Source organism: Helianthus annuus, chromosome 4 (assembly GCF_002127325.2).
Source record: "Helianthus annuus cultivar XRQ/B chromosome 4, HanXRQr2.0-SUNRISE, whole genome shotgun sequence".
NCBI classification, from domain to species: Eukaryota; Viridiplantae; Streptophyta; class Magnoliopsida; order Asterales; family Asteraceae; genus Helianthus; species Helianthus annuus.
This window is the reverse complement of record NC_035436.2, coordinates 12,207,835-12,337,314: the sequence shown is the minus strand read 5'-3', so window position 1 is coordinate 12,337,314 and position 129,480 is coordinate 12,207,835. Positions and strand designations below refer to the sequence as shown.

Genomic DNA, 129,480 nt, shown 5'->3' with positions numbered 1-129,480 from the left:
ACACAGATTGACATCAAAACAATATCCATTTGGTTCTATTTGTAATGAGAGTTAGTGTCCGCAGAGATGGGAGTACTTCTACGGGCCTTGGTTGGCCACATGTTGCTTTCTAAGGTGTATCTGTTGTCTTGTCTGTTGTCAGCCGTTAGTGGAGGCTTAAGGATTGGTGGACTGACTTCTCGTGATTGGCCATGTGTATCTCTCGCCTATACCTTCTGTGATCTGCATGACAGCGCTTAGTTGAGATCACCTGGCACAGTGTCTGGTGGGCGGTGATTGGCTGCAAGTCACTTTCACCTTGTACTATTTGTCTCCCACGTGTTGGCATCGTACCACATGATGGGAATCTTTTGCAGGTGACTTGTTACCAGTTGACTATTTTTTGGTTTAGGTATGAGTTTGGTCCTACGCCCGCGAGTATATTGTCCGGGCCCGCAGGAGGTCTAGGGTCATATCTCTTCAACTTTGGTTTGTTGTTTCGAATTAACTTGATAAACCAATCTGCCAAGATTGATTACTTTTTTTCCATAAAAAGTTATATTACCTTTTAGGTAAATTGTCAACATGCAAACTTAAGTCATGGGTTCCTAAGCTCTTATAGTGTTGTTTTCTCTGTTTTTTAAAGTATATTTTCTTTTAAATCAAAATTGGAAGTCAAATTTTGTGCGACTGAGTTATAAATAAAACTAAAATAAGGAACAACTCTATAGAGCGAAAAAAGACCTAAACAGTTAATCCAAACAATTTTGGCCAGTATGGCCAACTCAGCCAATCATCTGGTTTGGTTTAGTTTATTCAAAAATCATAGTTACTGGTTTGGCTCATTAACCCCATCAAAACTGGCTGAACAAGATCGTGAACGCCCCTAAAAGTTATGCATACAAGAAGAATGGCGTACTGACCTTCAAACAACTTGGAAATGTAGTTGGCTCAGTGAGAATCTAGTTTGATCCAACTGGCTAAAACCAACCACGAAATGACTACATAATCGTTCTGATTGGGTCTATTTGCTCTTAAAAGATATTTGTTGACGTTTGAGGATGTTTTATATTAGACACATGTAGGAACGCCTATGTTAAGAGTTCATCATCCGCAACGGTCTACTTCGGTCCAAATTGGGATTTCAAACTCTAAATTGTATCCCAAAGACTCAACTACACGAGTAACGTCTTAATCTATTGTAGCGGCATGTTTCGATAAACCACATTTAAACCTTAAACCCAACCCTAGTTAAAAAATCAAATAATTGAACTTTCGAAGTTGCAAGAGAAGACACGAGGACCAAGCAGTCCCATCATTACTAGTTAAACCCCAAGCAGTCCAATTGATGCACAACAAACCGATGAGGAGATTGGTTTCCGGTTTAACTAGTCCGACCATCCAGTCCATTCACAACTTTAAAGATTATAAAAACTTAGTATGAGATTTCGGGCAGAAAAACGTCTCCAGTTCATTAAAAATAAAAAGCTTTCTACAAACTATATCACAGATGACTCATGATTCGACCAACACTTTTCAAAGTTGTTCTAATCCACTATTCAAGTTTAGTGGCCTAAACCTAAATCATCCTCTTGCACTCAAAATTTTTTTTGTCAGGTATGTCGTAAGTCATCGGATTTTGGTTTGATGGTCAAGGAGTTTTGCTTTAAGGCTTTCCTCCGGTGGAGATCTCAGGTTCGATCCTTGGCAAGGTGCACTTCATAAATTTCTGGAACACCCTCTTGGCGAGATTCGAACTTTGGGTTAGAAGGGGTTAGCTACATCCTAACCGTTGTGTTGTACTAAAAAAAGATACGCTTTAATATCTATTCAAGTACTTTGTAACTTAGTTATATGTGCCAATATGGGCTAACTCACTTGGTAGAGACTCTTTTCTCTTAAAGGGAGGTCTTGGGCAGTGTTTTGAAAACCAAACCAAACCGGACATGTCGGTCGAACCAGTTGGACCAGGAACCGGGAGTTTGACCAGTCCTGGTCAGGGTATGGGACCAGATGTGCAGCAAACCGGCGGTGGGACCGGCGACCAGACCGTAAAACTATCCTGTTCAACCAGATTTTTTTAAGGGGTTGAATCGATTGGACCAGTGAACCAGTAAGTCAACTGGTTCGACGTCCGGTCTTGTTTTAAAAACATTGGCCTTGGGTGTCATAAGACTGAACGTTAACACCTTCCTTATTGCTTTACAATTCTCATCAACAAATTTTAAAACAAACTAAAAAAAAAAATCATCAATAAATTAAATGTAAATACACTGTCAAAAGTGGTTTCAAACCTCTTATTAACTTCTTACTTTTATTAACAAAATCATTATTTAACCTTTTATAGACTCTTAATAAAGTTACATAGCACACACCAACAAAACGAGTTGTCGAGAAGCAATAATTGTCTCAAAAGGCCCCAAAATCTGGTATACGTATGACATGCTTTTAAGTGTTCTATTTCACTTATAAAAATTAAAACCTACACATAATATGTGACCAATAACATAGAAACTACCGCAAGATCTAGAAAAGTTACTGTGTTACATTAAATCTCGATTCATTCATTTGCTCTCGGAAACTGGTAGATAGACACCCTCCACGGCCAACCAAACATTGTCCGCACGTTTCTCTCTCACGCCACAAACCTATATAACAAATAAAGAAAGTATGTAAAAGTTTGAAATCGCCACTCATGTTTCGTTTGCGTACATTGTTTTATGTATTTTACAAGTGAGACCCCTTGAAGATAAAATCGAAACCCAAATCGACATATTTATAAGTAAATAGCTTTGAAATTGCCACCTTTAGAAAAACTATGATTAGTCATACGGATATGACACTAACCTCTTGTTGACCGCCAGCGATACGGCTGTATTTCTTATCATGGCTGTGTAGATATCCGCTTGTGTCGACATGGAGAAGCCTTATTCTCTGATCTTGTCTCCAAGTTTTTCCTTTTCCCTCAATTTCAAGTCTAAAGATATCATAGTAAAATCAACCAATAATCTCAATAAGTTTCACACATGTCTTAAACATACTTTCTCTTGATTTTGAACAGTTAGGAATCTCACAAACTTAAACGAAAATATAAGTGAATGATCGTAATAGCTCTTACCTCCAGTAATCTCCTGTATCTGAATTCCCATCATCTCCAAAGCAACTCACCTGCACAAAACCTCTCGCGCTTATAATTTATACCAATCATACAAAGCTAAACGTATCATATTATCTAATCACATAATCATTGTTAATAAAGTCTTTAAGAAAGAATACATGTAGCTAGGGCTGCAAACGAACAGAACGAACACGAATCTGTTCGTGTTCGTTCGTTAAGGAAATATATATGTTCAAGAACTGTTCATGAACACTTACCGAACGAGATTTTATGTTCGTGTTTGTTTGTTAATTTTAGGCGACGAAGGTTCATGAACACAAATGGAAACAAATGAACACAAATGAACACAAACAAGCGTTCATGAACCGAATATATAATATATTGATACGTCTTAAATATTTTATTTTGTTGAAATTTTGGGTTATTTAAATAAAATATAAAAACTAAAAACATTAATGAACTATTGGAACACAAACGAACATGTTACCGAACATTCACGAACATAAATCAACGAACGCGGCCTCGGTTCCTGTTCGTTCATTTAACTAAACAAACGAAATTTCTTGTTCGTGTCCGTTCATTTATTAAACGAACGAACTTCCCATAGAACGGTTCACGAACTGTTCGCTGAACGTTCAGTTCATTTGCAGCCCTACATGTAGCACATATATTGTCCAAAGGGTCCCTTAGCCACACTTTGAGTGTTACTTGGTTTACTAAACTTTACATGGAGAAAAAAGGATTTTTAGAGCCGGGGGTCTCAGTGAGATCAGCCTTACTACCCTTTGTTGTTGTGTTAATTACAAGCACATATTATTTGAAAAAGAACAAGCAAAAGGCCAATCAACAAACCTCTAGATTGCCTGATATTGGTGAAGCATGCAAGTGGCTATGAAGCCATCTCCTGGTTTTCATGTGTTGCAATCGAATAATGCTTCCGCCTTTTATATTATCTCCTTGTTTTGCTGATGTTTCCGGCATAGGTCTCACAATCTAGTTATGTAAGAGATCATATTAATAAAATAATTAGAAACCCCACATCAAATCACAGTTATACTATAAAACTTAATCATGTCATTCAAAGTTTCAAACATATCAAACTGGGTTGGGTATATAAAGTATAAACAACATTAACATACCCAATAGCTATTGGCATCATCTACATTAGGAAAGCCTGTAACAGATTGCTGACCACTGCCTGATCCATATGGCACATCGTGTGAATGCAGTCGAAATCTTGTCTTTTCATGCATCAGCTTGAGTACCGACCCATAAGTAATCTGAAGTATATATGATTTGCAATAAATGAGCATAAATGAAAGGTATACAACGTCCCAAAAAAAGTACTTACAAGAACGAAAAAGAAAGTTGGTTCCTTTTAAAGTTTACTCACCATTTTACTAGCTCCTATTTTCCGATCATTACATCCTAAAGAATTCATTCTTTATAAAAGGGACTATGAAACAACTTACAGTTGAATTAAAAACAAACAAAAGTGTATATCGTAAGCAATCCTTAATATCATGTTAGGTAAAATACGTACCAATAAAGCTATACCCTAAAAGAGTAAGTGAGTAACACTACACTAGTCTCACTTTGCTAGTTTAAGAACACGATATCAACATTCACATGTGTAAATCAATAATATTCACAAATCATATATATCAAATTTACACACACCGCATCTAAAATGGCAAGAAAATCTAACCCAATATGGTTTATTGCGTTTCAAATCTAGAAAAAAAATCCATGGACTTCGACACTTCGTTACCAAGTTTACGTCATTTTTCTTTTCTAGTTCCAACTTCACCACAAACTTTCATATAGTTATCAATTTTTTTCTCAAGAACTTTAAGGTCTAAACAAATGTGGTCCATTTGACCTTGAGAGATCACAATTTTTTTCACCTCACAGACAGGAAAGAGTCTATCCATCCACAAACCGACCACATATCCAAAGAATCAAGTCTTCTTACTTATTACTGTCCAAATCAAGAAAAAAAATCCGATAAACTGAATAAATAGAACTAGTCATGACTTTTGAGTTTTAATGTTAATCATACAACTTTTCTGATTGAATGTTCTGTTGATCAAGTTACAAAACTTAACACCAGCATTCTAATAATCTAACATGCTTATCACTTGTCAAAAAAAGTTAGCAAAAAACTGATCAACATCCGCTAAAAACACTATACAATTGACAATTCTCAGCAAAACTGAAGCAAAAAAGCAGTTAACCTAGGTCAAATTCCAACCTATCAATGTTAATACTCCAAACAAACCTATAAACTTCAATAATAGCATTCTGATAATCTAACATGTTTATTACTTGTCAAACAAGTTGGAAATCTACAAACACTACACTATTCATACCAAAACTGAAGCAAAAATTCAGTAACCTAGGTCAAACTTCAACCTATCAATATCAAGCCTCCAAACATATCAACAAACTCAAACAATATCAGATCTTACAACAAGCAAACTACCTCAACACCTTCAGAAGTAGCCGCATACACAGGAGTCGACGTATACTCCGAATCTAGGGTTAGAAACAGGAAAACAGCGAGTCCGAAGAACGAAACCGCCATCACAAGTAATAATCCAATGAACCAGGTCCGTTGCCAAAAAGGTAAATCTAGATCCGATTCCGATGACGGACCGATCGTCTCTCTGTAAATGATCCGAGTCGGTGCCGCACGTGAGTCACGTGACGCCGGAGAATTGGACGAACCGGTGCGTCTTCGAGTGACGTTGCTGTTGTTGTTGCTGCTGCTGCTGTGTTGCGGTTGGCCTGACGGAGGAGCCACGGCTGAATGTTTTCTCCGGTCGGATCCTCCGGCGGGAGTTCCGGCCTCCGGCGAGTGTGTATGTGTGTGAGTGTGTGTGCGTGCTGCAGGGATTCGATTTGGAATTTGAGATTTGTTGTTTGTGAAGTTTCTTCTTCAATGAGGTGACACGTTGGTGGCGTGTTTTGAACGAATGGTGTTTCGCCACGTGGATGGTACGGTACAGGTGGAGTGCTGATTAGGATTGATCTTTTTTATTTAGGTTTTCAAATAGTCCATTTTAGTATTTTACTTGTTAACTTTGAATTTAACACACAAATTATTCTAGCTATTAAATCATGTGTAATGAATAAAAATGAAATACAAATGTGTAACATATAAAATGCTTTAACCTAAGAAGTGAAGGGATTTTTTTTCTTTACCGTTTAAAAATGATATTCAATTGTAAAATATAAAAAAAAGGAAAATTGGTATTTAATAAACCAACCTTTAACCAGTTGGTAAATAATAATCCAATCTACAGAATTGGTATATAATAATCCTACCTATCAATATGTTGGTACTCAATGAACTCCTGTTAATTTTTTTTAACTGAAGTTAGTTTTTAAGTTTTATTTATTACACAAACAGTCACTGTAGTTATAAGTTACTAGTTTTAAGTTTTCTTTATTACACAAACAGTCCCTGTAGTTATAAAAAATCATAAAAATCCTAAAAAATAAAAAAAAATTCTAAAAAATCAAAAAAATTCTAAAAAAATCAAAAAAATCTTAAAAAATAAAAAAAAATCTAAAAAATTCTAAAAATCCTAAAAAATCAAAAAAATTCTAAAAAATCATAAAAATTCTAAAAAAATCAAAAAAAAAATCTTAAAAATTCTAAAAAAACAAAAAAAAATCTTAAAAAATCAAAAAAATTATAGAAAAACCTAAAATACATACAAGCACAGGCTTCTCTTCTCAAACTGATACACACAAGCATGCCCCTCTTCCCTCTCATCTCACTCTTGATTACATAATAAACAAACACAGAGGCTTCATTCCTCTACTTGTGACAAAAACCCAAACCAAACACTAACTCGGTCCACCCCCTCCCTCGCCGGCCGGTGAAACCGGTGGTTCTTTCCGTCGGTGGAACCCCCCCCCCCCCTCTCTCACACGTGCAGATCTGAAGCAAAAGGAGAGCCACCGCACACAGCGGCGGCACGGTATCTCGGCGGTGACGGGTGGCGAAAGATGATGCGGTTGATGTTCGGTTCGTTTTATTTCAGGTCAGTTTGGTCACGTAGTGGCGAAAGATGACGGCGGCACGGTATCTCGGCGGAGCCACCGCACACGGCGGGGATGATGATCATTTTGTTGATGGTGATGATTCTTTGGTACATGATGAAAGATGATGCGGTTGATGTTCGGTTCGTTCAGCTTCAATTCAGGTGCACATCAGCAGGTTCGGGTCACGGCTCAGTCACCGGACGATTCGGGTTTTATTTCGGGTCAGTTTGGTCACGTAGTCGTCTCGGTTCAGTTTGGTCACGTAGTCGTCTCGGTTCCGGTAAGAGTTGGAACATTATTCGTTTAAAACTTCAGTTTATTTCAAAAATCAGAATCTGATTTGGGTTTGTTTGTTTAAGTTTCATTTTAGTTTTGTATAAATCGTATATAAATCGTATAAATATTTAATGCTTCATTGATTGTTGCGTTTTGAATATTATATCGATAACTAGTGTTGTCGTATATAAATCGTATAAATATTTAATGCTTCATTTATGATTTTTTAGATTTTTTTTTTATTTTTTAGATTTTTTTTGATTTTGTAGAATTTTTTTTTATTTTTTAAGATTTTTTTTTGATTTTTTTAGAATTTTTATGATTTTTTAGAATTTTTTTGATTTTTTAGGATTTTTATGATTTTTTTATAACTACAGGGACTGTTTGTGTAATAAATAAAACTTAAAACTAGTAACTTATAACTACAGGGACTGTTTGTGTAATAAATAAAACTTAAAAACTAACTTCAGTTAAAAAAATTAACAGAAGTTCATTGAGTACCAACATATTGATAGGTATGATTATTATTTACCAATTCTGTAGGTTGGATTATTATTTACCAACTGGTTAAATGTTAGTTTATTAAATACCAATTTTCCTAAAAATCATGATTTTACAGTAGTAGAGTAATTATAATTACTAATTACTAGAGTGAGTAATTATAATTACTATACAAAATTACATAATTATTGTATTAGTGTAAAATCATGATTTTTTTTTGAATGTAGAACTAAAATACGTGCTTAATAAGTAAGGAAAAACATTAAAAAAAACAAAATCACTCATTCACTTTTTACATTAAAGATATATGTTGATCTATTTGTAAAATAACTTAACCCATTAAATTATTACCTAAATATTTATGCAAAATATACGTAAAGTAAATGGGTTAGATTGTGGTACAAATGAGTCTTAACGTATAAATTGGGCTTAACATGAGAAGTGAAGGGTACATTTTTTTTTTAATTTTTCCCATCTTTTTAGTCCCCATAATCTAAAAAAAATCTTGTTTGTACGCTATTACCATAGAGTAATGTGTATAAAAACGTTTTTTTGTTTTCATTTTGCAATTAAACAAAGATTATTTCATTTCTCATGTTAATATCTATTTGTATTTGATCCTTACACAAAGTAAATTGTTTACATTTTTCTAATGTTCGCAAAGAGAAATTATTTAATCTTCTATGTGAATTATGTTATATCTATTCACATACATTTTTTTTTATAATTTGTTCTAGTTGTTAAATTTTAAAATATATAAAAGTTTGACGTAGTAATATTTTTTGGGGGTATTGGATTATAATAATTCCAAGTTTCACTGGTTGGCCGGTAATAATTCCAACTTCAAAACTTGCCTACAACAGTCCCAACTTGTAAGATTTTGGCCACCAATGATCCTTGTCTAACTGGGTTAGTTAAATATCACGTGGTAGGTGACATGTTTAAAAACTAAAATGTTGGATGCCTATGTGGATGTTGATGTGTTTAAAGACTACAACACATATTCACTCACCGCTATTTATTAACATTTTAACCCTAATTTAACACAATCTCTGAAACGTCGACATCATCGTCTTCAATAGGCTGCCCAAACAAAAACCCTAAATTCTTCAAAGTCGACCTGGATGGAAACGTCTACTATAATCATGATATGCTTGCAATTCTACAAGTAGTAAGCCGTAAACAAGATCGAATTGGGAAGGAGTTTTATGGTTGCCCTCTCCAGCCTGTAAGTTTTTCCTTAAAGATTCTCCTTCTAACTTATTAATTTCATTGACGATGTGTTTATTTTGTAATCTGATTAGAGAGTGCACTACAAAAATATTTTTTGTGGAAAGGAGATTTGGAGAATGTCTTTAAGAACACATCTATGGTAAACAATCCAAGTTATGAAGGTTTGAAGATGAAAAATTTGAAGTTACAAAACAAGATATTAGAAGAGGAGAATAGAAAGCTGAGACAGAGGCTTTCGATGGAAAACTACAAGTGGAATTTACATTGTGTGTTAGGTTTTGTAATAGTTATGGTAATATGGTGGGTTTTAAGTCGCAAGATTTAATATTTAGGTTTTGTAATAGTTATGGGAGTATGTTGTTATGTAATGCTTATTGCATAATGTCACACCCCCAAAATCCACACGCGGAGTACCACCGCTTGGAGGCGTGACATGACCAGGATCAAGCCACCAATTATATCAAACATAGCATTTAATAGTAACCATAGACATAATTGATGTTCAAAACCAAACGTTGTATATGTAGCGGAAGCATTAAACGTAAAACCCATAACATAAGTATCAATGTGTGAATGTAAAAGTGTTTAATAAGCATTCACATGTTCTTGTCCACAACGACCCGCTTCTCCTCTGGTGCAAGCTCCAAGTATACCTAAGGTCCTGCAAGGCATGCAGCAAATAATCAACAAACTAGTTGAGCGAGTTCACAGAAAGTAAGTTCATAACATAGTGCATAAGTTTAACTAGTGGGGGCTTCCCATACTAGTGTGTACTAAAGGTGGGGGCTTCCCAAACCTTGTGTTCATATTACTGGTGGGGGCTTCCCATGTTTATCCTGGCTAATGAGGGCTTCTCATTAACGGTACTTACTAGACTAACTTCCGACCATGTGTTCTTCTTTACCGAGAACAGGAAAACGTACAGGGTCACGTAGGCTTTACGTGACGTGCCCTTCCCCGAGGACATGGTACGCGTGGGGGCTACGTAGGCTTTACGCAGCGTGGCCTTCCGACCCGGAAGCCAGTAGATGGTATTAGGTTACGTAGGCTTTACGTAACGTGTCCTCCCGACCCGGGAGACAAATGGCAAACATACTGGGTTACGTAGGCTTTACGTAACGTGTCCTGACTAACCTGAGGACGATGGTCTATAGCCTAGAGAATGCGTAAGTACGAGTAATCATTCCATATTCAACATATCCAACCCAATTCCCAACCCGGGAATCCCATGCCTTGGCTGTGTGAACTCACCTTGGTTTGCTCGGCAGATACACAAAGAGTATAGTTAAGCTAGAAATGGTCAACCACGTCCTATCATGGTTATTAATCAAGTCAGGTTTTGACTAAGGTAGTACACGTATGCATCACATCAACTAACACGTTACTATCACGTATGCATGTGAGCAGGTAGGAGCATAGCATTAACATTCATGTGCGATCCAATGTCTAAGCCCGAAAGGTAATCCGCCCAAATAACATATCAGCCCAAATAACATATCGGCCCAAATACCATATCGGCCCAAACAGATAAGCAGCCCAATAACATAACAGTCATAAGATTGGGCCCGTGACAGTGTAGGCCCAAAACAGTGGATATGCAAAGATGGTCTCGAGTCGCAACGGGGATCTCGAGTCGCAACAGCTGAATACGAGTCGCAACGGGTGGTCTCGGCTCATCATGGTTTGGTTACGAGTCGCAACCTGACTCGCAACCATGATTGCGGCTCGTGCTGCTGTGTCGGTGTGATGTTTCGAGTCGTAATTGGAGGTACCGACTCACAACCGTGCGTGTGTACTGGTTTCCTGATTTCATGCAATTCAGTTATACACATTTATGCCATCAATTATCAGTTTCCAAAATTCAATCACTAACAGTTTCTATCCGGGAACTTTTTAGATCAAACAGGGAAAATCAACGCTAATCCTTATGAACCCTAGCACCAAATATATGAACAATTAAACTAACAGAACATGATATCCGGGTTAACATCTATTCGGTTTCACATTTACCATACCATTCGATACCTATGAAACTATAACCGGTTAACAAGCATTCGGTTAACATCAATCCAGAAACAAATCCGATTTACATGCACATAAGAATCACATATATGCATCATAACATCAAACCAAATCATCATCAACATGCCGAGCATATACAACACACATCAATGGATAACATACTAACCGGTTACGAGTAAAGAGGTGTGATCCGAACAAGAGGATGATCGGATGGTCTTGTGCCGTCGGGTCCTAAGCAAGCCGAGAGAGAGAGAGCAAGTAGGGTTTGTTGTGTGTTTTTGTGATTTGTAACAACAATGAGAATCAACCTTTACCAAAAGGTTTTGTGTTTGCGAGTGGGGAGTGGGCCGAGCCCACTCGGCTGCCAGATGGATCCGTGAACAAGGTGTGGCCCAAAAGGCTTGTGTGGCCGGTTAGCCTTGTGCAATCGGGTTTTAGTGTGTGGTTTGGGCTCGTGCAAGACATAACATACACACATAATGCACATAAACATCATAACATTCATTAGCATCAAAGTTTGTAAAATCATAACACGTTCACGTATGTTACACAACGATAGGTCTAAAGTTCGAGTTGTCACATTATCCCCAACTAATTGGAAATTTCGTCCCGAAATTTGGTATGCACTCACTGAGGAAGCTAGGTAAGCTGTATTGTTCACTGGTTTTCCTGGGGTGTCACACATAATGTACTGAAATCTTGTGTTAATGAAAAGTAGTGCTTGTAGCACAATCTTTGTTATAACATAATTTGTGTTATTCAATAAAACTGAACAACACCCTTATGTGAACCTGCACCAAAACTAGACCAAATCGACCAAAACGACCAATATAAAACTGCTGTGAATCTATACCAAAACTCGACCAAAGCGACCAATATGAAACTGCTATCAATCTGAACCAAAACTCGACAAAAAGGACCAAAACGACCAATATGAAACTGCTAGAATCTGAACCAAAACTCGACCAAAACAACCACTATGAAACTGCTGTCAATCTAAACCAAAAAACGTCCAAAACGACCAATATGAAACTGCTGTGAATGTGAACCAAAACTCGAACAAAACGACCAATATGAAACTGTTGTCAATCTGAACCAAAACTCGACAAAAACGACCAAAACGACCAATATGAAACGACTGTCAATCTGAACCAAAACTCGACCAATATTAACATATAGAAACTGGCATTACATAATAAGATGCATTACATTCCAAAATCCACAAACTAAACAACCAAGTTTTCTGCGATAAACTTACTACTACATACCATACACACACTAATACCAAAATCGACAAACTGAACAACAAAAATACATGAACTATAAAGTCATCATGCATCATTAACTACCAAAAGCATACAAAACACATAAATACTAGTACCAACAAACTGCAATATAGGTCTTCATGCTTCACTCCCTTTTCCCTCTTCCCCTTGCATGACCCTTTGTCCTTCCCCGTTGACTAGGACCCTGGGATGGTTGGCTGGAAACTTGTGAGCCTTGACTCATTTGAACTCTTGCTTTCTTTGGCCTTCCCTTGGGTTATTAGAAACACCCTCAGCAGATCTTTTCTTCTCATTTGTGCAGCCCCTCTTATTGTGCCATCTCTCCTCACCATCTGAGTCCTCATAAACTTCTGTATGACCACCACCACCTGACACTGGAACACCACCTTCTTTGTCAACTATATTTCGTATACAATTCCATACCAATTTTTTTGTACTTTCTGCATCTTCCTTGTTAACCTTCTTTATGGCAGCAACTAAATCTCTCCACTCAACATCCTCCTCATCAGAGCCACAACTAAATACCTCTTCAACACTGTTTTCATAACCATCTAAACTAGTATCATCCTCCTCAGATCCAACACTGTATAACTCATATTCAGAATCAGATTCATCTAAACTAAAACCATCCTTATTAGACTCATCTGTTCCTGCAACCTCCTTATCAGACTCATCTTCACCTTCAATTGTAGTCTCCTTAATAGATTTAAGTGCAATTGCAGCCTCTCTATCACATTTTTCTAGTTTTGTGTTTGGGGATTAGGGTTCAAACAAGTTTCTGTGTCAACTGCTGGTGTTGCAACGCTATTGACTTAGAGAACTTGGCTGGGCTTTTAATTGGGCTTGTTACTTGGCTGTTATGGGCTTCTGGTTTATTGGGTTGGGCTTGGGGGTTAGTGGGCTTGTTCATTGGTCCCTGTTGGATGTATAAATCAAGTACTTCACTGGAATTCACAACACTCATCTTCCCCACCTCAATAATATCCCTATCGCTTACAAAACGTCTCAACCCACCATTACCATGTAAAATGCAATAAATACGGAAATCTTTTGATGCATAAGAACCAGTTTCCATCACATAATCAACTAACTCAAAATAAGAAAGCTTATCAATGTCTAACTTTATTAGTTCATGATCACCACTTACATACCACACTAGCAGATTAGCCACTTCAATCGTACCACCATACAATAACTGGACGTTGATGATTTCTGCCATCTAACTCAGAAGGAACAAACGATCGGAGTCAAGAAACCCTAGGTTCAATGATCGAGCCTTTTTTATGGAAGAACGAATCGTCGATTTGTGTTGAGAGGGATTGATTTGAGTGTTAGGTCTTAGTGTAATGATATTGTGAAGACTGAAGTGTTAATTGTGTGTTATAAGTGGTAAAAAGATATGATACACGTCAGCATCCACATAGGCATCCAACATCTTAGTTTTTAAACACATCACCTGCCATGTCACATTTAATTAACCTAGTTAGACAAGGATCATTGGTGGCCAAAATCTTACAAGTTGGGACTGTTGTAGGCAATTTGAAGTTGGGATTATTACCGGCCAACTAGTGAAACTTGGGATTATTAAAATCCAATACCCTTTTTTATGAAAAAAAAAGCATCCGAAAGTGGCTTAAGTCGAACCTAACACCATGTTTGAAGAATTAAGTACCGTCAAAAAAGTAAATTGTAAAGGGAGTGTTCTATAAAAATCAACATTTTATGGTTTATGTTTTAACTTATAATTGATACATGCGCGTCTGCTAGCCCTTCGTCCAACAGACACCAGGCAATGATAAGACTTGGAACCGGTCTTTGGTCGCGTGTCAATTGTTGGAGCCAACAGGTTTTATCCGAACCAGATCATACCCTACCCGACAGTGGTGGATCCAGAAATCTTTTCCAGTGGGTTCACTCTTTTAAGATGCTCCAATTTCATAGAACCAGACACACAAATTTTCAGGTCGGTCGACAATTCGAATTGACTAAGATTCATCACATAATAAAAATACAATATATTGTTAATAAAAACATCGTCAAATTGATAAGACATAAGTGCACAAACTCATTTCGCAAATTCAAATTTTATCGTCATTCGGCAATTCACAAATTCAAAATAAATGCACGACAATTATCAAAAGTTTCAAATCGTAATACAGTTTATCAGAAATCAAATCTCAAAACAAATGTTAAAACCCTAGAATCTTACAAGCACCTACAATAGGGTGAAACCCGAGAGGATTGCTCATGACGAACGGAACACGATTGTAGGTCCCTGTAATCCCGTATGGATCGTAACAAGACTGTTAATCTACCAAGGGTGCGAAATCCCCTTGATAAACCTTCGAACCAGAAACAAGATTATTAGACGAAGAACACGAACACAATTCAATCAATCTGGTCTTCTATTGATAATCCAACACAAATGTTTACAATTAATTCAAGACCACTCGAAATCTCCTAGCCACTCTCTATAGATTTCGAACTCCTATCTCTGTTTTCTCTAAGTGTCTATTAACTGGCTTTTAAAGTGTCTAACCTAAACCCTAATGCATTATGCTGTTTGATGTGTGTAAAATGCAACATATAAATTACATCAAATAAGGCATAAAAGTAACCCTTTTTTAGTACTAATGTTGGAAAAAGTGTGTTTTTGTCTTCCCTTTTTAGTACTAATCTTTTGCACTTTTTAATTGGTTTTGTATTAATGACTTTAATTCCTAGTTTCTTATGTTGAAGGTGATTCTTCCTTATCGTTTGTCCGTGGTGTCTTGGTTTTATTTTACTGTCTATATAAAATAAAATATTTTCACCATTCATATCTCCACGGTCTATATGGAGGTATGTTGGCTACCTGGTCGTGGGTTAAGGGAACGGTTTGGTAAGAGTCTTGCCATTGTTCAGTGTATAGATCCTGCAAAGGACCTGGGTCAAATTTAGTAGGACATCCTTCAATACCCACCGGTATTGGATGGCGGGGGTCCAAACTCTTTGATCCCCTCATAAGTTAAACTACTATTAAAACTTTAAGCTAGCTACTTAGGACTGTATCCCTGTTGACTCAGACTACTTAGCTGAGGGTAATGTCGCCTTCAAAAGAGGGGCCTACCACATTATGCATTAATAACTTAATTAATTATCTTTCAATAATCCGACCCTTTAGGATTGTATCCTTGCTGACTCAAACTACTGGGTTGAGGGTAACGTCGCCTTCAAAAGAGGGGCCTACTACAATAACTAAGATAATCTCTTAAACAAGTGCAAAATTGCGAAAATAAACAAAGGTTACACTACACACGAGTCGGATCCAAGTGATTCATCTTGTCTATCTGTTTTATTTTTATTTTTATTTTCAGCATTTTAGTTAGTTTTATTTTTCTAGTTTAAAAACCTTTTTCTAAAATTTTGATTTGATTAGACGTTGAGGATAAACCGGTACTAAAAGCTCTTGTGTCCTTGGACGACCTCGGTATCTTACCAACACTATACTACGTCCACGATGGGTGCACTTGCCCATATGTGTGTTTAGTGTTAGTAAATATCGTGTTTTATAAATTTAAAACTTGGCTAAAAAAAGTGTAAAAGGGCTTAAAATATATACCTAAAACATATTACACTTAACGCACATCACTGTTTATATAGGACAATCATGTTTGCATACTGGGCTTTGGTTTGGGCTAGGCCATTCTCCAAGCCCATTACAATAATTAACTTACTAACCAATAATGCTAAGCCCGATACAAAATATCCAAAGACTAATTAATCAAACTATTAAGCTGTTGTCACAGAACATGCACTAACAAACTCCCCCTTGACAATAGCTTCATAGTGTAACTTTGTCTTCAAACATCTTGCGGTCTTTTGGTCTTTGGATAGCCTCAACTACACAGTTTCTGACATCAACAGACTCCCCCTTAGCTGATGCTTCCAATCTCCAAAACTTTCATTCATTGTAGATCAGTGAACTAGCAATCTTTGGTTTAGCAAGTAAACTTTAACTCTTTCATATCTCTTTCTTTCTGCAATGTAGTAGAAGGATCCTACCATGCATCTTCACACATTCTTTACTTCACTCTTAATCTGAACTTTACTTGGATTCTGCACTTCATTTTGATAACTGCATCAATCTGTTTAGAAAACAAGCAAGTATCTCGAAAAACCATTAGTCTTTTTCACATTTAAAGATAAACCAATATTTTATCTTCGTTTACAAAAACAACTACCTGTCAATTCAAAATGGAAGTCTTTTAAAAAGAAAATATTTTTTGGAATTTTTGATATTTTTCAAAACAAACTAAACAAAACAAACTAAACTAATACTCAAAAATATCTACAGTATCATCTTTTTGTGAGAATCATGTGCAAGAAGATCATATCAACAAAATCAAACTGTTTTCACACTATTAGATAATTTTTTATATAATTTTTCATGAAAAGCAGTCCAAAACGATTACCAGTATGTTTGTCCACTTAAACAAAATGCATGAACATTTCAAGTACCATTACCGTATGATACGTTAAGGTAATATTATTTCTGATATATTAGTGTATCCCACTTCAGGATATACCCCGCGATCCAGGTATGCACAAAGATTCATCGTAGTAGGTGAGTATACTAAATTCGTTCGTTTTGTTTTTCAATGTTTAGATAATTGGTGATCAGGTCAGTACTTCCGTACAGCAAAGAGACCAAAATATCCAACGAGGGCTAAGACAAATACCATTTTTTGGTACGATTTATGCATTTTGCACATTTGAATGACTCTCTAGGAGAGCTTCTTCATTTTCAGGGTTTTGACGTTTTTAGCTCCTTTAAGATATCCTGGTTGTGCCTAGGTCAGCATGTATCTGGATGCAGCAGAAGGACAACCCTGATATCCCCAGATGAAATAACAGTATAGAGACCCAAAACCTCAGAATTTGGCAATCTATCAACGCAAGATTTAAGGTAATTAAACCATACACCACTGATGTGTTCCTCGCTCATACTCAGTGTATTTAAGTTTATATCACATTGGTAAGTTGGTACATCATATGATGAAGCTGCTATCACACTTAAACAATTTAATTCATTTTTCAGTGTGACAGTCTAACTTGCTGATGTACTATCATTTCTTCTTTTTCACACCATGAAAACTCATTTTTGATTTTCAATTTTTTTACGTTTTTCATTTTTCAATGTTTTTGGATTTTTAAAATTTTATAACTTACTCCCTCTAAACACACGCACTACCTATACTCTTTTTGGTTTAGAGGAATTTCTCCCCCTAAATTTTTGTTTTCATGGAGTAAGTTTCAAAACCACAAATTTAAATACAAACAGTCTCCCACCTTAAATCTAACAAAAGTTTTTCACGTTTAAAGTATAGAATAATCAAAACAATCACAAAAGTAAATAGTTCGTTACCCATGTTAACCTACTATTCACCTCAGATGCTTTAAAGGAATAACCACTGTTGAACACATCAACAGTCCTTCTTGGTCATCCTGCACAATCTCAACAACTCAGTTAGGCTTGAGAACCCAAGCCCTGATAGTCTTGGGTTGTCCAGATTCATCCATTACAGGAACATCCATCCAATATCCATCACTCCTAACTGGAGTCTTGGATTGCGTACTCGTTGTTGAACAAGATTGATAATTTCCACTAGGTCTTTGATTGTGAGAGTTCCAATAAACTCTCGGATTTTCTGACCTTTGAAAATTATTATCTTGATACCTTCTTCTCCCATTATTATACCATGAATTTTGAAAAAAAAATTGGATGTTGATGAACATTTGAGTTACTAAAACTCATATATTCGTGCCTTCTTTGAAAATTTTGATTACCAGTAGTTTGGTATCGATTTTGATATCCAAAATTTCTATTTTGACTCTGAAACCGATTTGATTTACCACTGTAATAACTAAATTGTGGAGAAATACTTCTTGGTCTATCAAATCTTTTCGAAGTTGAAGGTTTAGATTGAAATTCAGGTTTCTTTGTCTGACAACTTGTTTTTACACTATTGTTTGACCCAACCGGATTCCCATCCTTAATCTCATCAACTTTTTGTTTACCTTTCTTCAAAGGACAACAACTCGAAACATGTCCTTTGTTGTGACATCTAAAACAGGATATTTTCTTATAAGTTTTATTTTTATTTGATCCCTTTTTAAATGTTTTAGACTTGTTGTCTTTAATATCCTCATCCAATTTATGAGGTGTACTGTTAGACTCTACAGATTCTTTCAAAGAAACTGGACTATTTAGCAAGTCCATAGCTATCGGATCCACTACTACTTGTGCAGTGGTTACAAAATCAGTTAGCTCATCTCCATTTGGTAGAAAAGAGTAGTCTTGATTTTCAGAAGATGAAGGTTTAGTAAACCCCACCCCTGTTTTATCATTACTCCTTTTTAAACCTTTTTGAATATGAGTCCTGACTAACGAAGAATTTCCAAATTTGTCTAATTTACCCTGAAGTTCTACAATTTTGGCTTGTGCATCAGCCAATTCTGTGCACTTTTCCTTAAGCTCGTTAGTCACTTCTTTCATAGTTTCACGAGCCAAATCAATGATCTGTAACTGTTCATTGATTTTGCTTGTTAAAGTGCTAATTTCCTGTTCATTTGATTTGATTTTGTTTAAACAATTTGACTCTCGTGTAATCAAAAGAACATTTGACTCTTTTAACTTTTCTAATTCAGCTAACAGGATTTTGTTTTGCTCCGATAGTCTGTTAACCTTACTTTGTAGTTCAGTGCAATTATGACATGTATGACTTACAGATTCTGAAGATATCTTCACTTCTGCTGCAAGTCCATTCACATCATTCAAGCCCTTTGAAACTTCAGCATCCTTCTTCTCAGCATTTTCCTTATCAGCTTTCTGCTTTTCTTCTACCTCAGCACCTACTTTTCCTATCTTCACAGCTGCAAGCTCAGCTACACAAGCTTGATCACATGTATTCAATCTTGAAGGAATCTGATAGCGTTTTTCCAAAGCTTCCCATAGATCTCTAGAAGTACCATATTTCGTGAAGACATATTTAATGCCCTCAGGCAAGGACATATTTATCACTGCTAAAGCTTTCTTCTCAGCATCAACCATAAGTTTCTTAGAATCATCCATCTTGTCATAAGAAATAACTTTAACCCTTCCTTCAACACGACGTGTAGGAGCTACATATCCATCTATCATACAACACCACATTCTGGTGTCTTCACTTTTCACAAATCCCTCAAACTCCTCTTTCCGGGCTGAATATTCTTTAACGTTTCTCAGCTTTGGCCAATTCTTAACAGTCGCACTGACCTTCTCCATTTTAGTCATCATGCAGCGTAAAGTTTAAATGGACTTTGGTAACCTGTGTCAAAATCCAAATCTAACTCGATTGCTGGTCCTTGTCTAGCTTTGACCGAAACCGTAATGATAATATCGTACAAAAAATTTTCGATGACTCAAACCCTTTGCAGCACACACGAACCAGCTTCTGAACTGCACGTCAAAAACCTGTCAAATCTTTACCACAAACTAAACAAACCCCCCTTTTTATTTTTATTTTTATAAGTAGAATATATATTATATATGTTTTTTTTATTTAGTAAAACTTATTATTATTATTATTATTATTATTATTATTATTATTATTATGTATTATAAAAACCAAATGATTATTCAATGATTAACAATAATTATAGTTTTATTAAAAACCTAATGATTATTATTATTATTATAAATATTATATTAATAAAACTCTAATATCACGTGTCTTGTTGTCTTCTTCTTCGTCTAGCCGTCACCGAAACCAAACCCAATTTCAAAATAAACAACCGTCCGTCTTCTTCTCCGTTACTCAATGGCAGAATGATGATGACGATCTTGATGTATAGACGCCGAAGATGATAGATGTCGGAGATGATAGACGCGTTGTGTTGACGGAGAGGTGATGTCAGACCCCAACCGATGGCGGAAACATCGGGATGAGACGAAGTGTGTAGATTGCTCAAAACGTCATAACACTATGTGACAATAATTAATTTAAATTCAAATTTCATTTCAAAACTAAAAGTCATACATGATTCAAAAGGAAATAACAACATTGTTTCAACAAGTAACATAACAAACAAAAGATAGAATATTCTAGGCGTGTATCTAGTCCACCCTAAACTTGTTTCATGAATCGTCCATACTTCAATAATCAACCTGCAACATGTATTAAAATAGAGTTTCAATGCCAAAAGCAAAGAGCGAGTATACAAGTTTGTTTACATAGCATAATAGAATAAAAACTCATATCCAACATGAACATAACAAAATAGTTTCAACGTGCTAGTTTACGTAGTCCAAGTGATAGCCCAAGTTTCCCAATGCGTTAAAGTACCTAACCCAAAGTTTAACGGGAGGTTGATATGTCTCCTCCTAACAATACCCCAAAGACTAACGGGGAGGTGCATTACTCCTATAGCGCTACTATTGTTAAGGCGGAACTACACACAAGAATTAAACGTTCACATAGCACAAAATAGTCTCAAGATTCACAAGTTTCATGTTTCATGTTTGAGGGGATAGAGTAAGTTTCAAATAAGTTTCAAGTGTCATGTGCGTTTAATATAGAATACATGTTGCACCCTAAGTGTTTAAAAGTAAAATGGGTTCGAGTATACTCACGGTTTACAAGTGGTGACTTGAAGTTCCGAGAGCAAGTTTGTAGATGAATTAGTTCGGAGCACCTTGTCCTTCTACACAAGGAAACGTAGGTGTGTGAGTTTGGCGTATAACGGAAGATTATAGATTCGGAGTTTTTAAAATATATAGAAAGTAACATAGGTGAAAATAATCATCTTGTACACATAACTCTTGTTCTTGACACTATTGAAACTCAAAAGAGTTGGTATGATTTCATGGATTCTAAGATCCATTAGAGTCGTAACAAGGGCATGGTCATAGATGATGTAACGTCCACTTAACAAATAACTATTAAGTCATCATCAAGTCTTGGTTACTTAGATGTATACATATAGAATAACTTAGATATTATATAGTTTACAAGTCTTATGATTCAAGCATGAGGTAGGAGATTAATGTCTCCATTTAGGTACCTCTTTGTGTCATAGAATACATACATGAGGTAGGAAGAACAAGCTTCCATTTAGGCACCTCTATTGTTCACCACTACACTTGTTGTTATAAACAACAAGGAGGGTCATGAACGTACAAGTATCAAGGTATTAACAACAACTAATCTATATCAAAACATCAAGTAATGAGTGGATTCTTATGAAGGATAGCCCAAGCTAATCCAACCATCTCACATTCAACAAGTTTCACACTTGTACACTACTTGTGGGTAAAACCCTAATTAAAAACAGAAAGTTTATGAGGTTTTAACCTCTGATTTAGATGTCTCAACCATGTTTTTAAGCCTAACCAGCCATAAGAAAGGTTGTAAGCATTAGGACATTGGTTTGAGATGTGTTTCACACAAGTTGGATGAAGTTTGCATAAGTTTGAAACAAAACAGAAAGTTTTTGGTCAATTTCGGAGCAATTCCAGGTCTGATTTCTCCAAGGAGAAGTCAAGGAATCAAACTACATGATTAACCAAGCAATTAGGAAAAAGAATCAAGCAATTTCGTTAAGAAATGAGCAAGTTATACCACTTTTAGTGTAGGTGTATCAAGCTGCCCGAAAATGCAGCTTTGAGCTTGAATTTGAGAGTGTTTTGGAGAGATTAGAGAGTGTTTGTAAAGTGTTTAGGACTTGGATTAGTGTGGTATTTATAGGAGAAGGTTTAGGTTAGGTTGTGGTTGAGTAATTAATGTTAAAACATGATTTAAAACTCAAAAACTCACCAAAAACCCGCCCAAAACGAGTCTGTCCGCGCTGGGCTGTGAATCAGGTCATTTTAACGAGTTGATATATATTTTACTGGGCTGATATTGTTCAATGAGGAGTCCCAGCTCAGCTGGTTAATGCGCGTGTTTGAGGGTACAGACCCGGGTTCGAGTCCTGGGGTCTGCATCTATTTTTTTTGAATTAATTTCTTTTAGTTTCCCACATGAAACTTTCAGGAAATACATAAACAACCCCTGTAGTTTAAAGTTTCGGTTAATTACTCAAAAAAATCCCTAGACTTTAATTAAAACTAATGTTGGGTTATTTTGTTTAGTAAGAAAACTAACTTTATGAAACAAACTAACTAGGTTAGTTTACTAACTTTAAAATCTAACGAGTCTAACTAGATTATTATAAAAATAAACCTTTTTTTTTAAATTGTAAAATTAATTAATTTAATTAACTAAACAATTTATAAATAACCATATTTATAAGGATAAAAGATTTTTAACGATTAACTTCATGAAACTTTCGAGTTTCATTATTTTACGAGTTTCAACTTGTTTAACGAGCATTGAGCGTAATAACGAATCGGGAGTCTATGATAATATATCGTTCAAACGTGAACATTGCACATAAGTCTAACACAAACATGAATAAAATAGCTTCGTTTTCATAATAGTCTCGAATTACTAATGAAACGAAAGTAGATTACAAAGAGAGTACAAGTGTCTAAATATGGAAAGTACAACATGACTTGCTAAAACAAGAAGGGTTCGAAAATGCGGAGCGTTACAGTCTCCCCTCCTTTAGGAAATTTCGTCCCGAAATTTAGGAATACGTAGGGAAAAGATGAGGTCTCGTCAGGGATAATCGGATATAATGCGTTTGTGAGTTGTCTAAGGTTATAACAGGTCTAAATGATTTGTAAAACACTGAATTTCTCATAGCACGTTTTATGAAATTTTGGTAACATGGTGAAAACACTTATATATAGGAAGTACCAGCGGCGTATCCACCATGTTTTGATCACGTTGCATATGTTTCATATTTCGTGCAATGTTACGTTCTGTGCCTTACCAAACACAGTAGTACGCTCCATGGTTCTCATACGACCATTACTATAACCCCGTGTGCACCCGCGATTATACCAATCGTCGCATGATCCGCATATCTTGTACTAGTTGCGTATGAATCAAGGTATGCATAATTTTGAAAATAAGATTGCGAGTGTATAGAAATGTAGCATATAAGTACGTTTGTGTTCCAAATAGTATAACAAAGTAAGCGAATCCCTAGGGTTTCGCTCGCGTATAGGTGCGAAAGTATAAATTTTGTGTAAAAGCATGAGCATAGTATAAGTTTAAATACGAACACGCACGAGAGCATAAACACAAAACGCATGCCAGGAGTATGAGTACAAGTATAAGCATAGCGTGTATGAAAAATGAGTATAAATGTGAGTACAAATTTGAGCATAAACGAATGAATGTGAACATAAACGTAAATCGTATAAATGAGAGTATATATATAAGTACGCGTCTAACATAAATCGTATAAATGCGAGTATAACTATGAATTTAAGTATAAACATAATTGTATTGGTATGAGGAAAATATATGGATGTGAATATAAGTTTAAGCATAGTTGTATAGGTACAAGTACAAGTAGGATATATGAGTATAAACACGAATACGAATATTAGCGTAAACGTAATTGTGAGTGTAAGTATAATTGTATTATTATGAATATAAACTTGGACATAAGTATGGCGTAAATGTATAATTTGTGAACATGAGTATAATATAAAGTGTATGAATATGTATATGATTATGAAAATAAACATAAATGTGTAAGCGTAAGATGTATAAATACGAATATGGATATGAGTGTAATAAGTAAAAATTTTGTATGTGGTATTAATCGTAATATACGAAATTAAGCATCTAAAAGGCCGAGAAGTTTTGTGGGGTATATGCGGATTTGTCGTGAGATATAAACTAAAACACGTAAGATAGTATGCATGTATAGTTGTTTGAGCAAAGCGTGAAGTTTAATTAAAATCAAAATAGATTAAGTTGACATGAAATATAGAATCTAGTTCACAAATGTAAAGAGAGTATAAAATATATATTGGTTATGTGTGTTATACTTTGTGAAAGAAAGGAAATGCTACTCTTGTTTTAAAAAGGATTTACATTCATTGAAGATGGTTGGTTCTTATGAAGTTTCCTTGCCTATACATTTTAAATTAAATTGACGTTTTGAATAATGGTTGAAAAGGTTCTAGAAGTAAATAAGTTTGCATCGTTTTAAATAATCTTGCATTAAAGAAAAAAAATTCGAAGTTTAGAGATTTTTGCGACAACGTTGATTCTTAAGAAAAAGGATTTTGGTATACGATCTTAGTGATTATTGAAAAAGCGTCTTTAATAAAACATTTTACTGATTTTGAAAGAAATTTTAGTAAATGATTGAATAACATTGGTAGTGTTTTGTAGGTGTGCGTGAAAAGTTGGTTTGATTCCCAATTGAAAATAGAAAATCTCTAGTTTAAGGACATAAGATGAGTCTTTTTCAATAGTTACGTTGAATACAAAATTTCGTTGGCAAAGGATTTATTAAACCAACTAGGTTGATAAGTAGCATTTCGTAAATTTTGAAAATCAAGGAATAAGCGTTTATGGTAAAGGTTAAGAATTTTGCGTGTGTGAGCTATATAAAAATAGATTGTAGAGTAAGGAATTCGTTCATATAAACAATGCATGTTGAAATAAATAGAGATTTGGCTAATGATAAATGATTTAGATATAAACGTGATCATGTTTACGTAATATTGTCTATTAAGGAAAATAGTGGTAACGATCACCTAGGTAAGGGAATCACCCCTAGTTCGTTGGCGAGGTCGTTGTAAGATGAGAAAAGAAACGGAGTTAGTCGTCAAGGTAAGGAAATCACTCTCATCTTGATGATATGTCTCCATTTATTGTTACAAGGGGTATAAATAAAATTATGTGAAATCATGTATATGAATAATGTATAAATGTATGATAAAGTATTTGTACGATATATGCGTAAAAGTGAAATTTTAAAAAAATAATTTGAATTCGAAAAGATGGAATAGGTGAGACTTGGTCATAATGTTTGTTTAAGAAAATGAAATTGATCATATAGCATAAGGTGTCACATAGCATAAAGGGTTCACTTGATTCACATGGCATAAAATGTCATATAGCATAAAAGGTTCAACTCGAGATGTATAACATAAAAAATTAAGACGTCTCACATAGTATAATCATGGGTTTCACATAGCATAACATGAATAAGGAAAGCATTGTAAATTTAGTTTGTTCGAGAAGAATTATTATTGTTCGTGATTGCGATAGCGTGCGAAATGTTTAAAACGACATTTTGAAATGAACGAACGTTCAAGTATAAAAATCACATATAAATTGAGATACATAAAAGAGAGGCTCAATAAAACATTGGAGTGTTTCGGGTAGAGAAACGTCGACTATTCCAAAGTGGGTCGAAAGTTCTTTCGAATTAGAGATATTGTGCTTTGGCCTATAAGTAAGATACTCTCGTCGAGAAGCGATTAACGGTATCTTACCCTTCCGGTTACTACACATCTCTAAATGATTGAAACATTCGGGACTTTGGCGAGAATAAAAATCAAGGAATGGGACTTAATCGACAAGATGCGGGTTTCACCCCTAACTTGACGATTTCGTACCCTAAATGTGGTTGGTACTCGTCGGCCAAAATAAATTTTGACACTTTGACGAGGGTCCACTAGAGTTGAAATGGAAATTACCATTAAGTTGTGGATGTCACTCCTAGCTTAATGGTGAAATTTCGTGCAAAAATAGATTAAAGGTAGAATGAGAGTCGTTTACCAAATTGTGGGTTTCACGCCTATTTTGATAAATTCTTCTCGTTGGTGTTACAAGAGTATAAAAATAGCATAAGTGTATTCGTGTTAGCCTTAGGAAAGGCACATAAATTTAATCAAAAGTATAGCTAGGGAGCATGCATGGTAGAGTACAAAGTTTTAAACAACAAATAAGAGACAAAATTCCTAGAACTATAGATTAGGGCAAAAGCATGGCAATTTTCCTAATTCCCTATAGTTATGGCTCTGATACCAATCTGTCAGACCCCAACCGATGGCGGAAACATCGGGATGAGACGAAGTGTGTAGATTGCTCAAAACGTCATAACACTATGTGACAATAATTAATTTAAATTCAAATTTCATTTCAAAACTAAAAGTCATACATGATTCAAAAGGAAATAACAACATTGTTTCAACAAGTAACATAACAAACAAAAGATAGAATATTCTAGGCGTGTATCTAGTCCACCCTAAACTTGTTTCATGAATCGTCCATACTTCAATAATCAACCTGCAACATGTATTAAAATAGAGTTTCAATGCCAAAAGCAAAGAGCGAGTATACAAGTTTGTTTACATAGCATAATAGAATAAAAACTCATATCCAACATGAACATAACAAAATAGTTTCAACGTGCTAGTTTACGTAGTCCAAGTGATAGCCCAAGTTTCCCAATGCGTTAAAGTACCTAACCCAAAGTTTAACGGGAGGTTGATATGTCTCCTCCTAACAATACCCCAAAGACTAACGGGGAGGTGCATTACTCCTATAGCGCTACTATTGTTAAGGCGGAACTACACACAAGAATTAAACGTTCACATAGCACAAAATAGTCTCAAGATTCACAAGTTTCATGTTTCATGTTTGAGGGGATAGAGTAAGTTTCAAATAAGTTTCAAGTGTCATGTGCGTTTAATATAGAATACATGTTGCACCCTAAGTGTTTAAAAGTAAAATGGGTTCGAGTATACTCACGGTTTACAAGTGGTGACTTGAAGTTCCGAGAGCAAGTTTGTAGATGAATTAGTTCGGAGCACCTTGTCCTTCTACACAAGGAAACGTAGGTGTGTGAGTTTGGCGTATAACGGAAGATTATAGATTCGGAGTTTTTAAAATATATAGAAAGTAACATAGGTGAAAATAATCATCTTGTACACATAACTCTTGTTCTTGACACTATTGAAACTCAAAAGAGTTGGTATGATTTCATGGATTCTAAGATCCATTAGAGTCATAACAAGGGCATGGTCATAGATGATGTAACGTCCACTTAACAAATAACTATTAAGTCATCATCAAGTCTTGGTTACTTAGATGTATACATATAGAATAACTTAGATATTATATAGTTTACAAGTCTTATGATTCAAGCATGAGGTAGGAGATTAATGTCTCCATTTAGGTACCTCTTTGTGTCATAGAATACATACATGAGGTAGGAAGAACAAGCTTCCATTTAGGCACCTCTATTGTTCACCACTACACTTGTTGTTATAAACAACAAGGAGGGTCATGAACGTACAAGTATCAAGGTATTAACAACAACTAATCTATATCAAAATATCAAGTAATGAGTGGATTCTTATGAAGGATAGCCCAAGCTAATCCAACCATCTCACATTCAACAAGTTTCACACTTGTACACTACTTGTGGGTAAAACCCTAATTAAAAACAGAAAGTTTATGAGGTTTTAACCTCTGATTTAGATGTCTCAACCATGTTTTTAAGCCTAACCAGCCATAAGAAAGGTTGTAAGCATTAGGACATTGGTTTGAGATGTGTTTCACACAAGTTGGATGAAGTTTGCATAAGTTTGAAACAAAACAGAAAGTTTTTGGTCAATTTCGGAGCAATTCCAGGTCTGATTTCTCCAAGGAGAAGTCAAGGAATCAAACTACATGATTAACCAAGCAATTAGGAAAAAGAATCAAGCAATTTCGTTAAGAAATGAGCAAGTTATACCACTTTTAGTGTAGGTGTATCAAGCTGCCCGAAAATGCAGCTTTGAGCTTGAATTTGAGAGTGTTTTGGAGAGATTAGAGAGTGTTTGTAAAGTGTTTAGGACTTGGATTAGTGTGGTATTTATAGGAGAAGGTTTAGGTTAGGTTGTGGTTGAGTAATTAATGTTAAAACATGATTTAAAACTCAAAAACTCACCAAAAACCCGCCCAAAACGAGTCTGTCCGCGCTGGGCTGTGAATCAGGTCATTTTAACGAGTTGATATATATTTTACTGGGCTGATATTGTTCAATGAGGAGTCCCAGCTCAGCTGGTTAATGCGCGTGTTTGAGGGTACAGACCCGGGTTCGAGTCCTGGGGTCTGCATCTATTTTTTTTTGAATTAATTTCTTTTAGTTTCCCACATGAAACTTTCAGGAAATACATAAACAACCCCTGTAGTTTAAAGTTTCGGTTAATTACTCAAAAAAATCCCTAGACTTTAATTAAAACTAATTTTGGTTTATTTTGTTTAGCAAGAAAACTAACTTTATGAAACAAACTAACTAGGTTAGTTTACTAACTTTAAAATCTAACGAGTCTAACTAGATTATTATAAAAATAAACCTTTTTTTTTAAATTGTAAAATTAATTAATTTAATTAACTAAACAATTTATAAATAACCATATTTATAAGGATAAAAGATTTTTAACGATTAACTTCATGAAACTTTCGAGTTTCATTATTTTACGAGTTTCAACTTGTTTAACGAGCATTGAGCGTAATAACGAATCGGGAGTCTATGATAATATATCGTTCAAACGTGAACATTGCACATAAGTCTAACACAAACATGAATAAAATAGCTTCGTTTTCATAATAGTCTCGAATTACTAATGAAACGAAAGTAGATTACAAAGAGAGTACAAGTGTCTAAATATGGAAAGTACAACATGACTTGCTAAAACAAGAAGGGTTCGAAAATGCGGAGCGTTACAGGTGATGAAGGTTTAAGAGGTGATAACGAACGACGACGGTGATGATCGGAGAACTCAAACTGTGAGTTGCAGGTTTAATGGTGGTGGTCGCTGGAAGTGATAAACGATGATGATGAAGATCGCTGCTGTTATGAAGACTAAAATGAAAGTGACGGTGATTGGAGCGTGACGATGATCAACTGATGATTGAATGACGATGAGGACAGACGTTGATCGGAAAACAAGCAACTCGAGACCGATAACTTTACTCGGAACCTTTATGATTCGAGATAGTGGAGATGGTTGCGACTCGGACTCGGAACCGTGATGACTCAAGACCTCCGGTCGCACAAGTTCACCTCGATCGCACAAGATCACTTCGATCGCACAAGTGTTATGATCGCACAAGATTACGATCGCACAAGATTGATTCTGGATCGCACAAGATGCCTTCAGGTCGCACAAGATCACCTGATCGCACAAGATTGCTTCTTGGTCGCACAAGGATAACCTGCTTCTTTTTCTTTTGAGTCCAGCTGTCTACAATCAATGACAGCCAATCACGAAAATCAAGCAATTTCCAACTCTTTTGACCAAGGAAACAATTTCGAAACTTTTATTCCTAAATCAATCCCTTTAATACTTTCCAACAATATATTCTAAAATTTCGAAAACAGCAAACCACAACCACCAAATCAGATCAAACCAATGAAATTCGAACTGTTCTTCCTTGTTCTTCGTAAAATTTCAGAATTTTAACCCGAAAATATTTAAACAAACCAACTGCCTTGATTCCTTCGATTAGTCTTGAACCACGCACAAGAGCAAACGCTCTGATGCCAATTGTAGGTTCCGAAAATATTTAAACAAACCAACTGCCTTGATTCCTTCAATACCAGGGCCATCTCAGCGGTTGTGGGAGACGGCCAGAATACACAATTTTGGTTAGATTATTGGGTTGAACCAGGTCCACTATATTTACAGTTTCCAGATCTATTCAAAGAAGAGTTGCATAAGGAATGCTTGGTGGCAGATCGGTGGTGTGTAACGGGTTCTGGGCCTGCCCCGAATTGGGCCTGGACAAATACAGCCCTTAGTCAAGTGGCTGCAGCCCAGTTATCACAATTGTTGGTCACTCTGAATAACATAACATTATCAACGGTACCCGATGGCTGGAGATGGAAGCTTGAATCGAACGGGTCCTTCAGCGTCGCTAGTATTAAGAGAGAATTAAGTTCAGCTGGCCGCATCAGACCTGATCATGTCTTTGAATGGAATAGTTGGGTTCCGAAGAAGGCTGGTATAGTGGCCTGGAGAGCAAATATGGAGAGACTTCAGACAAGGTGCGCGCTGGCAAGACGTAATGTGCCGATTCAAAACAGAATGTGTGTCCTCTGTGGTGATTATGAAGAAACCTGTGATCATCTATTCGTGTCGTGTCATTTCTCGCAAATGGTCTGGCTGAACATAGCCAATTGGTGCAGGATCCAGCCGGTGATAGCATTTGGCATTAATGATCTATTATCACTTCACACTTCTATCTCGGGACCAAAGAGAAGAAAGGTTATCCACGCAGTAGTTCTGGTGGTGTTTTGGTGTTTATGGAAGACAAGAAATGATGTGGTTTTCAGAAATGTGGTTCCTAATTTTACAAGAACGTTGGACGAGATAAAGTCAATGGCGTTTTTATGGATAAAGAATCGATCAAAAGTAAGCTCGTTATCTTGGGAGGATTGGAGTCGGTTTAATCTAGTGAGTATGTAATATTATTGTTGTTTTGTCATTTTGGTGTAATCGTTGTACATTTGGTGTGTAGCATCTTGCTACTTTGAATAAAAATTTCTGTCGGCCGTTCAAAAAAAAAGGTCCCTATAATCCCGTATGGATCGTAACAAGACTGTTAATCTACCAAGGGTGCGGAATCCCCTTGATAAACCTTCGAACCAGAAACAAGGTTATTAGACGAAGAACACGAACACAATTCAATCAATCTGGTCTTCTATTGATTATCCAACACAAATGTTTACAATCAATTCAAGACCACTCGAAATCTCCTAGCCACTCTATAGATTTCGAACTCCTCTCTCTGTTTTCTCTAAGTGTCTATTAACTGGCTTTCAAAGTGTCTAACCTAAACCCTAATGTATTATGCTGTTTATATAGGACAACCATGTTTGCATACTGGGCTTTGGTCTGGGCTAGGCCATTCTCCAAGCCCATTATAATAATTAACTTACTAACCAATAATGCTAAGCCCAATACAAAATATCCAAAGACTAATTAATCAAACTATTAAGCTGTTGTCACAGAACATGCACTAGCAACAATCACCGGATAATGAGAGCTTGAACATGGACATCTTGAAACCTTGATGATAAGTATGATGAGGGTTAGGGTTTGTGGTGGATTGTGATGGTGAATGGATTGGTGGGATGATGATGGTGATTGAGGATTAGGGTTATGATAATGATGGTAGAAGTTGATTGTGGATGATGGTGTGGTTTGAGATGGATTGGGAATGATGAAGAGGATGATATTGGCTCCAAGAATGGTGTTCAAAGTTACAAAACTCGTAACTCCTCTCAATGATCCCCCAAAGTGTGTTATATCTCGTTCAAGATGACAAGGGAAATCAAATCAGTGTCGCTGATGCGTGGTCGAATACCGATATTCTAATATGTTTAACTTTATGTTTTTACATAGCTTTTAGTTTTGAATAGCCTACTTTTGATTGGAGTGTTTTGCAGGTCTAACATAGTTTAAGGAGGTATTTGGAAGCTATTCGGAGCACCGAGAGCGAACGGGATCAACCGGAAACGCGAGATGTGAGAAAACAGGAAAATACACCTAGTTCGCATAAACTAGGCATAACGAGTCAAAACTTTATTAAACCTTTCCAAATCAGAATGCTTGGTTAAATAACCTGTATCCAATGAGTCATTGCACTCGGATAGGTATAAACTACATATTATCCAATGAGTTATTCTAAATCTAGCGAATCTATTCTTAAGTAACGAGTCATATCTAAAGGGACTAACCTTTGACCCATATACACTCTAACAGATAATAAATCTGTTCATTTCAGACTATAGAACCCCCCAGATAATCGGACTTGGGTCAATAATACATAGACTTGCGGCTTTTTGCTAAAATATAATTATATTGATTGTAAGCTAGCAAAAAGGTAAATACTCTTAACTTATTTTAGTTTTTAAACTTGGGATGGCGAATAAGCCACTTGGAGCAGGTATTACATAAATGGACCGTCGATGTTACGAATAAATGTAAGAATCCGGTTTAATCCGTTTACTTGATAACTGAAACAGTTGGGGGTTATTGGTACAGTGTCCGGACGTCCCGACTCATGAATTATTATGGCCATACGGAATAGCGTGCAGGGGTAGGCATACCGACTGTAAGGCACATTTTATTCAACTTTGGTGTGTACCCTTAATCATATTAAGGGCATGTTTGGCTAAGCATTTTAAAACAACTTATTGAGTTATTGGCTTTTTGGAAACGTCAGTATGGAATGACTCTTTGGAAAAGTTATTTTTCCCATCACATACACTCTCATTGACAAACATCATTTAGAGTTATGACTTTTCAAAAAGCTAATAAGTCAATAAGTTGTTTCAAAAAGCTTAGCCAAACATGCCCTAAATGACTGGCTCTGATCTCTGGTTCCCGATTGTAAGGCAAGTATGTAAATCTGGTGACAAGAATAAATCCCAAGAAATATTTAAAGATTGCCTAGGGGTTTTCTCTATGTATAAAACTCTTTTTGAAAGACTGTTTTCAAAATGAGTCAGTTAATTGTATTTACCAGCTTAAGCTGATGTATTTTCAAAAGACTGAACCGCAGGTACTGAACCTTATTATAAGCTAGAATGAAGGCTAAGGAATTTGCAACTCCTGAAGCTTAAGGCTTATGATGTCTAAAGCTCTGTTTATTAGATCCCGCCTGTGGGCTTATATTGAAACACTTGTAATACTTTTATATATTCAAGCTTTATTGAATTTAATAATTTTATTCCAATACTTCCACTGCATATTATTATATTGTGATAACTGTTATCCAACCGTCACGACTATACCCATCCGGGCCCACCGGGAATCGGGGTGTGACAAAGGTAAATAAGGAGGCATCACATTTACTCTGTTGGAATCCCAATGTGAGAACATAGTCGGTGAATCTTTGGTACCAGGACCGAGGCACTTGCTTTAGACCGTAGAGGGTTTCTTTGAGTCGGCATACATGATCAGGGAAACTGTGGTTTCGAAAACCCATAGATTGGTACATATAGATGGTTTCATGAAGGTGACCATGTTAAAAGGCATGGGTGACGTCTAACTGATGAACTGACCATGACTGTGAGAGAGCAGTGGATAACACCGTGTGTATAGTTTCTGGCTTTACAACCGGGCTAAATGTTTTCCCACAATCAATGCGTACGTGTTAGACCGACTATCACATACCAGTCGAGCCTTGTAGCATTCAAGACTTCCATCATATTTGAATTTGTGTTTAAACAACCACATGCTTCTGATGATGTTCATGTGTGACTGGTGAGGTACTAGTTCCCAAGTCTCACTTTAATAAGATCGTTATATTCGTTGGTCATGGCGTCAAGCCATTCCGGTATGGACAAGCGACACTCAGGTTTTTAGGTATGGGGACAATCGTAGATGTGTGAAGGTTAAGATTTTGTTTGGGTTTAACGATGCCATTCATGTCTCGTGGTCGCATAGTGTGACTTGACTGGGCAGTAGGAGTGGAAGTTTATTGAGTATTGGTAGTGGTGGGAGGGAGTGGGGTAGGTGAATGACTGGAATGAGATTGGGGCGAGTGAGTGAGTGGGGGTGGTGGGATCCAAGGGACTAAAGGTGGTGTGTGGGTCGTTGAAGTGGTTTGGGTCAATAGGTTGGTGTGGGTCGGTGATGTATGATGAGGCGGCGTGTGCCGATGATATTGTTTGGGCGGGAGAGGTGGGTGCGTCTGAAGTGGGTGACCCTTAAGTAGTAAGGTTAGGTTAGGCCGAGGATGTGGATGGTTGTGTGGGATTAAGTGTATGTTGGACAAAAGGACAAAAAGTAGTAGGAAACTGATCCGTTAGAAAATCATAAGAGGGTGATGGATGGATTGGATTTACAAAAGGGAATGTGGTTTCATCAAATGCCACATGTCCGGGAGATGGTGATTTGCTTAGTTTGCAAATCAAAGCATTTGTAGACTCGGTGAGTTTGTGGGTAGCCAAGAAATACACATGGATGAAAATGTCGAGGTTATGGATGGAGGTGGAGGGGAGTAGAGGGTAGCAAAGGCAACCGAAAACACGTAGGTGATCGTAAGAGGGGATTCGGTTTGGACATTTGATCAGCAAGCACTTTAAGAGCCTGGCAATACGCAGAGCCATTCGGGAAATCGTCAAGGCGGGTGTTGTAATATACGCTATTAGTTTTAATGATCAGACCGGACCGGTTATGCACTCCTTGGCTGCTTCAAGCCGGTAAAGATGGCTAGAGTGATAACATGAACCAAACATACCTTTCACTATTAAGTGTTTACCCTACTTTCCTAACTCAAACTAATTTACGTTTTAGTATTATGCATTATATATCATATATCAAAATAATGATTTTTATGTCCACCTCTGTTTAGATATTGTAAGACAAGAAACCAATGCTCCCATACGCTAGGAATGTAGAGAAGCAAATTGACGAATTGAACACAATAACACACTGGAGATTTATTGATTTTGACTTTGTAATACATACATAACTGATACAAAGGAACTAACTTTACAAACTGTTTTGACTCCTATTTATACAATACAAATCATCGTAATTGAAACGAGGTGACTATTGAAACGACATTAAAGAAACCACTACACGTCGTTTAACGTAGTTGACGAACCATTAATAATTACATAACAACCATTTTATGATTACCTCAATATAAATGTAGATCAATCTCGAGATGTCAGTGAAACATCATATTGATAAGTTAAATACAAAGAGGATGTACATTCAAAGGCACACTATGTAAAGCCAAAAGTCAGTAAAGCATATGAGATAATAATAAAAGTATTTGATTTCTGAATGAATTCTATTGAATAACAATACCCATTATATAGGGATGATACAATCGGTTAAAAAGGAAACACAATAATGTACAATTAACAAGGAGCACAATCTATTCCTAAAATTAATTATTCTTCTGGAATATTCTACAGCTAAGACTCCCCCGCAATTTGAACGGGGGAAGGTCCAATGCTCAAACTGGATCGGAAAGACTGGAATAGCTGGCGAGAGAGGCCCTTAGTGAATATGTCCGCATATTGAAGAGCTGAAGGAACATGTAATACTCGAATGTGGCCGATTAATATGTCCGCATATTGAAGAGCTGAAGGAACATGTAATACTCGAATGTGGCCGATTCGGACTTTCTCCCGAATGAAGTGGATGTCAATCTCTACATGCTTCGTGCGTTGATGTTGCACTGGATTATCTGAGAGGTAGACAGCTGAGACGTTATCACAATATACAATGGAGGCTCTACGCAGAGGAGTATGTAGTTCTAATAATAGGTTGCGCAACCAAGTTGCTTCAGCAACGACATTAGCAACGCCTCGGTACTCAGCTTCAGCACTTGAACGTGACACAGTGGGTTGCCGCTTCGAAGACCAGGACAATAAATTGTCACCCAAAAATATACAGTACCCACTCGTGGACCGTCTAGGATATGGTGAGTTATTATTATTGGGCCTCCAATTGTTTTGGGTGGGTTAGGGGCAAGGGGGGTAGTCCACCAAGCCCAATTAGGATATGGTGAGTTAGCTGATGCTTGGTTTCCTGCTGTCCAAAAGGAGCGACCATATCCAGAGGCGCCTCCTCGGGTATCACGTTTTCCTCATCCTCTGTAATTATTCCTGCCCCTTCCACGACCGCGTCCCCTTGTATTGTTGCTGCTGTGAGAGTCAGACGAGTGGTTATAAGATGCTGTTAGGGCCGGCTGAGGGGCCGTCGGTGTGTTGTCAGAGCTGTTAGGGTCCGGTGCCACCAAAACTGAGGTGGCCGACCCTTTTTGTACCTCAATACGGATTGCTTCATCTTGAAGAAGGGAAATAACAAGATCCCAATCTGCATCTTTATTATTTATGAAAGAGGCGGTAGTATTGTATTCAGCAGGCAGACCAAGTACCAACTGTAAGACCAGACGGGAGTCCGAGACCTGGTGATCAACATCGGCAAGCTGTGTGGCAAGACTTTGTAATTGTTGACAATAATCATCCAAGGAGGCACAAGCAGAAAGAGTCATGTTGCAGAATCGAGTTTCAAGAGCGGCGGCGCGGGCTTTCTTATTGCTGAGGTAGATCTTTTCGAGTTTGACCCAGGCTTGTCTGGCTTTTGTCGTATTGGGTAAGATTCGGGGCAAAATATTATCTGAAACGGTGTTGAGAATCCATTGCAGGACAAGAACATCGAGCTCTTTCCATTGTGGATAGTTCGGGTCCTTATCGGATGGAGCAGGCATACTGTCAATGTGATCGGAAACCTTGTAGGCGACGACATGGAGTTGGAACAGTTGTACCCAAGACGAGTAGGTGACCGTGGTGCCGTCCAGGGTACGAATCTTTGATTGTATGTTTGTGACCGAGTAGGCCGGGTGTAGGGAATTGGGTTTTTCGTCAGTCTTAGTCATGGCTGCTGATCGGAGAAAAAAAAATTGTAGGGCAGGGAAGAAAGAGAGGGTAGAGAGCTTAGGTATAGAACCGAAGCTCTGATACCATAAAAGTATTTGATTTCTGAATGAATTCTATTGAATAACAATACCCATTATATAGGGATAATACAATCGGTTAAAAAGGAAACACAATAATGTACAATTAACAAGGTGCACAATCTATTCCTAAAATTAATTATTCTTCTGGAATATTCTACGGCTAAGAAATAAATGATGCTCTAGATGATAGCTTGAGAATTAATTTCACAGAGAACCTTCTGTAACAATCATACATGATTTGGATAACTCATCCTCTAGGAAAATGTAATTTTTGAAATAGATGAATAGTCATGGATTTAAAAACATGACTAAGGTAGGGTTTGGTATGCATGAATGAGAGGTGGAATGAAATGGACCATTGAGAGGGAATGAAGAAAAGAGTGTTTGGTTGGTCGATGGAATGGAATCGCTCATTCCAAAATGCATTCCATTCCCTCAATATCATTCCATCCATCTCCCCTGTTTTTTTTCCATTCCATTCCCTCTTCACCCTTCATTAACAACACCACAACTCACTACCGTTGCCACCACCCACCACCACTGTCATCCGCCGCCGCCACCCGCCACGCCGCCACCCGCCACGCCGCCACCCGCCACCGCCGCCACCCGCCACCGCCGCCACCTGCCACCGCCGCCACCCACCTCCATCCCCGCCACCGCCACCATCCACCATCGCCGTTGCCACCTCCGATCACCGCCACCACTCACATTCGATCATCGCCGCTGCCACCTCCGATCACCACCGTCGTCGTCACCCACCTCCGTCATCACTATCAACCACCACCACCATTACCACCTGCCACCACCGTCGCCACCTCTACCACCTCTGACCACCGCCGCCACCCACCTTCACCTTCACCGTCACCCACCACCACCACCGTTGTCACCACCCGTCGCCGTCTCCACTCGCCGCCTTCTCCACCCACCCACCATCGCCGCCCATCATTGACCACCGCCATCCGATTTTATTCCTTCGTCTTTTATCGCATACCAAACAACAAAACGTAATGGTTCATTTCATTCTCACATGGTAACCAAACAAGACATGGAATGGTAATAATCAATTCCATTACCTCATCCATTCCATTACCTCGTCCATTCCATTCCTCCGTCCATTCCATTACACCATACCAAACACACCCTAAAGGTCTATGCAGGGGCGTATACCCAAGTGTATGCCTTGGTGGGAAGACACCCCCTAAAAAATGTGTATTTTATAGGCAAAAATCTCGATCACACCCTTTGAAAGTTTGGTTGAACCCTTCGTTCGCACCTCCATAAAATAATTCCTAGATCCGCCACTGGGTCTATTTGTAATCAATGTCCTTTATCTGATGAAAGCATTTGGCGATAAGACTGACTTTATATTGACTAATAGAACTATGAGAATGGCTCTTAATTCTAAATACACACTTACACCCAACAACTAATAAGGTTAACAATGGAGAAGCACACACTAAAAAAGTGTAGGTTTGACCTCAAAGGGTCAAAAGTCTAACCTAGAAGTCAAATTCTAAGTTTGACTTCAGAAGTCAAATTCGTTTGTTGCATAGTCAAATCACCAACAATTCGAGCAATGAGTAAATGAGATTAATGCAGCATTTCTAAGAACAAACATAGGTGAGATTAGTGCAACAAGCTACAATATTTCTAATTCTAAGAACAAACATAAGTGAGATTAGTGCAAGTGGCCATGATAGATTAACTACTGACAACTGTCTACTACAAGGTCCAAAAACAAGTTCAAAAGGTAAAGGAGGATGAAGTGTAAGAATGGATCATATGATTGTATTAGTGTGATTAATAAAATAAAACAGAGCACTTAAGTGAACATAAAACTTGGTTAGGCGGAGGGTGTGGGGGCGCCACCCTCGCCACCTCACGCTCTATAGCGCCCCCCGGCGCTATACACCCACACCCACCATTTTAAGAAGGGGCGCCACTGATGGGGCTCCATCATGGTAACGAGCTTGAAGGGCTTTATCAGGTGGGCCCATGTCATTTCACCCAATGAAATCTTTTTTTTTTTAATTTTTTTTAATAAGGGGCTCCATCCACACCATGCAAGTTAAAGAGGGGCGTGATAAAGCCTCATGGCTGAGGTGGATCCTATGTGGCGCTTACGTGGCCTGATAAAGCCCCTAGGGGGCTCCAACCACACTCTCCAGCCTTGGAGCCTACTGATAAATGGACTCTGGGTAAAAATTTTGGTTAAAAGAAATGATAAATAAATAATTTTCACTAAAATCAAATATTCAAATGTTATGCCAAACAAACATATGTATAGGAACTAATGGCATATGGGGAAGTTTTTTTGCATAACAACCCAATTTGTGATTTGTTTCAGCTATTTTAAATATATAAATAAAAATTCAAGATTAGTTGTTTACTGAAAGTTTATATATTATCATATATCTTAAAAGCAAAAGTCGGTGATATTTACTTATATGGTCCCTCTCTTTTTCCGTCTGAGTCTGAGCATCGTGTATACTGCAGGTTGTTTTTCTACTTTGTGTATTGCTCTGATCTTAAGAGAATAAGAGCTTTCTTCAAGCTATTTGTCAAATTACAACAAACGGATTCTAAAAACATAGGATTCACAAAATCAAACTGCACAAGAAATCATCAAATTTCACTGAATTCGACTAATGGGTTCCGCTATATTACCTCAAGAATTTCAAATCGTGTAGAAGGATTTAAAGTTGCAGCGATTTTGAGAGCCAGGAGCTTGGTATATCAAATTTGCCGTTCAGGTCAGTCTTGCTGTGCGCCTTCCTTTTTATTCATAACCTAGGGTTTCTTCTTTGTTTATTGTCTTTGGGATTATTATATTGATGCATCTTATTTGCAAATTGATTTGTCTGTTCTAAGTATTAAATTCTTTGGATTTCATGTGGTATTGAATGAACATCATGCATGAATGGTTGATTTTATTGGAATGCATGATGATTTGACACATTGAAATTGAAGAATTAGTTGATTCACCTGGATTGGAACATTTTTTAACAAATGAATATTGATGTTTTATGAATGTTTGCTATGTTTATTTGAATGCAAGATGAATATTATTTAAAGGCATCAGTATATTCAGAAGACTTCCTTAGCTTTAACTGTGAGAAACCATTCATAGCTTTGAATTAACATTAATGACGGATAATCATGACCGATTTTAAATGGGAGTATTCCATGTGATAGCACATTTGATTTGAGAAATGGATCTCAATCAAAGAATCTTGAGTTAAAAGAGATGACACCTACTTTAAGGAGTTTATTTGTTTTTTGATTAGAAATTGATGGTGAAAATATCTACATAAGCATAGGAGGATCCGCACCTATTTTGCATTTGCAGATATAGTTTTTGGTGGAATGTCTAAACCTGGTATAACTGCTACTGATGTCAATGAGGCTAAGGTAATAAGTTTTAGCAAATTTGAGATAGTTAAGTGAGTAGCTTGTCAAAACGGGTGGGTCAGATTACGGGCCAAAAGGGGTTTCGTCCAAAATGGGTTCGGGTAAAAAAGTGCATCCAAACACCCGCTATAGTAGATTCCTATGCGGATTCGCTACCTTATATTTCATTCTGTTAGGTTAAAGAAGGAGATAAACTACGTTTAACTAGGCATGTAATTTTCTTGAAGTGTATAACAAATGCCTAAACCAAACTTGACAAAACAGTTCCTGAAATGCAGTTCCAAAACAGTAAAATCGGCCAAATATTACTTGAGTACTATTTTATTTGGATGAACGATCAACGTCTAAATATAACCTTATTTATAGTTAAATTTATTTACAAACACTTTTGAGTAAGAGGCAAGCCGGGTAGGTAATCTAACGTTGTTCACTTCGGCTTGCACGTTTTTTTCTATACTATAGGTGCTGAATTATCCAATGCAGGTGCACCATCAGGACCAAAAGTTGTCATGTGCGCCTACCTTTGGATCAGACTTCTTTACCGAATCAACCACGCCTTCCTTAGACTTAGGACCATTAGAATGAACTACAAGACGCAACTTGATAAAGCTGCAATTGTAACTCCCATTTAATTGATTCAATTTAAACCTATTAAACCGAAACTAAGCATATGCTAAGCAGCATCTTCTTAATTGACAATTTGATGCCAATAATAGTTTGGTGCATTTAGCACACTAAAAACTTTATTAAAATTTATTGAGCTGGGATATTTATTGGAGTTACACATGTTCTTTTTTTATTTAACGGTAGAAGAAAATAAGTAAACATACATTATATGGATTTCAAGCTGATGAATGCTCATGAACATGAGATAAACGTTGTTTATGACTCTTTTGAATATATAGATGGATTGGAGTGTTGTTAATTCAATTGAATCTGTGGCTTATATGGGTTTTGTTGCTATTCAAGTACTTTCATGGAAAACTCTTTGGAATCTATCCATCAACTCGATGATTGCAGGTACTTACTTCTTCTTCAATGCTTTAGATCTCAGAATTTGAACATATTGTATGATTCAAATATTTCCTTTCCTAACTTTGACCCAATAGTTGGCGCAGATTGGAAGAAACTTTTTCCGGCTACTATTATTCAAGCTCGACTAAAGGAATCGTCACCAAGAGGAACCAGAGCAAATAGTTGAATGATAGGCTCTTTGCACTTTGAGCAATGGTCCCCAATATTAGTAAGGTGCTACTGTTTTGTAGTTATTAATTTTTTTAATCAAAATCATATATAGTATAAGGTTAAGAGTGTTTAACAATTGACTGATCCAATCAGTAAACATGTAGAATGCTCGGTTTGTTAACCGGTCAGGTTTTCAAAACATTATCCTTTACTGATTTTATTCAATTGAATTACAACTTCTTTTTTTTAGAAGATGGACAAGGCATCAATAGTCAAAGATATGAATGATTATATTCAACTATTGCGTGGTCAAGAGAGAACAATACAAGCTGAGTCGACGAAAAATCGAGTTGATATGAGGGGATCAAGTATTTAAATTCTGGAAGTAAGTCATGAGTTTTGTTATGAAAATAATATTGATTTGTAGATATTTAAATTCTGGAAGTAAGTCATGAGTTTTGTTATGAAAATAATATTGATTTGTATCTACAAAGTTTACTAAAAAACATTGGTAGTTGCAGGTGCATTTGTGGGAGACAAAAGAGTGTTGGTGAACCTAAAATGTAGCAAGAGAAGAGACACAATTGTTAGGCTTTGTGAGGTGTTAGTATCTGAAGCCCTATACAATTGTTTATTCCTGGATTTTAAAACCTGTTTCGTTTACAAATCAATCTTACCGAAAAGTGAAACAAGTTATATTACACCTTTTTGTTTGAACCTTATGTATGCTTATATGTCAGTCGTGCTTCTTTTTATATATGTTTTCATATGGATAACTCTTGGATTAATCCATTTGATATTTGCAATGTATTCACGCGCATTCGATTTTGCAATGTCCCGCGCCGCAACGCGCGCGGGCTTGATTACTAGTTCTTAACAATATTTTAATAGAATACAAATAGCCTATTGGCATTTATAAAAGATGTACGGAATAACCCTCAAAACCATTTGATGGGTCAAGTGACAGAATTAAACACACATAAGAATAATGTCTCTATAAAACAATGTAGGAGCTTTCATTCAATAATAATACACTTTAAAAGATTCAACCCATTTGCTTTTTTGCTAATATTTTAGATTTTAGCAGTTTGACATGTTAAAGATAAAACATTACCTGGTCGGGATGAACCAAAATACAGTTTCTAACAAATTATAACTTGTATATATTCTTTCTTGAAAAACTTACCTCAAACGCATTTGATGGATCAAGTGGCACAATTAAATCCAACATATAGTAAAATTGTATCTATCTGCCACATGATCAAATATATAGTTGGGTTTCACTTGAAAAACTTGAACGGATCCAAAACGAAAAACCAAAACTAATTAGTGTTACTATACTAGAAAACAATTTATATCCAACTAGTCTTGACCCAAGTCCTCGTTCACCAGGTACCTAACGCCACTAAGGAGTTTTACCAGCGATCAAAATCCTGGATCAATCCACCACCGAATTTATGAGGTTTCATGCACTAATGATGCGGAATAAGTAAGTATACATTGGTAAAGCTGGACTTGAGAATGCATATGCATTCTCATCAACCTTCATATCAATCAACATTTCAAACTCGATAAAACATTACACATGATATTAAAACACAGATCCTCATGTTTTATCATGAATAGACTTCAAACCCTCATGAATCTAATTTGGTATTTACATCAAATTAGCAAACTTAAAAAAAAAAAAACAACCAGAAACTATGGAAACAGGTGTTGTTTTAGGTTCATGAATATACTAGACCTTAGCTCACAGACTCAGTTCTGTTCACATTTCACAAACCACAGCTAGCCCGGGCTCGGATTTGAAACTAAGCTGGGAAATTGAGCTCAAGCTTGGCTCAGTTTTAAAACCGAGATGGCTCGGTTTGTCTTGATGTGGCTCAGCAATTCATCAGGCAATTTGTTAAGCCTAGAATTTCTAAAGACTCCAACTGGCCAATGCCCTCAGGAAATTCCTCTATGCCACAACCTGAAAGGTCAAGAACTCTTAAATGTTGTAAGCTACAAATGCTTTCCGGAAGACTTTTGAGTTTTCTGCACCCATTGAATGATAGATCAACAAGCTTATGAAGATTTCCAATTGATGAAGGTAGGTTTTCTATATCATTGTCACCAAAATCAAGCACCTGCAAATTACTATTGGGGTGGCACAGGATTATGTCCTGGAATACCTTTAGATGCAAGCCACCTACACTAAGATTCTCAAGTGATTCCAAATCCTTGATAAACGAAACAGATTTCAACCTCTCACACCGATAGAGGCTTAGGTACGTAAGCCTTTTTAAACATCCAACTGGCACATGAAGTTCTACCAAATCAAAACAACATGTAAGATCTAGCGTCACAAGATTTGGAGTCAACTCAAGGTCAAGGGTCCTCAACTTTGAGGAGCGCAATGTAATGGATTTGAGCTTCTTAAGAACCTGATGCACACCATAAAGAAGGTAGTATACTAATTAATAACTGGTCAATAAATAAAGCAAAATTATTAATCAATCATCCTACCTTTCCCCCCACCCAAAGTTGTTTGATTCTGCTGTCACACATGTGAAGCTCAACAAGATTATTTGCTTGAAAGGTTTTGGGTAAACACCAATGAGGGTAATAGTGCCATTTCAAGTACTGTAATGAATTTGGGAAGTACTGACCAACTTCATCAATCTTCACAAGGTCATCACGATCCTTATCCTCATGTCTATGAACGACAATAAGGCATCTAAGTTTCTTCATGTTTCCAAGACCTTCCAAAACAATATCAGGGGTGAGCTTTAGACGTATACACCTTGTCGCTTCAGAACCCTGTAATTCAAGAATAGTTCATGTCATATGTAAAGAAAATTGTGTTTGTCTCATCTCGATGTTACCAGTAAACCTGATTATTACCAAGTCATTATGCAATACATCTTCAATTTCTTCCTGAATCCATAATCTGCTATGTTTTTTGGGCTCATCTTGGTGCAAACAACGTACAATATTTTTTCCCATTTCTTCAATATGGTCATGCATGCTCACGTAAAGATCATCATCAAAAGTTAGTAGTAGAGATCTCTGAAAAGTTATTAGAGATCTCTGTTCAAGAACTCTTAATCCAATTCTAGCACGAAATCCACAACTTTCAAGGATACTTATTACTTCCTTTTCCTCATACCCCTTCAATATGCATGCAACATCTAGGAATATTTCCTTGTAATCATCCACAAGACTTTCATAGCTTAATTTCAATTTTTCAAGAGTCTCTTTCAATGGAATTCTTTTGAGTCTTGCTAAGGCGTCTATCCATTCATGCTTGTCTTTACCACACAAAAATGAACCCAAAACTTTGTTTGTTAAGGGAAGGCCAGCAGCATATTTTACAACTTGTAGTGATTCCTTTTCATACTCTTGAATTGGAAGATCTTTCCCAAATGCGTGCTTACAAAAGAGGGCAATCGCCTCATTATCTGATAATAGATTGACATCATGAATCCATTTTACTCTATGTGCTATCAACATTTGCTCATCTCTTGTTGTAATGATAACTCTACTTCCAGACTTGAACCAATTAAGGTCACCAGCTAATGACTCAAGTTGCTCTTGATGATCCACATCATCTAAAACCAAAAGAACCTTTCTACCACGCATCTTTGTTTTCAACATGTTTGTCCCATCATGGACACTACGTACGTTGTTGCCTTGATCATTTATCAAGTCTGAAAGGATCTGTTGTTGCAACGACAACAAACCGGACAACGACGCTTTTGAAACTTCCCTTACATTCTCAACAAAGCATTTAGCTTCAAAGTGAGCTGATAATCTATCAAACACAGCTCTGGCTAGCGTAGTCTTACCAGCACCTCCCATCCCCTTGATACCTATCATGCGAACCTCGTTCGACAATATATCTAAAGACTTCTCAAGGTCCTTTAGCCGGGGTTCCATGCCAACTAATTTATCATCAAGGTTCACATTAATGGATCGTAACTTATGTGAGATCCGCTCAATTATTAACTTAATGACTTTGGCTTCATGCCTGTGAATTATAGTAGATTCAGTTAGCTTACTCAAAAACCCACACAAAAAGTTACTTTATAGGAATATAATATAAAAAATGTAAGACATAATACCATATCAACATAAACAAGACTCGAGCTTTCCTCAAAAAAAAAAAAAAAAAAAAAAAAAAAAAAGAAAAGAAAGAAACTAAGAAAGAATGAATATTTCCAGAGAACTGATGAAGGAAATTACCCGTTAGCAGTGTTCCTCATATCCCACCCAGACAAATTGGCTGCTTCTGTGAGAGCTTTTCTCCATTTCCCGGTCTCTTTGTTGGTATGCTTGGCAAGCGATTCTCCAACTTGACCATGTTGTTTGCGAACTTCAGAGGGATCCACATCGTAGAAAACAGGGTAAGCAATCTGGTTGTTTGAATTTTGGCACTCCATAATCTTTACAAGTTCGTTTAAGCACCAAGACGAAGATGCATATTTCTTTGAGAAAACTATGATGAACAGCTTTGACTCTTCAATTGAATTCAAAAGTTGATCATTGATTCTTTTTCCTTGTTTGAGTCTCTCGTCGTCCTTGAAAGTGTGAATACTGTGTCGCTGAAGAGCATCATAAAGGTGATCCACGAAGTTCTTACGAGTGTCTTCTCCACTAAAACTCAAAAACACATCATACCGGTAGCTTTCCTTAATGAATGAAGTTGAAGAAGAATCCATTAGAGGTACACGGATCCTACAATTTTTTCTTGGCAAGCGATTTTCGAAGATGACTGCAAAGAAACAATGGATCCCTTTTAACCCTCTAGAGCATATTTTATGATAAGTATTAAACTGCTAACCACACCTTACAAATAATTACGAGGCCTAACATAAAAGTGTTATATGACATCCAACCAATTATAGAGAAATGGTAAAATGATAACCTAAATAATATCAATTATCTTAAATTCCTTATAATTATGCTAACAAGCAATTGGTTCTTTATTTGGGTCTTTCTTTTGTTTTCAGTGTGCTGATAAAGAAAAGGGCTATATCATTTCACATATGTGCTAAAATCAATTATCTTGATTAATTTTCATGTGCTAATATAATTCAAAAGTGCTACTTTATGTATGCATTGTTTTAGTATGTGCTAATTTAACTTTTTTAAGTGGTAGGATCTGTTCATACGGTTTGTAGGATAAATATGGTTTGTATCGGAACCAACCCCTCTTTATGAAACCAAAAAGATCATTGCACTAAGATAATTAGTATTCTTTATGAAACCAAAAAAGAGCATTATACCAAGATAATTTATTGATAACAAAACGATGATATATGAGTAGTTAGATGATGTGTTACTAGCTTTGTGGCATCTTGGCGGTGGGATAAAGCTTTGGGACCAATAGGTCCTGGTTCGATTCCCACAAGGAGGTTTTTCTCCTTAATTGGTGTATAGACATTATGCCTAATGGAGATGTATATGATCGGGTGTTATCCAAATTTATCGTTCAAAAAAAGCACAATAGAAATGCAAAAGTTTGACTTTCTTAAAGTCAAACCATTGAATTTAGTTATAGAAAGGTGATTCTTGCAACCTAATGATGCGTGTACCTGATTTCAAATGATATCTTTGATTGTTTGATCAGATTTAAAACAAAGATTTGACTTTCTTAGAAAAATGAAAATATGGTTATAAACTTTAAACCATGGGGGCTTTGATTTCAAATCTTTGATATATCCTAGAAACGGGGTTCAACAATATCTCTAAAACAGGAGCTTACTCATATGGTCTTCAAATTTATCTCAGTTAGTAATTTGTGAGGGACTAAAATTACCATTTCGGAAATTTATATAAGTTATGCCGATTTCAAACAATTTACCGACAGATTCAATACTACAATCAAGATCCAACTAAATAAATAACATACAACTTTAAAAAAAGAAAACCACCATAGTAAAGTTGAATATAAACTTAGAATAATTTACACCTACAAAACTATTATCCAAAATCTCTCAATCAATCAACTTAAAGTTGAATATAAACTATCACTGTTTCAATAATTTAAAGATTCGAGTGAAAAATATTACCTCAAAATAGTTGATCGAAACAGCACCCAAATACTCCAATGCTATTGAATTATATCAGTTGACTTGTTCTTGTTTTGATCTGATCTGATCTGTTGTTCTATTTCTTACAAGAAAATTATATCCACAACACCCAACAACTTCCGATTTGACTTTTTCATTCATTGACTTTATAAATTGATGACGAGGACATTTAAAAATGGACGAAGTTAACTAGTCGACTAAAATGGCAATTCTGAAACCTTTTTGGGCTCATATGTGAAAAATGAAATATTTAGACTAAACCGGTAAAATGCCCAAAACCACAGGGACTAAAATGACATTTAACTCCAAAAAAATAAGGCCTTAGTGGTGGGAGCCAAACCCTTGAACTTGAGACCTCTACATCATTTTGACACGATTTTTTCCACTCCACCACTTACTTATTATGTATAACTAGTGGGGTTTCCAGAGCTACGTGACGGGAATTTGGTCGGTATCGATTTGGGTCGTTACGGTATTGGTACTTGCTATAGCAACCGAAAAGAGAAAACAATAAAGTCATGGTGTCACACCCCAACCAATGGCGGAAACATCGGGATGAGACGAAGTGTGAAGATTGCTAGAGACATCATAACGCTATTTGTGACAATATTTAGAAAATCCAAATTCCATTTCATTTCATAACTTCAAATAGTCAACATTACAAGAAATTCAAATACGACAAGTTTAACAAAACAACATGATAACATAACAAAATTTTGATACAACATTTTAAACCCTAACGTCTATATGTGTATCTAGGCATCAACGCTACTTCATTTCATAGCATCATCGTCCTCAACCTGTAACATGTTTAAAATAAAGTTCAATGCAAAAGCAAAGGCGAGTATACAAGTTTGATACGTACATAGCAAAAGATAAGTTTGAACAATTCCTCATAGCAAGCATGTGATTCAAGATAAACATTTAAACATGGCATGTGTCTAACATATCAAACCAAGAAAACGCAACTTGCTCATGACATAACCAAAGTTTCAGTAGAGGCGGGTCGTTAATCCTATAGCGCTACATATGTCAAGGTTTGGCTCGTACGAAGTTAATGATAAGTTCAACACATAAGAATCACCCAAATTTAAAGTATCAAGCCATCACATATACAAGCATGTTATAGGAATGTTCATGTGTTTAGACAAAAGTTCATGTGTAAGTTTCAATAGGTAAACATGTTACACCCCAAAAGTGGTAAAAGTAAAAGGGGAAAAGTACGAGTATACTCACAAAGTTTGCATATGTTTTTCGATTATCCAATTGTTGACGAGTAGAGATTTAGAGTCCGAATGTATAAGGGTTAAGGTTCAAGTATGTTTAGAGTCGAGATTCGGTGTTTAAAACAACATAAAAATAAGATATGAGAATAACATGGAAAATAATCATTTAGTACATATGATGCTTGTTCTTGACACTAGGAAACTCGAAGGAGTTTAGATGTTTTCATGTAACAAGGTTCCATTAGAATCGTGACAAGTTATCATAGTCTAGTATGATGTAATCTAGTACCCCGACATATGAACACTAGTTCATCATCAAAGATTCGATTATTCGAATAATATATTTAGGTTATATAATATATGTCCAATAGTTCAAGCATGAGGTAGAAGATTAAAATCTTCATTTTGGTACCTCTAAATGTCATAGAAGTCATGTAGGAGGTAGGAAGATCAAGTCTTCCATTTAGGCACCTCTATGTGTTCACCACTACACTTGATGTAAAAAAAACAACCAAGGAGGGTCATGAACATACAATAAAGAATAAGAAATATACACACTAACTAAGAGAAATCATCAAATCATGTGAGGATTGTATGTTTGGACAACCCAAGTTGTTCCATAATCACTCATGTATCAAAGACAAAGTTTGACATGACTTGTGGGTTAAAAACCCTAAACAAAACACCAAGTTTATGAGGTTTAATCCTCTGATTTTAAATGTCTCAACCTTGTTTTTAAGCTTAACCAACCATGGGATAAGTTGTAAGCATTAGGACATAGGTATGAGATGTGTTAGACACAAGTTGCATAGGTTTAAACAAGTTTTTGATGAACATAAAAACAAACAGAAAGTTTATGGACTATTTCGGGGCATTTCCAGGTCTGATTTCTCCAAGGAGAAGTCTAGGAATCGAACCCCATGATTATACAAGCAAGTAGGAAAAAGAATCGAGTGAATCGGATAAGAATTGAGTGATTTATGCTCATTTTCGTGAAGGGGTGTCAATCTACTCGAACCCTTGCTTTCAGCTACGGTTTGGTGGATGTTTTGTGAGTTTTTAGGGTTGCAAAAGTGGTAGGGAGGCTGGTTATAAGTGGTATTTATAGGGGGAAGGATTAGGGTTTCAATGGGTTGGGCTTTGGAAGTGTTTAGAAGGGGTTACACCTTGAAACTAGCCCACAAAACCCAACTATATGGGGCTGAATTTTGCTGAATTGGGCTGCCATATTTCTTTATTTTTTTTATTTTTTTTAAAACATTATAATGAGTAATTTTGTTAATTAAGTTGTGTAATAATATGCAACAATGTTTCCCCTAACTTGTAACAAGGTGAAATATGAAATAAAACATGATTTAACTAGGTAAAAAGTGTAATGTACAAGTTTTATTTACGAAGCAAGTTCCGTATTTTACAACGATTACGATGAAAGAATGGTTATAAGAACACAAGATTTCCAAAGATAGAATTTCACGTAAGGTTTCTAAATGTAGGATGTTTGAAAACGCAGGGCGTTACACATGGATATGTCTAAAACGATATTGACACGTGTTCAATCAAAAACCATAAATAACAAATATCAATGTTCTGTCAGAATCGGTTCAGTTCATTATGATACGGGTGCGTTGAAAAAAATATTTGACCACAACCATGTATTTAGCTTTTTTTTTTTTAAATTAACGAATTGCAAGTTATCCATATTAAATAGGTTAGAAATATACTATTTTAAATTATAAATGTTGAAATTGAAAATTTGAAAATGTTTTGTTGTACATGAAATGACCATAATGCCCCTATTATTAAAGTTAAAACACAAATAAATAAGGGGATAAATTATCAAACAACGAAAGTGAGGGGCTAATTTGTAAAAATGTTGTTGAACTCCAATACTTAATCTTTTTCTTGAACGGTAAGGAACGACGTGCCAACCACTGTAACACCGGGCGATGTGGGCAAGGTCGATTACTCAACCGCCGCTAGCCCCTTGGCTCTCCCAGATGCGTGGAAACCCGGCCTCCACCCGCCCGAAGGCGTGGCAGTAGAATAATAGGTAAACACTCGCCTCCTATCTAAGACGAACTGGCGCCACTCGTTTTCGCCCTTCACCTCGATGCCCCATAAAATAACGGGGAGAGTGGGAGTTGAACCTAGGTCACAAGGAACACCAAATCTTTCCCCAACCACTCCACCACTATCTTATTGGCTAATCTCTCATTCTTTTTTTCTCTGAATTACAACACAACAAACCACTGGCACCACCTACCTCTACCCGTTACCACCCACCACAACCACTCACCTCCACCACGCCGCCCACCTCTGCCACACATCACCACCACGCCACCCGCCTCCGCCGCACACCACCACCACGTCACCCGCCCCCGCCGCACACCACCACCACGCCACCCACATCTACCACACACCACCACCATCCCTACCACACCACTGCCATCATCTACCTATGAGGATGATGACGAAGGTTGTTGATATTGGTGTTGGTGTTGAATGGTGGGTTGGGAGTGAAGACCTAGGGTTCCGACGAACCTTATGGAACTCTGATGAAGTTAAGATTAAATCTGACAAGAAGGTGATGTTGTCCCTATAAGCCAAAAACTGTCAGCCACTAGATGTACAGATCCAGAATCGGTTTGTTATTTATGCTTATTATCTTGAGGGTTGTTCTTTATCGAAGTTTCATACATTGTTGTATCTTCAAGGATCTTGTTATCTCTTCAAGTCGTGGATCCGATAAGAGTTTAGGTTGTTAGAGAGATAAAAAAGTTTTGGGATATTGAAAATCGGAGAAGATAAACAAATAAAGCAGCGGTTAGGTGTTGTCGGGTGGCGTTGTGATGGTGCTGGTTAGGTTGTTGTGTTGTAATTGTGGCGGCGGTGGGGCCGGTTGTGGTGTTGTGGTGTTCGGTGCGGTGGTTTGATTGGTGCAGATGGACGGTGGTTCATGGTGGTAAGAGGTGTGAAGGTGGTCGAAGATGGTGTTTACGGTGGTGGTGAACTTGGAAGTGTGAAGGCGGTCGAACATGGTTTTTCAGGGAGGTGTTTACCGGTGGTGGTGAATTTGGGAGAGATTAAAAAAAAATTTTTTGTTATAAAAATTGTTTGTTTTTTCTAGTTTTTTAATAGAGGGGTATTTTAGGCATTTCACTAAAAAGTTAACAGTAAAATGGACATGGTGTTAAGCGAGTGGACTAAAATAGTTACGAAAGTAAAACCATAGGGATTGAAATAACAATTTTTAAACTAATGGACTGAAATAGTAATTTTTGACAACACATAGGGACGAAAAACGTAATTAACTCTGTGTGAAAATTTTATTGTAAATAATGTTGATGGAAATTTTATTACACAACTAATAATTTAGATTTATTTTAAAGGAGCAATACTTGACATATTTTTATAGAAAGGAATGAAATAATACAAAATTGAGGGTTGGCTCCTCATACTCCAATAGAGGTGCATAAGATAACCGGCTATTAATTGAAACCGTAACTGGTTAATAATCGCTCGAGGAATAACCGGTTAGTGGTTATTTTTAACCGTCGATTAGTAACATGTTATAAAAATTTAGTATAGTAACTAGTTATTAACCGCTCTTTTTAACCGGTAGACCGGTTAATCGAAAAAAACAATGAAAAATCAAGAAAAAAGCTAAAAAACGGTTATTAACCGAAAATAACCGGTTAATTAACCGAACCGGTTGAAGTAATTAAGCGCACCAGTTAAACATAATCGGTTAAAGTAATAACTGGTATTAACCAGTTGAAGTCAAAAAGTCAAATTAACCGGTGTAACCGATTAATCATACTGGTTATTGAAATTAATGGGTTTGTGCACATCTATACTCCATGGTCAATCAGCCCCAAATGAGACCTAAACTTTGGTCCTTCAAAAATGAGCACAAATATTCCTGACCCTAAGGGGGCGTTTGGTTCACAGAAATTTAATGGAATTTAAGGGAATTGAAATTTGAATTCCATCATCTCTTAAGATGTTTGGTTCACAGAATTTGATTGAATCGGAATCTTAACTCCAATCTTTATGTGTTTGGTTGACAATGGAATTGGAATTGGAATTAGGCATGAATTACTTCAAATTCCTATAACTAAAGGAATTCAAAATCCTTCCTGTATGTGAATGAATTAAAGTAAATTCATTGGAATCTTCGACCGTTTCGACCCACACCGTGTCAACCCGTACCGTTTTGATCCGAACCGTTTCGATCCATACTTGTTTCGATCCTAACCGTTTCGACGCAAACCGTTTCGACCCGAACTGTTTCGACGCGAACCGTTTCGATGTGAACCGTTTCGACTAGTACCGTTTCGAACTGAACCGTTTCGACCTGTACCTTTTCGACGCGAATCGTTTCGACCCGTACCTTTTCGACGTGAACCGTTACGCAAACCGTTTCGACCCGATATCGTTTCGACCCAAACCAAACACAACAAAAATGGAATAGAAATTCCAATTCCAACAATTTCCAATTCCAAATTGGAATGTTTAAATTCCAAATCCAATTCCTTCAAATTCTAATTCCTATACGAATTCCAATTCCAAATCATTCCGCCAACCAAACGCCCCCTAAATTTCTGAAGCCAAATATAAGTTTTACACTTTATATCTCATAAAAGAGCCAACACCTTCCCATGTGAGACAACAAGTTACAATACAACTATCTATTTTGTGCTTATTTGAACAAAATCACATTCGCTAAAACCGCATTTAACGCATTTATTTATGGAAAATACCTAGCAAATTTTATTAAAAATAATGAAAAATACAAAATTGAGGCACTCACTCTTCCGGGATATACCCTATAAAATAAACTAAATGATACATAAGCTTTGGGCCTTATAGAAATGGCATAAAAAGCATGACTTAAAGTTTCTAAAACCCAATATATCTACAACCGGCCCATTGTAGACTACAATTCTACAAACCACAATACACTTATGTATGTATGCTTATTCCATTTACGCTTATGTATATATGCTTACTAGGTTATCACCCGGGACTGCTTTCCTGGAAGTTTAATTTTATTAGTTAAAATGTTGAACAGTGTATAATTTTGAATCGCTTTGGAATAATATCATCAAAACATTAACAACACAATTCTTAAGGCTCAACTACTAAAAACAAATACATTCCAAGAAAACAATTTAAATTGTTTCAAATAGTTAAGATGATCATAAATAAATGATCAAATACTATTTTACTCATTAAAGGCATACACGGCCCAGTTGTTTTATAATAATAAAGGCACATTTTTCATTTTCAATAACAAAATGGAAGCACAAGAATATAAGACATAGTTGACCAAATGTAAAATAAACCAACAACTCATAAACATACTATAACATCAACAGAATGAAACAAAGTTTGAAGTCAATGGAAACAAATAAAAAATTTTACATCATAAATTTTCAAAAAACTCTTTGTAAACGACGTTAGCAGTTTCATTGGTTGGTTTTCCTTCGTCATCAAATATTAAAATTTTGACACCTTCTCTCGTCTTAACTCTTGATAACGCAACATACAATTGACCGTGAGTGAAAACAGGGTCTGAATCTTTTGCCCCTGCAAAAAAAAAAAACAATAATTAACTTATTGAATAAAAGAAAAAAGTTAAAGAGATCAAGACCCATACTTAATACATAATATAATGACAGTATAATAAAAATTGAAAAATGTTCCCTCTTTATCCATACATTTCATGTCTACACGAAAAGTTTCGGTCGGACGGCCATGCATCATTTTCCACCAAAGGCAAATGATTTTCAAACTTGAGTGTATAGTTGTTTGTCAAAGAAATGAGATTGTTCAACATGGTTATGTTTTCAAGTTTTATGTTCAAAACTTTGTAGCAAATTAACAGTTAGTTCAGAAATCAAATAAAAAAAGAAGGATTATGTAGGTCCCTCTCGGAGGATGAGGTTCAACCTTAACCTTGTTATACTAACCCACTAGCAAGTGCGGAATCCAAGCTAGTGAGCAAACCGAGTTGAAACAAGCACAAACACAAACACACAAAGATTCACCGATTAACACCACTTGTATTAATGCGAATGAAAGGTTCCGGTTACAAGCACAATGTTTACAAATCTGTTTTGTAAACTCTCTAACAGTGTGTGTGTGTGTGTTCTTGACAGAATGCTCTCACTATCTCTCGAGTGTGTCTATCTGTCTCTCGTCTCTCCAAGTCTAAACTGAAAAGAACACACTGCATGGGTATTTATACCCAAACACAGGTAGTCTGTCCGAAGGATCATCAAGGCTGATCGAAGGATCCGATAGATGATCGAAGGATCATCTATCGAAGTTAAACCTGTCGAAGGACCTATGTATATCTCGAAGGATGATCTGTCGAGATTCATCTTTCGAGCTCATCGAAGGATCTAAACTATCCTTCGATGAGACATCATTCGGCACAGACATTTTACATTCATGCACAAACTGTTTGGCCAAGTCAAACTAGGAGGATAGTTGACTTGGTCAAACTTACAAGACTAACATAGACATCGTTTTACATCGAGACCGAATACAGACAAAGTACAGACACAAGTGCACCAACAAACTCCCCCTTGGCTGTAGCTTTGTCTCGATCTTGATCATCTTTGATCTTCGTGTCTTCAAGTCTCGGATGTCCTTTCGAGTCATCAAAGTCGGAGGATCTTCAAAGTCTCCACGTCTTGAAAGCAGAAAGTGTATCAACAAACTACCCGTATCATGTAGGAAGTGTGTTGACAAACTCCCCCTTAACATAAGCTCCCCCTTGAGTTATGCTCGTGAATGACTTGATCTTCAAAGCTTAAGATCCTTGTGGTGTTGATGATGGTCAGCGGCAACTCGATCATCTTCATCTTTTGAGTGCCTTCACGTCGTGTCTTCATTCCAAAGCTTGTCATCGACCATGTTCTCCTAGCCTTTAGAATCTGCACATGCAAGAAATCTAAACGCGTAATGAGAACAACTGCTTGGAATAGTTAGTGTAAACAAATGACACACGAATGACCATGTCACAATCAAACACCGTCCGACAGTTTGAAAGTTTAATAAATTTGACAATTTTAGTCTTTAACTTTCAAAACATGCAAATTTCGACCGTTTATGAAGATTTAGTCAATTCGGTTTTCAGTCAGGTTTCAGGTAACGAAGACTCGAGCTCCAACATCGTACGATCGAAAATAAAGTAGAAATAAAATCTTTTTGGCTTTTACAAAGTTTATATTAAAACTCACCTAAAATCTTTTTGGTATTTTTGAAATTAAAAGACAACAATTTTAATATCCTTTGAGTGTTATCAAACGACATCACCGCTAATGTCGTGCTGATATGCACCAAACGACGAAACTGTTTAAAATAAGACAATAAAAGTTAAGCAGTAAATAAATATATACAGACATTCTTTTTGCGAGTTTCGAGGGTAAGAGAATCATATCAGTGTACGGTCATGCCAAACACTCTTGTTGTTCAGTTAGTTAACATTAAGAAAAGCATCCTATAACAATTATCGGTATTGTTGTCCACTTAAGCTCAACTTATCAGATGTAATCATGGCGAGGGGATACGTTAAGGTATGATTTATACTTACCGACCGGTGTTCATCCACATCACGACACATTCCCGTATCAAGGTATGCACGAGGGTTCATCTTACCGGTGAGTATACCGATTATCATCTGTTTGACCGTATAAAATGTGAGATACTCACTTATTTTGATTTGAAAACAAGCCCTATGTGATATAATCACTTATTGATGAGGAACTTGATTTTCATATGCATGAGGGCACAGGAGCAAGTCCGTGAACAGGTCAGTACTTTCGTACAGCAGAGAGACAAACTTGACTCCCGGATAAATGTGATATTTTATCACTTATTTGATATGGACATGTGATTGTTTATCACTTATTGAGGTCGAATGCAGTATGTAATATGTACACGTATGTATAGTATCATGGAAGATCTAGACTTGCGTCCCCGTTATTTTTCGGTAAAAGATACAACCATGATACCCAGATGATAAGCAGCATAAAGACCGAATATCTCAGAACCTCGGCAATCTATCAAACGAAATTTCGGTACTAAGACCATATGCCATTGAGTGGTTCCCACCTGGTCTTCAGTCGATTTAAATTTATATCACCCTGCACACTTTAAAATGATTGTGAGCCTACCGAGACATCTTATATAGAGCTGCTTATCGTTTTTCATTTAAGGTTTAAAGAGGTTTGGATAGACTACTGATGTACTATCATTTTCTCTTTTGCTCGCCAGGAAACTCATTTTTGTTTTTCTATTGTTTTTGTGTTTTTGAAATTTTTCGATGTTTTTTGATTTTCCGATTTTTGGATTTTGGATTTACTCCCCCTAAAATCAATAAACTAAGACAAATTTAAAACACAAAGGTATTTACAAAAATGATTTTCCGATGTTGGTTTACTCTTGCTTGACCTTAATGCCGTTTACCAGTAATAAAAAGTCAAATCTTGATTTGTCAAATGCTTTGGTAAAAAGGTCGGCACGTTGGTCATCGGTGTGGACCTTAACAACATCGATTAGCCTTTTCTCAAAGCAATCACGTATGAAGTGATATTTGATTTCGATGTGTTTGGTCTTTGAGTGCTGCACAAGATTTCTAGTGATCTGTAATGCAGCAGAATTATCCACGTAAATAGGAGTAGTTAGGAATTCAAAACCGTAGTCCCGCAATTGTTGTTGGATCCAAAGAACTTGGGAGCAACAACTTGAGGCAGCAATGTATTCAGCTTCGCATGTTGAAGTAGCCACACAAGTCTGCTTCTTGCACTGCCATGTGACTAGGCGATTTCCTAAAAACTGACATCCAGCCGTTGTGGATTTGCCGTCGATTTTGCATCCGCCATGATCAGAATCACTGAATGCGATCAAGTCAAAGTTATTATCCCTAGGGTACCATAGACCGGTGTCAGGGTAACCCTTCAAATAACGAAAAATCCTTTTTACAGCTGCAAGATGTGAGGCCTTCGGGTTGACTTGATATCTGGCAAGCAGGCACGTTGGATACATTATGTCTGGCCTTGATGCTGTGAGGTACATAAGAGATCCGATCATTGCGCGGTAGTACGAGGGGCTAACAGCTTCACCCTTCAAGTCTGGAGTAATTCCGTGATTTTGTGGCAGTGGGGTACCAATGGGCGTTGCATCAGACATCTGGAACCGGCTCAAGATGTCACCAACATATTTAGTCTGATGGATGAATATCCCAGACTCAGTTTGTTGCACTTGTAGGCCCAAGAAAAAGGTCATTTCCCCCATAGCACTCATCTCGAATTTATCCTGCATAATGCGCTCGAAATTCCTACACAAGACATCATTAGTAGAACCAAAAATAATATCATCAACATATACCTGTACCAGAAGAAGATCTCCATCTTGTTCTTTGATGAAGAGAGTACAGTCGATAAGACCTCTTCGAAAACCGTTCTCCAGCAGATAGGTAGATAAGGTTGCATACCAAGCTCGTGGCGCTTGATGAAGACCATAGAGAGCTTTGTTGAGCAACCAAACCCGATCGGGATGGATAGGATCTTCAAAACCTGGAGGCTGTTCGACGTACACCTCTTCTTCAACCACACCATGTAAGAATGCACTTTTGACATCCATCTGGTAGACCTTGAATCCTTTGAATGAGGCATAAGCCAGAAAGATCCGAATTGCTTCCAGACGTGCAACAGGTGCATAGACTTCGTTGTAATCGATCCCTTCTATCTGACGAAAACCTTGAACGACTAAACGAGCTTTGTTCCGAATAACCACTCCACGGTCGTCTTTCTTGCATTTGAAAACCCATCGAGTGCCAATTTTCTTGTAATTCTCAGGTCTTTCAATAAGCTACCAAACACCAAGCTTTTGAAATTGCTGCAATTCTTCCTGCATGGCCTCAACCCAAGCACTGTCTTTCAATGCTTCTTTCCACGATTTTGGTTCTTCTTGTGACACGTAACACGCGAAGGACCAGTCATTTTGAAGACCAGATTCTCTTATAGCTGAATACAAACCAGCATTCCGGTTGTTTCTCAGCTGATTACGCGTCTGCACACCGCGATGGACATCTCCTATAATATTCTGCTGGGGGTGGGTATCATGAATCCTCATTTCAGGATTTTCTGGCACACGTGCATTGATACCCAAATTATTAAGATTAAGATCAACAACCAACTCCACACCAGGAATGTGTGTAGAAGTGGATGCATTCCCTTCAGCAGTGTCTACATTCTGCATATGAGGTGTATCAACAGAGGCACCTTGAACAGGAGCAACTGGAGCCGAAGATCCTTCAGCTGCATCATGATATTCATCATCTTCAGAAGATTCATTATAATCAGCAGCATCTTCATAAACCTCATTTTGAACCATATTGTTGACAGACGAAGAAGCTTGAGGGTCAACAACAATAGGTCTAACCAAAGGCGAGACAGCAGCGTTGTCACTTTCCAACAACATCCTAGCCGCTGCTGACTCTTCGTCAAAGGTTGGCAGATTGAAGGAGTCAAATAGCCCATCATAATCGAACATCCACGGATCACCCGGAGCCCTAACAGGACTCGTGTACCTTTGAACCCTCACTTCACTCCAAAGCTCAATCTTTTTGGTAGCCAGATTCCAAACACGAAAATTCGGAGTAGCATATCCAAGGAAGAAACCCTCGATTGCTTTAGCTCCAAACTTTCCATCCGGCTCAATCATAGTACATGGAGCACCAAACGGTTCTAGGTAAGAAAGATCCGGTTTCCTTTTCTGAAGGAGTTCGAAGCAAGTTTTGCCATGTCTCTTTACTGTAAGAACTCTGTTTAACGTGTAGCATGCAGCCGATACAGCCTCCCCCCAGAATTGAATAGGGAGTTCCGACTCTACTAACATTGTTCTTGCAGTTTCTATAATCGTTCGATTCTTCCTCTCCGCGACACCATTTTGTTGTGGAGTATAACGAGAACTGTACTCATGAAGAATGCCTTTAGAAGTACAAAACTCATCCATAACTTGATTCTTGAATTCGGTTCCATTGTCGCTTCGGATCCTCTTCACTTTCAACGAATAGAGATTCTCCAACATTGTAAGAAGATCCTTGAGGATGCCAGGAGTTTGACTCTTGTGTGCCATGAAGGATACCCAAGAAAATCTAGAATAATCATCAGTAACAACTAGACAATAAGCATCTCCAAATGTTGTCTTGTGTTTCATGGGTCCAAAAAGATCCATATGAAGACGTTCGAGAGGCATGCTGATAGTGTTGATTTTCTTCAAAGGGTGAGACTTCTTTGTTTGCTTCCCTTTTTGGCACGAGACACAGATATCTTGTAAATGAAAACTTCTCACAGGCACACCATTCACAAGATTATTTTTCACCAAATGGTTCATCTTTCTCAAGTGAATGTATCCCATTCTTCTGTGCCAAGATATAGACTCCTTTTCCGTGGCTTTCGAGACAAAGCAAGTGACTTGTGCAGATGTTGTAATCGCTTGGCTCATGTCGAGAATATAAAGATCATTAACTCTCGGAGCCGATAAGAGAATCCATTCTTGTGGAATTTTGAATCCAGGTTTCAGCACATAGCAGCCGGCATCATCAAAATGCACTGAGAATTTTTTATCGCAGATTTGCGACACACTGAGAAGATTATGATCAATTTGCTTAACATAATTGATCTTATCGAAGCACACAAAACCATTTGAGATACTTCCCTCTCCAGTGATAAATCCGCCTTTGTCTCCCGCAAATGCAACATACCCTCCTCTAATGTTTCTCACGTCGTATAGGAGTCGTAAGTCGCCAGTCATGTGCCTGGATGCTCCACTATCAACAATCCAGTGACTATTAATAGTTCCTCCTAGAACACCCTGCACATGTCATTTAAAAACATCAGTTGAGAATGGGGACCCAAGCCTTAGTGGTCTTGGGTCGTCCCTGAGCATCACGAAACGTGATATCAATCTCTTGATGGTTTTCAAGAACAACTGCTCCCCCTGAATTGTCACCCGCCTTAGGTAACCAAGTTCGTTTTTGCCTACCAATTTTTGAAGATTCTGGTTTTACAGGTTGTGACACACTTGGTTCCCTTTGAACTGTTTTAACTTCAGATTTTAAAGCTTTTTCAATAGTTTTCATGTTCTTACGTCGTTGTTTAGTTTCTTGTTCTTTTACAGTTCGTTTATCATGTTTAGGTGAAACTGACCGACGTTGAGGATGAACTGTTTCAGGTGGAGCTTTCTCAACAAATTTATTCTTTGGAGCATTTGGGCAGTTTTTGATGATGTGCCCAATTTCTCCACATTTAAAACATGTTCTCCTTTCAAGAAATTTGGAAGAACTTGATTGACCACAAGATGTCGAACTCGTGGAACCTGAGGTACTAGCCTTTTCATCACACCCATTTGTATGTTGAGTGTAATTGTTATCACTGTTACGTTTTAAGATTGTGACTTGTTTTACAAAATCAGTGTTAGATTTGTTCTCAAAAGTTTCAATCTTATCAATACCCTTGGATGACACGAACTTGACATCTTTTGCTTTCTTTTGAAATCGAGCTCCTTTTGTTTCAGACTTCATCTGAGAGACTTTATGCTTTTGAGCTCGTTTGACTGGTTGTTTACCATTAGAAGCACTAGGTTGTTGAGTGGTTGAAGATTTTTGATTACCAAAATGTTTTCTAATCTCAGCCTTAGGAATTGGATCACATTGTGTTACAACAATTCCCGGAAGTGTTTTTCCCAAAAATTTGGTTGTGTTGTCTTCAAAGACTTTATCAATCAAAGATTGATTTACATTTTTAATTGGGAAAACGTGATCTGAGTAGATTTTATTATCTCCAACCAATGTATACAACACATTACTGCTTTTAACAGTAGACACACATGTCTTATCAACTTTGACATAATCAATCACTTGTTTCTTAACAGATGAGACATCAGGAGTATCAGGATCACAAAGGATGTGATTCTCTCGTGGAATAACTACTCCTTTCATCTTGTTAAGTGATTTATCCTAATCACTTACAGCCACTTCTGATTCATCATCCGATGTCTCATAGTCCTCGATAATTGGAGGACTTTGCTTCATGGATGATGAAGTTTCTTGTTCTTTAGAGGATGTGTTTGAAGAATTGTCCGGTTTGAACCCTAGGCCAGCAGCAAATTCCTCAACATCAAGAGGCACACTGGGTTCATACCGAGGCATTTCCTCCTCATCAGGCATCTTGGTATAATTGTTCATCAAAGGGGGCGGACATTTCTTATACCCTATGCCTTTCTGATTTCCCTTCGGTTGTTGAACATCGATGATGTGATCAAGCACAAATTGGGAGTTAGAATAACTTTCCAATTTTTGTTTGATCGCATCATGCTCGCATTGGGCAATGGCTAATTGCTTCTTAGCTTCTTCCACAATGTTAATGTATTCATTTATACTTACTTGCTTGTGGTAAACTACTTTGTTCACTTCGGACACATTTTTCTTTAATGTTTCAATTACTGATTTAAAATCTTTTTCGTTCCGAGTTAAAGCCATATTTGCCTCTTTGCATTTGGAAAGTTCAATAACCAAATTTTGATTATGACTATGAAGCTTTTCTAGTTCAAGCTTCATTTCAGCACATGATTCACAAACACTAGGAGCAGGAGGTTCAGAATTTACCTGACTCGAAGAGGCTGACACATTTGTCATAAAAGCAGTTTGAAAAGAAAAAGATCCGTCTTCAGAAAAGAACTTTTCCATTTCCCTGGATGTAGTAGCAGCCTTCTTGATCAGAATTGATTTCTGACATATGAGATCATCAGCTTCATTCAATAAATCCTCAACACCAGAACCTGCTTCCTCCTTCACATCAGATTCTGATTGATTATCCCCAGAAACAGAGCCTTCTTCATCAGAACTTCCAGAATAACCAGAACTGTCATCACTTTCAGAGACCTCTTCTTTATGAACATGTTCGATGATCTTTGCATAACAAGCTGTTCCACTTCCCTGATCACCTTCACCAAACTGCACAGACCAGTCACATCCCTCATCAGCTTGAACAGCCAAAGCCCGATTGGGATTTGAAGTTCCAGACTGGCCCTGATTGTTATTAACTGCCACAATCCTCCTCTCACGGTTTTCTTGCTGGGCATTCACATTTGTAGTACTCGTCTGGTTTCTGAAAGGGTTGTGGTTGCCTTGTTTTGTTGGTCGAGTGCACTCACGTTTGAAGTGCCCTTTATTACCACAATTGAAGCATGTAACGGCGTTGATATCAAACCCATACTTCGTATCTTTCTTTCCTTCCAACGAAGTTCTTCCAGTTTGAGCCATGAAATCTTTTGCCCTTCTCACTGCACTAGCAAAAGCCCATTTGATATCCATCAACTCCATTTCTTCCTTGTCGATCTGTTGATAATCTTCATTGGTCATGTTGATGTTTCCAAGCTGACCTGCTACCAAACCACAGTAAGCACTGACCATTGTATTGATAATTTCCATATGCTCCTTAGCAACTTCAATGCTGAGGTGTGAAAGGTTTGAATTATCGACTCGGATTGTGTTAGGGTTTTGAGGTTGAGGATTGTTTGTATAATGAGCCTGCTGTTGTTGTTGTGGTGGTTGGACTTGTGGCTGTGTTGGGACGGGAATGTAAGACCTTGGATCAAAAGCCGGAGCGGCAGTTGATTGAGGAAACGGAAGAGAACTTGTGTTGGACACAAATGCAGTTTAGGTTGCTGAGCTGCAGCGGATCTTGCCAAAGCATCGAAGCCTGGAAGGTACATTTCTGTATTCTGAGGAGCGGGAGCTCGCTTTGCTTTCCTGATCTCTTCATCATTTTTATGTTCCAGCTTCTGAATGAACTCATAGATGTTAACCGTGTCTAGAGTTCCAGTGTGCTTCAACAACTCAATAAAAGAACTCCATTTTGGAGGCAAAGCGTCAGCAAACCTATTCACCATGTCTTGTTGAGTAGATACAACCCCATAAGCACACCTTTCACTAATCAGATGATAGAACCGTGTTGTCATATCATTTAGAGTTTCGTTTTCCAAAAATTGAAACGATTCAAACTCTTTCTTCAACAAATCATGACGAGACTTTCGAGTAGCTGCATTGCCTTCTCCTCTAGCAACTAAGGCATCCCACAATGTTTTCGTGGTCTTGCAGTAGGAGAATTGATGATAGATATCTTTGTTGAGTGCTTGTGTAAGTGTAGCAAAAGCCTTTTTCTCCAATTCATAAGCCTTCTTGTCATTTTCGAGCATGTTAGCATAACCTTCTGAAGTGGACGCTGCAACCTCAAGATTAGCATTGAATGCATTGATGAAACATGTCCAAAGATCGGTGCTTTGCCCTTGAACATACGTGTGAAAGCGGTTTTTCCATGAGGGAAAGTCGTTCATATGGTTCAACTTTGGTGGACGATTGTTGCTGCCCGTTTCGCTTTCACTAATCAAAAGATTTTGAATGCTTTGACTTTGATTGGATACCAAAGCCCATTGACTTGGACTGATTGATGGCGGTGGAAACATACTTTTCGCCCAAGCTGCAGCAGAGGTTAGCTCTTGACTAGATTGTGAGTCAATACTCCAGTCCCAAGGACTTGTACAACTCATTTTGATGAAATACTAATAGACGACCTACACAAACACAAACTGTTAAGTTCAAACAGACACGAATTGAAAGATACAGACTTGTTCGAAAGATCAAGACTTGTTCGAAGGATCAACAGTGTTCGAAAGATCACTGTTGAGTTTCGAACAAAGACTTCGAAAGATTCACAATTTGACAGATCCTTATCTTTCGAGCTATTATTTCGAAAGATTCACTATTGAAAGATCCTTATCTTTCGAACAATGATTTCGAAGGATTCACTATCTAAAGATCCTTATCTTTCGAATATATATATCTTTCAACTAGATTCCCTGTATCGAAGGATAAGTTACCAACTTCGAAGGATGGGTCGAAAGATGATTATCTATCGAGCCTTCCTTGATCGAAAGATGATCGTTCGATATCGAAAGATATCCTTCGATTGCTTCTGACACAACTGACAAAAAGGTGACAGGTTGGTGAGAAAGGTGATTGGTTGGGGAACCAACTTTCGGCAGAAAGGATGTTCTGACCTCAACTTTTCACCAACTTGGATTTTCAAATAGAATATGCCCAAAATGGCAAATCTTATCCAGAAGGTCCGGTCACCGGAACACACCGGAATTTGGCCGGAAATCACCAAATTTCGTAAAAACAAGTTGTAAGTTACCCAACCCGCTCTTGAACACACCCGGTTAGTTTAGAACACGTTTTTATATTTAAACATGCAAGAAAACCACCAAAAACGGGTACTAAACCAAGTGTCCAAACACACCAAGACTTGAACAAACCCGGTTTTAACAAGGTAAAGAGCCACGGCTCTGATACCACTTGTAGGTCCCTCTCGGAGGATGAGGTTCAACCTTAACCTTGTTATACTAACCCACTAGCAAGTGCGGAATCCAAGCTAGTGAGCAAACCGAGTTGAAACAAGCACAAACACAAACACACAAAGATTCACCGATTAACACCACTTGTATTAATGCGAATGAAAGGTTCCGGTTACAAGCACAATGTTTACAAATCTGTTTTGTAAACTCTCTAACAGTGTGTGTGTGTGTGTTCTTGACAGAATGCTCTCACTATCTCTCGAGTGTGTCTATCTGTCTCTCGTCTCTCCAAGTGTCACACCCCAACCGATGGCGGAAACATCGGGATGAGACGAACAAATTGCTCAAAACAACATAACACTAAATGTGACAATAATTTATTTAATTCATTTCGTAAACTCTAAAGTGAAATACATAGTTCCAAACAATACAACATATTGTTCAACAATAATTCAAATGTTATGTGGGTTTCTAGAGTTCATCCTAGCTTGATTCTTGAACCTTGTACTTTCAACCTGCAATATGTATTAAAATAATGTCAACAAAAGCATGTTGGCGAGTATACAAGTTTTCATACATAGCATAATACGTGTTTAAAATGTTTGCTCATATCCAAATGTGAAATACAATATCATATTAACAGTATATACTCGAAACGATGTTACTCTATGTGTCCAAACCAAAGTTTAACGCAATTAAAGTGTCCAACCCAAAGTCTACAGGGTGGTTTTAACATAGTTTGACCTAACAATACCTGCTCATAGAACAGGAGGGGCGTTTCTCAACCTATAGCGCTACCATTGTTAGGGGAGGCTTGCAAAGTTAATGAACACATAGTCATGAGTGTTTACAATAGCATAACATGTCCAACATGATTAAAATGTATCACATAGAGTAAGGATAGAGTGTGCATAAAATGTTTAACGTGATTGTGATGTTTGATATAGAATACATATTGCACCCAAAAGTGGAAAATAGAAAATGGGTCATGTATACTCACCTTAGTGTGCGTTGCGTATTTCTTGGAATAAGATTAAGAGTCAAAGATTTCCCCAAAGAGAGCGTGCACAAGAGAATTACCCTATTAATTTTGAGGTTTGTTATTTATTGGGAATTGAGGGATTATTTAAATTATAAGGCGAAATAATATTAGGATCTCTAAAATAAATATCTCATGCCCCATATTTTATATTTAAAGGAATATATGACAAATAATATGAGTAAAATAAATATTGATTTTTACCAAAGTGTTATAAATATTATTACTAAGATGTTGGGTTAAATAAATAAAAGTTCTGATATGTATGTAAATATAAAATAACAATTGTTCAGATAAGTAATCAAATTGTATATATAAAATAACAATTCTATTCTAAATAATAAGTCTATAAAATTCTGAAAAATAAGATAATAAATCTGAAAATAATTCTGATTTAAAAATAAAATATAAATTCTGAATATTATTTTGAAATAATAAATTCTGGAATAAATAATGCAAATTCTGTTTAAATATAATTAATATAAATTTTGTTTTAATAAATTATTTCAGATTTAGAATATAAATAATAATAATCTGTTTTAAATATATAAATAAATCTGTTAATAATATTAATATTAATAAATCTGATTTTATAAAAATAATTCTGAACAATAATTCAGATAATAATAAGTCTGATTATGTAAATCTGTTTATTAAACCTGTTTAAATAATATTAATAATAATAATTATATCTGAATTATAATAATAATAATAATAATAATAATAATAATTATAATAATAATAATAATAATTTTAATAATAATAATAACATTAACAGTAAACAACGAAAAAAAAGAAAGAAAGATCCGTCGGAAAAAGAAACGGTACCGGCGGTTGTCGTCTTCTCCGGCGACGTTCCGACGTGAGCTTGGATTCCGGCGGCGAGTTGCAGGTTAGTTTTCCGGCGAGTGTGTTCCGGCTTGGAAGGGGTGAACGACAGAGGGAGGTGGTGCGGTTTTCGGTGGAGGTGGTGACTGGTATTTATAGATGGTTCGGGTGGTCGAATTTAGGTAAGGATTGGTTAAAAAGGTAACGAGCAAGATTTAAGGAAATGATGGCAATCAATCGTTGATTGATTGCCGGATCTTTGATTGGAACAAAAGAAGGAAACAAGAACAAGGAAATGTCAACTGGATGTTTCGTTTTGGCGGCAGGGATTTAAAAAAGGGCAAGAAGAGAAAAACGCGTATATAATTAAATAAGAACCAAGTTTATCAGCTCCGGAAAGGAGGATAAACTGGTTAATGCTTTCGTGTTTGGCAGTACAGGCGCGAGTTCGAATCTTGTGAAGGGCGGTTCATACAAGAGAACCCCCTTTTTGTTATTTTTTTGACTTTTAACTGAACTAACTGAGTTTTCAAACTCAGTTAGCTGGTCCCTTTGTTAAGCTTAACCAAGTTAGGCTTAACTTGGTTAATTTCAAGGTTACATGGGTTTAACTAACTTAGTTAGTTTAAACTAACTTAAAACTAGTATAATTTGTTATTTTTATTATCTTTTATAATATATGATAAATAAAATAATTTATTTATTATTTGTTTAATATTAATAAATATCGTAATTATCCGATTTAACCCAAATTTATGGTAAACTACCGAATTAACGTACGAATTCCCGATTTTTGTCCGGTTTAGGGTAATCTCTTGGCAACGATGAATTTAAGAGCTGGGAATTAGATGGAATTTCACTGTTTTTACGTGCTTAACATTGTTTCAACGTGTTTCAACGTGTAATAACATAACATAGTATTTAAACAAGTATATGATCAAAATGATGCATTTTTCATTACGATTCAAGTCTCGAAATACAAACTGGGATAGAACGAGAGTACAACTCTCTAAAACAGGAAAGTACAAGTCAACAAGCTATAAATAGAAAGTTCAAAAACGCGAGGCGTTACAGTCTCCCCTACTTTAGGAGATTTCGTCCTCGAAATCAAGATGAAACTTTTGAAAAGATTATATCTAAAGGTTTATAAAATGAGACTTTGATCATAAGGTTTTTATTTAGGAAAATTGGTTTCATGAATGCATCACATAGCACATTGTCTTTCACATTGTTGTTCACATAAAATGAATGAAATGTCATAGATTTTCACATAGTATAACATGTATAATGAAAGCATAATAAATTTGATTTGTTCACGAGAGAGTATTATTATTTATTTGAGATTACGACAATAGTGTAAATTGTGACTTTCTAGCTAGAAATGAATGAAACGCTCAAACGTAAAACACATAATAATTGAGATAACATAAAAGAGATTTAACGTAAAATATGGATTGTCACGGAACGTAACATACGACACTTCCAAAGTGAGTCGAAGACCTTCTCGAATTAAGGAAACGTGCTTTGGCCTATTAGGTATTAGTACTCTCATCGATGGTCCCCAGGTAGGCAACGGGTCCTTAATGGATTTATACGAATGCCAAACCTAGACAGGACGTCCCGACTACCGGTACCTAACCCTTCCAGTTACTACACGTTCTTAATCGATCGGGAAATCGAGACTTTGGCGAGAGCGAAAATCGAGGAGTGGGACTAGTTAAACAAGATGCGAGTTTCACCTCTAACTTGATAACGTCGTACCCTAACGTGGTTGGTACTTATCAAAAGATAAGGGTCCACTAGAGTATGAAATGGAAAACTCCCAACAAGATTTGGATATCACTCCTAACTTGAGGGTAGATTTCGTGCAAAAATCAAAGTATAGCTGAGTGAAAATCATCACCAAGTGTGGGAATCACCCCTATCTTGATGAATCATTTCGTTTGTGTTGTAAGAGTGTCTTCCAATCCTCCAAGTGTGTATTGTGTTAGCCTTAAGAAAGGCATGTATATTAAGAGTCCAAAAGAAAGTAGAGGGAAGCAAAGGAGATAGAAGGGAAGTTGTTTTAAGCAACACATAGTGAAAAAAGCTCCTAAACTATAGACTAGGCAAGGCATTCCTAATTCCCTATAGTTATGGCTCTGATACCAATCTGGTATCAGAGTACTCCTACTATAGACTAGGGACAAGTAAGGCAATCCTACCTAATTCCCTATAGTTATGGCTCTGATACCAATCTGTCACACCCCAACCGATGGCGGAAACATCGGGATGAGACGAACAAATTGCTTAAAACAACATAACACTAAATGTGACAATAATTTATTTAATTCATTTCGTAAACTCTAAAGTGAAATACATAGTTCCAAACAATACAACATATTGTTCAACAATAATTCAAATGTTATGTGGGTTTCTAGAGTTCATCCTAGCTTGATTCTTGAACCTTGTACTTTCAACCTGCAATATGTATTAAAATAATGTCAACAAAAGCATGTTGGCGAGTATACAAGTTTTCATACATAGCATAATACGTGTTTAAAATGTTTGCTCATATCCAAATGTGAAATACAATATCATATTAACAGTATATACTCGAAACGATGTTACTCTATGTGTCCAAACCAAAGTTTAACGCAATTAAAGTGTCCAACCCAAAGTCTACAGGGTGGTTTTAACATAGTTTGACCTAACAATACCTGCTCATAGAACAGGAGGGGCGTTTCTCAACCTATAGCGCTACCATTGTTAGGGGAGGCTTGCAAAGTTAATGAACACATAGTCATGAGTGTTTACAATAGCATAACATGTCCAACATGATTAAAATGTATCACATAGAGTAAGGATAGAGTGTGCATAAAATGTTTAACGTGATTGTGATGTTTGATATAGAATACATATTGCACCCAAAAGTGGAAAATAGAAAATGGGTCATGTATACTCACCTTAGTGTGCGTTGCGTATTTCTTGGAATAAGATTAAGAGTCAAAGATTTCCCCAAAGAGAGCGTGCACAAGAGAATTACCCTATTAATTTTGAGGTTTGTTATTTATTGGGAATTGATGGATTATTTAAATTATAAGGCGAAATAATATTAGGATCTCTAAAATAAATATCTCATGCCCCATATTTTATATTTAAAGGAATATATGACAAATAATATGAGTAAAATAAATATTGATTTTTACCAAAGTGTTATAAATATTATTACTAAGATGTTGGGTTAAATAAATAAAAGTTCTGATATGTATGTAAATATAAAATAACAATTGTTCAGATAAGTAATCAAATTGTATATATAAAATAACAATTCTATTCTAAATAATAAGTCTATAAAATTCTGAAAAATAAGATAATAAATCTGAAAATAATTCTGATTTAAAAATAAAATATAAATTCTGAATATTATTTTGAAATAATAAATTCTGGAATAAATAATGCAAATTCTGTTTAAATATAATTAATATAAATTTTGTTTTAATAAATTATTTCAGATTTAGAATATAAATAATAATAATCTGTTTTAAATATATAAATAAATCTGTTAATAATATTAATATTAATAAATCTGATTTTATAAAAATAATTCTGAACAATAATTCAGATAATAATAAGTCTGATTATGTAAATCTGTTTATTAAACCTGTTTAAATAATATTAATAATAATAATTATATCTGAATTATAATAATAATAATAATAATAATAATAATAATAATAATAATAATAATTATAATAATAATAATAATTTTAATAATAATAATAACATTAACAGTAAACAACGAAAAAAAAGAAAGAAAGATCCGTCGGAAAAAGAAACGGTACCGGCGGTTGTCGTCTTCTCCGGCGACGTTCCGACGTGAGTTTGGATTCCGGCGGCGAGTTGCAGGTTAGTTTTCCGGCGAGTGTGTTCCGGCTTGGAAGGGGTGAACGACAGAGGGAGGTGGTGCGGTTTTCGGTGGAGGTGGTGACTGGTATTTATAGATGGTTCGGGTGGTCGAATTTAGGTAAGGATTGGTTAAAAAGGTAACGAGCAAGATTTAAGGAAATGATGGCAATCAATCGTTGATTGATTGCCGGATCTTTGATTGGAACAAAAGAAGGAAACAAGAACAAGGAAATGTCAACTGGATGTTTCGTTTTGGCGGCAGGGATTTAAAAAAGGGCAAGAAGAGAAAAACGCATATATAATTAAATAAGAACCAAGTTTATCAGCTCCGGAAAGGAGGATAAACTGGTTAATGCTTTCGTGTTTGGCAGTACAGGCGCGAGTTCGAATCTTGTGAAGGGCCAATTTTTTAAATTTACCAAAAATAAACATTAGAATACATTAAAGATTTTAATCTAAATTTTAAATGAATATGTAAATCTTTTTTTGAAATTTGAATTTCAAAATCATGTAAAAAAAGTCAACGTAATCGGTTACTGGGTTGTTAATTTACCATTATATAGATCCAGACAATTTTTCCAGTATAGTTAGAGTTTAGTTTTCAATTATAATTATGGTACATTTAAAATTAATTTTTTATTGTTTATAACGTAATAAACAAATAAGTTGGAATATAAAAACAGAAAACAATAAACATACAAAAGGATTGACATGCACCTTAAATTGACCTTGAAGACCAAGGTAAGCACTAATATCGTCCCACCCATCACTGAAGAAATAACAATTAGACTTCACATCCTTGCTGATTGACACTTCAAAAGAGTTCCAATGATTGACATGCACCTCAAAATGAACAGAAAGAAACAAACAGCCAAAACCTATGTGTTAGTATAACAAGCTTACCAATATATTCGAAATAAAAGACGTAAGGACTTTATAAAAAGACATATTGTAGACAAAAGGATTGGGATTTAAATCTGCATATATATAAGTAAAAATAATAAATGTCTTAGATGTACTCGTCCCCATAACGAAGATGTAAATAAGACTGCAGAGGAGTTACTATATAACGTGTCCTACATGTTCACATGAGGCTTCTCATGGGGTTGAAGAATATATCGCACCCGATGACTATGATGATTTTAAGAAATATGATGTTTATGAGTGCTCTAATTACTAATGTTACGAAACTATTGTTCAACCTGTTCCTAAGTTTAAGATCAAAATTGAAGTCAAGGACAACAGTGATTCTGTTTCACTAATCTTAAATCATGAGCAGGCTACTCAGCTTTTTAATAAGACTGTAGAGGAGTTACTGAAACAGAACATCGGAAAAAGGAAAACATTAAAAACCAAAAAAAAAAAAAACAATCAACAATTAGAAATCCTAAATCATAAAGACAATCTAGCGAAAATAAGAAACCCTAACTTCAACATCGCAAAACCTTAAATCGGAATTAACCTGAATAAATAAAATCGAATACCTAATAAATCATAAATTATAAAACACATGAAAATATAGCCGAATGAATCTGTATAGCCGAACATCAAATACATCAAACACATGAACCTTAATAAAAAAAATCGAATACCTAATACCTAATAAATCATAAATTATAAAATCGAAACCGTAAAACATACCTTATTTTTTTGAAAGAATCGAAGTATTGACCGGTCTGTATAGCCAAACATCAAACACATCTATTATAAATATGCAAAAAAGGTTCAGAATCGGAACAGACTTAGATTAGCAATAGAAGATTTAGACTTATACATGTATTATATCGGATCTTCACTTGTGATATCGTTCTTGATAAATGATTAAAGTCCCTGATGGAGGGGGGATCTTGAAAAGAAAGGATGAAAGAGGAATGATTATGGAGGCAGAGGTGGATCTCAAGAAGAGGGTAATGAAAGGTTGGTGTGACATAGCAGAAAAAGGAAGGCATTTTTTTACAAGATATTATATATGGATCCGAATTATCAATCAAAATACACACGGACCCGAACCGATATGTGAAAAAAAGACCCATCCCATTTCCCGCCAAAACCAAAACCAAGAGGCCCTAATCAAGTGACATGTGTCCCATATTTTTTTATTTATTATATATAATAGATAATAGATAATAGATTTCATTTAAAATACATGAAATGAGAACTAATAATGAAATGAAATATATAGAAATACATCAAGTAGGGGTGTGAATTTCTGATACGACTCGAAAACACGACACGAACCTAACACGAAATTTACAGGTTTAGGTTTAGTCTAAACGGGTTCGGGTCAGGGTTGAACTAACAGGTCGGGTTCGGGTCAACCCATTCGGGTTGGCGGATTGACCCGTTTAACACATTTATATTATATTATTTTTTACAACATATTTTATATTATAAATTAAATTGGGTGTGTATTTTATGCCATAAAAATAACTTTAAAAGAGAAATTAACATAAGATTTTATAATTTATAATAATTGCGTTAAATATATATAATTGTGTTTTTAAGTAAATTTTAATTGGGTTATTGGATTCTAATAATCCTAAGTTTCACCAGTTGACCACCGTTAATAATCCCAACTTTAAAAATTCCCTCTACTAATCCCAACTTAAAAAAGTTTGGCCGCCATTGATTCTTTTCTAACATAGGTGCACTAAATCAATTAAGGAGTCTCTAGGTACAATTGAATCGATTGATGAGACCAAATTCTTATATGTTTGAATAGAATCAATGGCAGCCAAACTTTTACAAGTTGGGATTATTGGAGGAAATTTTTAAAGTTGGGATTATTATCGGCCAACCGGTGAAACTTAGGATTATTAAAATCCAATAACCCTTTTAATTTTATTATATTAGTTTCAGAAAATATTCGGATTGAATGGGTCGTGTTCGGGTCAACCACAAAACTTCGGGTCGTGTTCGGGTGCATATGTATGATATGATTTCCGGGTTCGGGTTTGTGTAAAATTTTCGGGTTCGGGTCAGGCTGAACCTGTCAACCTATAAACACGGCCTGTTTAGCACCCCTAACATCCATGTCTTTAATCAGCTTCCCCAAATTAACAAGCATAGCCCTTATGGTTTCACTATTTACAACTTCTGACTTCAAGTTGTAAGATTTCAATTATAACCCTTTTACTTTGATTAAATTCTCATATCACCCCAATTCCAAAAAAAAGAAGAAGCATAATTTCATTTAAAATCACCAACAGTATCATATATAATATATACATTAAACTTATTTAAGTACTTTTTATAAAATAAACTAAATGGGATGTTACACTTAACAGAAATTACAACATTTCAAATTCAAAAATCAGTGACTAATAAAGAGTTTAAACTGAAGTCTACTGATTATCTTGACCTAGGCTTATGTTTTTTGTCACATAAGTGCACACTCTTTACTACTCAGACCGGAGAGTTTTGATAACCTATCATGCATAAAAAAAATAACAAGTGATCCAATTTCTCTGTGAACGAATAAACGAACAAAAGGTAAGCCTATGCTTATGTTCCGTCGCCAATCTACAGCTAAGTTATTTACAAAAAAAAAAAAAAAAAAATTGGCGACAAGATTTTTTCGGGTATTGCCTGTATACACCATCGTTCCAGGTTTGTTGTCCCTGATCAATGACGTTAAAGATTTCGAATACATACAAAAACCAATTGTGAATAACTAAACGAAAGGTCTGTTTAACAAAGGTATAATAGCACGGTTATCGGATCATGGGATCTTTGCTGTTGATGGCAAGTATACGTGTCGACTTATACAACGACGAAGGTCATCACAGTCCTAAGATTAGTTTCATCATGCCACTTCAGCTTTCTCCTGTTCCAGCTTTAGTCCTTCACAAAGTATCACTTCCGATCATCCAGCTTTCATTCTTTAACCTTGTCACCTACAAAACCATATATATATTTCAAGCACATGATCCACCAAGAAAAATATTATTCAAATCCAACGGTTACTTGAGAATATGATGAGAAGAGAATACTATCAACCTACCTACAAGAGGCTACTTGCGTGGTGACGTTGGAGCCTAACACTAAATCATTCCATTTTTGTAGTATTTTCTGTCACATAAGGTGTAATTCTATTAGAAAATGAGCCAAAGATACAGAAAAGTCAAAAAAGAAAACCATAAATCAAAGATTTGAGAGGCTAGAAAAATAATGGTTTGTAGCAAGAACTGATGATCATAAAGTAGAAGACCAGAATGCAATTGTAAGATTGCTAGATCAAATTGATTGTTCGAATTGATGCACATATTGTAGCGGTAGCCATTAGCGGACATATATATGCAAAGAAACGACAACAAACAGTGGAGAATCTAGACGAAAAATTCATGGGTATTCCATTTATTTTACCGTACATTTATAAAATGGAGAAAAAAAATATTTTTACCGTAATTTTGCACTTCGCCAAGAAAGTTGTGGGGTATCACGGGCACCCGTGAGCCCTTAATAGATCCGCCCCTACAACAAACATGGCAATCAACCAAGGAAACGACCCAAACAGGTTGGAGATGAACCGGAGCCAGCTAGAGATGGAACGTAGCAAAGGAAAGGCGCCATAGGCAACTTCCTGATGAACCGTAATCAATGGCGAGAAGACCACCAAAACTCTAGACACGATTTTCCAAATACCAAAATTGATACAGCCACAAGCAAAGCCAGCAAAGCCCATGAACCCGTTGACAAGCAGCGTAGCCCATCAATCCTTTTTTCATATCCAACGACTCTAAGACCTTTCAGCATAGAAATGCTATGGGGAAGATGACTTATAGAAGTATTCGTTAGATATAACACTTTCAAGCATTCCAAATCTCCTAGGTTCTCGGGTAGTTTCTTGAGTTTAGGACATTCAGAAAGGTCAAGCTGTCTGAGATGTTTCAACATACAAATGCTAGATGGAATCTCTCTAATCTTGCTTAATCTTAGACATAGGTAATTCAATGATCTTATTTGGCCAAAATCCTCTGGTAACTTATGAACGTTACAACCTTGAAGATTTAGAGTTTTAAGATGTTTCAACATACAAATGCTTGATGGAATCTCTCTAATCTTGCTAAATCTTAGACTTAGGTAATTCAATGATTCTATTTGGCCAAAATCCTCTGGTAACTTGTGAACATTACAATATTCAAGACGTAGAGTTTTAAGATGCTTCAACTTGGAAATGCTGCTTGGAATCTCTCTTATTTTGCAAAATCTTAGATCCAGTTCCTCCAAGCATTCAAAATCTCCTAGGTTTTCGGGTAGTTTCTTAAGCTTAGAACACCCAACCAGGTTAAGCCTTTTGATATGTTTTAACTTACAAATACTGGATGGAATCTCTGTAATTTCATGAGAATTTATAAATAGGTTATTCAATGATTCTATTTGGCCTAAATCCTTGGGTAACTTACGTGCTTTACACCCTGTAAGATCTAGAGTTTTTAGATGTTTCAACATACAAATGCTGCTCGGAATCTCTGTAATTTCGCATTGGCGTACATTTAGTTCCTCCAAAGATTCCAGCCGTCCAAGATCCTTGGGTAACTCACTAACTTTACAACCTTCTAGAATTAGAGTTTTAAGATGCTTTAACTTACAAATGCTGCTCGGAATCTCTATAATTTTGCAAAAGCGTAGATTTAATTCCTCCAAAGATTCCAACCATCCAAGATCCTCGGGTAACCGGTAAAGAAATTTACACTCTGGGAGAAGAAGAGTTTTCAAATGTTTCAACATACAAATGCTCTCTGGGAGATATTTTACTTTCAAATAAGTAAAATCTAATTTTTCTAAGCATTCCAATTGGCCAATGTTCTCAGGCAATTCCTCTATGCCACATCTTTGAAGGTCGAGAACTTTTAAATGTTGTAAACTACAAATGCTTGCCGGAAGACTCTTGAGCTTTACGCAATCCGTAACATAGAGATAAACAAGCCTATGAAGATTTCCAATTGATGTAGGTAGATTTTCTACATCATTATCACAAAAATTAAGCAGTTGCAGACTATTGTTGGAGTGGCTCGGGATTATATCTGGGAACTCCGTTAGATGTAACCCATTTAGATTTAGAACTTCAAGTGATTCCAATTCCTTGATAAATAGAAAAGATTTCACCCTCTCACATTGACCAAGGTCTAGGTACACAAGATTCCTTAGACATCCAGCAGGCACATGAACTTCTTCCAAGTCATAACAACTCTGTAGATCTAACCTCTCAAGATTAGGAGTCAACCCAAGATCAAGGGTCCTCATCTTTGAAAAGGAGAGGTCAATGGATTTGAGCTTCCTCATAACCTGTTGTCACACCAAAACAAAGGTAATATAGTAATGACTTATAAATAAATCAATCAAAATAACCAACCATCATACCTTTCCCCCTACCCAAAGTTGTTCAATTTCGCTGCCAAACATTTCAAGCGCAACAAGATTATTTGCTTGAAAGGTTTCGGGTAAACACGAATGAGGGTAATAGTGCCAATTCAAGTATCGTAACGCATTCGGGAAGTATTGACAAAATTCTTCTATCTTCACAAGGTCATCAGAATCCATACCGATCTCTCTATAATTTACGATAAGGCATCTAAGCTTCTTCATGTTTCTAAGACCTTCCCCAACAATCGCAGGTGTGAGTTTTAGATTTATACAACGTGTCACTTCAGTACCCTGTAATTCAAGTATAGTTTGTGTCATATGTAAGAACATTTGTGTTAGTTTGATATCTATTCTACAAGTAAACTTGATTCTTACCAAGCCATCACCCAGTACATCTTCAATTTCCTCTTGAATCCACAATCTGCTATGTTGGTTGGGCTCATCTGGGTGCATACGACGTACGATATTCTTGCCCATTTCTTCTATATGGTCATGCATGCTCAAGTAAAAATCTAAATTTTTAGCACGAAAAGTTATAAGAGATCTTTGCTCAAGAACTCTTAAACCATTTCTAGCATGAAATCCAGAACTTTCAAGCATTCTTATTGCTTTGTTTTTCTCCCATCCCTTCAGTAAGCATGCAGCATCTAGGAATATTTCCTTGTAATCATTCTTAAGACCTTCAAAGCTTACCTCCAATTTTGCAATAGTTTCCTCCAATGGAATTGTTTTGAGTCTTGCTAATGCATCTATCCACTCAAGCTTGTCTTTACCACACAAAAACGACCCCAAAACTTTGATCGTCAACGGAGGGCCAGCAGCATAATGTACAACTTCGAGTGAGTGCGTTTTATACTCTTGAACTGGAATATCTTTTCCAAATGCATACCTACTGAAGAGGCCAATCGCTTCCTCGTCCGATAACAGTTTGACATTACAAATGCATTTAACTTTGTGTGCTATCAACACTTGCTCATCTCTTGTTGTAATTATAATTCTACTTCCGGGCTTGAACCAATTAAGATCACCAGCTAATGCATCAAGCTGATCTTTATGATCCACATCGTCTAAAACCAAAAGAACCTTTCTAGCACGCAACTTTGTTTTCATCATATTTTTTCCCTCATGGACACTACCTACAATGTTTCCCTCAGTTAAATCTGTAAGGATCTTGTTTTGCAATGATAATAAACCAGAGGGCGAAGCTTTTGAAACTTCCCTGACATTCTCTACAAAGCTTTTAGCTTCAAAGTGACTTGATAATCTATCAAAAGTAGCTCCAGCTAAAGTTGTCTTTCCAACACCTCCCATCCCCTTTAGCCCTATCATGCGAACATCTTCTGAACCGATATCTAAAGACTTCTGGAGATCCTGTAGTCGTGGTTGCATGCCTACCAGGTTATCATCAAGTTTCACATTAATTGGTCGTAACTCCATTGAAATCTCTTCAACAATTAATTTGATCACTTTGGCTTCATGCCTGTAAATATAGGAAATTTAATTAGCTTGCTCAAGAACCCATAAGAGTAGTTACTTTTCTGGTGTATAGTATACAAAAGTGTAAGTGAATTAGTGTAATAACATACATACAAATCAAGTTGCATCTTTTGACAAGACTCGAGCTTTCCTCAAAATAAGAAAGAAGCTAAAAGGATTAATATTTCCAGAGAAATGGTAAAGGAATTACCCGTCAGCAGTTTTCCTTAAATCCCACCCTGACAAATTGGCTGCTTCTGTCAGAGCGTCTCTCCATTTCTGGGTCCCCTTATTGGCATGCTTGGCAAGGGCTTCTCCAACTGGACCACGTTGTTTGCGAACTTCAGAGGGATCCACATCGTAGAAAACAGGGTAAGCAGTCTGGTTGTTTGACTTTTGGCACTCCATAATCTTTACAAGTTCATTTAAGCACCAAGACGAAGATGCATATTTCTTTGAGAAAACTATTATGAAGAACTTGGACTCTTCAATTGATTTCAAAAGCTGGTCGTTGATGCTTTCTCCTTGCTTGAGTCTCTCATCGTCCTTGAAAGTGTGAATACCGTGTCGTTGAAGAGACTCATAAAGGTGATCCACAAAGTTCCTACGAGTGTCTTCACCACTAAAACTTAAAAACACATCATACTGATAGTTCTCCTTAATGGATGATGTTGAAGAAGACGACGCCATTGGAGGTATGTTTTGTCGAAGATGACTGCAAAGAAACAACGGATCACACTTTTAAGCACAATATGGGCCCAGACTATATTACATATTTCTATAATGTCAACATAAGAAACTAGTAATTACCACTTAGAAGTGTTTTTTAGGAATCCGGTATTTCTGAAAAGATTAGTACACTAAGCTAACTGAATTATAACAAAATGATAATATTTTAAGTAGTTAGATATTTATACAATTAACTTTAAAAGATGATTTTGTGTAATAAGAAAGCACAAGATAAATGCAAAAGTTTGACTTTCTCAATGCCAAACCACTGTTTATTTTTTTATATTCAAGGATGGGTTTGATCAGAATAATAAAAAAAGGTTTGACTTCTTAGAAAAGTCAAAATATAGTAATAAATAAACTTCAAACCATGAGCTTTGATTTCAAACCTTTGACATACAAAGGAAAGCATCTTATGACCATAACAGTTCACATGGTCTATAAATTTATATCAGTTGTATAACATCTTATTTACCCCTTAATCAACCCTGATCTACTTTCTTTTTACCTATTTAACACTAAAATCAAGATGCAAACTAAATAATAACCAAATATTGGTGACGTTTGAACCACCATTATCCAAAGACTGTCGATCGATTGATGGACTTAAAATACAGACAAACCACACCACTACATAATAATTTAAAGATTCAAGTAAAAAAGACTAATTACCTTAAAATAGTTGCTCAAGAGAAACAGCACCCAGATGCTCAGATCAGAGAGTTTGGCTTGTAAGTCTCAACTATGTTGACCATAAAGTTAACAAATAGGGTGATGCATTTTGATCCAACGGTCCAACCATCATTTCTTATCAATTACCACCAACTTCCTACGTGGCTTCTTTGTGACCTTATCAAAGGCTATGAGGATAAGTTTACATATTTACATTTTAATTCCATGCATTATAAGATTTTAATGGGTAAATTACGCTTTTCGTCCTTTATGTTTATCTGATTGTAATGGATAACTTTTAACATCAATAATTAGAGTTACGGACCTTTTTTGTAAAACCCATTACACCCTATGTCCTTTACCACTAACTTGATTAAAATTTTCAGTTAAATCCTATCACATAAGAGTAGTTTTATTTGCAAAGGATTTAAAGAGGGTTGAGGGGATAGTGTGAGTTGAGAGAGAGAGGGAGGGGTGAGGGTAAATGTTAAAGCTTTGTTCTAAATTTTAATTTAATTAAATTGGTAAAAAGACTAAATCACCCTTATGTGATAGGATGTAACTGAAAATTTTAACCAAATTAGTAGTAGAGGACGTAAAGTGTAATGGGTTTTACAAAAAAAGGACTTTGACTGTAATTATTGAAGTTAAAGGCTATCCATTGCAATCTGATACAAACATAAAGAACGAAAAGTGTAATTTACCCGATTTTAATTTTACATCATTAACTACATGAAAATATGACGTGTTTCTCTATTTTGTATTATTATAATTATCTTAAAATATACTATATACTAACCACTTTGTATATTTACTTGGATCACTTGCAACTTATCCCTTGGCCGTGCCCGAGCTTCTGTTCAGCCTATAAATAGGAGTGTTTGGATCACTTGCAACTCATCCCTTGGCACACCACCTCTCTCACACTTCACCCACCACCATCACAACACCATCATCCACCACCATCATCCACCACCATCATCCATTGTCCATCATAGAGTGTGTGAGTCGTCTCAGGATCCAAGATTGATCGTAAGAGTTCTTGACAATCAAAGGCCATGTTTACCTAAGTCTCTTACATCACTTGGTGAAGACAAGTGTTTAGTGTAATACTTTTTATTCTTAATCTTTTCGCACTTTTTATTTGGTTATGTATTAATGACTTTAATAACTAGTTTCTTATGTTGAAGGTGATTCTTCCTTATCGTTTGTCCGTGGTGACTTGGCATTATTTTACTGTCTATATAAAATAAAAGATTTTCACCATTCATATCTCCACGATCTATATGGAGATATGTTGGCTACCTGGTCGGGGGTTAAGGAAACGGTTTGGTAAGAGTCTTGCCATTGTTCAGTGTATAGATCCTGCAAAGGACCTGGGTCAAATTTAGTAGGACCTCCTTCAATACCCACCGGTATTGGATGGCGGGGGTCCAAACTCTTTAATCCCCTCATAAGTAAGCTACTATTAAAACTTTAACCCGGCTACTTAGGACTGTATCCCTGCTGACTCAGACTACTTAGCCGAGGGCATGGTTGCAAAAGTCGCTAGGCGCTCCCTAGTCGGTCGACCAGGGAGTTGAGAGTACTCGGTCTACGCGGAGATTACTCAGGGAGTACTCGGACATGTTAAATTATAAAGATTTGGATATCAAATATATGTCAAATAACACAAATTTACTAATATTTCTAACAAAATACGTGAAAATGATATTCATTTTTTAATATAATGGGCATATAAATTATGTTATATTATTATTTAAGTCAAACTAGGCTAGAGTTGACCTACTAGATCCAATTCTGGCTGAGGTTGACCATGTTTGACCGACTCCGATTAAATTAGGCGGAGTCAAAGAAAGTCGCCTCGGCAGCCTGCCTTGTAGCGACTACTCGGGGTGTACTCGGCCTTGGAAACCTTGTTTTACAACCATGGCCGAGGGTAACGTCACATTCAAAAGAGGGGCCTACCACATTATGCATTAATAACTTAATTAATTATCTTGCAATAATCCGACCCTTTAGGATTGTATCCTTGCTGACTCAAACTATTGGGTTGAGGGTAATGTCACCTTCAAAACAGGGGCCTACTACAATAACTAAGATAATCTCTTAAAAAGTGCAAAAGTGCGGAAATAATCAAAGGTTACACTACACACGAGTCTGTCTGTTTTTATTTTATTTTTATTTTTCAGCATTTTAGTTAGTTTTATTTTTCTAGTTTAAAATCTTTTTCTAACTTTTTGATTTGATTAGACGTTGAGGATAAACCGGTACTAAAAGCTCTTGTGTCCTTGAACGACATCGGTATCTTACCAACACTATACTACGTCCACGATGGGTGCACTTGCCCATATGTGTGTTTAGTGTTAGTAAATATCGTGTTTTATAAATTTAAAACTTGGCTAAAAAGTGTAAACGGGCTTAAAATATACATAAAAAATATAAGACACTTCACGCACATTAAGTTTTTGGCGCCGTCGCCGGGGACACAAGGATTTTAAGAAAGTTAGGAATCAACGGCCTAATCTTTTTTTTTAAAATTTTTCTGTTTTTTTAGGATTTTCTTAATTTTTCAGCTTATGCAGACCTCAGCACGGGCCGCGCCCGCTGAACACGCCCCGTGCTCAATCTTTGGAACTGGCAATCCTGTTTTAAGTCAGACAGTAAGCTAAACACGGGGCCGTGCCCACTCAACACGCCCCGTGCCCAAGTTCCAGTTACTGAAAACAGAACCGTAAGATCCCGACGGTTGGTAATTTCTGACACAAACATGAGTGATACTGATATTTTTTACTTTCGGCACTCTTTTGGTACGTGGTGTCAAATATGTGGTGGCTCTCATAAAGAATTAGAATGTTATTTTCTAAATTATAAGCCCCATTATATAGACCCATTGTTTTCCTGTAGCCTTAAGAGGGGCGAACGTAAAAATAATCCCTATCTCTCCCTCGAATGCTCTCAACCGGACCTTCTAGGCGAAATGCTTCTTGATGTATTGTTTCAACTAGAATATCTAATTCTTAATTGGTTAAAAGAACTTAGGATGGATTTTATTAATTCATCTCAAGACGATACCCAAGAAGAATTGTTGGGATCACATTCGAATAAAAACAACTTCGTTGTTCCCGATGTTACCTCTGACTCTAGCGAGGACTTGAGCGACAGTCGTCCCTATGTCGATTGTGCCGTGAAGGACTCTCCATCGACTTCGTTCGTGCATACACCTTCTTTAACGAGAGCCCGGGAAAGGGTTAGACTTGTCCACCTACATTTAGCATAGGAATCACTCTCACAGACAACCTCTTGCGTTCTCGTCTTAGTCTAGAGCAATTAAGGTATCTTAGGCACTTTAGGGTTGTTCCATCCAATAAGGAACCGCCCGATCTGGATAAGTTCCTTGAAAATAGACAAACTTCATAAACAGCCTCTCGACATGGGGTCGTGCCCAGGTCAACACGCCCCCGTGTCCACCTAAAGATTTCTTTCTGACTTTTTGTCAGAAAACGGACAAAATGTGTCAGGATCCCGTCTGCACACGGGGCCGTGTCCAGCCGACACGGGGCCGTGTGCAGCGTGCTGTCGTTTTCTATAAATGCAGCCAAGAATCCGGCCCATTTGGACCATCTAGGGACAGAGATTTGAGAGGTTCTTCTCACATACCATCCTAGGTATTTTCTAAAAGAAGGTTCTAACAACCATCTTGTCCTTTCCTCTTTTATCCATTACCTTCTTCTTCATCTTTCTTGCCTCCACACCTCCATTGAAGCTTGAGATCACCATGATTCTAAGCTTTATTGTGATGTTTGTTGAGTTTTTGTTCAAGGAATCTTGCTAAAAATAAGTTGTATAACATTGTTTTAAGTTATTACTGCTAAAAAATGCTTCACAAGTTGGGAAAATAATTTGAAACTTCAAGATTCCTTGTTCCCAAAATCTGCAGAAAGGTGAAAACGTGGCCGTGCTCATTGAGCACGGGGCCGTGTCCACAGGTACTGTTTCATTAAAATAAAGTCTTTTCCGTTTATTTTCGTAGAATGTCAAGCCAAAACAGTGGAACCTCTTTTGCGCACTCCAGAAACAGTCGAAGGGAAAGAAGGTCTTCGATTGAAGCAACTCTCGTGCGCTACGTAATGGCATTACGTGAAGCTCTTGACGAGATGACTTCGGTAGAGGAGGTCCTTATAGACCATATAAATTATCTTACGGTGGGGTTGGAAAACAGTTTTCAAGAAATTAACCTCTTGCACCAGAGGTTAAACATTCTTGTAACACCTTCCATGGAGCCAATCCCCCCCTCAAGAGGATTGGAACCTAGCACTTGGAGTCAACAATCCTACCGGATGGGATGACATTCCAGCGGAGCCTCCTCTTGAAGATCTACAAGAAGTCCCAATGGAGGTTGCACCCCCTCAAACCGATGCCAATGAGCCCACCTTTCTTCTCCCAATGGAGATAGAGGAATGGCTCGCCGACGTGTGAGGGACCCATGCCCGGAGAAAGAAGTTCTTCAAAGTCGCATCCAACCAAGAGAATTATCTTTTCGGAAATTTTGCTAATAGAATAAATTTTAGGCTAGAACTTCTTGGTTTGAACTTCTTGTGCTTCGATTGACCTAATTATCTAAGATATTAACTTATTAGGAATATTATCTAATTCTCTCTATGATTTAATGGAATGATGGTTTTAGCTAATTTGGTGTTTGGATGATGTTGTACTGGATAAAACACACCCGGGATGGTGAAGGATAACAAGGGAAACTTGCACCAGCACCCCATGCACGAAAACAGGACATTCCGACAAAATTTTCTTCATTACAGCAAGTTCAGCACGGGCCGTTCCCGCCCAACACGGCCCCGTGCTGCACAGTCTGCAAGAAATGCCCAGTTCAGGTAACTGGACACAGGGCGTGCTCACTGAACACGCCCCCGTGCCCAGGCTTCTGATTCTTTTTCTCAATTTCTGTTACTGGCGATCTGAACATGGGGCCGTGTGCAGACGCCCAGTAACATAAATTTTTGCTTTTTCACACCTTTTACACATTCAATCAACCTAAAAACTTATTTTTGGGACATATTGAGGACAATGTGTAATTTAAGTGTGGGGGGGGGGGGATGCTAAAACTTGAATTTTTGCAAGTCCTAATCAAAAGCCTTACACAAAACTCTATTGGAACCGCTACTCACCCCAATTTTTTTTTCAAAATTTTCATTTTTTTACTTGTCTTAGTTTAAGTTGGGAATTACAAGCTTTAAAAAGGTTATGTTTTTACAAATTTACAACCGATAGCGTCGTGATAAAAAGAACCAACATAAGAAAATTATGAAACGGCATGACAAGTTTAGTTAAAATTTGATTATATATACTTGATCACATAAAAACCCATTCCCACAAAAGTGAGTTTTGAGCCTTTATTGAGCATACAAATACACATCTTTAAACTAAATGCTCATTTTTCGTTTCTTGTGTGAATAGCCGCTTGGTTTCTTACAACTCTAGAACTTGCCACGACGATACATTCCCGGTCCTTACCAACTTAAACCCGAGTAAGTAAATGATGGAGGCATTAGGACTAACCCTTTTTATTTCTACACCATTATTTTCCTTTTTTTACCACCTACCCAAAATCCCCCTAGTTAACCCCTTTGAGCCTAAACCTTTTCATTTCTTAACCCAAAACAAAACACCCTTTTACCCACCAAAACCCTTTTTCATTTTAAACCCTTTTTTTAGTAACAAGGCTCGGTTTTTCTTATGACTTCCTTAAAAAAATGATGATGATGAACCGAAAAGAAATAAACAAACAAGTTTATCAAAAAGAACTTTGTTTGAAAGAAATGCTTCATCAAAATAAAAAGTTTTGAAAAATAAAAAGTCTTCCAAAAAACCGATGCTTTTTACGCCTTTCGCCCTTTTTACTAACCACTAACCCAACCACCCACCTTTAGCCCAAGCCTAACTCTTCACCCCAAAAGTCCTCTTGATATTTACAAAGGTGTATAGTTAAAAAGGAGGATGATTGATTGCTTGGCAAGCTTATGGTAGGAGTAAGTTCCATGCCGCTCTCGAGTGATTCACTAAAACACATCTTCGGCCGAGTGTTGAGTGATCCCCCGTGAGGTATGTGAACTTGTATATAAATAGAATTTTAAAAAGGCATGTTATGCCCTAATAAGTAATTTATCTTATGTAATGTTTTTAATAAATCATGAGGAATAGGATTGTAAATAAATAAAAATAAAACCCAATAAAAATCCTGGAATCCCGACACTCTATGACAAGCCCAAAAACATTCTCTTCTACCCATTCCATTTGGGAGTGTAAAAGCCACATTATAAAGAGTTTTGCTTGAGGACAAGCAAAGATTCAAGTGTGGGGGTATTTGATGTGCACAAAATGCAACATATAAATTACATCAATTAAGGCATAAAACTAACCCTTTTTTAGTACTAATGTTGGAAAAAGTGTGTTTTTGTCTTCCTTTTGTATTCTCAGGATTAAATGAGCTCAAATGAACAAAAGAAGCAAAAAGACAGCTAAATCTAACATAAATACAAGAAAAGGAACAAACGTAGCATGCCCGACCCCCCAACAACATCTTCCCAAGCAAAAACAAGAAAACAGAAGGCCGAACACGCCCCGTGCTCAATGAGCATGGGGGCGTGCCCAAGTGTCAGCAGAAAAGACAAAGTTGTAGAAGCTTCTATAGCCCACCACGGGGTCGTGCTCAGCGGACACGGTGCCGTGGTCAACTCTTAGATTCGCAGAATCTGAGGAAATCTTGATAGTACAGATACGCTTCTGCACACGGGGTCGTGCCCAGCGGACACGAGAGCGTGGTCAACTAATGCAGCCAAACTGCAATTTATGAAGAAAGAGAAGAGGAATGGACACGGGGCCATGCCCGAGCTTCTGTTCAGCCTATAAATAGGAGTGCTTGGATCACTTGCAATTCATCCCTTGGCACACCACCTCTCTCAACTTCACCCACCACCCACCACCATCACAACACCATCATCCACCACCATCATCCATTGTCCATCATAGAGTGTGTGAGTCGTCTCGGTATCCAAGATTGATCGTAAGAGTTTTTGACAATCAAAGGCCATGTTTGCCTAAGTCTCTTACATCACTTGGTGAAGACAACTGTTTAGTGTAATACTTTTATTTTTAATCTTTTCGCACTTTTTATTTGGTTATGTATTAATGACTTTAATAACTAGTTTCTTATGTTGAAGGTGATTCTTCCTTATCGTTTGTCTGTGGTGTCTTGGCATTATTTTACTGTCTATATAAAATAAAAGATTTTCACCATTCATATCTCCACGGTCTATATGGAGATATGTTGGCTACCTGGTCGGGGGTTAAGGGAATGATTTGGTAAGAGTCTTGCCATTGTTCAGTGTATAGATCCTGCAAAGGACCTGGGTCAAATTTAGTAGGACCTCCTTTAATATCCACCGGTATTGGATGGCGGAGGTCCAAACTCTTTGATCCCCTCATAAGTAAGCTACTATTAAAACTTTAATCCGGCTACATAGGTCTGTATCCCTGCTGACTCAGACTACTTAGCCGAGGGTAACGTCACCTTCAAAAGAGGGGCCTACCACATTATGCATTAATAACTTAATTAATTATCTTTCAATAATCCGACCCTTTAGGATTGTATCCTTGCTGACTCAAACTACTGGGTTGAGGGTAACGTCACCTTCAAAATAGGGGCCTACTACAATAACTAAGATAATCTCTTAAAAAGTGCAAAAGTGCGGAAATAATCAAAGGTTACACTACACACGAGTCGGATCCAAGTGATTCATCTTGTCTGTCTGTTTTTATTTTATTTTTATTTTTCAGCATTTTAGTTAGTTTTATTTTTCTAGTTTAAAATCTTTTTCTAACTTTTTGATTTGATTAGACGTTGAGGATAAACCGGTACTAAAAGCTCTTGTGTCCTTGGACGACCTCGGTATCTTACCAACACTGTACTACGTCCACAATGGGTGCACTTGCCCATATGTGTGTTTAGTGTTAGTAAATATCGTGTTTTATAAATTTAAAACTTGGCTAAAAAGTGTAAACGGGCTTAAAATATACATAAAAAATATAAGACACTTCACGCACATCAGGTTCTTTCTCTCAGCCAAACCATTTTGTGGGGAGTATAGTATGATGCCTTCCTCCTCGCAAAATGCATCAAACTTTCGGTTAAAGTATTCTCCGCCTCTGTCTGAGCGAAGAATTTTAATGCGTTTCTCTCGTTGTTTTTCAACCTCAGCCTTATATATTTTGAATGCCTCAAAAGCTTCGTCTTTTGAATGAAACAAATAAACATATAAGTATCGGCTTGAGTAATCGCAAAAAGTGATAAAATATCTCTTACCCCCGTGAGTAAGAACTCCATTCAGTTCACAAATATCTAAATGAATTAGCTCTAGTAAGGATGTATTGCGTTTATGGACACTTGGAAAAGGTTTCTCTGTGAATTTGGATTTCACACAAGTTTCGCATTTTTCAAAGTCTTTATCTTTTAATTTTAATAAACCTTTAGTTTGCATTTTTTCAATGTTTTTAATATTTGTATGAGCTAAACGTTTATGCCATAAAGAAATTGAACAAGCGATATAATCAGAAGACATAATTTCATTCAATTCAAAACCAATTGCATTACATTCACCAAAATTAGTACTATCACTACCACTATCACTATCACTTTCATTCCCAAACCCATCAATCACAGAAACGCCCCCTTCATCCGAGTCTACTTCTTCATCAATCCCATCTTCAGCTAAGTCAAGACGATACATTCCACCCGTGTTCTTTGCTTGACCCACATAGATGTCATTTAGAGAAAACTTCACACGGAGATTCTTGAGAACCAGCTTGTAACCATTCCGATCGAACTTATCAGCAGAAACAAGACCCTTAGTGATACCAGGAACATGCAACACTTCCTGAAGGGTAACCACTTGACCATCTTTAAAGTTTAGTCGCACCGTGCCTTTACCACGAACTTCTACTCGATGTCCATCCGCACACACCACCACTGTTCCTCGAGGAACAGGACCATAAGTAAGAAACAAGCCACGATTCCCACAAACATGAACAGTGGCTCCAGAATCCAAAAACCATCCTCTACATGCCATAATGCGTGTATATTGAGACAGCATGTTCACCTCTCTAAGACCCACATTGGCCACTAGATTGGTGACTTTCTCAACATCAATAACACTTGTAGAACCCACCATAGATCCAGATTTCCTTTGAGAGCACTCTCGTGCATAATGCCCGGTTTCTCCACAAACATGACATTTACCAGACCTCTTTGGTTGATGGTTGTTAGTGTGTTGTGACTTCTTGAATTCCTTTTTCTTTGGTGCTGTAAACTTCTTATTCTTTGATGATGCCCCTTTTCCCTTTTGACCAGATCCTCCAGCAACATGATTCACACTCGATCTGACTTTACTTCTTTTGTCCCGGTTGCACGTTTCCTCCTCAATTCAGAGGTGCTTCAACAGTTCATCCAAAGAGTAGTCCTCAGACTTGTGCATCATTCTCTTTGAGAAATCTTTCCAATTAAGAGGTAGTTTTGCAATAATGAACCCTACTTGAAATATTTCTGGCAGCGGAATAGAAAGTGCGGTCAATTTGTTAACAAGAACTTGGAGCTCATGCACTTGCTCCAGGATTGACTTGTCATCGACCATTCGAAAGTCTAAGTACTTGGAAATAAGGTATTTGTTAGTACCTTCTTCAAGAGCCTTGTACTTATCTTCCAAAGCTTTCCACAATTCTCTAGTACTTTTTACCGGCGCGCACAAGTCATAGAGACGATCCGAAAGAGAATTTTTGATGTGGCCAAGGCAAAGATCTTCAGCTTCCTTACGGACAAGTCTCTGCTTTGCCAAATCTTGAATAGGGACCTCTCCTGCCTCAAGAGGAGGGTCATCAGGGATTTTAGGCAAGTTTAGATCAAGGATATAGTAGAGTTTCAGCACAACTAGCATGAACTTAACCTTGTCCGCCCAACGGGTATAGTTCTGACCATCGAATATGTCCAACTTGACAAACTCTTGATTCATGAATCTCAGATTGGCTGTTGGTAGTTCAGAGTCCATTAGTACTGTTGATTAAACACAAAATAAAATCCTTTAAGATTGTTAAAAATATTTCAATCAAACAGTAAATTAATATAAACTTTATTAATTACCGAGTTATCAGCCAAACCAGTTTGTTCCAACTTGGGAAAACTGATTAAAGAAAAGGTAGAAGGAGACCGTTCCGTTATCGGACGAATTTAAAGAACACACAAAAATTAAGACCAACCTGGTGATTAAGAAAGAAGATCTTTGAACTGCACGGATGACTCCTGTCCTTACAGGATTTTACGAGCTTGTATTGCTGTGAGCTGCAGCGTAAACTCCCAGGATTTAAAGCAGAACTGATCTGGTATTCCAACAACAATGGAAACCAGAAAAACACAGAAGCTGCAGAAGAAACTGGAGCACAGAAAAATGGGAGGAGGCTGTGAAAATTAGGTGTTTAGAATGGGTAGCAGGAGGCTTTTATTTATAGGCTATGATTACACCAAAGAATGAGAAAAACGGGGAGTGGGATAACCATCCAGAACCAAATTCGGTTGCTGGAGATATCCCACATGAATTCGAATTACTAGAGATAATGGGATAACCCCCACTGTTTCGAATTCATCTCTATCTCCTTATCTCATTCGATCCACAGATCTGACACACCTGAACCGGACCCTAGCTAAAAATAAAAGCTCCTCAGCTCCTCGCGATGATGCGTACGTGCGAAGTGCAAAGTGCGCCTCAAACGCGCCCATTCGCGCCTCAAACGCGACCATTCGCGAGCTCACGGCTCGGCTCGGCTCGGCGTGCGTGTGGGCTTCGTCCACTTCTCAACCCATTTAACACTTTGGCTGGCCCATAAGGAGTAATCCCTTATAAACCACTCAAACTTCACTCTCTCCACCAATGTGGGATGGAGGAAACATACCAACTTGTATGTTCCTCTTTAGTATTTCCAACAATCCCCCACCAAGTTGGAATGTTTCCTTTCAATTAGACTGATGATGTCACTAGGTGTCACGAAGATTAAACCGAGTTTATGTTGATAAACAAGAAGAGACAGATTTGATGGTGTCCTATGGAATTAAACCATTAACCTGATAGCCCCCTTCGGTTTACCCCTACACATCACCAGCTGACTTTGCGTTCTCATTGAGCGCAAATATGGCCGTGCGCTATAAATCCTTTTCATGACCCTTTAGAAGATAAACCACTAATCTTCACTTGAGGCGGCACCACCCCTAGATCATATAGGCGAAGTTTTACATCATCCACATTGCTTAGATGCCTCCAAAACTTTGTTAAGAGCATTAGCTCACCCTTGTTCTCGGCAACGACGTACTATCATACCTCACATCACATGGATCTTTCAAATTTGATAGTACCTTCTATCGTTAAGTGACTTCGTTTTTACCCATTAAAATTGAGAAATAGGAGCACTAAGTTCAAGTTGGGTTTCCATCAATAACAATTCTATTGTGGTTTTAGACCCATGTCTCTCGCGGTATTCACAACCAAATCTCTCGTCAGAGGTTTAGTAAACGGATCTGCCAAGTTCTTACTCGTCTTGACATAGACAACCTTGATGGTACCACTTTCAAGAAGTTGTCTCACATAATTGTGCCGAAGACCTATGTGTCTTGACCTCCCATTAAACACTGCGTTGTATACTTTAGATAGTGTGGCCTCACTATCACAATACATGGGAATAGACGACATTGGAACATCCCACAGACGGATGTCAGTAAGTAGATCTCTAATCCACTCTGCTTCCTTACCAGCCACAGCTAGCGCTATGAACTCAGCTTCCATAGTTGAGTAGGCAATACACGTCTGTTTCTTGATCGCCCAAGAAATTGCTCCTCCTGCTAGAGTGTAAATCCACCCACTTGTAGATTTTGAATCACTAGTGTGATCAATCCAGCTTGCATCAGAATAACCTTCGAGTATTCTGGAAGAAGACGTGTATGTCAGTTCTAAGTTACTGGTCTTTTTCAGGTATCCAAGTACTCTACCCACTGCCTTCCAGTGTTCTGTCCCTGGATTGACAGTATACTGACTCAGTTTGCTTACAGCAAAAGCAATGTCAAGACGAGTGCAATGCGTTGCATACATCATACTTCCAATAGCACTCGTATACTCTAGTTGAGCCACTGCTCTTCTAGAGTTCACTTTAACTTTCACACTTGGATCAAACGGGGTATTAAACTCTTTAATATTTAAGTGTTGAAACTTAGTGAGAATTTTCTCTATGTAATGAGATTGACTTAAAGAAATCTGACTTCCAGTTCTTTTCACCTTGATCCCAAGAATGGTATCAACTTCTCCTAGATCTTTCATCTTAAAGTTCGAGGACAAATATTTCTTAGTTTCAGAAATACCTTCAAGGTGAGGGCCAATGATCAACATATCATCAACATAGAGACAAATCACGACTGTATAACCGGGTTCGCACTTAGTATAAATACATCTGTCAGCACTATTGTGTCGAAACCCGAAAGCAGTCATAGTGGTATCAAATCTCTCATGCCACTGTGTAGGAGCTTGCTTCAAACCATACAGAGATTTAATAAGTCTACACACTTTGTTCTCTTGTCCAGGCATCACAAATCCTTCTGGTTGCTCCAAATAAATCTCCTCATTTAGATACCCATTTAGAAATGTTGTCTTTACATCCATTTGATGGATGTACAGCCCTTTCAAAGCAGACACCGCTATTAGAGTTCTAATAGAACTTATTCTAGCCACAAGTGCATAGGTATCAAAATAGTCGATCCCTTCTCTCTGCCTATAACCTATAGCAACTAATCTCGCTTTATAGGCAGAGATGGATCCATCTGGATGATACTTCTTTTTGAAAATCCATTTGGATCCAATAGGTTTCTTTCCCTTGGATAGATCAGCTAACTCCCAAGTTCCATTTTCCATAATGGAATCCATTTCATCATTAACTGCCTCCTTCCACAAAGGAGCATCTCTTGATGACATTGCTTCGCTGAAAGTTTTAGGATCATCATCCAAATTTACAGCGAAAATGACCTCTCTCATCACTTTCTTTTGAGTTCCCTCAACCAGGTAAGAAAAGAAATCATCTCCATAACTTTTCTCTTTTCTAACTCTGGTACTTTTTCTTGGTTCTTCAACTATGGGTGAAGGTTGGACTCTTTTTTCAGAAGTACTAGAAGCTGTGGTGTAATTTGAGTTTTCATCATCTCTAGAAAACTTGTTCTCAAACAATTCCACATCTCTGGATTCTACAACTATACCTGATTCGTCATCCAACAACTGGTAAGACTTACTATGCGAAGCATATCCAATGAATACACTCTTGAAAGCTCATTCTCCCAGTTTGAGTGTCTTTGGATCAGGTATGCGATGGTAGGCAAGACAACCCCAAACCCTCAAATGCTCTAGGTTTGGTTTTCTTCCTTTCCACAACTCATATGGTCTCGTAGGTATCACACGACTAGTGATCCTATTGTGAACATAACATGCGGTCAACAAAGCATCCCCCCACATATTGCGAGGTAGACCCGATTGATTTAACATACAGTTAACCATCTCTACCAAGGTTCGGTTCTTTCTCTCAGCCAAACCATTTTGTTGGGGAGTATACGGTGCAGTTCTCTCATGTATGATGCCTTCCTCCTCGCAGAATGCATCAAACTTTCGGTTAAAGTATTCTCCGCCTCTGTCCGAGCGAAGAATTTTAATGCATTTCTCTCGTTGTTTTTCAACCTCAACCTTATATATTTTGAATGCCTCAAAAGCTTCGTCTTTTGAATGGAACAAATAAACATATAAGTATCGGCTCGAGACATCACAGAAAGTGATAAAATATCTCTTACCCCCACAAGTAAGAACTCCATTCAGTTAACAAATATCTGAATGAATTAGCTCTAGTAGTGATGTATTGCGTTTATGGACACTTGGAAAAGGTTTCTTTGTGAATTTGGATTTCACACAAGTTTCCCATTTTTCAAAGTCTTTATCTTTTAATTTTAATAAACCTTTAGTTTGCATTTTTTCAATGTTTTTAATATTTGTATGAGCTAAACGTTTATGCCATAAAGAAATTGAACAAGCGATATAATCAGAAGACATAATTTCATTCAATTCAAAACCAATTGCATTACATTCACCAAAACTAGTACTATCACTACCTCTATCACTATCACTTTCATTCCCAAACCCATCAATCACAGAAACGCCCCCTTCATCCGAGTCTACTTCTTCATCAATCCCATCTTCAGCTAAGTCAAGACGATACATTCCACCCGTGTTCTTTGCTTGACCCACATAGATGTCATTTAGAGAAAACTTCACACGGAGATTCTTGAGAACCAGCTTGTAACCATTCCGATCGAACTTATCAGCGGAAACAAGACCCTTGGTGATACTAGGAACATGCAACACGTCCTGAAGGGTAACCACTTGACCATCTTTAAAGTTTAGTCGCACCGTGCCTTTACCACGAACTTCTACTCGATGTCTATCAGCACATACCACCATTGTTCCTTGAGGAACAGGACCATAAGTAAGAAACGAGCCACAATTTCCACAAACATGAACAGTGGCTCCAGAATCCAAAAACCATCCTCTACATGCCACAATGCGTGTATATTGAGAAAGCATCTTCACCTCTCCAAGACCCACATTGGCCACTAGATTGGTGACTTTCTCAACATCAATAGCACTTGTAGAACCAACCGTAGATCCAGATTTCCTTTGAGAGCACTCTCGTGCATAATGCCCGGTTTCTCCACAAACATGACATTTACCATACCTCTTTGGTTGATGGTTGTTAGTGTGTTGTGACTTCTTGAATTCCTTTTTCTTTGGTGCTGTAAACTTCTTATTCTTTGATGATGCCCCTTTTCCCTTTTGACCAGATCCTCCAGCAACATGATTCACACTCGATCCGACTTTACTTCTTTTGTCCCTATTGCGCGTTTCCTCCTCAATTCGGAGGTGCTTCAACAGTTCGTCCAAAGAGTAGTCCTCAGACTTGTGCATCATTCTCTTTGAGAAATCTTTCCAATTAGGAGGTAGTTTTGCAATAATAACCCCTACTTGAAATATTTCTAGCAGCGGAATAGAAAGTGCGGTCAATTTGTTAACAAGAACTTGGAGTTCATGCACTTGCTCCAGGATTGACTTGTCATCGACCATTTGAAAGTCTAAGTACTTGGAAATAAGGTATTTGTTAGTACCTTCTTCAAGAGCTTTGTACTTATCTTCCAAAGCTTTCCACAATTCTCTAGCACTTTTTACCGGCGCGTACAAGTGATAGAGACGATCCGAAAGAGAATTTTTGATGTGGCAAAGGCAAAGATCTTCAGCTTCCTTACGGACAAGTCTTTGCTTTGCCAAATCTTGATTCGGGACCTCTCCTACCTCAAGAGGAGGGTCATCAGGGATTTCAGGCAAGTCTGGATCAAGGATATAGTAGAGTTTCAGCACAACAAGCATGAACTTAACCTTGTCCGCCCAACGGATATAGTTCTGACCATCGAATCTGTCCAACTTGACAAACTCTTGATTCATGAATCTCAGATTGGCTGTTGGTAGTTCAGAGTCCTGTTGATTAAACGCAAAATAAAATCCTTTAAGATTGTTAAAAATATTTCAATCAAACAGTAAATTAATATAAACTTTATTCATTACCGAGTTATCAGCCAAACCAGTTTGTTCCAACTTGAGCAAACTGATTAAAGAAAGGTAGAAGGAGACTGTCCCGTTATCGGACGAAATTAAAGAACACGCAAAAATTAAAACCAACCTGGCGATTAAGAAAGAAGATCCTTGAACTGCACGGATGACTCCTGTCCTTAAAGGATTTTACGCGCTCGTATTGCTGTGAGCTGCAGCGTAAACTCCCAGGATTTAATGCAGAACTGATCTGGTATTCCAACAGCAATGGAAACCAGAAAAACGCAGAAGCTGGAGAAGAAATTAGAGCACAGAAAAATGGGAGGAGGCTGCGAAAATTAGGTGTTTAGAATGGGTAGCAAGAGGCTTTTATTTATAGGCTATGATCACACCAAAGAATGAGAAAAACGGGGAGTGGGATAACCATCCAGAACCAAATTCGGTTGCTAGAGATATCCCACACGAATTCGAATTACTAGAGATAATGGGATAACCCCCACTGTTTTGAATTCATCTCTATCTCCTTATCTCATTCGATCCACAGATCTAACACACCTGAACCGGACCCTAGAGAAAAATAAAAGCTCCTAGCGTATGTGCGAAGTGCAAAGTGCATCTCAAACGCGCCCATTTACGCCTCAAACGCGACCATTCGCGAGCTCGCGGCACGGCTCGGCGCGCGTGTGGGCTTCATCCACTTCTCAACCCATTTAACACTTTGGTGGCCCATAAGGAGTAATCCCTTATAAACCACTCAAACTTCAGTCTCTCTACCAATGTGGGATGGAGGAAACATACCAACATGTATGTTCCTCTTTAATATTTCCAACAATCCCCCACCAAGTTAGAATGTTTCCTTTCACTTAGACTGATGATGTCATTAGGTGTCACGAAGATTAAACCCAGTTTATGTTGATAAACAAGAAGAGACAGATTTGATGGTGTCCTATGGAATTAAACCATTAACCTGATAGCCCTCTTCGGTTTACCCCCACACATCACCAGCTGACTTTGCGTTCTCACTGAGCGCGAATATGGTTGTGCACTATAAATCCTTTTCATGACCCTTTAGAAGATAAATCACTAATCTTCACTTGAGGTGCCACCACCCCTAGATCATATAGGCGAAGTTTTACATCATCCACGTTGCTTGGATGCCTCCAAAACTTTGTTAAGAGCATTAGCTCACCCTTGTTCTCGGCAACGACGTACTATCATACCTTACATGGATCTATCAAATTTGATAGTACCTTCTATCGTTAAGTGACTTCGTTTTTACCCATTAAAACTTGAGAAATAGGAGCACTAAGTGCAAAGTGCGCCTCAAACGCGACCATTCGCGAGCTCGTTGCACGGCTCGACGCGCGTGTGGGCTTTATCCACTTCTCAACCCATTTAACACTTTGGTGGCCCATAAGGAGTAATCCCTTATAAACCACTCAAACTTCACTCTCTCCACCAATGTGGGATGGAGGAAACATACCAACTTGTATGTTCCTCTTTAATATTTCCAACATAAAATAATCACCATTGTTTGCACTCTAGCTTGTAGATAGAAGACTATCAATGTCTTTAGTTATGATGTTAATCTCTTCCGATTCTTGTCGTTGATGATTCAATCGAAGCCTCTCCATTTCAATTTCGGCCGCATGTTGCTTTTCTTATTTCTTTATCCAAATCCTCACCATTTCCCTTTCCGTGGTTTCTTGCTTGTCTTATTTCTTCAACCAAAGCCTATCCGCATGTAAATCATGAAATTCGGAGAACCTACTCTCATTAACTTATCTAATTTCGGTTCACCGGGTGATTGGTCCTTTGAAGAGTTGAATCAGCCTTTTCGTTTCCCGTACGCTTATCCGTGCATTCTGGAACGCCGAATTAGTCAACCGGAAACACGTTTTTATATGATTTGGAACAAATTTATTGGCAATCGGTTACGATCAATTTTTTCAATCCGGATCACAAATCCGCAGCGTTCGGTTCAGTTCGATTCTTTACCCGATTCTGGTACGGGCGATCTGGTTCGCAATACCGCGAATTGTGTGGAATATGAAGGTTGAAACTACCAAGGTTGAGTTAACTAGAGTCAAGAGCGTACCATATAACAGTTGGAGCTTAAAGTAAGGAATATCAACTTTTTGTGGGTCTTTAGTATGATTCAACAAAACATATGAAACCAAACAACACATGTCAAATAAGCATTTTGATACAATAGTAAGTTGTGAGTTGCCAATGATCTCTAGATCAAGTGGTGGAGGGCTTGCATTTCTCTTGAGAAATGCAGGTTCGACTCCCACTTAGTGCAGAGTGAGGCACTGGTGGGCAATGATAGGAGACCCAGGGAAACCTAGGTTGGATCCTTGAGCCAAACGGGTTTTACTGGTAATTTCACTGTCGTGCTTACGGGCGAGTGGGTTACCGGGTTTTCCCCGGAATTTGTGGTGGACTCGGGTTACTCTCGGAGTACTCCGTTTGTCCAGTGGGTGCCCCGAGAGTGCTCGGGATTGAGTTTGTTGGCCATTAAAAAAAAGTAAGTTGTGGGTTGTAATAAGTAACAATAAATGTTACAGTATGTCATTAACTAATGATGGTTTGCACTTTGCAGCGAATGTACAGTCACAAATCACAGTAAAAAATCTGATGAAATGTTAAAAAAAATTATTCATATTCCATACCATGATTTCAAAATTCAAAACACACACATAAAGCTTCTTGATCGGTTGTTCGATGAAACAAACTTATTTATGGTATTGAACTAAACCGGATTTATGCCATTGCTGGCTGCAACTACCAATATGTGTTGTTAATTACCCGTGTCATCGGAAACTGCCTCATCGTCCACGACTTGCATCTCGATCGCTTGCCGTTTTGTTCCCATCAGATGCGTACTCGGATGTGTATTCTGCGGTCGGTTGGTGCTTTATGCCGCTGTCAGAACCTACTCCAGGGAGGACGATATCCAAACTTTAACATGTAAAATTTGCATTTAAATCGAAAAACTTATAGTGTAGGGTTAGATTTTAAGTTTCTAGAATCAATATTTATGTGCCCATATGACAAACCCAACCCCGAATTAAACCTCAACTTTGTTTCGTAAAATGAGCATTAAAAGCCCGACACTAAACGAAACCTTACTACATGAGCATCAAAATCAGCACCAAAACCCAAATAAAAATGAGCATCAAAAGCCCGACTCGTAAACCGAACACACGTTTTACATTATATCTATGCTTACAATACAAGCCACAGATCAATGACGTTAAAGATGTTGAATACATGCTTAAAGCCAATATTGTGATTAACCAATTAGAATGTCTGGTCATGGTATCTTTGCCGTTGATGGCACGAACAACCAGTATAGATATCGACTTATACAACGACGAAGGTCATCACGGACATAAGATTAGTTTCACTATGTCCCTCCAGCTTTAGTCCTTCACAAAGTATCACTTCCGATGTTCTTCGGCGAGATTGAAACACTAAGTATTTCAACAAAAACCTGAGTCTGAGATGTTCTTCGTTATCTGGTAACTGAAAATAGCCAACAATAGTAGATAAATTGGAAGTTTATTGATTATCCATAGATAATAGAAGAAGATGATGAGAAATACCTGTGCTTATGTTGAGCCTAACACGAAATCATTACTTTTTTTAGCTTCTTGCGTGATGTGTCATGTAAACCTGGTCAGCAACTGTTCATTCAAATCCAATGGTTGAGACTCATTCATTAAACGTCAGATGTTGTTCTTGAGATATAATTGCATCTGGATCACTCCTTCTTACATCCCCATAATTATAAGACCTTCCAACAAAGAAATGCTATGGGGAAGATGACTTATTGAAGAACCTGCTAGATGCAACCATTTCAAACATTTTATATCTCCTAGGTTCTCGGGTAATTTCTCAAGGTTAGAGCATTGAGAAAGGCCAAGCGCGTAGAGATGTTTTAAGTTACAAATGCTGGATGGAAGATCTCTTATCTTGATACCTGTTAAACTTAGTGTATTCAAACTTTCTAAATCTCCTAGGTTCTCGGGTAATTTCTCAAGTTCATAACATTCAGAAAGGTTAAGCTTTTTGAGATGTTTTAACTTACAAATGCTGGATGGAACATCTCTTATCTTGGTACCTGCTACACTTAGTGTATTCAAACTTTCTAAATCTCCTAGGTTCTCGGGTAATTTCTCAAGTTTATAACATTTAGAAAGCTTAAGTTCTCCGAGATATTTTAACTTACATATGCTAGATGGAACATCTCTTATCTTGGTACCTCCTACACTTAGTGTATTCAAACTTTCTAAATCTCCTAGGTTCTCTGGTAATTTCTCAAGCTCAGAACATTCCGAAAGGTCAAGCTCTTTGAGATGTTTTAAGTTACAAATGCTGGATGGAACATTTCTTACCTTGCTTAATTTTAAACTTAGTGTATTCAAACTTTCTAAATCTCCTAGGTTCTCCGGTAATTTCTCAAGCTCAGAACATTCCGAAAGGTCAAGCTCTTTGAGATGTTTTAACTTACAAATGCTGGATGGAATATCTCTTATATTGCTTAATCTTAGATTTAGTATATTCAGTGAATCTATTTGACCAAAATCCTCGGGTAACATACAAACTTTACAACATTCTAGACCAAGAACTTTAAGATGTTTCAACTTACAAATGCTATCCGGGAGATGTTTAACTTCTGAATATGATAAATCTAGCCCTTCTAAACACTCCAACCGCCCAATGTCCTCAGGCAATTCCTCTATGCCACAATATACAAGGGAAAGAAATCTTAAATGTTGTAAACTACAAATGCTTCCTGGAAGGCTTTTAAGTTTGCTACACCAATCGAATGATATATCAACAAGCTTATGAAGATCTCTAATTGATGAAGGTATGTTTTCTATATCATTGTTACCAAATTCAAGCTCTTGCAGATTACTGTTGGAGTGGCTCGGGATTATATCCTGGAACTCCTTTAGATGTACGTAACTTACATCAAGAACCTCAAGTGATTCCAAATCCTTGATAAACGAAACAGATTTCAACTTGTTACATTGCCGGAGGTTTAGGTACGTAAGCCTTTTTAAACAACCAATGGGCACATGAAGTTCTACCAAATTCGTACAAAATGAAAGATCTAACCTCACAAGATTTGGAGTCAAACCAAGGTCAAGTTTCCACAATTTTGAGTTGCATAGTATAATGGATTTGAGCTTCTTAAGAACCTAATGCCACACCAAAAAAGAAGGTAATAAACTAATTCATAACTGATCAATAAATAAATCAAAATTATTAATCAATCATCCTACCTTCCCCCCCACCCAAAGTTGTTCGATTATGCTGTGAGACATGTCAAGCTCAACAAGATTATTTGCTTCAAAGGTTTTAGGCAAACACCAATGAGGGTAATAGTGCCATTTCAAGTACCGTAATGAATTTGGGAAGTATTGACTAACTTCATTAATCTTCAAAAGTGTAGGTCCCTTTTCGCGGAGGATTACGAACCTAAACCTTGTTATACAAACCTACTAGCGAGTGCGGAATCCAAGCTAGCAAGCAAACCGAGTTATTAGCAAGTAGAGAAACAAACACACAAAGATTCACCGATTAACACTAGTCGTATTAATGCAAATGAAGGTTCGGTTACAAGCTCAATGTTTACAGAAGTGTTCTATAAACTCTCTAAGTGTGTGAGTGAGTTCTGGGCAGAATGCTCTCTAAGCTTCTATCTCTCGGGTGTGTGAAAATGGCAGAACTCTGTAACACTCAACACATGCATGGGTATATATACCCAGCTCAGCAGGTCTGCTCGAAGGATTCGACAGATGGTCCGAAGGATCATCTGTCGACCACATGTTACACGAAAGATCAGCATGGACCTCGAAGGATCATCCTTCGAGGTCTAATGGTCGAACCATGGTCGAACCATATCTTTCGATCACCTCGAAGGATCAGGTGTATCCTTCGAGGCTATCCTTCGATCAGAACATCTTTCAACTGTTGTCCAAGTCAAACCGGAGGATGGTTGACTTGGTCAACTTACAATACAAATCAGGACATCGTTTATATCAGACCGAATACAGACAAAGTACAGACACAAGTGCACCAACAAACTCCCCCTTGGCTGTAGCTTTGTCTTTGATCTCTAATCTTTGTCTTGTTCTTCTAAAAGTGTAGACTCGTCTTGAACTTCGACGGTCTTTGGTCTTCAAGTCTTCAAGACTCTGATGTCCTATCATGTCTTCAATGTCGGAGGGTCTTCAAAGTCTTCACGTCTTGAAAGTAGAGAGTGTATCAACAAACTACCCGTATCATGTAGGAAGTGTGTTGACAAACTCCCCCTTAACATAAGCTCCCCCTTGAGTTATGCTCGTGAAAAGACTTTATCTTTATGAAGTGAGATCCTTGTGGTGTTGATGATGGCCAGCGGCAACTCGATCATCTTCATCTTTTGAGCGCCTTCTCGTCGTGTCTTCATTCCAAGGCTTGTCATCGACCATGTTCTCCTAGCCTTTAGAATCTGCACATGCAAGAAATCTAAACGCGTAATGAGAACAACTGCTTGGAATAGTATAAACAAATGACACACGAGTGACCATGTCAAAATCAAACACCGTCCGACAGTTTGAAAGTTTAATAAATTTATCAATTTTAAATTCTAACTTTCAAAATCTGCAAATTTTGACCGTTTATGAAGATTTAGTCAGTTCGGTTTTCAGTCAGGTTTCAGGTAACGAAGACTTGAGCTCCAACATCGTACGATCGAAAATAAAGCAGAAATAAAATCTTTTTGGCTTTTATAAAGTTTATATTAAAACACGCCTAAAATCTTTTTGGTATTTTTGAAATTAAAAGACAACAATTTAAAATCCTTTGAGTGTTATCAAACGACATCACCGCTAATGTCATGCTGATATGCACCAAACGACGAAACTGTTTAAAAGAAATAATAAAAGTTAAACAGTAAATAAATAAATATATACAAACATTCTTTTTGCGAGTTTCGAGGGTAAGAGAATCATATCAGTGTACGGTCATGCCAAAACACTCTTGTTGTTCAGTTAGTTAACATTAAGATAAGCATCCTATAACAATTATCGGTATTGTTGTCCACTTAAGCTCAACTTATCAGATGTAATCATGGCGAGGGGATACGTTAAGGTATGATTTATACTTACCGACCGGTGTTCATCCACATCACGACACATTCCCGTATCAAGGTATGCACGAGAGTTCATCTTACCAGTGAGTATACCGATTATCATCTGTTTGACCGTATAAATTGTGTGATACTCACTTATTTTGATTTGAAAACAAGTCCTATGTGATATAATCACTTATTGATGAGGAACTTGATTTTCGTATGCATGAGGGCACAGGTGCAAGTCCGTGAACAGGTCAGTACTTCCGTACAGCAGAGAGACGAACTTGACACCCGGAAAAATGTGATATTTTATCACTTATTTGATTTGGACATGTGATTGTTTATCACTTATTGAGGTCGAATGCAGTATGCAATATGTACACGTATGTATAGTATCATGGAAGATCTAGACTTGCGTCCCCGTTATTTTTCGGTAAAAGATACAACCATGATACCCAGATGATAAGCAGCATAAAGACCGAATATCTCAGAACCTCGGCAATCTATCAAACGAAATTTCGGTACTAAGACCATATGCCAATGAATGGTTCCCACCTGATCTTCAGTCGATTAAGATTTATATCACCCTGCACACTTTAAAATGATTGTGAGCCTACCGATACATCTTATATAGAGCTGCTTATCGTTTTGCATTTAAGGTTTAAAGAGGTTTGGATAGACCACTGATGTACTATCATTTTCTCTTTTGCTCGCCAGGAAACTCATTTTTGTTTTTCTATTGTTTTTTTTTTGTGTTTTTGAATTTTTCGATGTTTTTGGATTTTCCGATTTTTGGATTTACTCCCCCTAAAATCAACAAACTAAGATAAATTTAAAACACAAAGTTATTTACAAAAATGATTTTCCGATGCTGGTTTTCTCTTGTGCTTGACCTTAATGCCGTTTACCAAAATTAAGTTTTATCAGAAAAGATTTAACCAATTTTTGAAAAATGAGTTGGCATGTCGGTAAGCGGTGCGGACCATGACAACATTGACGAGTTTCACAAAGAAACAATCACGTGTGAGGTGATATTTGAGATCAACGTGTCAGGCCAAAGAGTGCTGTTCGAGATAATAATAATTCACAAAGTAGCTTAAATATCGACAAGTATAGGAGAGATTAAGAATTTAAAGGCGTAGCCTGCAACTGTTCCGTGCATTGCAAGGAATCTAAGCACTCTCCCAACTGGATATCCACCCGGTGTGGACTTCAAGGTCGAATTTGCAACTACTGAAAAGTCTCTTGACAGCAATAAGCTCATAAACCTCCGGGTCCGGCTGGTCTTCCACATTGTACCAGCGAAGGCCTTTGACTTTCTCATTCAGAAATGGTGTGCGGATGTTCAATCCACGCCAAGGCATCGACACACATTTCACTTCATTCGTTCCTGTGGACCCGATCAAAAACCATAATGACCAACTATTGGCACGTTCTTCATTTGGTCGAATTTTTGCAACTTCATTCAGCCACATTTTCTTTTTCTTTCCTCTCTCTCCATCAAAGGCAACAATTTCTGCTGTCGCCTATCTTGTGCAAGGACATTCCACTATCAACAATCCTAAGACTATTAATAGTTCCTCCTGGAATTTCCTGCACACTCACTCAGAGATTAGTTGGAGAGTGGGACCCAAGCCTTCACAGACTTGGGTCGTCCGTCATCATCGAGAATTGTAACATCCATTTCCCGATGATTCGGAATTGATGTAGCTCCCCCTGAAACAGTTACCGGTTTTGGTATCCAAATCTCTTTCTGTTTTTCATGTTTAACATCTGATTTAACAGATTTTGTTTGGATAATCTCCGGTTTTAAAAACTTTTCAACTTCTTTTCTTTGTTTCTTTTTCTGTTTCTTTGCTCGTTGTTTAACAAGACGAGGGTCCTGTTTTGGTGAAACAGATCTTTTATGGTAATTGTTACCATGGGGGGCATCAATTTTTGTCTTTCTTTTGGTGAGATATGGACAATTCTTAATGATGTGCCCATACTCACAGCATTCAAAGCATGATCTCCGCTCAACAAACCTCGGAGTATCATAACTGCAATAGCCGGATGATGAACTTCGTGATCTTGAGGTACTTGGTCCTACATCACAACCGTTTGTGTGTTGTGTATAGTTGTTTTGACTGTTTCTTTTCAAAATTTTACTTTGTTTAACAAAATCCTTATTGGATTTGTTTTTGGAAGTATCAATTTTATCAGTCCCTCTTGATTTCACGAGGTTTATCTTCCGAACCTTTTTCTTGTTTTCGCCCTGTTTGCCTTTACTATTCTCTTGGGCGGCATGATTTTGTTCACGGGGATCATCAACCTTTGCTTTCAGCTTATGAAGATATGGACAATTTCGAATGATATGTCCAATTGTTCCACACTCAAAACAATATCTTCGTTCAACAATCCCCGAAGCATCATGTGTTCTCTTAGCCGATGATGTTGAACTTTGTGAACCCGAGGTACTAGGCTGTGAACTGTTTTGTTCATTTCTTTTCAAAACAGTAGCTTTCTTGACAAAATCTAAGTTAGATTTATTTTCAAACGTTTCAATTTTGTCTGTTCCCGTCGATTTCACAAAGTTAACATTTTTCTTCTTCTTTTGATTCGGCTTCTTCTGGACTTGAGCCGGTGCCTTTCCTTTGGGCTTGGTGTGATTTTGCTGTTTTGGCATTGCTGGTAATTTCTTGTTGCCAAATTGTTTTCGAACTTCAGCCCTTGGGATTGGAGGACACTGTGTAACTGTAACACGTGGTCCTGTCTTTCCCAAAAACTTACTTGTCGAATCTTCAAAGACTTTACTTATTAAAGATTGATTAACATTTTTAATAGGAAAATCTTTGTCAGAGTAGATTTTATCATTATCAACGAGAGTGTACAGCAAGTTCACACCCTCCGACTCTTTTTCAGACGAGGACTCGATTGCAACAGTCTTAGCGGGTTTTGCAGGGGGATCACATAGAATGTGATTCTCAAGAGGTATGTCCTCATTTTTGACTACCGCATCAGACTTTGCTGGGACAGCATTATCAGATTCATCATCAGACGAATCAGCATCCTCAATCACAACTGGAGGATCCTGTTTCTGTTCAGCAGTTACAGATGTATCTGCTGACACATTTGAATCTGAGGATACTTCTTTCTGGTATCCGAGTCCTGCTGCAAACTCCTTCACATCAAGAGGAACAGATTGTTCGAAGAACACTCTATCCTCCTCGTCAGGCATCGCATCATAATTGTGTCTCACAGGTGGTGGACATTTCTTATATCCTATGCATGTGACATCCCGTTTTTCTTTCTGAACGTCAATGATGTGATCCAACACATAGCTAGAGCTCAAATAACTATCTAGCTTAAGTTGGATCGCATCACTTTCGGTTTTCACACAAGCCATTTCTTTTTGCATTGTCTCAAGACGTGAGATATACAAATTAATTTCCGTTTGTTTTCTGGAAACCATTTTAGTCAATTCAGTTTTATCTTTCTTTAACGTCTCAATCATTGACTTAAATTCTTTTTCATGGTTTTCATAAAACATATTGGCTTCTGTGCATTTTGAAAGATCCACGGTCAACTTCTGGTTGTGGATAAATGTCACATCATATTTCTCTTGCAAAGCTTCGTGTTTGCTTTGCAATTCACACCACTTGGCATTCAATGAAACATGTTTGTCTTGCAAGTCAAACAAACTAGCTTGTAAAGCATCATGTTTGCCTTGCAACTCAGACATGTTTGCCTTTAATCTAGCACAATTATCACAATCTACAGCAGTTGGTTCATCAACACATACCTGACTGGAATTACTCTCAGGTGTTGGCCTTTCTGCATCAGAATCAACAATCTCTCTTGATGATTCACATTCAGATCCATCCTCACTTGAACTTGAAGTTGTATCACCTTCCACTGAAGTTGAAACATCTTCACCTGAACTTCTAACATGTTCAGAACTGTCATCATTCCCCGAGGATCCACCCTTGCTGACATCTTTGACAATTTCAGCATACAACGCCGTTTTTGTCTGACTACTGTTCTTGGGATTAAGAAATGACGATTCTACAGTAGAATAATGGTGTTGCACGGCAACTGGGGGTAATGGATTTCCATACATGTCTGTGGTGGGAGCTGGCTTTACAGGAACTAGTTTTGGATTGCCAAAACAATCTGTGATTGTGACGTACTCCGTTTTTAATGGAGCATGTGAAACGGGTCTTGCAAACGAAGTACTGGAAGTTCCAAAATACATATCAGAATTGCATGGCACACTGGATCTTGCAGAAAACGTACTGCTCTCTGCAGTTGACGGATTACCCCATGCTGGATTCATTTTTGATCAGAAAAATGAAAACTATATCAATGTCTCAAAGGATAATAGCCACCCGAAAGATCACACAGCCGAAGGATCCTGGTTGCAAGATCTGAGATCACAGAAACTTGTTAACAATAAACTGACCACAATCGAAAGATCAACTATTGTTCGAAGGATCAACAGTACTCGAAAGATTACTGTTGAGTCTTGAACAATAATATCGAAAGATTCAAGAACTCGAAGGATTCCCTTTTGAAAGATCCTTATCTTTCGAGTCAAATCCCTATCTTTCGGACACTTATCTTTCGAATAGCTAACTTCCGAAGGATCACACTTTGTTCGAATGATCAACAGTGTTCGAAGGATCACTGTTGACTTTCGAGCACTGGCTTCGAAAGACTCAAAATCTCGAAAGATTCACACTTGAAAGGTCCTTATCTTTCGAGATAAAACAACTATCTTTCGAAAAGATTCCCTGATCGAAAGATATATTTCGAACTTCGAGGGACGGGTCGAAGGATATAAATCTTTCGAGCCCTTCTTGATCGAAAGATATCGAAGGATGATCTTTCGATGTCGAAAGATATCTTTCGAGAGGCTCTGACACAACTGACTTTGATGTGAAAGGTTGGTGAAAAGGTGACAGGTTGGTAAGGTCAAACTTTCGGCAAAAGGGGATGTCAGATCAACTTTCCCACCAACTTTTGAAAGATTGCCCAAAAAGGATAACCTTATCCTTAAGCCAGTCACCGGAAACACACCGGAATACCACCGGAAAACACAAAGTTTTCTAAAAACCAATTTTATGTTACCCAACCCAAACTTGAACACTCCCGGTTAGTTCAGACACGTTTTTACTCAAAGAAAATGCAAGAAACTTAGTAAAAACAGGTGCAAAACCAGGTGTTTCAACACACCACAACTTGTAAAAACCCGGTTTTAAACAAGGTAAAGAGCGAGGCTCTGATACCACTTGTAGGTCCCTTTTCGCGGAGGATTACGAACCTAAACCTTGTTATACAAACCTACTAGCGAGTGCGGAATCCAAGCTAGCAAGCAAACCGAGTTATTAGCAAGTAGAGAAACAAACACACAAAGATTCACCGATTAACACTAGTCGTATTAATGCAAATGAAGGTTCGGTTACAAGCTCAATGTTTACAGAAGTGTTCTATAAACTCTCTAAGTGTGTGAGTGAGTTCTGGGCAGAATGCTCTCTAAGCTTCTATCTCTCGGGTGTGTGAAAATGGCAGAACTCTGTAACACTCAACACATGCATGGGTATATATACCCAGCTCAGCAGGTCTGCTCGAAGGATTCGACAGATGGTCCGAAGGATCATCTGTCGACCACATGTTACACGAAAGATCAGCATGGACCTCGAAGGATCATCCTTCGAGGTCTAATGGTCGAACCATGGTCGAACCATATCTTTCGATCACCTCGAAGGATCAGGTGTATCCTTCGAGGCTATCCTTCGATCAGAACATCTTTCAACTGTTGTCCAAGTCAAACCGGAGGATGGTTGACTTGGTCAACTTACAATACAAATCAGGACATCGTTTATATCAGACCGAATACAGACAAAGTACAGACACAAGTGCACCAACAAAAAGGTCAACACCATACATATCGTAATAATCTACAATAAGGCATCTAAGTTTCTTCATGTTTCCAAGACCTTCCAAAACAATATCGGGATTGAACTCTAGCCTTATAGACCTTGTCGCTTCAGATCCCTATTTTTCAAGAATAGTTCACGTCATAAGTAAAGAAAAGTGTGTTAGATCTTTAATTTATTTACCAAGTAAACCTAATTCTTACCAAGTTGTTATCCAATACATATTCAATTTCATCCTGAATCCACAATCTGCTATGTTTGTTGGGCTCATCTGGGTGCAAACGACGTATAATATTCTTGGCCATTTCTTCAATATGATCATGCATCCTCAATCGAAAAAAATCAGGCTCAAAAGTTATTAGAGATCTCTGCTCAAGAACTTTTAAACCAGTTCTAGCATGATATCCACAACCTTCAAGTATTCTTATTGCTTCGTCTTTCTCCAACCCCTTGAGTAAGCATGCAACATCTAGGAATATTTCCTTACAGTCATCCTCCAGACTTGCATAGCTTAACTCCAATTTTTCAAGAGTCTCCTTCAATGGTATTATTTTGAGTCTTTCTAATGCATCCACCCATTCAGGCTTGTCTTTACCACACAGAAATGAACCCAAAACTTTGATTGTCAAGGGAAGGCCAGCAGCATATTGTACAGCTTGTTGTGATTCCTTTTCATACTCTTGAATTGGAAGATCTTTCCCAAACGTGTGCCTACTGAAGAGGCCAATCGCTTCCTCATGTGATAATAGACTGACATCACAAATCCGTTCCACTCTATGTGCTATCAACACTTGCTCGTCTCTTGTTGTTATGATAATTCTACTTCCAGGCTTGAACCAATTAAGATCACCAGCTAATGCCTCAAGCTGCTCTTGATGATCCACATCATCTAAAACCACTAGAACCTTACTAGCGCGCAACCTTGTTTTCAACATGTTTTTCCCGTCATGGACACTACCTACGTTGTCGCCTTGGTCATTCAGCAAATCTGAAAGGATCTTTCTTTGCAATGACAATAGACCGGACACCGGCACTTTTGAAACCTCCCTGACATTCTCAACAAAGCTTGTAGCTTCAAAGTGAATGGATATTCTATCAAACACAGCTCTAGCTAGTGTAGTCTTACCAGCACCTCCCATCCCCTTGATCCCTATCATGCGAACCTCGTTCGACGTGACATCTAAAGACTTCTCAAAGTCCTGTAGCCGGGGTTCCATGCCTACTAATTTATCATCAAGGTTCACATTAATGGATCGTAACTCAAGTGAAATCCGCTCAATTACTAACTTGATAACTTTGGCTTCATGCCTGTGAATTATATAAGATTCAGATAGCTAATTCAAGAACCCACACAAAAAAAGTTATATTCCAGGTCAATATACAAAAGTGTAAGACATAATAATGTATAGATAATAACAATGCCCGAGCTTTCCTCAAAATAAGAAAGAAACTAAAAAAGAATAAATATTTCCGGAGAAATGATGAAAGGAATTACCCATCTGTAGTGTTCCTCAAATCCCACCCAGACAAATTGGCTGCTTTTGTCAAAGCTTCTCTCCATTCCCCGATCTCTTTATTGGCATGTTTGTCAAGTGCTTCTCCAACTGGTCCACGTTGTTTGCGAACTTCAGAGGGATCCACATCGTAGAAAACAGGATAAGCAATTTGCTCATTCAACTTTTGGCACTTCATAATCTTTACAAGTTCATTTAAGCACCAAGACGAAGATGCATATTTCTTTGAGAAAACTATGATAAACAACTTTGAGTCTTCAATAGACTTAAAAAGCTGGTCATTGATGTTTTTTCCTTGTTTGAGTCTCTCATCGTCCTTGAAAGTGTGAATACCGTGTCGGTGAAGAGCCTCATAAAGGTGATCCACAAAGTTCTTACGCGTGTCTTCACCACGGAAACTCAAAAACACATCATACTGATAGCTCTTCTTAATGGATGATGTTGAAGAAGACGACGCCATTGGAGGTTGTTTTGTCAAAGATGACTGCAAAGAAACAAAAGATCTCACGTTTAAGATTAACCCACAATAGTGTATCTTATGATAAGGAACTAGTAATTTCTACTCAAAAGTATTCTTTAGGAATCCAACATTTATAAGGGGTTTTAATAAAAAGACTATCACACAAAGCTAACTGAGTTATAACAAATTGATAATATATTGAGTAGTTAGATATTTATACAGTTAACTTTACAAATTGCTTTTGTTGCAACAAACACCTCAAATGTCTCTAAAAAGTTATGAAATTCGTGTTATAAGAAAGCACAAGAAAAATGCAAAAGTTTGACTTTCTTAAAGTCAAACCATCGCACATAGTTACAGAATGGTGAATTGGTGATCTTGTCAGCATCAAATGGTGCTAGACGTATATTAAATATTTCTATTATGTCAGCATGAGGATGTAGAAGTCAGAATTGTGTTAAAATAACGATAGTTAAATGTATTAGTAGAGGTCAAACGTATAAGTCAAACAAACAAAACGGGCTAGGATGGTAGTTATTAGACCTGACTGTCGAGATAACGGGTACCCTCCGTTTGAAGTCAATGACGGTTAATTAACTGTCAAACCTGTAGGGTATAAATGCCCGTGAATCCCTGCACATTTATGCAATGTATGTATGTGTTTTTTGGTGTAATTTTTCTGAATTTTTCTGTTCGTATTATTCATGAGTTTGTGTATTTTCGACTCTGTGACGGATTCTTTCACTAGTAATGTCGACTTAAAAGTATTTCTTTATCAATCCAACAGTTACTAGGTATTTATATATCATCTTATCAAAAAGATTATTACGCTAAGATAATTATGTTATAACAAAATGATTATATGTTTGAGTAAATAGACACCATTACAGAATTTTGACTTTAACAAAGTCAAACCATCGCACTTAGTTACAGACTTACAGAATGGTGGGTAACCATCAATTTTCTTAACAAACCAAACAAAAGGGCGAATAGAGTTTCCTCCGAAAATTTAGGAATGCGGCACAAGAACACATACGAATGGCAGGATGTTCCGTTCAAGAAAGGTGGGAATAGGCAATCTGGTTATTCATCTAAGAAGAAGGATAGGCTCACGAAGTTCTTTATATCCAATCTTCCTGGTAAGTGTTCTTCAAAGGATCTGTTTGACTTATTAAAAGGGCATGGGGAGATCGAAAACACGTATATAGCGAGGAAGTTGGATAGGCTCGGTAATCGATTTGGATTTGCTACCTTTATCAATGTTTCTGATCCGAAAAGATTAGAAGGGGATCTATGTTGGCTTTATTCGGGTTTGTTCGTGAGTCGCGGGTTGCGGGTTATGACTTGGTCGATAGTTTGCATGGAATAAGCTGGTTGTCTTGCATGGATTTTTCTTGTGTCACGTTTGCAGTTTGCATGTTGATACATGAAGACATAAAAGCACATGGCATTTATTGTTTTATGGTTTATTTTAATGGTTTTTAATAAGTTAGAGTTGGTAGTTGGGTTGACCGAATCTTGAGGTGAATATGAACGTTGGATAAAGATGGAGTCATGGGTTTTACCAATTCTTTAGGAAAGCATCTTTTTTTATTCTATTATATTCGCATCTTTGTATGGCTATAAAAGCCAAGTTATTGTTTAATGAGAAGTGTAGCAGCTTTTTGTTCAACTTTATTTAGTTACTGTGAAACATCACTTTCATTTCCATTGTTCACATACATATATATTTCTTTAAAGTTGCAGCAAGTATACGTGAGTTGTGAATATATAGTTTGGGCCTGAACCAACATTTGGTATCAGAGCTTAGATCGAGTGAAGAGGGGCTACATTCTGATCTGATCGTAGGAAGGAGCGATCGGAGTTTTCAAGGCTGCGGCGATCAGAAGTTACCGGTGTGCAGTGATCGGAGGCGACGGATCAGCAGTGATCGGAGAGAGAACTAGGTGATCGCAGGTCAGCGGGTTCGAGAGTTTATGTTCTAGGGGATCAAGAGGGTAGCGGAGACGAGTCGAGATTCAGGCCAAATCAGCGGGCTTGTCAACCCAGTTGTTGATCGAAGAACGAAGGAGAGATTAAGTGACCAGAAGATAATAATCAAGGGTGTAAAACAACAGGAGAAAGGTAGCAAAAGGCGTTTGCAGGTAACACTTTCAGCAGCGTTTTAGTTGATTATTAATCTTTGGTAGAGCAGGATTTTACAACTATGCCTAATACGGAGAATCAAGCTTTGGTCACCGTCAAGGAGAACAATCTAAAGGATGTGTGGATTGGGTCTTATAAACTCTACATTGCTTTAGCGAGGTTTGTTGATGAGGAAACACTTCAATATGAATCTACTGATACAACTCGTAAGGAAGAAACAAAGAAGCCGATTGAAGAGATGCAGTATACACATCCGTTGGGGGCTGAAGGATTGGGTAATACGTCGTTCCATTGATACGGTTACTAATAAAAGGCTTGGCTCAGATGTGGTGACAGTGAGGATTGATGGTAATGCTCGTAGTTTTGTCCATTGGTATGATAAGGCGCTGATAGGACGAGTTATCGATTTCAAGACCCTTACGTACCTTCAAAGATTATTGAATGATCATGGTTATAACCGGGTCAGTATCAAGTATTTAGGTGGTTTTTGTGTTTTATTACTGTTTGAGGATAAGGAGATTATGAGTAATTTCCGAGATACGGATGAGAATGGGAAGGCGTGGTTCAGAAGTCTGGATAGGTGGAACGGCCAGGAAGTGGAGTTTCAGCGGATTGTTCAAGGTGCATGGTGTTCCATTACATTTGGCTATGGATCCTGTTGTTAATGTCATTGCTAACAGGTTTGGTAAAGTCATTCAGGCGCTCAGATTAGTGATGAACTGGGCGATTTATCGTTTGCGTTCGTGGCAGTTTTGTGTAGTAACCCTGGTAGAATAAATGCTAAGTTAAATCTTCAATGGAATAGCTCTATTTATAAGGTGTGGGCTGAGGTGGATGTTGGTGAATGGATACCGGATTGTATTGCAGAATTAGACGTCCAAACGGTCCAGTCGTTGATGAGGTTCAGTCGTCAGAAGCCGGTCGGAACTGTCATGATCAGTCTGATGGTGAAGGTAATATACCTGATGATGAAGTGTTGGAAAATAATGAGAATAATGTTAATAATCAGGAAGTCCCTTGAATGAAGTTCCTAATTTTGATAACACTTTGCATGATAATCAATCAACTTACATTGGTAAGAGGAGGAATAGGAGGAAAGGTATTAGAAGAAAAGGGGGTAGACAGTCTGTACACTCATCTGCGGGCCAGGAAAGACCGAAAAAAGGGCCAGAAGTGAGACGGATCCCTTTGACATTGATAGATTTATTGGGCTTTTATCTGTTGGGCCTACTAATGTTGGTAATAGAGAAGGGGTGGAAGGAAGCCCAAACACTTTCTTAACCCCTGATCTGAATAAACGGTGTACTCAAGAGAACTCTGGGAACAGTGACATTGTCGTGACTGTTAGGGACCTTACAGGCTCTTCCGATTCTAATGTTGAGTTTGATACTCACACCAAAGCGGTTGATAAGGAAGCGACCGAGACGATTCAGTTGGGAAATGTTTTAGGAGCTCAGAATTTGCAGCACTTTAAACGACAAGTATGTAATTTGGTGGAGGATGAAGGATTTCAAGGGGTGACTTTATGAATTTACTATCTTTGAATGTGCGAGGGACGGGGGTGGAAGGTAAGGCAGGGTGGTGTAGGAATCTTCGGAAAGAGCATGAGATTAAATTTTATGCTCATTCAAGAATCGCTTTGTATGGGTATTGAGGACAAGGTTCTGGAATCGTTTTGGGGAAGGGGTGCTTTTGGATTTGAAGTAGTGGATCCTACAGGGAAATCGGGTGCTCTCTTCACTACGTGGGACTGTAATTTTTTTGACTTCTCTTCGGTGATTAAAGATATATCCTTTTTGTTGATTCCCGGTAGTTTGAAGGGTAGTGGGGAGATTGTTAGTGTCTTAAATATTTATGACCACAAAAATCTATTGAGAACAATGTTACAGAAATCGGCCTAGGCGGCCGATTAATCGGCTCCTAGGCGCTAGTCGGTGGGTTACCGCCTAAATTTAAGCTAGTCGGTCAAAAAATTGGTTATGGTCAAAATCGGTCAAAGTTGGTAAACGTCGGACAAAATCGGTAAAAATCGGTCAAAATCGGACTAATCAGGCCCATGTTTTTTGACCCGAAAAACATGTTTTTTTACCCGAAAAACATGTTTTTTTACCCAAAAAACCCAATTTTTGAAACCTGACCCATGGTTTAAAGCCCAAATTTTAGTTATGAACCTATTTTAACATTTAAGTTTAGGTATTTTTACCATTTAACCCCCTCTATCTTTCACTAGTTTACATATGGTTCCTAAACTTTTAATTTTATTAATAAAAAGTACAAAGTTATCTCCTAAACTTCTAAATTTATTAATAAAAAGTATGAAGTTATATATATATATCTGTAAAATTATACTTAAAAAGTCCAATCTGATTAATCCCGATTAATCCCTAGGCGGTACCTCACCGCCCGACTAGCGCCTAGCGCCTTCTACAACATGGATTTAGAAAAGGCGCTTATGGGATACGTTAGTAGGGGTTATATCTTCGAGACTTTAATTCGGTTCGGTGTATTGATGAAAGGAGAAATTCCAGATTTAACGTTGCTGCCGCGAATGATTTCAATCTTTTTATTTCTCAGGCGGGTCTTGTGGAGTTTGGGTTGAAGAGTGGAAAGTTCACTTATGCGGTGGGTAACAAACTTAGTAGGATTGATAGGTTTTTGTGTGCGAGAATTTCGTAAACAAATGGCCTACTACAGTTTAGAAGATTTTGCCTAGGGGAAAATCTGACCACAATCCGGTTCTCTTGCATATGTTCTCGTGTAACTTTGGCCCAAAACCTTTTCGATTCTTTAACTCTTGGTTGGATCGAAAGGATTTTAAGTCGGTTGTTCTGAAGGTGAATGGAGAGTTCTCTTTTGTAGGTCCGTCAGATGTTCGCTTAATGCATAAGTTCAGATGTATGCGTCAGGCTATTACTACATTGAGAAATGAAGTTAATGCGATAGAAAAACAGGAGGAATCGGTCCTGGTTCAGTAGATGCTTTCTATAGAGAAAACTTTGGAGGTTAGGGACTTGGAGGAGGAGGAGGTATGGACATGGGAGGAAGGGAAGAAACGATTGCCACAATTGGATTTTTTCATAGTAAAGACCTTAAGCAACGTGCACGCAATAAATGGGCTAAAGACGGGGATGCCAACAGCAAATACCTCCATGGTTTGATTAACAAGAGACACGCCTCCAGTTTCATCCCGGATATTTTTAGTGATGGGAAGTGGAAGTCAAAACCAAAGGAAGTGAAAAAACCGGTTTTTGATTTTTTTTCGATCTAAGTTTATGGAAGATATGCCTACAAGACCGAGCCTGGATTGTTATGGGTTGAAGACATTATCAGAATACGAAGTGGTTTTCCTCTCTAGTAGATTCACTCCTGAAGAAATCAAGAATGCGGTTTTTGAGTGTGGTGATGATAAGGCTCTGGGGCCTGATGGCTTTAATTTTCACTTTATTAAGAATTTTTGGAGTTGTTTTGCATGTGATTTTGTGGATTTGATGCAAGAGTTTTTTTTATCATGGTCGCATTAACAAAGGTGTGGGGTCATCTTTTGTTACTCTGATCCCTAAGATCAAAGACCCGACATCTCTTGGAGACTATCGGCCGATTAAGTTAATTGGGGTGATTAGCAAGGTTATTTCAAAGGTGTTGGCAAATAGGTTGAAGACGGTGTTGGGCAATATTATTTCTGAAGCACAATTTGCTTTTTTGGGAGGTTGCTTTATCTTAGATGGTCCGATAATTCTAAATGAAATTATTTCTTGGGCTAATAAGGGTAAGGAATTGTTTTTATTCAAGAATAATTTTGTGAAGGCTTATGACAATGTGAGTTGGGCATTTCTTATTGATGTGATGAAACAGATGAATTTTCCCCCGATTTGGTGTAAGTGGATTAGTGGAGTGTTGGCCTCCCCCGATTTGGTGTAAGTGGATTAGTGGATGTTCTAAAGGCATTAGACAAGGTGACCCGCTATCGCCATTTCTTTTTCTTATTGTTATGGAGGCGCTTTCAGCTATGTTCAGAAAGGCGGAATCCATAAGGTCGTTTGATAGTATTCGTCTACCCAATGGTGAATCGAGGTTATCTCATCTTTTATTTGCGGATGACGTTATGATTCTTGGAGAGTGGTCTATGTTTAACTTCGTTAACTTGAAAAGGATGCTGGGAATATTTTATCTTTGTTCGGGCCTCAAAATTAATCTCAATAAGTCGATTATGATGGGAGTTGGTGTGGAATGGCGGGAAGTAAAAAGAATTTCAGAGATTATGGGTTTTAAGGCGGGGGAGATACCATTTGTGTACCTTGGTGTCAAAGTTGAAGCTAATATAAATAGGGTGGCCAACTGGCAACCGGTGGTTGATACGGTCAGAGGCCGGTTGAGTAAGTGGAAGGCGGATACTCTTTCTATAGGAGGACGTCTTGTTCTCATCAAGTCGGTTCTTGAAGCTTTGCCTACATATTATTTTTCTATCTATAGAGCCCCTTTGAAAGTTATCGATGAGTTAGAAGCGCTTACGAAGACTTTTCTGTGGGGAGGTAGTAGGGATGTTAAAAAGCTTCATTGGGTAGCGTGGGACACTGTCGCGCGTAGTAGAGATAGAGGCGGACTGGGTGTATCTCGGTTATTTGATTGCAACCGGGAGTTTATATCTAAATAGCTTTGGAGATATATTTCTGAAAAGAATTCGATGTGGAAGAAAATGATTGACGCAATTCATTATTCGAAGAGGAGGTGAGATTTGTTTCCCGTTAACAGAGCCTTCTCTTGTGCTTGGGCAAGTATTGTAAAGGAAGGTCACAAGATTAAAGTTAACGGATCCCCTTTTATTTGTCTTTTGAAATGTGAAGTGGGCAACGAGTAAAATGCTAGATTTTGGCTTGACAATTGGACGCCTTTTGGGGTTTTAAAGGATAGATTTCCAGCGCTCTTATTAAGCTGGAGGAAGTAAAAAAACTGTGTAGTAGCCGATAGGGTGAAGAAGGATGATCAGGTGATTCGGTATTCTTGGTTTTGGAAGAAGAAGATGTTATCGGCTGCAGAGACAGATCAGCTCCAGGAATTATTGCTGATCCTACAGTAGGTTAGGCCGAAGTCTGGGGCGGATTTTTGGAGGTGGGATGGTGATTCGAGTGGGGTTTTCCAACTGCGGCAGTTCGAAGTGGGCCGCTGCTGCGCGACCAGCTGTGAGCAGCCCGAACCTTGATTGGTGTAAGTGGGTCCCTCTTAAGTGTAAATAGTGGGATTCCCCCGCGCTACGCGGCGGGAATTCAGTTTGTATCAGCTCGAATTGGTACAGTACCGTCACTCGTTATACCAAACTAAAGAGAAAAATAAAAAAAATAAAGTCGTGGAATGACCATAAGGATATCGTCGCATCTTTTACATAAATCGAAAATCATAAAATTAATCACATAAAACCGATTTCGATAATACACATACATGTACCGATGTTGTTGGGTCATAATTGGTTCACTTCATCACAATACCTATCTATACCAAATAAATATTCTATTTGAATACAACACCGTTTTCAAAAAATAAAAATAAAAACTTATACCAGAATGTCAAGAAAAAAATTAGTTTAAATATGACTACTTATTCAACTTTTTTTGAAAAACATATAGAACAGAAGTTGATAAAAAATACAATCGTTTATTAATTTTAATAAAATAATATTAATTAATGTTCATCACTTAATACAATAATAAAAAAATTTCGTAGCGCGAATTCAATTGGTATCGGCTCAACTTGATACGGTATAGTCACTTGTTATACCAAACGAATTGAAAGAGAGAAAAAATAAAGTCGTGGAATGACCAAAAGGATATCGTCGCATGTTTTACATAAATCGAAAATTATAGAGCCAAACACTGGTACCGATTCCGATAATACACATATATGTACCGATGTTGTTGGGTCATAATTGGTTCACTTCATCACAATACCTATACCAAAGAAATATTCTATTTGAATACAAAACCCTTTTCAAAAAATTAGAAAAAGAAACTTATATTAGAAAGTCAGGAAAAAAGTTTAAATACAACTATTTATTCAACTTTTCTAAAAAAAAACTTAAAAAAACAAAAGTTGATAAAAAATACAACTATTTATCAATATTTTAAAAATATCAAGAATTACTTCAACTTAATATACTAAATGTTGATCACCTATGATTTTAATAATAATTAGTAAATGTTCATTACTTAATTAATTAATATAATAATAATAATAATAATAATAATAAAAATTCAAAACACTATTCATCGAAAGTTTCGGTTAATATATATAATGTGTTTATGTGGCGCCTTATGTTGAAGCGGATTCCCACCAAGTTAGCATTATTGAGAAGGAATATTAAGGTTGATAATACTTCTTGCGTATTTTGCGGGGATGGTGATGATGAGATCGAACACATTTTCCAGGTTGTGCGTTTTCTATGAGTGTTTGGAATGGTGTCTTAAAATGGCTTGGACTGCCGAATTTTTTCGCTTTCAGCGTGAGCGACATTTTGGACATTCACAAGACGGACGGTCTTTCGGCTTCGCGCAAGGATATTGTTAAAGGTATGGCTATGATCTGTTGTTGGCGGATTTGGAGAGCTAGGAATGATTGTATTTTCCAGCCGAAGCGTTGCAATGTTGCAGAGATGGTAGCGGATATAAAAGTCTTCGGTTTCCTTTGGTTTTCGAATAGGCATAAAGTTTTGTAAAGGATTGGAAATGTTGGTCTAATGTGATGTTATTGTAGTGTGTTTAGCGGCCTTCTTCTCTCCGCCTTGGAGAGTCGTAGGTTTTCGCGTGTGGTAATGAAATTCACCTTTAAAAAAAACTTACAGAATGGTGATGTTGGGACCTTATGGATAATGTTATGTGTATCTTATTTCGAATGATGTATTTGACCGTTTGATAAACAAGATTGAATTAAGGTTGTGATCAGATTTAAAACCAAGATTTGACTTTCCTAGAAAAGTCAAACCATGGTTTAACATCTTCTTTACCTGATGGGTCAAACCCCTTCGATCAGATTTTTTTTCCGATTTCAACATTTTAACAACTGATTCGTTACTAAATAACGACCCGAACTAAATAACAACAAGATTTCAAACATCATATCAAGAAAACCAACCTCTGTTTCAGGTTTCCACCATAGTTGTCAAAAGCGCAAAAGGCGTGCGCCTAGGCGCTCGGGCACAGCGAGCCTATAGCGCCTGGTGGTAGCCTAGGCGCAAAAATGGATTTTTTTTTTGGAAAAAAAACGGTGGTCAGGCGCAAAAAGGTGCGCGCCTAGGCATAAAAACAGTGCTCAGGCAGTTTAAAAGTTTTTAGAAAAACAGTGTTTGCCCGCACTAGTTAAACCAAATTCCATTTCAGAAACTCATTTATTCGCACCCCCCCTGCGTGCAGATAGGACTTGTGGTAAAACATGTCATAAAGTTACAATGTGTAGTAAAGGCTTTACCTTATAAACAACCACTCACTTTGTTCCCACACTAATGTGGGACAAAGTATTTACCACCTTTTGAGACTTTCATTCACACACCCAAAACTTCCAACATATAAGTCCTAAACTTTTGCTACTAACTATTAGCTACATGATCTTAAATTACATATATAATACTTTTTTTTATTTTATATGTGGAATCTTATTTATTTTCAAAGCATAACATATTTTTTATATTTTTTTCTCTATGTGCGCTTTTCTTAAAAAAAACCTACGCTTTTTTTTGCCTTGCACCTAGACTCCGGGCGAGGCCGATACGCCTCGCCTGCGCCTTGCGTCTTTGACAATAGGTTTCTACCAAACCACCACTACTTCAAAAATCTAAAGATAAAAGATAAAGAAAAGTAAAAACAAAAAACTAACCTCAAAATAGAAACTTAGACTTCGGTTTATGAGTGTCAAGTGTGAAGTATGTTGAGGTTAAATAGGCCGATGAATTGGGTCCGACCATCACTTTTCTCTTCTCTAAGTACTTAACCCCCACCAACTTCCCACGAATCTTCTTCATTGACCTTATTAAAAAAACTATAGTAGATAGAAAATGACAACATAATATATTATACATTATATTATATCAGTTTCTAATCTCGGTTTGTGAGTATGAACCTCCACGGTGTGGGGATCAATCTTGGATCATCCCTAACCGGCTCCGATCCTCCCCCCCTCCCCGGCTTCTTGCGGACGTTCAAGTCAGTCCACTACAAGACAAAACCCTCTCACACACACATATATACATACAACATATACATATATTTTAGGCCTGTCCCTCATTTCCTTACCTCCATCCTCACATCCGATCTACGTGGCTAGGGCTGGCATAACGGGTCAACCCGATCTGTTAAGACACGAACACGACATAAAATCTTATCGTGTCAGATTTTTGAAACACGAACATGAACTTATTAATAAATAGGTTACACGAAATGACCTGTTAAGAGACGAAAAAATTACCAACGTATCATACGACCTGTTTAAGACATGAACACGACCTGTTAAGACACGAACACGACCTGTTTATGACACGAACACAACTGAATTGGGGAAGTTGTGAACCAGATATGGAATGGTGGTGTTTGTGAGAAAGATTTAAAAATTAGGGATTGGATTGTGGAAAAAGAATCGCGTGTGTTTGTGTATAATTCATCTCACGTACCACAATTGATGACCCCATGTCCAGACCCACATATAATATTTTTTAATTATTAACATGTACTTAATGAGTCTTAATAGGTTAACGGGTTTTAACTTATTTAGACACAAAACCTGTTAAGGTCTTATCGTGTCGACTCGTTTTAGACACGAAACCTGTTAAGATCAAACACAAAACATAATAACTTCGTGTAGGTTCGTATCGTGTTATCGTGTTCGTGTCTGAATTGTCAGCCCTATACGTGGCACTTACGTGACGAATCATTCTCAAATGATAAACCATCACCATACCGGATAGCCTTAATACTTACCATACCCCCACCAACTTCCCACGAATCTTCTTTGTTGACTTTATAAAAAAAAATATAGTAGATAGAAAATGACAACGTATTATATTATACATTTTATATTATTAATATTAATTTCTAATTTCGGTTTGTGAGTATGAACCATGTTGAGGTTACTACTTACCATACCCCCACCAACTTCCCACGAATCTTCTTTGTTGACTTTATTAAAAAAATATAGTAGACAGAAAATGACAATATATTATATCATACATATTATATTAAATTATACATTATTATATTATAATTATTATAAATCTATAAATTAGCAACTTATTTATGCATACATGTGTTGCACTTTTAGTTTTAGGAGGTTTTCAAAAAAAAAAATTTGGAATTTTTCTTTTTAACCCTAAAATATCAATCTTTAACAATTTTAGTTTAAGGTTTTAATTTTTGGTAATTTAACCCCTTTGATTAATTTGATTTTTCACTTATAATTCAAAAGTTTCAATCGTATACAATTTAACCGCTTTGATTAATTTGGACTATCACTTCTAATTAAAAAATTTCCATCTTCTACGATTTATGCATACATGTGTTGTACTTTTAGTTTTAGGAGTTTTTCAAAAAAAAATTGGAATTTTCCTTTTTAACCCTAAAATATCAATCTTTAACAATTTTAGTTTAAGGTTTTAATCTTTGGTAATTTAACCCCTTTGATTAATTTGATTTTTCACTTCTAATTCATATGTTTTAATCTTATACAATTTAACCCCTTTGATTAATTTGGACTATCACTTCTAATTAAAAAATTTCCGTCTTTTATGATTTAACCACTTTGATTTTTTTACTTTTAACCTACTTTTCAACTTTTGCAACTTTGACCACATATACTTTTCATCTATCGCAAGTTTTGTGTTTAACGTTTCGTTCTAGATTTTCCGAGTCAACATGCCACAACGTGCGTGTGGAGTTCAACATTTTCTCATCTATTTTATCCTGTTTAACAGGCCCGTCACAACGCGTCTATTTTTCTCCGTTTGATAGGTCTGTTGCAATGCGTGGGTCATAGATCGGCTCTGTAATTATTTTCTATGTTATACACATAGGCTCGCGGTCACGTAAGAAACATTTGCCTTTCATCTAATATGATATATAACTAACGCATCCCGTCGCATTACGGCAGGTGATAATTCTAGTTTTATATTGTTTTATAAATGGCTTTGAACAGTAGAGTTTGTCTGATTAGATGGACATGTGGGTGGTGACAAGTCAAATGTCAGGCTGACTCTTTATGAGCTCACGACCTGAGTTCTGTTCAAAAGCTGAACGAAGGCTCGGCTTGAATTTTAACCGAGCTAGCTCGGTTTGGCTCGAATTTGAAATAAAACTGGAAATTTGAGCTCGAGCTCAGCTCGGTTAAAAAAAAGAAAATCTAAAAAAAGCATTTCAAGTTCAATAATTTAATTAAGGTATACATAATACATAACAAATCCAAATCAACTTCAACGGTATACAGAATAAGTTCAAATATATCAAGTTCAACCAATTATTAAATAAGTTCACTATCATTCAAAATATAAAAACATATAAATTATATATAAAGCGTATGTGTATGTATACATACAAGTGAAGGTAAAGTAATTCAAGCAAACCGAGCCAAGCCACCTTTGGCCTAGGCTCAGCTTGTTTTCAAACCGAGCCTAGTCCACTCGGTTTGGTTTTAAATCATGCCACTAGTTTTTGGAACAACCCTGGTTTACTAAAAGTTGAGCCATATTTTACATTATACACAAAGTAAAGTAATTTTACAAATATCAAAACGCAATCAGATTGTAAAGTGAAATGAAACCAATAAGTTCAATTGTTGACCATTATTCATCAACTTATAGTCGACTCAACGAAGAAATCAGGGCAGCGAACACCGATCATGAAGGCAATGAAGCGATGGATGATCGGATGAAATGCTGTAAAAGAAATGGTAGAAGTGAAGAAGAAATTAGAGTAAATGATAATTGGAGTGTTGTAACTTCGGACAAAGTGGGCTGAGAATGATATCAGGCCGGGTAAAAAAGTTTGAACTTGGGCTTCTTAACAAATGAGCTATATTAATCACAAAACTTTTAATCTTAGATGAATATTGTAAATTAAATGGTCTAGCCCGTGTAGCCCGTGTAGTTTACACGTTATAACCAGTGGCGAATGTTGTCTGTTGAACGTGTCAGAGCCGAAAGACACGGGCACTAAAAAAAGCCCAGGCAAGCTCGGGCCAAACATAGTATATATAAAAAAATTCGATCGAAATGCTGAAAATTAACACTACGGCCGAAAAACTTGCCTGGGCCGTGGCCCTGCCACAACCCTTCTAAGAACCGCCCCTGGTTATAACTGAGTCTAAAAATATTCATAAAAAATTAAATATATAATCAAGTCTAAAAAGCATATTTGTAAGCACATTTAGCATGTCTTGTATGATCCCGTGATTAAGTTTAAGAAAAGTTTATAACTCTTCTATAGCCAACACATTTAGTATGTCATACTTTCTGTATGATTTTCATTCTGTATTAATTATAAATAGTTTTTAATATAAGCAACTTTCTCGAGCACGAGAAACAATCCTGAGTGATAACCTTGTTTATATTTATAGGTCATGTAAAAGATTTAGTTGACAACAAACGTTGATATACTTTACAAATGTTTAACCATAAACCTTAAAAGTATTATGTAAGTGAAATAATAATACCTGTAAGGGAAAATTTCATAGAATAGTAATCAAGTTTTCTCTTTGTTCTGTTAAAGTCACTAAAACCTTTTTTTGTCTCTACAAAGTCATTTAACTTTCATTTAGTGTCCCAATCTTGCGTAATTACCATGTTAGCTTGACAGGTAACAAGTTACCACTTGATGACGTGTTACCCACTTACAAAACTATTCTTATGCTTTAGATTAGTTATTAGCTCATTAACATTAGGTTTACACCTTTATTGAGCCCAATACCCAATTTCGTTCAGGCCTAAGGGCACGTTTTTTGGAGCTCAAACAGGGTACACGAGTTGTTACGTTATTTATTTATGTTTTTAGTATCTAAACTTTGATTTCTAGTTTGAGGGTATTTTTGCTATTTTCTATTATGCAAGGGGTATGATTGTAACTTGCATATCTATTCATGTTAAACGTATGAAGGAATAATAATAACAGATTTGGTGAAATTATCTTCCTCTTTAGCTTCTTTTCCTCTAAATCTGTTCTAACCCTATCAAGGGTATCAGAGCCGTTCTGACTCCTCATCGGAACACCTTGCCGCCGCCGCCATGACCCGCAACCAAGAAGTCGACAACACCCTCAAATCCCACGATAAGGTGATCGCTGATATCCAAACTGCCTTAGCCGCTTTGATGAAACAACAGGAGCAATCATCGAAGCAACAGGAAGAAATCTTGAAGGTTGTCCGTGACAAGGGAGTTCAATCGTCAGGCAGTTCCTTGGGGTCCTTCTCCGGCCCAGATGGTGACTCACGAACATCCAAACCATTCTGTATCGGTAAGATCGACTTCCCTAAATTTTCGGGGGACGATGTTGAGGGGTGGGTCTATCGCTGCGAACATTTTTTTTCGATGGATGACACTCCTGATGACTCGAAATTACGTTGCGCTGCGGTTCACTTGGAGGGTGATGCCCTCCAATGGCATCGTGCCTACTTGAAGACCCGTAATGCCACGGTTTCCGAGGTCCCATGGGCGGACTATGTTCGTTCAATCTCTGCCCGTTTTTCTGATGCAATGTTTGAAGACCCTATGGAAGAGATTGCATCTCTCGTTCAACTTACTGATAACGCCAAGGGTCTACAAGAATATAATTCAGCTTTTGATCGCTTGCTTAACAAGGTTACCGTTAGCGAACCTTATGCTGTTAGCCTATATTTGAAGGGTTTGAAGCCGGAAATAAAAGGGCCAGTAAAGATGTTCAAGCCTCAACACTACGTGAGGCGTATGGGTTAGCAAGAATTCAAACTATGAACAACACATGTTTGATGAAGCGTTTCAACGCTGTGGAGGATGGGCTGCAACCCGAAGATGTCAAAATAACACCTCCCGTTAATGGTTTAAAACTACCCTTGCTGCCAAGTCCAACAACCGAGCCATCAAGTTCTACACCAGGAATCCTTAGATCGAGGCGTTTGACGAGTGATGAACTTGAGCAAAAAAGGGCAAAGGGGGAATGTTTCTGGTGTACCGAAAGGTTCGTTCCGGGGCACAAGTGTAAGAAAAAACAACTCTACATACTTGAAGTGGTAGATGATGAAAAACAAGCAACGGAAGAGGATGAAGACAAGGTTCCTTGAATCACTTTTTGAGGACAAAAAGTGGGTTACGGAGGGAGTATTGTTACGTTATTTATTTATGTTTTTAGTATCTAAACTTTGATTTCTAGTTTGAGGGTATTTTTGCTATTTTCTATTATGCAAGGGGTATGATTATAACTTGCATATCTATTTATGTTAAACGTATGAAGGAATAATAGTAACAGATTTGGTGAAATTATCTTCCTCTTTAGCTTCTTTTCCTCTAAATCTGTTCTAACCCTATCACGAGTTCTCAGGGCCGGCCCTGACACCAGGTTGACTAGTTAACCCTATAATTTCATAATAATACAACTTCAAATAAAAAATTAATCTAAAAGTACATGATTCCATAGCCATAATAAAAAAAATCCAAAAAACAAACTCCAAAGGTACTTGATTTGAGCTTGGAACGCAACAACGGAATAGACATCTAGCCTAGAACTATTAGCGCCAAGCGATCAATGATCGCTAGGTGTTTTTTTCACCTTTTTACCGAAATATGGAAGGTAAATCTCGGAATTATCAGGATTTTATTGAAAATTAAATGTGTAGATTAACACAATCGGTTCAACGGTTTGATCACCGGATTTACCGCCGGCACATAACCTTATCGTACCGGGCTCGAGGCCAGCGATCGGTATTACCGTTTTTAAATCATACAGGATTGGGCTAAAAAATGGTTCAACCGGTTGAACCAGGTTGTACACAGTTCAACCGGAGTTAACTCTATAATTCCATATAGTACACATATACATCTAGATTTATATACACTAACTACCAGCATACACATACATGATACATCATGCATTACATGTTGACTCCCTAAGATTATAAAGGGTATACACACATCGTATTACTATCAACAACAAAAATTCAAAGAAAACAAACAATAAAATGACATCAATCACGAACTAGAGTGATAAACTAGCTATGAACGAACAATGAAGATGGAAGTCAGGAACGAAATTGGTGGTTGAAGAAAGTCTGGAGTGAATGATGAAGAGATGGATCATCATTCATCTTTTTTACCTGTACTGTATCATCTTCATTACTGGAAAGTTTAATCACCTGCAGTTAACTCCTCAATATCCATCTCTAGGTTCAGTTTGGCATCTAGCTCTCTTTAACGCAAGTATTTTCTTCAAAATCTCCTCCTCTGCCTGTGATTCATAATCCAGTAGTAAATCATGATTGTAAATCAGAAAATATCAAGACGAGAGATAGCAAAACAGGCGGGTTGAGTGATGAATGAAAACTCATTCCCATCAAAAAGATAACTTATTGTGCATGTTGAAACAAGGTTAGGCTTGATCCAGAACACTTTTGTGTCCGAAAATATTACAACTTCTAGAAATAAAAAATGATATATTTTTTTTCTAATAAAACAATTTATTAGTTTTCATTTATTAGAAATACCCTTTGGGAACTTTGGACCCATTTGCTCTTATGCTAATATTGTTGAGTTTACCCGTTTGACCCGTTAGACAAAAACACATTGTCTAGTTGGATTGACCCAAAACATAGTGACCACCAAACTATAACTTCTAAAAATTGTTGAGTAAATTGCCATTTTAGTCCCTGAGGTTTGGTTCAAATTGCTATTTTAGTCCAAATAGTTTTTTTGCTCCTCTGGGTCCCTGACTTTTCCTTTTTCTTGCCATTTTGATCACATTGCCTAACTTAGTCTAAAACCAGGTTATAATCAGGGGTATTTTTGGCATTAAATTATTATGAGGTTTATAAATTATGTTGTAAACCACCCTGGTTATCACTACACAACAGTTATGCCAAAAATACCCCTGGTTATAACCAGATTTTTAGACTGAGTTAGGCAATGTGATCAAAATGGCAAGAAAATGGAAAAGTTAGGGACCCAGAGGAGAAGAAAAAACTATTTTGACTAAAATGGCAATTTGAACCAAACCTCAGGGACTAAAATGGCAATTTACTCAAAATTATTTGTGTTAGATATAACCACAAAAGATGATTTACATGGGAGATCCGCATAGGGTACAGCAGTCGATTGAACCCACAAATGGTAAAAAAATGTACATCCTTTATCGTACAAACTTGGGTTATATTTGGAAAACATAGAAGAGTTTAAACTAAGAAACATGAATTTATTAGATTACTAGACTAACAAAGAACTTTGATCCAGCCTGTTTTGACCAGAGTTCATGTTCATGCGGCATTTACGCCACCAATACTAAGTTTTACCATTTATTCTATTTAAACATTTGCTTATTACCAGTGGCGAAGCTTCCCCCCCCCCCCCCCAAAAAAAAAAAATCCGAAACTGAGGGGGCGGAAACGTATATACCTAAAAAATTTCTATACGAAAGTACTATTCATAACACTACGCATCGAAAAGTTCGGGGGGTCGGGCGCCCCCTCGAGCTATGCCTAAGCTGCGCCCCTGTTTGTGCCACCAGCTATTAACTTTCTGGATCCAGACACTTAATTTAGAAGGTTCCATGCGCTGAAAATACAGATTGGAAAACTTTCAAACCATTTGACCCGTTTGCTTTAAAGATTTTTTTTTTCTGTTTACATGTTTGATCTTGAAATGGGCCAAAATGGGCACCTATAATGTGTTGGGTTAATCTTGATGGGTTCGGGTCAGTTCGGGTCGAGTACAGGTCGGTTAATAAACAGCTAACGGGTCATAGGTAAGGATTGGTCCAAGTTTGACCGAGTTTCATGCATGTGTACATTGGATAGTGAAGGTGCACATTGGTAAAGAGAGGGTCAATAGGAGTAGCAGATTTTTAGGTTGAATAAGTATTTTATTTAATTTTGTTTTCCCACATGCTATATATAGCCCTCCCGTTTGTTAATGAAATATGCAGCCTTTTTATTTTCTTTCTGCAAATATCGCATGCCTCATTAATCTATCATCACATATATTATTTTTCATACATATACAACAGTGAGTTAATATATAAAATACCTGCAAATATGCTTTTAGCATCCCCTACTATATATTTAGCTATAAATTAACTTTATATATGAATTAATATAACTTTATATATGAATTAATATATAAAATACCTGCAAATATACTTTTAGCATCCCCTA

General features: G+C 37.3%; 4 protein-coding genes and 1 long non-coding RNA gene across 5 annotated transcripts; 1 reads left to right on the top strand and 4 right to left on the bottom strand.

Annotated features, from left to right (window-relative positions):
- Nucleotides 1-2,366: 2,366 nt before the first annotated feature.
- LOC110935770 (stromal cell-derived factor 2-like protein) lies at nucleotides 2,367-6,022 on the bottom strand. Its single transcript, XM_022178118.2, has 6 exons — nucleotides 5,583-6,022; nucleotides 4,237-4,377; nucleotides 3,950-4,090; nucleotides 3,098-3,147; nucleotides 2,827-2,956; nucleotides 2,367-2,627 (listed from the first exon to the last, which is right to left on the bottom strand). Exons 1-6 carry the CDS (start codon nucleotides 5,682-5,684, stop codon nucleotides 2,544-2,546), a joined length of 648 nt encoding a protein of 215 aa, XP_022033810.1. The 5' UTR covers nucleotides 5,685-6,022; the 3' UTR covers nucleotides 2,367-2,543.
- Nucleotides 6,023-20,224: 14,202 nt separating this feature from the next.
- Nucleotides 20,225-29,704, top strand: LOC110934382. The gene is made up of 2 exons (XR_002588284.1): nucleotides 20,225-20,399; nucleotides 29,130-29,704. It is a non-coding gene; the product is annotated as an uncharacterized LOC110934382 (long non-coding RNA).
- A 13,345-nt stretch (nucleotides 29,705-43,049) lies between these two features.
- On the bottom strand, nucleotides 43,050-47,677 carry LOC110935771 (disease resistance protein RPV1). The gene is made up of 5 exons (XM_022178119.2): nucleotides 47,546-47,677; nucleotides 45,717-46,245; nucleotides 44,376-45,501; nucleotides 43,998-44,291; nucleotides 43,050-43,915 (listed from the first exon to the last, which is right to left on the bottom strand). The coding sequence occupies exons 2-5, from the start codon at nucleotides 46,190-46,192 to the stop codon at nucleotides 43,373-43,375; spliced, it is 2,439 nt and encodes an 812-aa protein (XP_022033811.1). The 5' UTR covers nucleotides 46,193-46,245; nucleotides 47,546-47,677; the 3' UTR covers nucleotides 43,050-43,372.
- Nucleotides 47,678-74,541: 26,864 nt separating this feature from the next.
- Nucleotides 74,542-80,307, bottom strand: LOC110935774 (disease resistance protein RPV1). Its single transcript, XM_022178122.2, has 7 exons — nucleotides 80,225-80,307; nucleotides 79,035-79,538; nucleotides 77,723-78,827; nucleotides 77,345-77,638; nucleotides 75,384-77,269; nucleotides 74,985-75,052; nucleotides 74,542-74,877 (listed from the first exon to the last, which is right to left on the bottom strand). The coding sequence occupies exons 2-5, from the start codon at nucleotides 79,511-79,513 to the stop codon at nucleotides 75,578-75,580; spliced, it is 3,570 nt and encodes a 1,189-aa protein (XP_022033814.1). The 5' UTR covers nucleotides 79,514-79,538; nucleotides 80,225-80,307; the 3' UTR covers nucleotides 74,542-74,877; nucleotides 74,985-75,052; nucleotides 75,384-75,577.
- Nucleotides 80,308-108,926: 28,619 nt separating this feature from the next.
- On the bottom strand, nucleotides 108,927-110,998 carry LOC110935775 (TMV resistance protein N). The gene is made up of 3 exons (XM_022178124.2): nucleotides 110,504-110,998; nucleotides 109,212-110,316; nucleotides 108,927-109,126 (listed from the first exon to the last, which is right to left on the bottom strand). The coding sequence occupies exons 1-3, from the start codon at nucleotides 110,980-110,982 to the stop codon at nucleotides 108,956-108,958; spliced, it is 1,755 nt and encodes a 584-aa protein (XP_022033816.1). The 5' UTR covers nucleotides 110,983-110,998; the 3' UTR covers nucleotides 108,927-108,955.
- Between the last annotated feature and the right edge of the window lie 18,482 nt (nucleotides 110,999-129,480).

Bases quoted from the DNA above. Each gene is read 5' to 3' on its own strand.
- LOC110935770 (XM_022178118.2), bottom strand. From the start codon at position 5,684: ATGGCGGTTTCGTTCTTCGGACTCGCTGTTTTCCTGTTTCTAACCCTA. The intron at 3,148-3,949 runs GTTTGTTGATTG...GGTTTTGTGCAG, and splicing joins CAATATCAGGCAATCTAGAG to GTGAGTTGCTTTGGAGATGA. The intron at 2,957-3,097 runs GTAAGAGCTATT...TGATATCTTTAG, and splicing joins GATACAGGAGATTACTGGAG to ACTTGAAATTGAGGGAAAAG.
- LOC110935771 (XM_022178119.2), bottom strand. From the start codon at position 46,192: ATGGATTCTTCTTCAACTTCATTCATTAAGGAAAGCTACCGGTATGAT. The intron at 44,292-44,375 runs GTAATAATCAGG...CTTGAATTACAG, and splicing joins ATGTATTGCATAATGACTTG to GGTTCTGAAGCGACAAGGTG. The intron at 43,916-43,997 runs GTAGGATGATTG...GGTGTGCATCAG, and splicing joins AACTTTGGGTGGGGGGAAAG to GTTCTTAAGAAGCTCAAATC.
- LOC110935774 (XM_022178122.2), bottom strand. From the start codon at position 79,513: ATGGCGTCGTCTTCTTCAACATCATCCATTAAGGAGAACTATCAGTAT. The intron at 78,828-79,034 runs GTAATTCCTTTA...CTATATTTACAG, and splicing joins TTAAGGAAAACTGCTGACGG to GCATGAAGCCAAAGTGATCA. The intron at 77,639-77,722 runs GTAAGAATCAAG...CTTGAATTACAG, and splicing joins ATGTACTGGGTGATGGCTTG to GGTACTGAAGTGACACGTTG.
- LOC110935775 (XM_022178124.2), bottom strand. From the start codon at position 110,982: ATGGCGTCGTCTTCTTCAACATCATCCATTAAGAAGAGCTATCAGTAT. The intron at 110,317-110,503 runs GTAATTCCTTTC...TATAATTCACAG, and splicing joins TTGAGGAACACTACAGATGG to GCATGAAGCCAAAGTTATCA. The intron at 109,127-109,211 runs GTAAGAATTAGG...CTTGAAAAATAG, and splicing joins ATGTATTGGATAACAACTTG to GGATCTGAAGCGACAAGGTC.